Source organism: Carettochelys insculpta, chromosome 18, assembly GCF_033958435.1.
Source record: "Carettochelys insculpta isolate YL-2023 chromosome 18, ASM3395843v1, whole genome shotgun sequence".
NCBI lineage: Eukaryota > Metazoa > Chordata > Testudines > Carettochelyidae > Carettochelys > Carettochelys insculpta.
In genome coordinates this window covers 17613187-17757365 of record NC_134154.1, presented here as the reverse complement: position 1 = coordinate 17757365, position 144179 = coordinate 17613187, and positions in this window count along the sequence as shown.

Below are 144179 nucleotides of genomic sequence, written 5' to 3'. Positions count from 1 at the left end.
CACTGTTCCCAGACAATGGGAGCTGTAGTAAGTGGCGCAGATCCAGATGCCACTCCCAGGACCCTTTTAACTGATTAATATTCAACCTAATTAATTAATCTAATTAACACGTTTACTTGAAAATCCTTACAAAATTCAAGCTTTCCTTGTGGGTTATATGCTGAAATTCTAGTGTAAATGCCAAGAGTTTCATATATAGAGTCAGAGATGGAATTCCTTCTTTATGTGCAAAGAAGAACTCCACCCTGTTTTGAAAGGCTTTGAAGAAAGATGTTTGCATATTATAGGCTTTATTCCTTCCTCCACATCTCTTACTTTGTCATCAAGCATGTTCCAAAAGTAGAATTCTCTGTGCACACCATGACATCATACTATAGACCACCTGCTGGACTGGGGTGAAAACAATGTCAATGCATGAGATTCCACACTTCCAGTCACATCTTTTAGTGGAAGCTGACCAAATGTCAACTCAATACATAAAGCTGAAAGAAATCCTAGAAAATTTTACTGACAGTAGAAAAAAAATGAGAATTAGACATAGGCCCCCAAAGTACCACTAAAACCAAATTCAATGTATTGTATTTTTCTTGTGCAGTATTTAAAGTAGCAGATGTTTCAAACTGTCCACTAAATTGGAATAAAATTTGCATCCCATAATTTGGCTTAGTCAGCCAACACTCACTCCGTAACTTCTGTGGTTTTGCCCTTTTAGAAACTGCATGGAGTGCCATTGAAAGTAGCAGTTTTAGTAGATTGAGGCTATTTATTTACAGTAATTTTCCACCCTATTACTGTTTTATTCCTTCCCCCTTTTGAAAAGCTAAGTTGGAAAAAAATTAGCCACTTCATAATGCACTGTTTAATGAGCCAATGATTAGAAGAATGAAAGTCTTCAAAGCTGTTAGAACTCTAACAAAAGATTTGTACTGTACCCCTATTTTAAAAGCATAATTCCTATTAACTTTACAATTCTATCTGGTTTGGTGGCTTGAAATATTTATTTGTAGTTCAACAGTGAACAATCTTTTTCAATTTAGTGTGTTTACCAGGAGGTGAATCTCACTTTATGGGTTGAGAAGAACCACTACAACTATCATGACAGTAACTGTTCTTATGAGCTTTCTAAACTGAATTTTATGGTCCTCAGAAGGTTTGGAGAAGCAATGAAATTCTGGATGGTGACCTCAACTGACGATTGTGGGGTTCACTGATCACCTATAGCTACAGGAGTGAAAATATGCAGGCCAAACAAAGGAAAGGAAGCCAGGAATTCTATCCTGAGTACTTCCTTCCCAACAGTGCCACTGACTCCCTCTGAGACCTTGGACAAGTCACTTAGGACAAGCTTTTCAGAAGTGATTCTTTATTCTAGGTTGGGGTGGGCAATAAGTGGCCTGGCGGCTGACTGCTGTTTGCCGGGGTTAGCTCCTGACAGGACATCAGCATTTTATTTACCTAGAAGTCCACCAGTTTGGCTGCTTGCAACTCCTGATGGCCACAGATCGCTATGCCCAGCCAAAGGGAGCAATGGAAAGTGGCACAGACCAGAATGTTGCTTATTGTCTATCATTATTCTAGGTGCTGAATAAGAGACATCTTAAAGGAAGCTAGTTTTCATAATGTGCTGAGCATCAGCACTCTAAACATCAGGATCCTTTAAGCAGTCTAAATCTGGGCTGTCAAAAATGGAGTCACCTGAAAATCACTAGTCACCACCCGCCACCCCAAAAGAGCCCTAGGTCCATTCATATCTCCATTTCCCCCACTTGTGAAATGGAAGCAAAGAATATTCATCAGCTCCCTGGAGGTCCAGAGAAAATTAACTAGCAAATATTAACAAGGCACTTGCAAGAGGGAAAGCATTATTCTCATCTTTTTAAGAATGTGTGACATATTTAAAGACTGTTTTCACCGGCACAGCCAGCCTGCCCTAAAAATGCATTATTTATATCATTTTGAATGTGAGAGTCTTCAGACAAGGGCTCAGTTCTCTGGTGAAAACAAGGTTTAGCAGTCATCTCATGAATTCTTGAAAATATAGCAGTAGACAGAATTGAGAGCACTTGGGCATAGTACCACAGGGTTCAACTGCCCCTTCAGCTCCATTCCCCTTGGAACGTATTTAAAATATCACTAGATAGCAAGAACAAGGATTTGCTTTGATGCATTTGCCAGGCTGTTTAAACAGAGAGCTACTATACTAAATAAATCTGAGCCTAAGTAGTTTCCAATCACTGAGCATATCCTCAAACCCCTCTCCCTGTACACACAAAAGGAGAGATACAGGAGAATGAGAATCAGAATATCAATTATCGTAATCTGATCTGCAGTACACTCACTGATGGATTTCCCCATGACCTGGGAAGATTCTCATTACCTGGTGTCATTGGGATGCAGTAAGACAAAACACAGCCACATGCGTTTAATTTACGGCCCATACCAAATTTCTGCTGAGATTTCCTGAGATGAAAGCCTCCCACAGAGATTCACTAGACTGCTTATCTCTTAGCTCCAGGAGCATTCTTTCAACAATGAAATAGAAAAAATGTTACAGGGACACTCGCAAGATTGAAAAGACATGATTTTTGGGGAAAATTTTTCTTTGAACTGCCAAGCAAACAAGAGCTGCATGAAATATGGACCCCAAATCAGCACCGAGCTCCTTTTAGGTAAATTGGTGAGCTCACAAGAAGACTCACAGAAGGACATGTCCATAAGTGCACCTGGGCATAGTATGCTGCTTGTGTACAGGGGCAAGGCTATCATGACATCAGTTTGCACATTTTTGTCTTCCACTTGATATCCTAATTCCCCTGTGATTTGAAAGTTTGTTTCTTTTAATGTAAAGTTCAAAATAAAACTCAGCCAAAACAGCCAAATTTCCCTGATTCAGGGGAAGAACAAACCCACAATCCTACATAGACTCATTGGAGAAAAATGAAATTCTGGATGGTGATCTAAACCGAGTATTACAGTGTTCATTTGTCATGACTAATTACACCAGCTGAACCCCAGCATATCTGGGAGAAAGGGCATGCAAATAGTCATTGTTGGAGCACCTCACCTCCCTTGCTGTCTCGGCAATGCTGACCTTCTCCTTATCAGTTTTTCTGACTCTCTACTGATTTCTTATAATCCTCACTGCAACTTCCTCTCCCATTCTCCACTCCTTCCCCTAGCAAAGAAGGTTTTTGCTTTGTTTTGTTATTTAAAAAAAAAAGGCCTGTGGGAGACTGAAGTGAGCTCATCCAGCCTTAATTGATTTAAGGTAGTCCCATGTCTGTTGTTCCCACTCCTCTCCTGATAACTCTTGGTTCAGCTGCTCCTCGCTGCCCTGCAGTAACCCTCCTCTAATTAGCCAGGGCCATTTTTGCTTTTTTTAGAGCTGCCTCTCTCCCCTTCTAATCTAGCCCTCTGGTTTAACCCTGTCACACATGAAATGGAAACTTCAGTTTGGCAGGTATAGACGCTCAAATAAATACTGAGCATCCCAGTCTTCTTAAGTGGCCTATAAAAATCACACCGCAATCCTTGTTTATTTACTCTCAACGTCATTGGACTCAAACCTTCCACTGTAACTGAGATATTCACAATGTAGCTCAGAAGGGTGGTGTGCAAGCAGGTTTTGTATTTCTCCTATTCCTGTGTTCACTTGAATTTAGGATTCTGTTAAGACTTGATGAAATTTTTTTCAGCAGAAACTTCTTGCCTCTCCTCTCCAAAAAGGCAGATATGTCTCAATCAAAACATTTTGCCATTTCATGCAGAGTTTGCCAAAATCGTTCAGTGGATAAATAATTTCCTCTCCACATCCTAAATTAATTTCCCCCCACCCCCACCACCTTAACATGTTTTTGTTTCAAAATTTACTACAATTTTATTTTTTTAAAAGCTTTAACAAGCTCAAACCCTTTGCTTCAGGCCACATGAAAGATTCCATTCAATCCCTGTTTTCCACTTTCAAGTTTGCAAAAAATTATGGCAAATTTAATTTGGGGTCGACTTTTCCGAATGCTCAGCACACAGGGAAAAAACGTCATTCACATAACTTAGAATGGCAGCTCTTGTTACAGTTAAAGTGCTAATATAGCAGCTCAAGATCGCCAGGATGGGCAGCAGCTCCAGCCACACACAGTAGCCACTAAACCAAGTTGGGCAATGAGCTGAAGGCAATTTGCCAGAGACAGCTCCTGGCAAGCTGCCAGTTCTTTATTTATCTGCACACCTACAGGTGCAGCCACTTCCTGAAGCTCCCATTCATTGAGAATGGCTATTCATGGCCAGTGGGAATTGCAAATAGCCGTACCTGTAAATGCGCAGGTAAAGACAACACTTAAAGCCCATTGTGAGCTAACCCTGCCAAACCATGTTTGAAAACTCAGGGGAGTGAGTGCATCAGAGGAGTTCCCACACACAGTATATCATGGGAGATGCAGTCCAGTCTGAGACCCTGGCCAGATAAGAGCATGGGAGCATGAAGTAGCCAAACCACAACTGCCATGAAGCACTGTGGCACCATTTTTAATAGACACAATTATTTCCAGTTTTGACTAATGTCTCTGCACAGCCAATATTATCCAAGCAAAATTTTGATAAAACAAAAATGAAAAAACTTTCTTATTTTTTCCATAGGAAAAAATAACTTATGACAACTGGGAAACCTATTTTCCAACCAGATCTGGTTTTTCCATTGCTGACAAACTCTTACCATTGACTCAAGTTTTGAGTTCAACAGAATGCAGGGCAGCATATACAAAATCTAGACAATCAAAAGGCCAAATTTTAGTTTTAGATTCCACTCAGAAGAGACGGCATAGAGACTAATCTGGGATTCAAAGCCCTATGGTATTCCAAGAAAGTCAAATATCCCAGTTTGGTTCTGGCCTTGCAGCTCTACACAATGTTAGAATAATTAAATTTTATATTCCACAGAGCAGGATCAAACCCATATACTTCTAACCTGAAAGTGATTATTGGTGAATACTGCAACAAAACTGTGACATACAGCAGAGCTGACTATCTTTATATCTGGACCTCAATTATCAGATACATGTGAGGGTTCCTTAATTTTATACCACCCACACCATGGCAGGGAAATGGCATGAGAAGGGCCTCCTATTAACCCATTTCACAAGTAGTATGTATTTTATTACACACACAAATAAAATTAAAGTAGCAAAGACAAGAACTCAAACCTTAGAAAAGGACAGTGCAAAGACTGCTTAATTTACTCCTTTTGTGCATATGCATTTTGATACAACCTTTAATTACATGATCACATACTATTTCTGCCACTAAATGCTGCCTCATTCATATTGCTTCTGTGGAACAGAAAAATTCAGCATGAAGCAGATACCTGGCATAGAAACTTTCAGTTCAGTTTGGCAAATATAATTAACTGAAAATGGGTTTCTAGGAGGAGTTAAGGCAACTAACTTAATATAGGAGTATCTATCAGACATACCTTTAAATATATGGAGATATCAGAAAAATTAATTTCACTGCTAATGTTACGGACCATGTCAGAGGTTGAACTGACTTTTCTCCTTTTTATTGGCTTGAGGCAGATCATTTGGGAGTAAATTCAAATGCAGGGCTCAGAGATTTAGCAACACATATTTCAGGGGGTAATCCCATTGAATTCATTGGTAGCAATTCCATAGACTTCAGTGGTCTTTGAATCAGGCCATCTTTAAATGTAATAAAAGTCATGCAGCTAAATTCCCTCTGCTCATTGCTCAGACAGATTTGTACTTGTTAGGGGGCTGAGCCATTACAATGACAGTGCAGTTTTATGTTGAGAAATAAAAGATAATAAATTGAAGGACAACAAATCAAAATCGTGAGTGCCCATTGAATGAAACAGGCTTTCAACAGTGTGGTCAAGAAAAGATTTATGAGACACTGACGCCATCAGCCTAGTGGATGGTAGCAACAAACAAGGCTTATTAGTTGAGGAAGAGAATACAAATCAAGCCAAGTGAAATTGCTATTAAGTGAAGTGCAAGCTGGTTGTCTTTCTCTAGGACACAGTGTACAAAATGGATTCAATTTTACAAAGAGAATATTCTACTGTCCACTGGAGAAGATAACAAATGAAAGTGATTTTGGATTTTCACAGTGTTTTTCCTGAGGGTGGGCTGACAGAAAGCACAATTCTTTCAAAAAACCTGAAAGAATTGAAAATGATCAGGGAAACAAGTAAGAAGCTCTCACAAATGAGAGAGAAAATCCTAAATGGACCTAAACACTGGAAACATGAGAGCAAATGGCTGCAATATTTGACAGACATTTATGAGTGATATTGGAAACAATCTGAAAACAGTGACACCGGATGCACTCATGGAAAAAAATCTTATAGGTGCCTAGAGCATTAAAGACTAGAAATAAGAAAGCAATCGGGAAAGCTAGATTGCAATAAACTTTTAAGAGAAGACTTCCTCATAGAAGAAAAGGGCTTTTATCTATCCAAATAACTCTTTATGCTGTAATTTAATGAAATGTACCCATGACAGTGGATTCATCTTTTTAAAATGTTCATATCTTTACTCAGAATGCTGGGGTGATGGATGTTCATCTCTAATCCCAATGCTGGATCCATCAGAGTCCAATTTGATTCTAATCAACCTAGGGACCGCTATGGACTTTACTACTGTGATATCCAAACATGCTCATAATACTCCCTGGCTGCATCTACACTAGCCAGCTACTTCGAAGTAGCTGGCACAACTTTGAAGTGGCTCATGTTGTGGCTACACATGCCGTGCACTACTTTTAAGTTGAAATCGACATTAGGCGTCGAGACATCGAAATAGATATTCTTATCAGAAGATGAGAATGGCGCCCTACTTTGAAGTTAAGCATCAAAGTAGGGCATGAGCCACATCCTGATACTTCAAAATGGTGGGGTCCTCCATGGTAGCAATCAGCTGAGGGGTTGAGAAGTGCTGCCCAGCCCTGTGGAGCTCTATGATCACCACGTGCAGCAGTCCTTAAAGCACCACGGACCCAGATTTCCTGTGGCAGGAACCTGAGAGCGTGCAGGCAGCAGCACCCACATGTGCTAGACCTGCATGCCCTCAAGAGGCTCCGAGCTGCCCACCCACTACCCATGGCAGCCAGCCAGCCCCCAGAGCGCTCCCAGGTCTCCCCCCCGAGGAGAGCCAGGGCCTCCAGGTGTCCAGATGCGGGGGCAAGAAGTGGTGGGACCCCTCCTGGATGGATGCTGAGCTCAGAGACCTGCTGGGGCTCTGGGGTGAGGAGGAGGTGCTCCAAGTACTGGGGAGCAAGCAGAGGAATGCAGAAGCGTTCACCCAGCTGGCCAAGGGCATGGCCACCTGGGATCACCCTGCCCACGTTCTGGATCATGTGCAGAGCAAAGTAAAGGAGTTGTGGCACAGTTACGCCTGGGCCTGGGACTCGGCCAGCTGGTCTGGGACTACCCCCACCACTTGCCCCATTACAGGGAGCCTAGGACATATCTTCCCTGCCTGGCTGTCCTTGACACCATGGCCAAGGAGCCTCAGCAGGCCTTGGAGCTGGAGTCTAGTCCAGAAGCCAGCCCCGTGCCCTGGGATCCACCAGAGGAGCCAGCCCCTGGTACCACTCAGGAGAGGTTGACCAGTGAGGAGGGGGAGCTCCTCATTGACCTCCCATCCCAGTGCTTCAGCCAGCTGTCCGACTGACGGGTATTCCCTGACCATGGCAGTGGATGGTTAGGTATGTACCCCACAGGGCACACACTCCCAGGACATGGGGCAGAGGCACCAGACATGGGGCAGGGCTCCCCACACTCCCAGCAAATGCTGGCCTGCCATGGCCCAGCCAGAGCATGGCCCTGGGTTGGCAGCACGGCTGCTAGCACCCATCAGCACCCACTCCCATGGACAGCGCCGTGCCCTAACCCCGGGGGAGAGAGGGGAGCTGACCATGTGATGGGACACCCACAGGGAAACCGTGCCCATGGATGGGGGACCCAGTGGCCATGGGGGGATGGCGGACAAGGGCCACAGGCTGGGGCACAGTATTAACACCTTTCCTTTCTCTCCCTCCCTGTTTCTGCAGCCGCACTATCCGAGGCCCTGACAGCCAGGTGCCATACGTTGTCCTGGAGAGCCCCCTGGGGTCCAGGAACCACCAGCATCTGGGACACTGCCAGTGCCGGGATGGGTGCGCCTCCGTCAGACCCAGAGGACAGCCACTGTGGACCCCCAGCTCCTGGCAACTCTCTGGTGGCAGGAGGAGGTAGCTGAGGAGAGGCTCTGCCGTGACCGGGAGGAGGCCACCTGGCACTGAGCAGCATGACAGGACTTCATGGGGGTCTTCAGGGACATTGCTAGGTCATTCCGTGAGGCTGTAGCCTGGCTCCCGCCCCCTGCTGCCACCATCCCCACTGCCTCACCTGATGCCCCACCTGATGCCGTACCCATCAGTCCCCCAGGACTGGAGCCTGCAGGGGCTGAAGACCGGGCAGAGGAGGCAGCCCGGCCCTACCTGCCGGTCCTCCAGGCTCCCAGCCTGCAGCGCCGGGGACCACGGACTAGAGGGGGACCCATGACCTGAACCTGCCAGGGGTTGTGCCCATCGACCCCCACCCCGGCATGATGGGCTGATGGCCAGCCTATCCACTGCCCCCCCACATATAGTTATCACCCCCATGGATATATAGCTACCACCCAAATGTATATAGTTCCCATTTGTTGTTTACAAACCATAGACAGGTAAAAGTTAATCAATAAGTCACAGTTTTATTTTTCAAACAACCCTGTGATATGTGTGCTTGTTGGGGGGATGGTGAGGGTGGTGTGCTGGTGGTGAGGGCGGTGTGCAGGAGGCCCACCAGGGATAGCCAGGGAGGCAATCAGTGGGTCCTCTGATTGGAATGTGCCCACAGGGCTTCTCGGAGGTGTACCCCCTCCCAGTGAGCCTGGCAACTGGGTGCAGCAGCCAGCTGGGGGTAGCCTGTGCCAACGTCAACCACTCACCCCTGGACAAAGGCCTCCTCCTTGCTCTTGATGATGCTGTGGAGCATGCAACATGTGTGCCCAACCTGGGGGATGTTCTGCAGGCTGACGTCCAGGTGGGTGAGGCGGCACCGCCACAAGCCCTTCAAGTAGCCAAAGGTCCTCTCCACTACCTGGCATGTGTGGTTCAGGCAGCCGTTGAACCACTCCTGGCTGGCATTGAGGTGGCTGGTGTACAGGTGCCTGAGCCAGGCTGGAGCGGGTAGGCCACATCCACCACGAGGCAGAGGGGCATGGTGGTGTCCCCACCTCCAGCTGGTGGCACAGGCCCAAGTTCCTAAACACACGGATGTCAATGGGTACAGCTGTGCCAGCCCATATAGACATCCTGGAAGCAGCCCCGGCTGTCCACCATGGCCTGCAGGACCACCGAGTGGTAGCCCCTCCAATTTATATATCATCCTCCACTGTGTTCTGAGGCGTGGATGGGGATATGGGTCCTGTCCAGGGCCCTGAAACAGTTCAGGAGCCCCATGGCAGTGAAGCCCGTGACAGCCGATTCCAGGTCCCCAAATTGGACAACCCTCTGGAGCTGCAAGGCATTGAGCACGCAGACCACCTGTGGAAATCCCTCAGGAGCATCTGTGAGGGTGTGCAGGGTGTCCCTGGCCCCCCCGGGCACCCCACACCCAGCCCCTCCCTAGCCCCTCCAGACCCCACCCCCTAGGGGGTACATGATGATGGCCCTGACTGTGGCCTTTTCCACACCAAACTTCATTACTTTGAAATAGGCTACTTCGACACAGCATTCTACTGTAGACATAGCCCCTGGGAGGTAAAGAAGCATTATCCTCATTTTACAGTTGAGGAACTGAGGCACAGAACAGAGGAAAAGACTTGCCTTTGGTCATGCACTAAATCAACAGGTGAACCAGAAAGTGAATAAAGGTTTGAGTTTCAGCCCAGTAGGTTACTAGCAAGACCATTCCCCCGGTCCAACCTCAGTCGGGTAATATATTGGTGCAGGGATCCAACTGCAGAGATCTTGTTCCTTGATCATGACCTAAACCATTAAAACATTAAGACTGCCTTGTAAAGAGTTCCTTTGCACAGATGGTAAAGGGAACATAAGAAAGAGGTGATTTACGCATGTGAATGGAGATGTGTGTTGTGGTGACCTTATGGTAATTATGAGGATGAAATCAAGTGGTTTATGATGATCTTAACAGGATCATGAGACATGGGTAGAATGTTATGTACCACTTTCAGATGGGTTATATTTAATAGGCAGTTTCAATTTTATATTATTTCGCACTGAAGTGTTATGCATAAAATCATACATATTGAGCTTTCCAGTGTTTGTCTTTAAGACTCTGTTCTTCAGCTAACATAGGCAAAGAACTTCACATGATATTTTTCAGTACAATGCTTGATTTAAGGCATTTCTGACAGGCAGTGTGGTCTAGCAAGGAGGGCACGAGGAAGCCTCAGTTCTATACCTGGCATCTGGTGTGACCTTGGGCAAGTCAATTCCCATCTCAGCTCATCTGTTTTACCTCCCAGCCATTGTTGGTTTCCAGTTGAAAGTAGCCAAGTTCATTCAGGATATAGTTTTTAATGGTGAGAGTAATTAACCATTGGAACAACTTACCAAAGATAACATGGATTCTCTCCAGCACAGGCAATTTTAAAATCAAGGCTGAGATGTTTTTCTAAAAGATCTTCTCTAGGAATTATTTGGGGGAACTCTATGGCCTTCTATGTTATGTAGATCAGGTTAGATGATCACAATGATCTCTTCTGGACTTGGAACCCTACATCCCTTCATTATAAACTATCCAAAGAAAGATTGTCTCTTATTGTATGTGTCTAGAGTGCCTTCCACAAAGAAACGCAAATCTTAGCTGTGGCACGAAGCAAATATTACACAAATAATAAAATTGTGAACCATTCGTTACTAGGTGATAGAAAGTGACCTGCCCCTGCAGCTTTGCACTGAAACAAGTAGGTGGGAAAGAAAGCAGTTCTGCCAGTTATATTGTTGGCTTTGGATCAGGCCTCAGAGGAATGCACTCACTGGAAGTCTTTCCCTCAGTTTCCTTGAGAGCTGGATTGGGCACTTTCGTACTGGAATCCTAGAGCCAGAAACTGATATCTTAAGGCCATGTCTGTACTAGCACTTTTGTCTGTTAAAAATGTTGTTGACCAGACTGTGGAAAAGACCCTCAGTCTGGACTGACATAACTTTCACCGATAAAAGTCCCCCTGTGAACATGCTATATTGAGTAGGAGAACCCTCACAGCAGCACAACTAAACTTCTACACATTAAAGCATCTCAAATCACAGTATCAAAATCTGCACCTGCTGAAATAAATGATTACATGTTTATATTATGGTATCACCCCGAAGTCCCAGTCAAGATGAGGGACAAAATCTGATGGATACCACACAATACACAAAGACACCATTCCTGGCTTGAAGAAACCTGCTGTGACAAAGTTTGGAGGTTTAAAAGAAGAATATGAGATGTATAGTAGTATGGAAGTTTGGCTTTTCTACATAGTTTCCCCTGTAAGGATTCACAAGGTTAATTAACATAAGCGTCTATATCCCATTTAGATGCTGCACTACTAAAATCATCAAGACACACTGGTTTCCTTAACGAGCTTTACAAACTGCACTGACAACCAAGTTTTATATGCGTACCAAAATGTAAGGAAGAATTTATTTTTTTTTTTTTTAGTTATTTAAAAATTCAGTCCTGGTACCAGGCACCATTTCCATTTATTTTTATTTCACCCTTTGTACCAGCATTGACAGAGGAGTTGCTTCTACGGCAAATGTGAAAAGCTGTATGCATTTTTCTTTACACGGGTTTCAGTAAGTTCTGTGAAGATAAAACGTGCCTACATTTGATATTCTATTTCAGCGTAAGACACTTCCACATCTACATACCTAACTAGTCTCAACCTTGAACTTATCAACACAAGCTTTTAATTTCAACCTTGCACACCCTCTTTTTGTGCAGAATATGTGAAAAAATGTGTAAAATCTGAGCTCCAGCCCAGTCACAAAGGCTGATGTGTAACAAAGCACAACGATAAACAGAATGGAGATGAGGACAGAGGCCTACAAGGAAAAGAAGATGGTTGCCAACAATCCAGGAACCTCGGCCTTACTTGATTAGCTGTTCTTCAGTTTCAGTTATACTCTATCCTTGCCCTTGTCTGAGCATCTTCCATTACCTCCCTGATTCTTACAGCATCAGTCAGTCACTGCCGTATCTTCACGTCATTTACAGAAAAATATTCAATCAACTAAGAAAACAAGATAATGATTTATAATAGTGGCCTTCAACTGGGATCAGAGCCCTGATTTACTTCGTACATACACAAAGCCTGGGTGCACACTGCAAAGACTTGCCAATATCATTGTCAGTCAGTGATATGAAATACCCAGCCACCCCCAGCCAACTCATTTATACCAGCAATGCCCCCACCCAGGTCATAGCTGTGCATTACGCCAAAAGATAGATTTCTTCTGGTGGCATACATACCATTTATACTAATGGGCTCTGGCACTATAGCTATATCATAGTATTATAGAATCATAAAACAATAGAGCTGGAAGAGACCTAAAAAAGCCATCGAGTCCAGCCCCCTGCTCTAAGCAGGAAAACCCATCAGATCAGCCCTGCCAGGGCTTTGTCGAGGCGAGACTTAAACACCTCCAGGGATGGAGACTCCACTACTTCCCTGGGTAGACCATTCCAATGCTTCATCACCCTCCTAGCGAAAAAGTTTTTCCTAATGTTCAACCTGGACCTTTCCAGTCGCAACTTGAGACCATTGTTCCGTGTTCTACCATCCGTGACCACTGTGAACAGCCTCTCTCCAGCCTCTTTGCAACCTCCCCTCAGTAAGTTGAAGGCTGTTATCAAGTCCCCCTTCAGTCTTCTCTTCTGCAGACTAAACAGTCCCATTATTCCCTCAACCTTTCTTCATAAGTCATATGCTCCAGTCCCCTAATTATTTTGGTTGCCCTCCGCTGGACCGTCTCCAGTGTATCCACGTCCTTCCTATAATTGGGGGCCCAGAACTGGACACAGTACCCAGATGTGGCCTCACCAAAGCTGAATAAAGAGGAATAATCACTTCTTTGGATCTACTGGCAACGCTCCTCTTGATGCAACCTAATATGCCACTAGCTTTCTTGGCTACAACAGCACACTGTTGACTCATGTCCAGCATCTCGTCCACTACAACTCCCAGGTCCTTTTCTGCAAAACTACTACCGAGCCAGTCAGACCTCAAGCTGTAACAATGCTTGGGATTCTTCTGGCTCAAGTGCAGGAGTCTGCACTTGTCCTTATTGAACCTTATCAGATTTCTTGCAGCCCAGTCTTCCAATTTGTCCAAGTCAGTCTGGACACTGTCCCTACCCTCCAGCATATCTACCTCTCCCCCTAGCTTAGCATCATCCGCAAACTTGCTGAGAGTGCAATCCAACCCCTCATTCAGGTCATTGATAAATATGTTGAACAGAACAGGACCCAGAACCAGACCTTGGGGCACTCCACTAGAACCTGACCGCCATCCTGACATCAAGCCATTGATCACTACCCGCTGGGCCCGACCTTCTAGCCAGCTTTCTATCCATCTTACCGTCCACTTATCCAACCCACATTCCTTTAACTTGCTGACAAGAATATTGTGGGAGACCGTATCAAAAGCTTTGCTAAAGTCAAGATAAATCACATCCATTGATATTCCCCTATCCACAGAGCCAGTTATCTCATTGTAGAAAATAATCAGATCGGTCAGGCCTGACTTGCCCTTCATGAACCATGCTGACTATTCCTGATCACTCTCCCCTCCTCCAAGTGCCTCAGAATGACTTCCTTGAGGAGCCCCTCCATGATTTTTCCAGGGACTGATGTAAGCCTGACTGGCCTATAGTTCCCAGGATCATCCTTCTTCCTTTTTAAAGATGGGCACTACATTTGCCTTTTTCCAATCATCCCGGATCTCTCCCGATCTCCACGACTTTTCAAAGATAACGGCCAAGGGCTCATCAACAACATATGCCAACTCCCTCAGAACCCTAGGATGAATTAGGTCTGGGCCCATCGATTTATGTACATCTAGCTTTTTTAGATAGCTCCTAACCTGTTCTTTTCCCCCCCAAAGGCTGTCCACCTTCATCCCACAATGCACCACTTATCGCTTTAGTCTGGGAGCTGTCTTTGTCCATGAAGACAGAGGCAAAGAAAGCATTAAGTACTTCAGCTTTCCCTACATCCTCTGTCACTGGGTTACCTCCCTCATCCAGTAGGCACCCCACGCCCTCTCTGATCACCTTCTTCTTGGTAACATGCCTGTAGAAACTTTTCTTGTTATCCTTCACATTCCTCACGAGTTGCAATTCCAGCTGCGCTTTCGCCTTCGTGATAACTGCCCTACAGTCTCAGTATTCTAGGTTTAGTTATACTATCAAAGCACTTGTGTAGTAGAAAAAGCCATAATAAATGTAAAATCTGAACAAAAACAACACACAAAGGGTGATAGAAAGATAACACTACTTCCATTTGGCAGACGAGGAACTTAAACATCTAAGCCGCATCTACACTAGCCAGCTATTTCGAATAGCCAGCCCAACTTCAAAATAGCACCCAGTATGTCTCCATGTGCTGTGTGCTATTTCAAAGTTGAAATTGACATAAGGCGGTGAGACACTGAAATCGCTATCCCCATCAGACGATGGGAATAGCGCCCTACTTCGATGTCCAACATCAAAATAGGGTGTGTGTAGACAATCTGTGTCCCGCTACGTTGAAATAGCGGGGTCCTCCATGGCAGCCATCAGCTGAGGAGTTGACAGAGACACTGTCCAGCCCCTGTGGTGCTCTATGGTCACCATGTGCAGCAGCCCTTAAAGCTCCATGCCCCTGGATTTTCCTGTGGCAGGAAGCTGAGTGTGTGCAAGCAGCAGCACAGACACGTGCATAGCCTGTGTGCCCTCCAGAAGCCCCAAACACCCACCCAGCACCCATGACAGACAGCCCCCAGAGCGGCCCCCAGGACACACCCCCTAGGGGTGACCCAGGGCTCCCAGCAGTCCAGCTGTGGGGAGAAGAGGTGGCAGGGCCCCTGCTGGTCGGACGCCGAGATCTGAGACCTGCTGGGGCTTTGGGGTGAGGAGGAGGTGCTCCAGGTAATGGGGAGCAAGTGGTGGAACACAGACGCGTTCGCCCAGCTGGCCGAGGGCCTGGCCGCCCAGGGTCTCCCTGTCCGCACTCCTGACCATGTCAGGAGTAAAGTCAAGGAGCTGTGGCTGGGTTATGCCTGGGCCTGGGACACGGCCACCGGCCTGGGACCACTCCCACCACTTGCCCCTTTTACAGGGAGCCCAGGGAGATCCTGGGGCCCCCGTACACCTCCTTCCCTTGGCCACACTTGACATCTTGGCAGATGAGCCCCAGCAGGCCCCGGAGCTGGAGTATGGCCTGGAGGCCAGCCATGCACCCCAGGAGCCCTCAAAGAAGCCCACCCCTGAGACAGCGGAGGAGGAGGACGAGGGCTTCAGCGAGGGGGGGGCTCCTCATTGACCTCCCCTCCCACAGCTCCAGCAGGGCGTCTGCCTGATGGATGTCCCCCAACTGTGGGAGCAGACCATCAGGTATGTACTCCTGGCACACATCCCTGGGTTAAGGAGCCAGGGCAAGGGGCATGACCAGGGCCCCTCCACACACCCAGCTGACCCCAGCCCACCACCGCCCAGCCAGACCACAGCCCTGGGACAGCAGCGACACATCCCCCAGACCCCATCAGCACCTGCCTCCCAGGACAGTGCCATGCCCCATCCCTGAGGGTAGGGGAGAGCAGAACCCCCAAAGGGGGTCACCCACGGGGAGGACACCACACCCATCATCATCCTGGGGGACAGGGGATGGGGAACCAGCAGTGGATGGGTGGGGGGCATGGCCGACATGTCAGGGCCCAGACTAATGGCTGGCTTCACTCTTTCCTGCTGCTGCACCATCTGAGGGCCATGACAGCATGGGCGTCACATCCATTGTGCCAGACAGCCCTCCTGGGACGTTGCAATGTGGTAGCTAGGGAACAGAACAGGGACCGGCCCTGGGACAAGCCCACCACTGCCGGAGTCAGTCAGGGGCAGCTGCTGACCCCCAGCTCTTTGCTACCCTCCAGTGCCAGGTGGAGGTGTCAGAGCACTGCCTGCAAGTGGAGGAGCTCCAGCAGGAGCAAGCACTGGCCTGGCACCAGGAGGCCTGGGGGTCCTTCATGAGGACCTCTGAGCAGATCGCTGAGTGGATGCCGCCCCCCCACCACTCCAGCTGCTGTCCCTCCCAGCCGCCATCCACTTGCCCTGGAGCCCACCAAGGAGGAGGACCGCGGGGCTTAGGAGTCAGCCCAGCCATACCTGCCAGTCCTTGTGGCCCCCATCCAGCCTCGATGGGCCTCCGGTCCAGGCGTGGGTCACGCCCCCCCCATGCTGGGCGCTGGACAGTAGGGGGAAGGGGGCCAAGGACTGGGCCACCCAAGCCCCCCCTTTGTATATAGCCCCTCCATAAATAGTTGTCATTCCACGCCCCCCCTTTAGTAGCTGTCCCCCCCGAATGTACATAGTTCCCCATTCCTGTTTGAAAATATTCATCAGTTTGTTGGGTTTCAATAATGCTCTGTTTATTCTAAACAAAAAAAATGTGTGTCGTGTGCTCTCAGGGTGCAGTAGTGTGGGTGTGGGGGCAGTGTAGTGTGTTGTGGGTGGAGGGGCAGTGCGTGGCCCACCAGGCTGGCCCAGCCAGCCAGCACTCACCCCACAGTGCGGTCGAAATGGGCCTGCAGGGCCTCCCAGACCCAGATCCCCTTGTGGTCGGCTTGGTGATGCAGGGTGGCAGCTGGCTGGGGGGTAGGCTGTGCCAGCCTCCACAGCCCAGCCCTGCATGAAGGCCTCCCCCTTGCCCACAACCTGGGGGATGTTGGGGATGCCCATATCCAGGTGGGTGAGGAGGCACCTCCAGTGGCCTCTGAGGTGGCCAAAATTCCACTCAACCACCTGGCGCACTTGGTTCAGGCAACTGTTGAACTGCTACTGGCTGGCACCAAGGTAGCCTGTGTAGGGGCACATGAGCCAGGGCTGGAGGGGGTAAGCTGCATCCGCCAAGAGGCAGAGGGGCACGGTGGTGTCCCCCAGAGGTCCCCACCTCCAGCCGGCGGCACAGGCCTGAGTTCCTAAAAACACGGGCATCGTGGGTGCTGCCACGCCAGGCAACATATTTGTCCTGGAAGTGGCCCCAGTTGTCCTCCATGGCCTGGAGGACCACTGAGTGGTAGCCCTTCCTGTTCATGAAGCATCCTCCGCTGTGCTTTGGGGTGCGGATGGGGATGTGCGTCCCATCCAGTGCCCGGAAGCAGTTGGGGAACCCTATGCCGGCAAACCCCGCGATGGCCGCACCCAGGTCCCTGAGCTGCACGAGCCTGTGGAGCAGCAGAGTGTTCAGCGTGTGGACCACCTGAGGTGGGAGGACATGAGCACCTGTGAGGGGTGTGCAGGGTGTGCCTGGCCTACCCCTGAGCTGCCCCTGGGCTCCCCCCCACCCCCAGGGTCTCCCCTCCCCGGAGTCCCCCCAGCTCCCCAAGGTCTCCCCTCCCCCAGGTCTCCCCTCCCACAGTCCCCTGCCCTCCAGGGTCCCCTGCTGGGTTTCCTTACCTCCATAAAGACAGCACCAGCCCTGGAGGATGTGTGGACGCTACGCATCGAAATAGGTTATTTGGATTTCGCTACGTCAAAATAAGCTATTTTGATGTAGTGTCCCAGTGTAGACATAGCTCTAGAAATTAAATCCTGCCCTATCAAATTAATGATTGCTGCTTCTTTGTATACTTTTTTTCATATTTTGAATAAGTGTTTTACTTGGCATGTGTAAAGCAGAGGACTAACACAAGCCTAAGGTAGAGGGGGGAGTTGGAAAAGAAGAAATGCTCCATTTTGTTACCAGCAGTATTGACCAGCTGGAAGGAGGATTACTCTTTGGCTATGTCTACACAGGGATGCTACATCGAAATAGCTTATTTCGATGTAGCAAAATCAAAATAAGCTATTTCGATGAATAGCGTCTACACGTCCTCCTGGGCTGGTGCCGTCGACATTCAATGTCGACGTTGGGCAGCACTACATCGAAGTAGGCGCTGCAGGGTAGCGTCTACACACCACAGCGGCCAAATCAAAATAAGGGTGCCAGGAACAGCTGCAGACAGGGTCACAGGGACGACTAGTACTTCCCGGGCAACAGCTAGCCGCTCCATTAAAGGGCCCCTCCCAGACACACGCAGCCTGCACAGCACGCGGTCTGCAGAGCCACAAGCACATACACCCCGTGGAAGCAGCATGGACCCACAGCAGAAGCAGCAGCAGCAGCAGCAGCAGCCGCCAGAGGTCCACACACCCGCCCCTGCAGGAGCAGTGCTTGCCCTGCTTAGTGCCATGCAGGAGGCAGCTGACCATCTTTTATTTGAGGAAGATGAGCTGCCCCCAAGGGATGAGGAAGCAGCCCCAGACCTTGCTGCCCTCCCAGCCCCACCCTCCCCCCCTGGCCGCACACGCTGCCGGCTGTGGAGCTACCCCACGAGCACGGACTGGTGGGAGCGGCTGGTGCTCGGAGAGTGGGACAACGACCGCTGGCTTCGGAATTTCCGGATGAGCCAGCAGACATTCCTGGAGCTCTGCCAGTGGCTCACCCCTGCCTTAAGGCACAAGGACACCTCCATGTGACGTGCCCTCACCATTGAGAAACGGGTCGGCATCGCTGTCTGGAAGCTGGCCAATCCAGACAGCTACTGATCCGTAGGGCAGCAGTATGGCGTGGGCAAGGCCACTGTCGGGGCTGTCCTCATGGAGGTAAGAGGACCCAGGGAGGGGGGGAGCCCGGGGAGGAGCCCTCGGGGGAGGGGGGAGCCCAGGAGTGGAGGCCCAGACACACCTTGCGCACCCCTCACTGTTGCTCTCTCATGTCCTTCCCCTGCAGGTCGTCCACACAATCAATGTCCTGCTCATCCACAGGCTCGTGCGGCTTGGGGACCCAGATGCTACCATCACAGGGTTTGCCAGCCTGGGCTTCCCAAATTGCTTTGGGGCTCTGGATGGGACCAATATCCCCATCTGTGCCCTGGAGCACAGCGGAGGACGCTTCCTCAATAGGAAAGGATACCATTCCGTGGTCCTCCAGGCCTTGGTGAACAGCCGGGGCCGCTTCCTGGACATTTATGTTGGCTGGCCTGGCAGCACCCACGACGCCCAGGTGTTCAGAAATTTGGGCCTGTGCCGCCGGCTGGAGGCAGGGACCTACATCCCCCAGCGGGAGATCCCTGTGTGGGACACCACCATGCCCCTCTGCGTTGTCGCAGACACAGCGTACCCCCTCCGGCCCTGGCTCATGCACCCTTACATGGGCCATGTCACAGCCAGCCAGGAGCGGTTCAACACGCGCTTGAACCATGCGCACCAGGTGGTCGAGCGCACCTTCAGCCGCCTCAAAGGGCGCTGGAGGTGTCTCCTCACCCGCCTGGCTGCAGGCCTCACCAACATCCCCCAGGTTGTGGGCGCTTGCAGCGCATTCCACAACCTGGTGGAGAGCAAGGGAGAGGCCTTCTTCCAGGGCTGGGCTGTGGAGGCTGGCAGGGCCGACGTCCAGCCACCCGCTGCCCCCAGTCGCCAGGTCGACCCTGAGGGGATCTGGGTCCAGGAGGCCCTGCGGGCCCATTTTGACCAGGCTGTGGGGTGAACGCAGGCAGGGCCAGCTGTGGGTGAGCAATCCACTGCACACCCCCCATCCTCCAAACACTCCCTGCCCCCATGCCCACACCACAGAGAACCCGAGAGCACATCCCCCCCCCACAAACACTTTTCTTTGAAATAAATGGAAATGTTGTTTCAAACAAAACAGTGCAACCATATTATTATAACAGAAGGAAAGGGGGGAACTATGTACATGCGGGGGCAGCTACTAAAATAGGGGTCCAACAAAAACTATGTACAACAAATGGGGGAATATGTACAAGGGGGGGGCACGTCCTCGGCCCCGCACCCTAATGTCCAGCGCCCGGTGTTGGGGGGGGCACAACCCACTACTTGGCCAGAGCCCTGCTCAAGGCTGTGTGGGGGTTGGGCAAACCAGCAAATACGGCCGGCCAGTGTCCGCAGGCCCATGGTCCCCATCAGCGGCAGGCCCCGGGGTGGCAGACGGTGGAGGGACAGCAGGTGGAGCGGCGGGCGGAGCAGCGGGTGGCGCGGCGGGGGGGCCAGGTGCTGCGCAATGCACTCAAAAGTGCTCATGAAGGCCCCCCAAGCCTCCTGGCACGAGGCCAGTGCTAGCTCCTGGAGCTCTAGCCGCCACTCCTCCACCTGCAGGCGCCGCTCCAACACCTCCAGCTGACACCGGAGGGTCGCGAGCAGCTGGGGGTCCGTGGCCGTCCTTGGGTGGCTCCTCTGCCGGCCTCATCCTGGGGCTGGTTGGTGCTCCGCTGAGGGGCTGGCCTGCTGGGATGGCCCCAGTGGGCTCTCCGGGACCACGGACACCTCGCCGGCGCTCTCTGGGCCCTCCTATGGTGCAGCTGTGAAACATGGGGGGGCACAAGAGTGGAGACAGCTGTTAGTGTGGGCATTGACCTGTGGCCCTTGTCCCCCCACCCCTCTGCTGCTGGTTCCCCATCCCCGAACCCAGAGATGCTGCTGCTGCTGATGGGTGTCCCACCCCCCCCGGGGGACCCTAGGTTCCGCTCCCCGCATCCCCAGGGATGGGGCATGGCACTGTCCTGCTGGGGGGCAGGAGCTGATGCACTCTTCTGAGGGACATGCCACTGTTGTCCTTGTGGCCATGGTCATCTGGGCGTGTGGAGGGCCCTGGTCATGTCTCTTTTCCCCGCCCCTTAACCCCAGGGGTGTGCACCAGGGGGGTACATACCTGACGGTCCTCTCCCACGGTCGGGGGACACCCTCTGGGTGGACGCCCTGCTGGAGCTCCAGGACGGGAGGGTGATGCAGAGCCGCCCCATTGCTGGAGGAACCCCCATCTTCCTCCTCTGGTGTCCCAGGGGTGGGCTCCTGGGGGGGCCCCTGGGGTGCAGGGCTTGCCTCCGGGGCGGACTCCATCTCCAGGGCCTGCTGGGGCTCATCAGCCGAGGCGTCAAGAGTGGCCGGGGGGAGGAGGTCTACCTGGGGCCCAGGATGGACCTGAGCTCCCTGTAAAAGGGGCAAGTGGCGGGGGCAGCCCCAGATCAGCCGCCTGCATCCCGGGCCCGGGCGTAACACTGCCGCAGCTCCTCGACTTTACTCCTGACATGGTCAGGAGTGCGGGCAGGGTGACCCCAGGCAGCCAGGCCCTTGGCCAGCCGAGCGAATGCATCTGTGTTCCGCCTCTTGCTCCCCATTACCTGGAGCACCTCCTCCTCGCTCCAGAGCCCCAGCAGGTCCCAGATCTCAGCCTCCGTCCAGGAGGGGCCCCGCTGCCTCTTCCCGGGCTGGCTGCCAGCCTGGGAGCCCTGGCTCCCCTTGGGGGGGTGCCCTGGGGGAATTTGGGGGGCTGGCTGGCTGCCATGGGGTGCAGGATTTTGCCTTGGGGCTGCAGAGGTCCATGCAGGCTGTGCACGTGGCAGTGCTGCTGCCTGCACGGGCTCTCAGCTTCCTGCACAGGAAATAAGGGGACGGGGAGCTTTAAGGGGCTGCTGCATGGGACCACCATAGAGCTCAGGGGCTGGAGATAGCGTCTCTCAACCCCTCAGCCGATGGCCGCCATGGAGGAGCCCCCTATTTCAATGTTGCAGGATGCGGATCTTCTACACATGCCCTACTTCGATGTTCAACGTCAAAGTAGGGTGCTATTCCCATCTCCTGATGGGGATAGTGACTTCGACATCTCGCCGCCTTATGTCAATTTCAACTTCGAAATAGCACTCACCACGTATAGACGCGGCGGGCGCTATTTCAAAGTTGGCGTGGCTGCTTTGAAGTAGCCGGCTCGTGTAGACACGGCTTTTGTGACATAGTAACATAGCTTGTGCAGGTGTATTAGCAGACATAGAAGAAACTTTATCCCTGCTTACATCTCCCAGTGCCACACAAGTAATTGGTACAATAGTACAATAGGGCCACAAATGATCTTTGAGGTCTGTAAGATCTGCTCCTTTTCCTAGGTGATGTTGGTCATATCCTGGGATATTAGGGACTGTTATTGAACTTACTAGACTCCCATGCTAGCATGAGGTAAGGAGTTCTATTGGAAGGAATTCTACTATCTCATTTACAAAAGAGCCCATCGTTATGGGAGTTTACTTGTCTTTTAATCGGAATGGACAAACAAGTGTCTTACTACAAATCTCTGCATGAGAGTGGCCTCCTACATGATTTAACCTGGTTTAAGGGTCAGTACAAACACACACTGATAATACTGACAACATAGAAAGATAATCATCATTTTATATATTTGTAGTTTTCTACAGAAATCACTATTATGGCATTTACTGTTTGATCCTTGTATCCTTGAGAGACAAGTACTGATACTGCTATTGTATAGAGCAGGAAACCCAGGCACAGAAAAATCATGCACTCTGTTAAAGGTCCTACTGGTTGTTTCTAGCAAAGCCTGAACAACCAACCTCTCATCTCTGGAGACACGCTGTGCTGTAGTAACACCAGACCAGACTAGACCAGACCCCTCCCCTCCCCTCTCTTCAGCTGGGCTCTGTTATGACTCCATCCTTTACTTCTTTGCTAGGCCTGGAAGGTCTTTTATGAACCTTCTCAATGGATGTCAGGTCATAATGATTTGCACAGTTGAACTTGAACAGGTGACCTAAAGAAGAAATGCTCTGGATCTTATTGCTAGTAATATAAGCCATCCAATTTAGCAACTCTAGTGCATTAATTTACATTTTAGTTGGTGGGGGGAGTGAAAAAAAAAACAGAAAATGGGTTCCAAAAGTATAGTCACCTTTGTTGGTTGGTTTGACCTCTTTTGTGGTTGCATTTCCTTGTTAAGAAAACTAAAAAAAGTAAGATGTAATTAGTGTTACAACTTTCAAAAAAAAAAAAAAAAAAAAGAAAAGAAAAAAAAGAAAAATATCCAACCAGCCAGCATCCAATTACAGCTTTGAATGGATTGCCTATTAAATTGCTCCGCAGAATCCTCAGGGTACTTACTATCTTCTAAATAGCAAAACAAACAATTTTCAAAAATACTTTCATTGCAAACAAATAAGGAACAGTTAAGGTAAATCTTGGCAAAACTATGAGAGATTAGAATCTGGGAAGAAGTGGGGTTTGACCTTACTCCTTGGAAATGGTGGTAGATACCTACTTTTACTCTTCCACAGAAGCACCCAATCCTGCAATTTACAACATGCAGGTGGACTTCTGCTCCAGCACGAGTTACAATGGGGTACAACAGCTCCATTCCATTTAAAATAGGAGTAAATTGCAAGATCAGTGCCCAAATATCACTTTCATTAGCTTTTCTTCAACTGGAGAGGCTCTATTCTACAAAGCCTTGTTGTTAACTCTTAAACAGAAACCAGTTAATACATTATTGAATAAGAAGAAAATTAGATAATCAATCAGTAAAAAAATCCCATTTACTGCAGCACTCAATATCAAATGCATAATTGATTTTTAAAAATTAACTATGCAGTAACTATCACTGTGATTCGTTTACTTCTTGAACCTGTTAACCTTCCCTTGCTCCCCGGACTGTGGAAGTTAATGAGAGTATGCCTTGATTAAAGAGAGCTGAATGAGCCCTTAAATAAATAAAGTTATTGAACCAGAAACATTCATATGCTCTAGCTACTTTATTATGAATACTTAACACCACATAATATAGATCATAAGGCAAAATGTTGCCCAGCCAGCTGTAATTACAAAGATATGACACATCCAAATCTTATCAGCTACCAGAAAGATTTCTTGTGCAAACACTGCCTGATATTAACAAGGGATTCAATACAGAAAAGAAAATCCATTTATGATTCTCCTCATCTTTCTTCTACCACATTACAGTACCTAATATGGGATTCTGGGACAGATTACACTTTTCAAAGCTCTCTTTGGGACTGGTGAAATACAATAAATATCCTCCACAACAGAGTCTTGGAGTCTCAGCATTTACCTTCGCTAGCTTTTCTGCCAATCATATTTGTGTTGCATTTATTGTTCTTTCCTTGTCCCCTTTAGAAGGCCAAAGATGGCTAAACAAAACAATGAAAAAACATCTATATGATTTTAATTAAATCAGATATCAGAAGGTTAATAGCCAGCAAAGGAAGCTTACATAAAAAAAAAATTATTTCCCCTGAAAATAACTCAGTGTAAAGTAACAAAATATCTGGAACTTGGGATTCATTGGGAAATAAATCATACATCTTCTGCTACTTGCTGTTCACTGTACATCTCTTCCACATAGACCTCAGTCAATAAAATCACTATCTTCAATAGATGCAGCTGGAGCATGTTTTAGGTTGACTAACATTCCCTCACTGTTTATCCCCTCTAGCTGTCTAGACTCTGCCAGGAGACTGAAATTCTTGTTACAACCTGTTCTTGTTCTTCTGAGTCACTGGTGACAGAGAAAGTTGAGATATCTATGTCCTTTGAGATTCAGATCTGCTGAGCCATTCTTGCAGCTGCTTGGATAGGGAATGGATTTCATCTATCATTTGCATGATACTTAATCATTCATGTATGGCTTTGCAAAATAAATAAGGTTCTAAGGTAGCTTTAATCAGAACAGTCTGTGAAACTGACAAAAGATTTTTTAAAAGGGGAAGTACAGTAACATGGGTGCCGCAAAATGTGTTTTATTATTTCTGTTGTGGTTGCTTAAGGACCACAGACAGGGATTAGGGTCCCCTTGTAAGAGACAATGCAAACCACTACAAATGTAGTCCTTGCCGTGGGGAGTTCCTAATCTGGGCTTTGCACCACACTTTAATGAGGGCCAGAGCCAGTGCTCACTGATTTCATAGCAGCTGGAGTAGAATCATAGGGTGGGAAGAGATCTCATGGCGGGTAATCAAGGCCAACACTGAGTAGGAACTCAGAAAGGAAGGATCATCTATTGGTTAGTAGGTTGGTCTAGCCCTAAAACACTTGGATTCAAGTCCCTGTTCTGCAACATGCATTCCTGTGTGATGCTGAGTAAGTCACCACAGCATTGTCTACACTACAAAGCTTTCAGGCAACATAGCTGCTGTTAGTCAGCAAAATTATCCACAGGTGGAAAGGAAGCCCCAGTTCCAAGGCAATCCATGTGATAAGCTGCACTAGAGCTGTTCACCTTAATATACAGGCAGTCTGCCTGCAGCCAAGGCCCTGGCAGCATCAGCTGATAAAGAGCCACAAGTGGGGGAGCTGGAGCTCTCATAGTTCCCAGGCTTGCAACTCTCCTTTAGATGGGCTTCTGAGCTGACCAGGTGAGCTGGCAGTAAAATGAAAGATTTACAGGGAAATCCCTACCTGAGTTCAACGGGTCCTTCCTGAAAACCAGTGCTTTCTGTGAAAGATTTTGGTATCTGCTAATAGGCATGTTTCAATGAATAAATGTGTTTTTAATTTTTCCAGCTGATTCTTTGCCCCTTAAAAGCCTACTGGGAGCTGAATTACCTCTCAGAGAGGTATGTCCCTACAGCAGTTACCTGACTGTGAAGCTCACCTCGACTCTGTAAATAATATGAATTTTTAGTTGGGTTTCAATAATAAACGCTACTAAAACCCCATTGCCTTAGGCTGCCACAATATAGAAAACTGTCCACAGATATCTCAAAATCCATCTGATGCTTATCCAAGACCCATTGTTTCATATGGGCTCTGCAAAGATCCAATCAAATTATTGTCAATGAGCCACTTACAAAACTGTTTATGATTCAGGCAGGACCTTTCTTGCATTCACTGCAATGCCAATTACACAGCAGAATGAGTGATGGACAACAATTAGCAGTACACCAAATCAGTACCTTGTGCACAGAGATTCTGAGCCTGTGGTAGCAGAGAAGGAAGCTTTTGGAATATCCCCAAAAGCATGCCACTTGTTCAACAGTTTCAGTAAGCAAGCAGGTAGCTTGCAGTGGATACTGCACAGATTCTATTTTTCATGGCTAGCTTATTTACTGCTGGTACATAAAATCCTAGGGCTGGAAGGGATTTAAGTGGTCATGTAGTCCAGGCATCTGCCTGAAGCAGGATCAACCCCAACTAAATCATCACGGCCACAGCTTTGTCAAGCTGGGGCTTAAAAACCTCTAGGGATGGAGAGTCCATCACCTCTCTAGGCAATGCATTCTAGTGCTTCACCACCCTCCTGGTGAAATAGTTTTTCCTAATAATACAACCTACACCTCTACCTCTGTAACTTCAGACCATTGCTCCTTGTTCAGTCATCCCTCACTACTAAGAACAGCCTCTCTCCGTCCTCTTTAGCGCACCCCTTCAGGAAGTTGAAGGCTGCTATCAAATCGTCCATCACTCTTCTCTTCTGCAAACTAAATAAGCCCAGGTCCTTCAACCTCTCCTCATAGGTCACGTGCTCCAGCCCACTAATCATTTTCTTTGCCCTTCACTGAACCTACTCTGCTGTATCCACATCCTTTCTATACTGGGGCGGGGCAAAACTGAACACAATACTCCACATGTGGCCTCTCCGGTGCCGAATAGAGGGCAATAATAACTTCTCTAGCTCTGCTGGAAATGCTTCTCTTAATGCACCCCAATATGCCATTAGCCTTCTTGGCTACAAGGGCACACTGTTGACTCATATACAATCTCTCATCTACTGTTATCCCCAGGTCCTTTTTTGCAGTACAGCTACTTAGCCAGTCGGTCCCCAGCCTGTGACAATGCTTGGAATTCTTCTGTCCCAAGTGCAGGTCTCTGCACTTGTCCTTGTTGAACCTCATCAGATTTCTTATGGCCCAATCCTCCAATTTATCTAGGTCACTCTGCACCCAATCCTCCAACCGATCTACTTCTCCCCCTACCTTAGTGTCATCCACAAATTTGCTGAGGGTGCAGTCCATCCCCTCATCCAGGGGCACTCTGCAAAAGGTGACAGCAGAGTATGCGTGTTTGGGGTAGAGGGGTGGGGTGGGTGGGATCTTCAGGAGACAAATAGAGACAACATGTTACGCTATACACTGAGATTTCTGCATCTGGTTTGCAGATGTAGAAATCACCAAATCCCAAAATACCCACAAAACCTGCTCTAATAGAATTACTGCTGATAAGGGTTTGCTACTGAGAGATGTCATAAGATAGATAAAAGCAAAACATCTTCCAGATCTGTGAGTTACTGAACTCCGACTTGGAGCTAATCATTACAGCTGCTCCTACTAGGTGTGAGTCAGGCTGTTGAGATTATTTCTGTGGAATGCAGGTGACAGCTAGGGAAGTGGTACACCATGGAGTAGAATTAATTATTTTTCAAAGTGCTGAAGGATAGTCTGGGAGAAAAGCACTGCTCACTGAGGGCTGGTCTACATTACCCCAGAAGATTGCCCCACTCAGGATCAATCTTCCAGGGTTCAATTTCATGTTTATTATGGATGCACATAATCAACCTCTCAGGGGTCAGAGTTGCCCCCTGTACTCCTCCTGTGATGCAAGGAGTAAGGGAGGTAAACAGGAAAAATAGGACTTTCTCCTGTTGAGCTCCCCAATATAGCTAGCCATGTTGGGCAAGCGCAGATATGTTGATTTTAGCTATGCAATTGCTGTAGCTAGAACAGGACTAGCTGCTTTAGCTACACAATTGCTGTTGACTTTCTTAGTCTAGTGTATACAGAGCCTGACATCGGCCTGAACTGATGATCTTTCTGAACACTCCCTTCCACTAGTCTGAGACAGGAGGAACACTCAGGTTTGACACTTTTAACCATAGTGTTTTGAACCTTTCATCCTATGAATTACAAATGCTTTACGAACACTAAATACTCATGAGTTCAGAGTCTGGCTCCCTGTGTAACTCTGAGGCTACATCTAAACTTAGTAAAAACTTCAAAATGGCCATGCTAATGGCCAAATCGAAGAATACTAATGAGGCGCTGAAACGCATATTCAGTAACTCATTAGCATGCTGGCAGCTGGAGCACTTCGAAAGTGCTGCGGTTCACTCCCACATGGCTCGTCTACACCGGGGGTCCTACCCCGCCAACTTCAAAATCCCCTTATTCCCATGAGCTTTTTGAAAGGACCCCGGGGTGGATGAGCCGCATGGGAGCAAAAAGCAGCACTTTCCAAGTGCCATGGCCGTTGGTATGCTAATGAAGCACTGAATATACATTTCAGCGCCTCATTAGTATTCTTCGATCTGGCTGTTAGCATGGCCATATTCAAGTTTTCACTAAGTGTACACACAGCCTGAGTGAGTCATTTAAGCTCTGGTTGCCTCTACTTCCACTAGTGTATCAGTGTAAGTCAAATTAACATCTTCCTGCTTGCCTCTCTGGCAGTGCTGCAAAGTTTAATTAATGCAAAAGTGTTCTGAGCTCTCCCATGAAATGGGAGCCAGTACAAAACATTGATTTTTGAAAGCTCCAATTCACCAGCTGTGCTCTCAGTAAGAAACCTTTTGCACTGCTCCAATGTTAACCAGTTTTTGGCTCTCTGAGCAGCAACTGTACGTAACTCTGAGCCTTTATTCAGAAATTCTGCTGCTTGGTTATCCCAGCCTGTAACAATGCTTGGAATTCTTCTGTCCCAAGTGCAGGACTCTGCACTTGTCCTTGTTGAACCTCATCAGATTTCTTATGGCCCAATCCTCCAATTTATCTAGGTCACTCTGCACCCAATCAGCCGACCGATCTACCTCTCTCCCTACCATAGTGTCATCCACAAATTTGCTGAAAGTGCAATCCATCCCCTCATCCAGGGGCACCCTGCAAAAGGTGACAGCAGAGTGTATGCATGTTTGGGGTACAGGGGTGAGGTGGGAGGGTGGTTGGGTGGGAGGTGGGTGCTTGGTTACCCTGCAGCAGATCGGAGGTGCAGAGCGCTGAGCCTTGCATGCTGAACACAGGCAAGCTGCAATCTGGATCCAACTCATGGGTTCTGCCGGGTGGCAGGGTCGGCGAGGAAGGCAGGAAATGGCTCTGTTCGGCTCTGTTGCCGCTTGTGGCCATTCCCCCAGCTGGGGAACAGGGAGGGGTGCAGCAGCAGCTGCTCTGAGACTTTACCCAGTGTTCTGATTGGCTGGAATTCCTGCCAATCAGAGTAGTGGAGGGCAGTGCCTGGAAGTAGACGCATGGTGGTATAGAGTCATGTGTGTCTCCAGTGTGCTGCACAGGTAAGCTCCCCCCCCCCGAACCATTGTCCAGCCCCTGTGTCCCCAGACAGCTCCTACACGCCCTTCTGCTCAGACCCCCATCTCCTCCCTGCACCCTCTCTCTCACCCAAACTTCCTACCCCCTGCCTGTCTTCTCTCCTCCCAGGCCCTCCTCCCCACTCTGACCCCTCCCTTCCAAATCCTGCACTCCAAACCTCATTGCACCTTCCTCTCACCCAGACCCTGCATCCCCTGCCCTCTCCCACCCAGACCCCACCTCTCTCCTGCACCCCTCCTACTCAGACCTCCCACCCCCAGCCCAGTCCTGCACCCTACTTCTGCCTGGATTCCTCATTGCCAGCCTGCACCACTCTTCCATGCAGATCCCCCAATTCCCAGCCTGCTCCTGCAGTCTCCCCCTGCCCCCAAACCCCATGCCCACTTCCTGGCAGCCCCTGCCCACAATGAACCCCTCATTTTTGGCCCCGACGCAGAACTTAGAGAGACCCACAAATGTACTAGCCATCGTCCCCCTAGGCTCTGGGCCTACTGTGTAAGGGCAGAAAGGAGACTGTCTTGTTTTGTTTGTTGGCCTTTCATCACAGACCACGTCAGTGAGGAGTGTGGGGGTTTTTGGCTTCTCACTTGTGTGGCTCCTGACTGATATTCTGTGGGTCAGTGGCCCTTGGCCCATGAAAGTTTCCCCACTCCTGTTCTACTTGCTTGGGTCTAGTCCCTGCAAATCTGCAGCATTTTGTTTTAATCCCGGCCACAGTAGGACTGATTTTCCCTGTTTGCTCATGGCGTTTTAGAACATCAACCATTTAAAAATAATGGGTCAGGCTGAAACTGTTGGGAGACAGAGAAACAAAATAAAGTACGTTATTTGTTTTAATAGTGTTTTGTTATTTTACATCTTGGCAGATTTCAATTAATTTAATCCTTCAGAAAGCTAGCCCATTTGTATGTTAATTATACGTAACTGCTTTGAGCAGGAGCAAGCAAAAGACACTAAGAAAAACATATCCCCTAAATTGACCTCTTTAATTATTAATTGTGGCATGCACTGTAAAGTATGTATTCTGCTATGTATTTGCTAGTCAAACTTAAATTTAATAGTCAAATATCTAGATGGGATTCTGGAGCAGTAAAACATAACACTTTGCCATGCAGCTTCAGGCTAGAGTTATGACTTTGTTGCTTCCTTTAATGTTTTATTTATGTATTTTATGGTTGACAGCAATCAGCCTTCCCTTTAGCATCTCCAAATAATAAGAGACTTGAAAAGACCGGAACTGAAATTCTGGTCCTACTAAAACAAACAGACATACTTTCACTGATGTCTCTGGACTAAAATCTGCTTCCCTTCGATCTTCATTGCTGCTGGCATATTCCAGACACTGTTGTATTCTCTTTCCCTGTCGGCCTTGAGTGAGGGCCTGCTCTCACTTACTTTCTTTGAGATCAAGCCAAGTCTTCACAGTGACATCAAAAGGGAGTCAGATCAAGTATCTCTCTTTTTTCCCCTTTCTTTTTTTGATTCATTAAATTCTTGTAGCTCACTAAAGGAACAAGCGTGATCAAACAGTTGGTTCTTTAAAAGGGCAGAGAGGAAAAACTCTATTACATCTGACAGGTTTCATATTCAATGAGGGAAAGCGGTTACAGCTGACTTTCCTGGTCTGCTTGGAGTTGGGGAAAGGGCAGCCCAAATGAAATGTATCAGAGAACGTGTCACACTGTTTTCCCATTACTACTATTTAAACTCCTTTTTACTGACACTTGCAACAGAAAGCTGGCAAAATCCAACAATATTTTTCCGGGCATTTAACACAACTTTTTCTAACAGTAAAGCTTAAATTGCATTTCTTGTATTGTACTAGAGAAATTGTTTTTTATCCAATCAATATTTCTTTCCTTTAAAAGGTTCCTGTAAGTGTTCCAGCTCTCACCATCATGGTGCCTCCTGCAGTCACCATGGGAATTAACTCTGATCCCCACAGCAGGGCATCCTCCTCTGGCCGGTATCTCACCTGTCATCACTCATTTTCTCCACCATCTGGCTCTGGACCCACATGGTGCCAGGACCACAGCATCCTCTTCAGAATACAGCTCTCCGGCAGTGCCCACTACTCAGATCTCTCACCCCTTCCAGAGGTGTCAGCAGTCCTTAGACCCATACCTGCTGTCATGTGACCAGATTTTTATATTGGGTCTGGAAGCCATTTTAATGCCCATTGTGGCTATTGGCTCAAATATTGTGTGAGAGGGGTCATGTGAAGAGTCTAATGAAAGCTAATGATGCCCTGAATGTACGTATGCTACTTATATGTCTGTATCATGTATGTGGGTAAAGTTATAGCTTTTAGCTCTGTAGCTGTGTTAGAAAAGGTTTGTGTGCTAAGCTTCACAATAGGAGGCATAAACTCAGCCCCAGCCAGGATATATGGACTATAAATAAGTGCTCAGACACTCAAATCCACACCCCAGATGCTTGTGACTTGTCAATGGGATGCAGCCCAACGTTCAAGTGACCTGGGCTGAAACAAAGGAACAGGTCCATTTCAGAAATCTGAGACTGTCTCCTGGGCCTCATCCAGTGGCAGTTTGCCACAACAACCCACCTGAGTCAGGTGGGGGTGGACTCTCAAAGGACAATGAGAAGAGAAAAAGGCTTTGTCCCTGAAGAGAGAAAACACAGAGAGGAGAGAGAAAAACGGTGTGGACTTAACAGTGTCCATCTTGACTCTTTTGTTGTATGGTCTCCAAGGGTCCATGTGCCCCCATGTGGAACCCAGCAGGACGGATCTACAATGCTCCAGTAACTGAATCTATGTAACCTGAAATGAACTTTCAGAGACTTTAAAGAATCAGCAAATAACACTGCTGGCCTGTATCAGTAGTAATGACTGATGCAAGTAAATTTCTGCTTTAATAATTCTTCTCTCTAACCCTGTTCTTTCATTTTATTAATAAATCTTTAGATACTTAGATCTAAAGAATTGATGTGCATTTTGTTTGGGTAAGATCCAAGTATATGTAACCCTTCTATTAATGCCAGGTGCCTGCCAGAAGGGGCTGGGATCAGCTCCTAGGGGTTTTCTGTCAAGGGTACAACCAACTGGCTCGAGCTCCTACCCAGTGGCCTGGGACAATCTCACCCCACTTGCTGGGTGCCTGTAAGGCGGGTCTTCCCCACCCCTTTGCAAACAGAAAGTCTAAGATGGAAACAGCTGATTTAAAAACAGTAACCTACCCCAAGTTTACACAGTGACAGATGCAGTATATCTAAGCAAAGGAGAGACACACCCCTTTAACAAGATACCATCCCCATACGTTATAGAACCAAGTCTCTTGCTGGGGCTCTTTGCCGTTACTCCACACACTGTTACAGTGTGTACCTCTCACAGTGCAGTTCTGGACCCAGAGCCCACAGATACATCACCAGGGCAGTCCTAGCTGTCCACTTGTCTGCAGTGTCCCACTGACTGCCACCTGCTGGACACTGGACGTTCCTCCTACCAGCTGCCCGCCGGTCACGCCATCCACCTGTCACTCCTCCTACCGGCCGCCCGCTGGTCACACCTTCTGCTTTGGGTTTGCCCTGCAGCAAAACTCTATGCTTTCAGCTCTTGGTGGCCTCAGCTGCCACTCACCCTCCCTGGCTGTGTCTGCCACGGGCACAAATCTTCAAAATAGCCATCTGCTCATGGAAACAAGGGGACTTTGAAGTAGGCAGGGTCCTTTCGAAAAGGAGCCCCGTCAGGACGAGCCGTGTGGCAGCAAGGCTTGTCAATTTCGAAGTGCCGCGGCTGCCCGCATGCTAATGAGCACTGAATATGTAGTTCAGCGCTTCATTAGTAAACTTCGAAATGGCCATTTGCATGGCTATTTCAAAGTTTAGGGCTAGTGTAGACACGGCCCATGAGTGGCATGCAATTTGAAAAGCTACACTTGTGAATTGCTGTGGCTTCCATTATGGTAATGAGGCACTGCATATTCATTGCAGCACCTCATGGCTACGTCTACACGTGAAGCCTACTTCGAAGTAGCTTATTTCGATGTAGCGACATCGAAATAGGCTATTTCGATGAATAACGTCTACACGTCCTCCAGGGCTGGCAACGTCGATGTTCAACTTCGACGTTGCACAGCACCACATCGAAATAGGCGCAGCGAGGGAACATCTACATGTCAAAGTAGCACACATCGAAATAAGGGTGCCAGGCACAGCTGCAGACAAGGTCACAGGGCGGACTCAACAGCAAGCCGCTCCCTTAAAGGGCCCCTCCCAGACACAGTTGAACTAAACAACACAAGATACACAGAGCCAACAACTGGTTGCAGACCCTGTGCATGCAGCATGGTTCCCCAGCTGCAGCAGCAGCAGCCAGAAGCCCTGGGCTAAGGGCTGCTGCACACGATGACCATAGAGCCCCACAGGGGCTGGAGAGAGAGCGTCTCTCAACCCCTCAGCTGATGGCTGCCATGGCGGACCCCACAATTTCGATGTTGCGGGATGTGCAACGACTACACAGTCCCTACTTCGACGTTGAATGTCAAAGTAGGGCGCTATTCCTATCCCCTCATGGGGTTAGCGACTTCGACGTCTTGCCGCTTAACGTCGATGTTAACATCGAAATAGCGCCCAACACGTGTAGCCATGACGGATGCTATTTCGAAGTTAGTGCCGCTACTTCGAAGTAGCATGCATGTGTAGACACGGCTCATTAGTGTCTTTCAAATCCACTCATTAACATACCCCTTTCAACAGGAAGGGGCACATATAGACACCCCCCCCCGTGACTTCAGCTCTTATTACCCACCAATGTAGAAGCTCATAAGAGAACATTAGCATCCAGCTCTTTCTTTTAACAGGTACATAAAAGCTAATCAATGCAGAAAAAAGGCCAAAACACTTCTACTCCTCCCTTCATGCTTTACAGTGCTTTAAACCAGCGAGCCCTGTGTAATCAATGTCTTACACAGTTATGGCGACTTCCCTGTCCCCCACAATGACCCAGAGCCTTGGCGAGATCCCACAACTCCCACACTGAGTGTTACCATAAATTGTGATTTTACAACAATGTGTTTACGATAGACCAAATCTCGTTGCTTCCTTTCTACCCATCAGGCTTTGGCTGCAAGGTATCACACATGCACAACTTTGCATTCTCAAGCAAATGATCTCTGGGAGACACATTCCTCCCAGTCTTCAGCAGCATTGCGTTCCTGCTGGCCTATTCCTTACATCCTCCCCCCAGCCAAGAATTTGTTGTCCCGGCAAATCACACTCTTGATTATAACATCCACTTGAACTCCCCTGTAATGGCCTGAGAAAGCTCACTATGGCTTCCACAAGTCTGTGTCCCAGATGTGTTACATCCCCCACAACTACTCCAGGTGACTTGTAAGTCAGTCTGCTAACGGGTTTATAACTCTATCTCACCTTTTGAACATGGGTATAACAGGGGCTGTGGGATCTTCTTCTGAGGGTAAGGATAAGGACAAGGACAAGGGGTGTTCTCTCAGGGATTCCCTTTTTACCTGTACAGGCCCTTGTGTCTCTTCCTTACAGACTGGGATGTTTTGGACAAAAACAACTCCATCTGCTCATCGGGGTGTATCAGCACATGCTCGGTTCTCCTCCAGACCATCTGTAAGTGGGACAGATTCATCATCCCAGACTAGTCCTTTTGTGCAAGGGGGGGTTTCCAGCTCCAGGCCTAAACACTTCTGCCCTGGGATTCAGTGCCAAAGGTGTTGCCCTTTCCCCATGTTCCCTTGATAGACTCCTGGATCTGGTTCCCATTCTAAGGTGCTCCATGGGAGCCTCATCCTCTTCAGAGTCACTCTCGAAAGTGCTGGATAAGGGTAGATCATCTCCACAGAGCCCACTGCCTGTGTTGGGTAATGGATGTGGCCTTGCACTTTCTTTGCACCCTGGTCTTGTCTCATAGCCCATTTCTGAAGATGCACCAACCAATTCTCCCATGGGCAGTAGGAGATTTCTATTTACTGTCTTCATTGGCCCTGATCCACTCTCAGGTTTAATCTTGTAAACAGGTAGGTACTTAGGTCTTTCCACCACCAGGTAGGGTGTTGCCTTCCATCTATCGGCAATCTTGCGTTTACCAGCAACCCCTAGATTCCGCAGCAGAACTCTGTCCCTAGGTTGGAGCTCCTGCAGGCTCACTCTTGCATCATACCAGTGTTTGTTACGATCTGTGTTCTTGTGGACAGCTGCCGTAGCCAAACGGTAGGCATCCCGCAGCTTTTCCTTTAGTCGGGAAACATACTGCAGATGTGTCTCATAGCCTTCCCCATCCCCTGACACGCCAAAGCATAGGTCTATGGTAGTCTGGGCTCTTGTCCAAACATCAGCAAATAGGGGGTGGCTCCAGTAGCATCGTTCTTCGTGGCATTGTAGGCATGCACCAAAAAAGCAACATATTGACTCCAGGCCGCTTTCTGCTCCGGGCGCAATGTCTCCAGCATATCCAATAAAGTTTGGTTAAATTGTTCTGGCTGAAGGTCACCTTGTGAGTGGTAAGGGGTTGTCCTGGACTATTTTATTCCTGCCACCCTCAGCACCTCCTTTAGGAGTTGACTCTCAAAGTCTTGCCCCTAGTCAGAGTGTATCTGAGTTAGGAGTCCAAACACTGAAAAGTACTTTTCCCACAATACCTGTGCTACAGTGATGGCTCTCTGCTCATGTGTGGGGTAGGCCTGAGCATACCGGGTATGATGATCGGTTACCACTAAGATGTTTCCAATATTCTTTCTATCCAGTTCCAGAGACAAGAAGTCAATGCACACCAGTTCCAAGGATTCGCTGGTTATGATGCTGTGCAGATAGGCTGCTCTAGTGGGCAGAGTTTTCCGTTGAACACATCAGGCACATGTCTCACATTTCCTGCGTAAGTCCTCAGCCATCCGGGGCCAGTAGAACCTATTGCAGAGAAGCTCAAATATTCTTTCCACATCATGCCCAAAATCATTGTGCAGAGCCCTCATGGCCAGAACCCTGTACTCAGTTGATAGTACCAGTTGTGTTCGTTGATTTTGCAATGGATCTGCAGTGACCCGGTGCAGAACGCCTTGTATCAGTCTCAGTTTGTTCCACTCCCTCAGTAGTACTTTACTTCCTGGAGTGGTGGGAACAATGGTCCTAGGGTTTTGCCCCTCTCTTTTTGCAAGTGGGATATCATGGATGTCAGCATCTTGCAATTGGGCTTTTTGTCAGTCCGCAGCATTTAGCCTAGGCAATGGCGATTGATCCAACGCAATATAGTTCACAGAGGCCAATGGCACGCTCTTGGGTGGTAAACCGAGAATTTCAGTAATACAACTCGCAGGGGCCTTGGACTTGTGATAACTTCCATTGCAAATGGCTCTTACTCCATCTAAAGGAATCTCAGCAATTTCCAGCGGCTGTGGGCGCCATGACAATGCATCATCATCGATGTTGCTTCTCCCTGATCAGTACTGAACTGAACTCGTAGCTGGCCAAGGCAGTCACCCATCTCTGCCCAATAGCGTCCAGCTTAGCACGTGTCAATACAGACGTCAATGGATTGTTGTCTGTCCATACGTGGAACTTAGCACCATACAGGGAGTTATGAAACTTCTCAGTGATGGCCCACTTCAAGGCCAAGAACTCCAGCTTGTGGATGGGGTAATGAGTCTCACTGTCAGACAATCCTCGGCTGGCACAGGCCACAGGCCTACGTTTGCCATCCACTTCTTGGTATAAAACCACTCCAAGACCTTCCAAACTGGCATCAGCATGTAAAATAAAGGGTTTGTTTGGGTCTGCTAACACTAGGACTGGAGCATGAGTTAGGCAGTTAATGGTCTCTTGAAAAGCTTTCTCACACCTCTCATCTCATTGTGATCCAAAAGGCTCTAAAGGACCACAGTGCTTCTGTGCTGGAAGCCTTGAGGGCTTCCATTTATCCCTGGTCTTAGTCTTGCTCTTGTTGAGTGGGTATCCGTGAGTGAGATCATTCAAAGGTTTGACAATGGTAGCATAATGCTTCACAAATCTACGGTAGTATCCACTAAATCCTAGAAAGATTTTATGCTCCCTGTAATTGTTGGGATGTGGCCACATGACAAGTGCTTCTATTTTATCTGGGTCAGTACTCACCCCTTCCTGGGATACAATGTAACCCACATACTTCACCAATGTTCTACAGAACTGGCATTTGTCAACAGAAAGCTTGATTGCATAGGCCTCCAACTGGTCGAGGACCTTAAGAAGTTTTTTTTCACTCTCCTCCAATGTTCTTCCAAATATGAGCAGGTCATCCAAGTTAACCTAGACTTGCAGTAAGTTCGTGTCTCCCACAACTTTTTCCATAAGATACTGGAAGGTGGCTAGTGCCCCAGAAATCCCTTGAAGCATGCATTCAAATTGGTAGAACCCTAATGGGCAAATGAAGGCTGTCTTCTCTTTATCTTCTGCTCCCAGAGGAATCTGATAATATCCACTTCGAAGGTCTAAAACTGAAAACCACTGGCTTCCTAGCAGGCAATCAAAGGCATCTTGAATCCATGGCATAGTGTGCTGGTCAATCACAGTACAGCTGTTTAGGGTGCGGTAGTCAATACACATCCAAATTTTCCCATTCTTTTTATGGAGCACCACAATGGGTGAAGCGTATGATGCCATTCTCAGGCAGCTCTTGAAGATGCTGTCACACGTTCCCTCTCAGAAAGGGTGATCTTCCTAGATCTCGCCTGGAAAGGTCGAGCATCATGCAGTCTAATGTTATGCTTGACCCCTTCTGCACATCCCACATCCCACTCATGTAGTGAGAATACCTTCGATTTCTCACAAAGTTTCTTCCTTAGCTGTGTTTTCCACTCCTCAGACAGTGGTGAATCTCCGAAGTCAAATCTCTCTGGATCTATCGTTGGGGCCTGAGTGCCACACTGAGGCCTTACCACTGCTTCGGGCTCAAAAAGGTCTGCTATCTTTTGCCCTTGCTTTACAATATCATGACTTGTTTCATTAGCAATCAGTATAGTCACCTTTTCCTGGGCTTCAGCAGGTAAGACTATGACTCCGCTGGGAACCAGCATTCCTACAGGGAGACCTCCTTCAACTGGTTGCTCTACCATAGCTAGAGTCCCTCCACTGCTCTTTAGCCAGGTACTCCTGGTGAGCACCTCTTGCTCTGTCCTTGCAGGCACTACTACAGGAGTTCTGCCCACATACCTCAGGGCACCCATTGGTAGTTCAGGTGACTCTTGTTTAGCATCCTCAATTTTCTTGTAGGCTTCAACACAAAGTGTATGAATCATCAGGGTGCTCAGATATTGGTCCCCAGCCTGACGTCTGCAGTATTTCACCAGCACCTTAAAGAGACTGGAGTTGGTTCCTATTAGTACTGACACATCAGAGATCCCCTTGGGGTCAGGGCATATTAAGGCAGCTGTGTCTACCTCCTCTTTTACCCCGCCACCTCTTCTGGGAACTCTAGGAGCAATATGATATATGCCTCGTAAGGGTATTCATTCATGCTGAGTCCACACAGACCAAGACATGTTAGTGGGTGAATAGGCAGGTGACCAGGCCTTTGTTGACAGAATGACTGGAATATGATAGTCATTTGAGATCCTTTATCAAGTATGGCTCTACATTCTACCCCTTCTATATTCACATTGACTTCTGCCATAGGCCCTATTAGTCCTTGTGGAAATGTTGTGGGTCTGTCTCTTCTAGGGGAGCCTTCAATTCCTGAGGGTGTAGGCAGCTCCTTTGCCAAACCCCGTGGCCATTTCCCAACTTTTCCCAGGTGACCCTCAGCTTTTGGTACACCAGTGCTGGATTTTCTTTATTTTGACATCTTGCTGCAGTGTGTCCTTCCTGATCACATTTGTAGCAGAAGAATGATCCTTTACTTGGCCGACCTGTAGAGGTAGTGGTCCTGAGCCTGGTCTTGTGGACCACTGCTACTGGCTGTTCACCACTCCCTGGTGTCTGGGCTGAACCTACAGTGCCCCCAGTTCGTCCACCTGCACCATCACTTGCTGGGCCAGCTTCTCTCTGATGTTCACCATCAGTGCTTTAGGAGGTTGAGAGAGGGTTGTACTGTCATGTTTGGAAGGCTGATTGCCCCTGCTCTCACTGGTGGCCTGCCTTTTTTCCTCTTCTTGGATCTCTTTAATCAGTCGAGAATATCTGGGTGGAGCTGCCAGTCGTGCTCTTAACCAAAGGTGGAATAGAATTGGGTGCTGCTATTGCGCTCCCCTCACAATTTGGGACACTCTAGTTCAATCCATTTGCTCCGCTGTGATGGCTCCATGCAAGACAGCCCTCTGCAGTAGTTTCTCTAACCTCTGAACATATGCTGACAACTTCTTGCCCCTCTGTTGTCTGGTGTTCAGGAATTTGCAATAAACTTCCTCCGAATCCTTGGTCCTCCCAAAAGTGTGATTGAGGGCTTCTAAGCAGTCATTTGTACTAGCCTCCGGATTACCCAGCTTCAACGTGTGAATGACATCCAGTGCAGGACTCTGGAGACTCTCTATCAGTCGCCTTCTCTTTTCAGCTTCAGGTATTGCCCACTCTTGGAGCATTTCAGTGGTATGGTATGTTCACAGTTCAAACGCTTCTAGCCCTGGTATTGGGACCGCACCACCAGAGAATAATCGTAACTTGCGGTATGAACTAGACTCATGATGAGGTCGCATGACCTTCTCCAATGCTTGTCTCAAAGCTTTGGCCCATACGTCAGTAGAAGGGCCAGGGGCCGATGGTTCATCACTCAGTAGACTCGAAATGTCTGCCATAGTCTTTCCTTCCTGTGCCAAGAAGGCTGTCGTCTTCTCCGCAAACCCGGCATGTGAGGCGGGGCCCATTGCAAAGGCCTTGGCAATCACAACTTTCAGTGTGCCAGTGGGAGTCTTTATCTCACTTGGGAGCTGCAAAGAGTCCACTGCCACCAGCAGCTCACATAGCACCACAAAGGCTTTGTCCTCTTCTCGAGGTCTACAACCCCGTATGCGACACCTTGTTAGAGAATCAATCGCTTTTGTTAGAAGGGACTCAACTGGGCCATCTTCCATGCCCTCAGGTATCCCTAATACTAACAGACAATTCCTAGGGTTGATACTCAGCTCCTCACATCAGTCTTCTAGCATATAGCCAGCCATTGTATAAACTCTAATTTATCCTGCAATAACAGAACTGCTTCCTACAATGGTATATATATAGATGTGCTTGCAAGGGGTACTACCCAGCAAAAGAATCCCGGACGAGCCCCCACTTATATAACCCTTCTATTAACGCCAGGTGCCTGCCAGAAGGGGCCGGGTTCAGCTCCTAGGGGTTTTCTGTCAAGGATACAACCAACTGGCTTGAGCCCCCACCCAGTGGCCTGGGACAATCTCACCCCACTTGCTGGGTGCCTGTAAGGCAGTTCTTCCGCCCCCGCCTCCCTCTCAAGCACAAAGTCTAAGATGGAAACAGCTGATTTAATAACAATAACCTAACCCAAGTTTACACAGTAACATATGAAATATATCTAAGCAAAGGAGAGACACACCCCTTTAACAAGATACCATCCCCATGGGTGCATCTACACTAGCTGGCTACTTCGAAGTAGCTGGCACAACGTCGAAATAGCATGCGTTGTGTCTACATGCGCCATGTGCTATTTCGACGTTGAAATCGACGTTAGGCAGTGAGATGTCGAAAATGCTATTCCCATCTGAAGATGGGAATAGCACCCTACATCGACGTTCAATGTCGAAGTAGGGTGTGTTAGATGATCTGCATCTTGCTACTTCAAAATAGCAGAGTTCTCCATGGTGGCCATCAGCTGAGGGGTTGAGAGATGCTCTGTCCAGCCCCTGCAGGGCTCTATGGTCACCGCGTGCAGCAGCCCTTAGCCCAGGGCTTCTGGCTGCTACTGCTGCTGCTGCAGCTGGGGGGTCCATGCTGCATGCACAGGGTCTGCAACCAGTTGTCAGCTCTGTGAATCTTGTGCTGTGCAGGGCAAGTGTGTCTGGGAGGGGCCCTTTAAGGGAGTGGCTTGGGGTTTTGCTGGACCCTTATTTCAACGGGGAGCACCTGTGTGTGTGGACGTTCCACATTTCCTTCTGGGGCAGCTCCTTTCGATGTTCCCCGTTGCTACTTCGATGTTGAACATTGATGGCACCAGCCCTGGAGGACGTGTAGCCGATATGCGTTGAAGTAGCCTATTTCGATGTCCTAACTTTGAAATAGGCTACTTTGACATAGTGTGCTAGTGTAGACATAGCCCATATGTTATAGAACCAAGTCTCTTGCTGGGGCTCTTTGCCATTACTCCACACACCATTACAGGGTGTACCTCTCACAGTGCAGTCCCAGACCCAGAGCCCAAAGATACATCACTAGGGCAGTTCTAGCTGCCCACTTATCTGCAGCACCCTACTGACTGCCACCTGCTAAACACTGGCCACTTCTCTTACCAGCCACCCACACCATCCATCTGTTGCTCCTCCTATCCCCTCTGGGTTTGCCCTGCTGTAAAACACTGTGATTTCAGCTCTTGGGGGTCTCAGTAACCACTCCATGATTTTGGCTCTTAATATCTACTAATGAAGAGTCTCATAAGAAAACAGTAGCATCCAGCCCTGCCTTTTAACAGGTGCGGGAAGGCTAATCAAACCAAACTTCTTGCTACCAAGCAAAACAACCTAACCCACTTACACCCTTCCCTCTCCACCTTTACAATGCTTTAAACCAGGGAGCCCTGTGTAATCAGTCTTACACAGTTATGGCAACTGCCCTGTCCCACAATGACCCAGAGCCTTGGTGAGATCCCACAACTCCCACAATGAGTGTCAGCATAAATTGTGATTTTACAACAATGTGTTTACAAGGAACCAAAACTCATTGCTTGCTTGCTACCCATCAGGCTTTGGCTGCCAGGTATCACACATGCACACCTTTGCATTCCCATGCAAATGATCTCTGGGAGACACATTCCTCCCAGTCTTCAGCAGCATTGAGTTCCTGCTGGCACATTCCTTACATATATATTGACTGGGGTCTGGGGCTGAACCCTTCGTGATCTGGAAGAATCTGTGCAGTGTTTGGCAAAACAGGTGTAAGAGCCCCTCAACTGAATTTGGGAGTTGTTGGTCTGGACTGGTATAGCAACTGAGAAGTTTGTGGGGTTGCTTGTGTGGCTTCTGGCCGGCAGTGGGGCTGGCAAAGGTGGTGTTGTGGCTGCTTGGATTTGCCTTTGTGAGAAGGAAATCCCAGCCTATAGCTGCAGGTAGCCTAGATTTTAAGCAAAGTTACCACGGATGGATTTCTCTAGCTGTGCCCAGAAGCCCCATCCTATTGCACCTGCCACCATAGCCGTTTGCAGACAAGCTCTAACTCCCACATCACATCTGTGGCAAGCTGCAGTCTGTATAGGTCACACTCCTGTGTGCCCAAGTCCAATGCAAGCAGGGCAAAGCTCACACACTGCTTTGGGTCCTGGCTCCGGGATCCTCCAGCAACAATCTAGTCTCGTCCCCTTCACTCCCATCTACTGCCTTTAATTTCTTGGGTCATTCCTCATGACCCCATGCCCATCCTTGATCCTTCTATCAAGGCCACAGGCTGGCAGGTGTCAGGCCAGAGCCTCTCTTTCTCTCTGCCCAGCACTGTGCTAGCCAAGGTGCTTCTTCTTAGGGAACCACTCCTGCACTTTCCTTGCTCAGGACCCAACTGTTCACTGCTCTATTGAGCAGCAACCTATAAACAAGGCTGCCCCAGCAAGCTGCCCTCTGATTGGCTCCCTAGGAGCCTTTCCCTTATTGGCTGGAGTTCTGCACAGGCCCTCTCCAGCCTGCTTTACTTTGTCCAGGCTGGCATGGGGCAGTCATTGGACTACAGTTCCATCAGAGTATTAATGAAGCCTTTCTATAACTTAATTTTCCAAAGGGCTCTTACTTCCATGGGCTTATTCAGTCAGTTTTTAATTCGGTTATTCTGAAAAAACATAAAACATGGGGGTGGCCCCATGACACACACACTCTCCACATAGCCTAGGAGAGGACAGGGTGAATGCCGTATAAAGGCAAAGAGGTGGGAATTTTCAAAAAGGCTCAAGGTTGGCCTGACACTGGTCCCAGTGAAGTCAGGGCTAAAGCTCCCATCGATTCCTGTGGCAGACACATTAAGTCAATGTTGAACTCCTGAGGAATCTCACCCAGAGATATGCTTTGGCCTCATTAGGTATTTGTGGGTCTTTTCCTTTGTATTCAGGTTGTTATTGCCTGGGCCTGTCACAGAGGTGCCTGAGCACAAATCTGTGGCACAACTGGGGTTTCTAAGTAAAACCATTGGAATTCACTAGTTCAATGAGAACTGCACTTTAAGATTTGGAGTTTGGTCAAGTACAACTCCAGACAAATGACCCCTGTGTAGAAGGTGGCAACAGAAAGCGTTTGTGCTGAGTTGCTAAAATGAAACTGAAATAGGATTTTGTTCTGCCTGCATCAAATGTTAGTGTGAGGGAAACTGCAGCAATGGGATTAATTCTGCTATTCACACTCATGCTGCAGCAAATCTCCTAGCTCCCTATCATGAACTAGAAGTGCTCGGTCTACTTTTTCTCTTTAATGTGACGTTAATAAGTTTGCAGATCAGCATCCCCTGCTCATGCAGCAGTCACTTAGAGGGGAAGCTCTGTTTGCCTGGAGTGCATTACCATGAACTCCTGCCCTTTTCAAGCACTCCAGGAAAAAGCTTTAATGCTCAAATCATTGCAGCCCGTGACTAATCATTTGTCCGTCCCTCTCCTGCCTGTCCACCCATATTCACACCCACAGCGTGCAATCCAAGGATACGGAAATAAAGTATTGTTACACTGCTGTTGCTTCTCAGATCCATGCCTATAACAGAGCTTTGAATTTCTAGCAGGTCTGTGGATTTCCTGCAGAGTGACTGGAAGAGATAACATCGCGTGTCTGCCAAAATGTGCAATTCATGCACATTGCAGTGTATTCAGAGACAGCCCGAGAGCTCTGGAGGCAAAATACTGTGCAATAGGGACAGTGGGAGCCAGTTGAATTATCTTCACAAAAAGTCCCCCCTGGCTTTTCCCTTTAAAAAAAAATCCATTTGCTTCGATCCTTGGCTTTGGCTCCCATGTTCAACTGTGAAACAAGCTATCTTGCCAGCTTTAGTGTTGATTTGTTGGCACATCTTCTCTGCATTATTTCCCTCCTACATCCACAACTAGTGAGGAAGATACCCACTAACGGGTAATTCCATCTCTCTGCAAACATATTTGATTTTTGACTCAGCTGTTTCCTTGAGTGAACATGGATGATATTACCTGAGCTGCAGGAAGAGAGACAGCTTTCAGAACATCATGGCCATGTCTTCACTAGCCAGCTATTTTGAAGTAGCTGGCCCATCTTTGAAGTAGCACGTGTCACATCTACAAACACGGAGCACTACTTTGAAGTTGAAATCAACGTTAGGTGCAGAGACATTGAAACTGCTATTCCAATGAGTAGATGGGAATTGCACCCTACTTCAATGTCTAATGCTGAAGAAGGACTGTGCAGCTGATCCACTTCCTGCTACTTCGAAAGAGCAGGGTCCACCATGGCAGTAATCTGCTGGAATGCATAGACACGTTGTCCAGCCCATGTGGGGCCCTATGATCTCTGTGCTCAGTAGCTCTTAAAGCTGCATGGACCAAGAAACCCTGTGGCAGGAAGCTGAGAGCGTGCAGACAGCAGCCATCACATGTGCCCGCTCTGCACGCCCCAGCAACACCCTCTGCAGCCTCTGAGCACCATGACCAGCCAGCAGCCAGGTAAGCATCCCCAGGCTCCCCCTCCAGCTGCCCCCATGGCTCACAGGCCTCCAGCTGGGGGGCAGGAAGTGTAGTCCCTCATGGACCAAGGCCGAGCTTCAGGACCTGCTGGGGCTCTGGGGTGAGGAGGAGGTGCTCCATGTAATGGGGAGCAAGCGGTGCAATGCGGCAACCTTTGCCCGGCTGGCTGAGCACCTGGCCAGCCAGGGTCACCCTGTCAGGAGTATGTCAGGAGTAAGGTCAAGGAGCTGCAGAAGGGTTATGTCCAGGTGCGGGACTCAGCCAGCTGGTGGGGGGGCCGCTCCTGCCCCTTGCCCCTATTACCAGGAACTCAGGGCTTTCCTGGGCCCCTGGGTCACCTCCTCCCCCTGGCCATCCTCGACACTGTGACCTAGAAGACCGAGCAGGAGCCCGGTCCTGAAGCCAGCCCCACATCCCTGGGCCTGCAGCCGGAGACAGCTCCCAAGCTGAAGGAGTCGAGTGAGGAGGGTGAGCTGGTGATTGACCTCCCCTCTCGCAGATCCAGCCATACATCCACCCGATGGGCATCTCCCGACAGCAGCAGACGGTCTAGTACATACCCCACAGTGCGCACACGCTCGGGGCATGGGGTGGGGTCTCCATACATGGCTGGGGGCCCCCACACCCATCAGACCATAGCTTGCCAGGGCCCTGCCGGACCATGGCCCTGGGTTGGCGGCATAGGTGCCAGTGCCTGTCAACACCCGCTCCCATGAACAGCACCGTGACCTGCCCCTAGAGGGGGTGGGGGGGTGGAGCACACAAAGGGGCCCCCCAAAGAGACACTGCATCCACAGAAGGGCAACAGGGACCTGGTGCCCATGGGGGGGAGACAGGGGGTACAGCCCACAGGGCTGCACTCAGTACTCATGGCCCTCCTCCCTCTTCCCCCTCATTTCCTCAGATGCACCATCTGAGGGCCAGGACAGTCTCGCTGCATCTGCGGTGCTGAACAGCCCCCCCACACCCTTCCCACCCTCCAGCACCAGGTGGAGATTGCAGAGTGACACCTTTGTTTGGAGGAGGGGGAGGCTGCATGGTGCCAGGAGGCCTGGGTGCCCTTCATGGCCACTTTAATAGGGTGGCCACCTCCTTTGAGGAGTCGGTGGCCCAGCTGCCACCCTCCACTGCCCTCCCTGCTGCCTCACCTACCAGCCCCCAGGGCAGGAGCCTTCTAGGGCTGATTGCTGGGCCAAGGACCCACCACAGCCATATCTCCTGGTCTTCCTTGCTCTCTGTTAGCTTTGCCAGGGACCCCTGAGAAGGGCCTCCCCTGAGACCAACAGCAGTTGCACCAGTCCACTCCTGCCCCCGAGTGATGAGCCAACAGCCAACCCATCCATGTGCTCCCCCTCATGTATGTAGTTATCCCCCCATGTACATAGTTATCCCCTCCATGTACCTAGTTGTGATCATCATTTTCCAGAGCCATATACAACCAGTTCAAATAATTAATGTAAGGAATGTGCCAGCAGGAGTTTAATACTGCTGAAGGAGTTGGGGAATGTATCCTGCAGAGATCATTTGCATGAAAATGCAAAGGTTTGCATATGTAATGCCTTGTAAACAAAGCTGATGGGAGCAGGCAAAGCAAGGAAGTTTTGTCTATTGTAAATAACATGTTGTTGTAAAGTCACAATTTATGCTATCACCCAGTGTAAGAACTGTGGAGTCTCAACAATGCATGAAGTTTTGTGGGGCTACAGGACAGTCATCACTACTGTGTAAGATATTCATGGAAGTGGGCTCCCTGCTCAAAGCACTGTATGGGGGGGGAGGGGGAGGGGGAGGGGGAGGGATGGGGATGGGGATGGGGATGGGGATGAATATGAATATGAATATGAATATGAATATGAATATGAATATGAATGTTTAACGGTTGAGCCAGCTGGATGGAACCCTTTTGGCTATGTAGCTGTAAGACTGGTTTGATTAATTCTTCTCTCACCCCCCACTGTTCACAGGTAGACCTAAAGATGGGTCTATAGTTATTCTGTGAAAATCTACCTTAGTGGACACTGAGATGCTGGGGCTAGGTGCAGAGATGAATACCACTATGAGCTGAAATCACTGAGGCTGGGTCTACACATGCCCCTTCCTTTCGAAAGGGGCATGTTAATGAGCAGGTTTCAAATATGCTAATGAGGCACTGCAATGAATATGCAGTGCCTCATTAGCATAATGGCAGACACGGCGATTCGAAAGTGCAGCTTTTCAAATTGCACGCTGCCCGTGGAGACGGGACCTTCTGAAAGGACCCTCCCCAGGTTTTGAAAGCCCTTCTTCCAATCACCAGAGAGGGATGTGGGTCCCCTCGAGAGCCCCAAAGCAGTCAGGAACCCCATTGTGGAGAAGCCCACAACGGCTGCATCCAAGTCCCTGACTTGGATGCCCCTCTGGAACAGCAGGGCATTGAGAGTGCACACCACCTGTGTGGAGGGGACATGAGAGTGTGCCTGGCTCCTACTTCCTAGGCCCCCCCTCCCCGGGCCTCCACACCCCAGTGGGTGAGTGCCCAGGCCTCCTTTCTTCCAGCTCAATGGCCCCAACTGTGACCTTGCCAAAACCAAATTGGTGGGGCATGGAGCAGTAACTGTCTGGAGCTGCCACCTTCCAGACAGCTATCATGATACTCTTCTTGACAGTGAGGGCGTGACACATCTGTGTGTCCTGGTGCCTCAGGGTGGGGGGGTGAACCACTGGCAGAGCTCCATGAAGGTCTGCCGGCACATGTGGAAATTCCTCAGCCACTGGTCATCATCCCACTCCCCCCATGATCAGGTGCTCCCACCACGCTGAGCTGGTGGGGTAGCTCCAGAACTGGTGGAGCACCCAGCAAGGGGGGAACAGGAGGGCCCCATAGTCTGGGGCATCACCTTCTGCCCCTGGGGAGGGATCCCCTGCTAGGAGCTGCTGGTGGCTGCCTGGGCAGCATCTAGCAGGGTGCCTGCTCTGCGGGTAATGGCTTGAAGGGTTTTCAGCCGCTGCTGCTGCTGGGCATCCGTGTCTGGGGGCATTGGGCTTGTGGCATCTCCTCAGGACTTGTACTGTGCAGGCTGAGTGTGTCTGGGAGCAGTCCTTTAAAGGAGCGGTTTGCTGTTGCCCTGGAAGGGCTAGTCCACCCTGTGACCCCAGCCGCAGGCTTTACTGGCCCCTTATTTCGAAAGGGGCCACTTGTGTGTGTGGCCTTCCCCTTTCCGTGTCTGCGGTGCCTCTTTCAACACCCCCAGCAGGTGTGTAGACACTACACGTCCAAGTATCATATTTCAATGTCACTACTTGGAAATACACTACTTCAAAGTAGTGTTCTAGTGTAGAACTAGCCCATATGTGCTTATTTTCCCCTCCAGCACCCCAAGTGCACCCCTGTAAGAGATGACATTAACTACAATCTACAGCTGAAGCATTGTGAAGGGAGGAAACTGTGATATCTCCTGTTGAGTAGAGAGAAACAAATGATGGTAAGAAGGTGATTGGTTAGGTATCTCCTGGACAGTCGTCTGATGACCAATTCACGGCACAGGTGCTAGCAGACCTACACAGTCAGGATTTCATAATTAATGGTTACAAAAAATTTAAGTCACAAATTTCAAGGAGTGCAGCTTCACACAGCAGCCAAAGTTAGAGGACTAAGCTGCTTGCCTTATGACACACTGTGCACCTGCTTTTGGTGAATAGCCGTCACATCCTTTTTATAGCCTTAGACATTTTAACATGTTGATTAAAGCTTAAAAACAAACCCAGAAAAGTCATTTTCTGTGTTGCAGCTGGATGGCTTGCTGTGCTGCGGGATCTGGCTATACCACTTACACTTCCTCGTTGATAGTACAAAGGTATTGGTATGAAAAATCACTGTGCCACTCTGTATGTGTATCCACCAGCAGCTCCCAGATCAGAGAGAACAGGGGATCGTAAGTACTCAACAACTGCACGCTGAAGTAGGAACAGCTTGGATCAGGATCAAAGAACAGCTTTTTCTTATCCACAGTTGGAGAATGCAAATTTGCAAACACAGAACCAGGCAGAAAAGGGGTTGGGGGCAGGATATATAAAATGACATAGGAAACCTTGTGGAGAGAGACACAGGAAGTCTGAACAGGAGGAAAGGGAATGGACTGGCCAAGGTCAGAGGAAACAACTCACCAAGGACAAGGCAGTTCATGATTCAGAATACAAGCCACATTCTGGCACAGTAAGAGCCTTGATGGTTCCAAAGGAATATGATCCCTGCCTAAGAGTGCCCTGGAGGAGTGAGGAAATGGGTGTAGGGTTTTTCAGTGTATTTCTTGTATGATTGTGTGAAGAGCAATAATGTGTTAATTTGTGTGCCCAGTGTGTGTGTGTTCTATGCTACACCTACCCTGCAGCCCCTAGAAACACTAAACCAGAAGGTTCACACTTCCAGTGGAATTCTGGGAGAGGATTTGATTTAGGAGCTGGCAGGACGAGGAAGGCTAGAGAACCTGCCACAGCCAGATGGGCAACAGCCATAATCCGATACCCTTGGTAAAGCAACTAACAAAGCCAGTCCCACAACTGGCTAATTGGTGTAGTGACACCCACAAAAAGAAATGGGTGCTGGATTAAAGCACTCTCTTTCTTGCTTTGCCTGCTGCTTCCCCCAGCTGTAGCCACGCCACCTCCTACTTGTAATTGCCCCCATATTATAACACAGCACTGTTGTCTTACTTTGAATTTCCACCGTTTTGTTGTAAGAGTAGACATACAGTTTGGACTTTTGTGCAACTCCATTTGCTTTGTGAGGTTTGAGGTGGTAGGCGCATGCGTGCAAGTCACATTGGCCGTGTCTACACTAACCCCAAACTTCAAAATGGCCACGCAAATGGCCATTTAGAAGTTTACTAATGAAGCGCTGAAATGCATATTCAGCACTTCATTAGCATGCGGGCGGCCGCGGCTCTTCGAAATTGACGCGGCTTGCCACCGCGCGGCTCGTCCCGACGGGGCTCCTTTTCGAAAGGACCCACCTACTTCGAAGTCCCCTTATTCCCATGAGCAGATGGGAATAAGGGGACTTCGAAGTAGGTGGCGTCCTTTCGAAAAGGAGCCCCGTCGGGATGAGCCGCGCGGCAGCAAGATGCATCAATTTCGAAGTGCCACGGCCGCCCGCATGCTAATGAAGCACTGAATATGCATTTCAGCGCTTCATTAGTAAACTTCTAAATGGCCATTTGCGTGGCCATTTCGAAGTTTGGGGCTAGTGTAGATGTAGCCATCGTGTGGTCTTTGCCTTTGCAGGCATAAATACAGCTCAATCTCAATCACAGCTCTGAGCAGAGTGATCAAGCAGTAGGTTAGAGGTATGCATAGTAGTAGGAATAAACATAAGCTAAGGCTAAAGAGGAATAGATGTGTGTGCTGGCAACTCTACAGCACTGGGAGAGTTATTCTTTCTCAAAGACTGCACTGGTCTAGGTGGAAACTTGGAAGAATTTCTTCCTGTACCAGGTTAGAGAAGCTTTGGGGCCCACTTATCAAATCTGATATATTCAAGAATTAACAAAATCCTGAAGAAAGGGAAAAGAGGAAAGGCTGGTGATATCACAAGGCTGCTACTGCTTCCCCCTTTCAGTTGTCACCAGGTCCTCTTTTTTCTCTGGCATTGTTAAATTTAGCATAATCCTCATTAAAAAATAACTCACTTGACATTGAACCATCAGTTAAGATTACTTGAAGGGAACAGCCACACACAAAACTTTAGATAACCAGAAATACATCATACTCATCACTGTCACTGACAGATGCCAGTGCCCTATAAATAAGATTGACAGAGCACAAGCTATGAGGGAATACTGAAAGAACTGGGCTTGTTTAGTTTAGGAAAGCGAAGACTTGAAAGGGACATGATAAAGGTTTTCAAGCATCAAAAGATGGTTACAAGGAGGAAGCAGAAAAATTTTTCTCATTGCCTCTGAGGATAGGGTAAGGAGCTATGGGTTTAAACTGCAGTGAGGAGGTTAAGGTTGGACTTTAGGAAAAACCTCCTAACTGTCAGGGTGGTTAAACACTGGACTAAATTATCTAGGAAAGTTGTGGAATCTCCATCAGTGGAAAAACAAAAAAGCAGTCCAGTTGCACTTTAAAGACTAACAAAATCATTTATTAGGTGATGAGCTTTCATGGGACAGACCCACTTCTTCAGACCATAGCCATACCAGAACAGACTCAATATTTAATGCACAGAGAACCAAAAACAGTAATCAAGGTTGACAAATAAGAAAAATATTATTGAGGTGAGCAAATCAGAGAGCAGAGGGGCACAAGGGGGTGGGAGTCAAGAATTAAATAAAGTAAACTGTGCGAAAGAGCCCCTATAATGAGCTAGAAATTCCCATCCCAGTTCAAACCACAACACATTAACATGTGGTTTGAACCGGGATGGGAATTTTCTAGCTCATTATAAGGGCTCTTTTGCACACTTTGCTTGATCTAATTCTTGTCTTCCCCCGCCCCCACCCCTCTGCTCTCTGATTTGCTCACCTGGATATTAATGTTTCTGATTTGTCAACCTTGATTACTATTTTTGGTCTGCTGTGCCTTAGATATTGAGTCTGTTCTGGTCTGGCGATGATCTGAAGAAGTGGGTCTGTCCCATGAAAGCTCATCACCCAGTAAATTATTTTGCTCGTCTTTAAAGTGCTACTGGACTGCATTTTTTGTTTTGATAGTATATAGACTAGCACGGCTATCTCTCTGTTACTATCCATCAGTGGAGATATTTAACCGTAGGTTAGATAGACACTATTGGGGATGGTCTAGACAGAGTTTGGTCCTGCTGTGAAGGCAGGGGACTGGTCTCAATGACCTCTTGAGGTCCCTTCCAGTTCTAGTGTTCTATGATTTTATGATTCTATGTTCTATACAACTCCAACATGCAGAGCTGCACAATCCTTGCCCCACATTCCTCATGACAGCCCTATAATGTAAAACTTTAAGGGTATGTCTACACAGCACAGTTATGTTGAAATAACAGCCATTATTTCTAAATAAATTTGCTAGTGTCCACATCACACAACTGCTATTTCAAATAATTTCAAAATAGCAGATGGCTTTTTTTCAAAATAGGTAAACCTCTTTCTATGGCTACGTCTACACGTGCCCCAAACTTCAAAATGGCCACGCAAATGGCCATTTCTAAGTTTACTAATGAAGCATATTCAGCGCTTCATTAGCATGCAGGCGGCCGCGGCACTTCGAAATTGACGTGCCTCGCCGCCGCGCACCTCGTCCAGACGGGGCTCCTTTTCGAAGGATGCCGCCTGCTTCGAAGTTCCCTTATTCCCATGAGATGATGGCACATTCATCCCCCAGTGTGAGATTCTGGTGAGGGAGGGGTTTCACCGTGCTGGTCTGCATGGTAGCAGATGCTGTCTACTCCCTCCAGCTGTAGCTCCTGTGTCCGTACATGGGACACCTGGACCCCACGCTGGAAGCGTTCTACCAGCACCTCAACCATGCCTGCAACAGGTGGTGGGAGCCTGTTGCGCCCCCACAACATTGTGGAGGGTAAGGGGGATGCCTATGTCTGGGGAGGGGCAATGGGGCCAGTGCTGGCTATGAGCAGCCAGGCACTGTCCCCATCAGCCAAGCCCACCAGGACAGCCTGCACATTAGGGAGGCCATCAGGCAGGCCTTCGCAGATGGCCACCAGTGACCCACACCCATCCTGCATGCACACGGCACCCACACATCTGCCACCATCCATCCCTCCCTGAGGACCACAGTACAAGGGGGTGTATGCAAAATAAATATTTATGCACAGCAAACATTATGTGCAATGATGTATGGGGGAGTAAGATGGTGTGGAGGGGTCCAGGAGGGGCTCTCCACCTGTATAGGGGGTGGGGGGCACCTAACCTGGGGGGGCTCTGACCCTGGCTAAGCTGGAGGGGGGAGAGGGGGCTCAGTCCAGGGCTGCGTGGTGGGCTGTGAGCCCCATCAGCCCAGGGATTCCCTTCCCTCCCCGAGTGCGGGGTCCCTGGTGGGGCAGGGAGGGGGCAGGGAGCACTAGCAGGTAAGCCTGCAGAGGAGGCTTGGTGGGGGTGGCAGCAGGCTTCCGGGGGGCATCTGGGGGCCCAGAAGGCAGGTCACATTGGCTGCATGCTTCTGGACCGTGGTGCTGATGCCATCCAGGGTGGTCAGCAGCCTGTCCCACACTGCCCTCCGCCACTCCAGGTCAGCCTCCATGAGCAGCAGGTGCCACTTGGCCTCCTCGGCCTGGCGGTGGCTGGCTGAATCCTCCTCTGTGCACACGGGGGTTCTCCAGCTAGGGCCCCGATGGCGTGCTGCATGGGGTGGTGCCTGGCCACCCCCCAACATACATCGGGGCTCTCAGGGATGAGGCGGGGCTCTCCCAGCCCTTGCATGGTGCAGCTGTATGGAGAGAGGGACAAGCGCAGCAGTAACGTACCACAGCCTGAGTGGGGTCTGACCGTGGGCCCGACATGCCTCCTCCCAGGCCTAACCCCCCCATGGGGCTGGCATCCCATCTGACGGCATGGTGGCCAGGGGGCATCTCAGGTGGGTGGGACTCCCTGCCCATGCTGCGTGGTCCCCAGGTGCTGTCCAGCCCTGACCAGCCACCACCCCATGGGCAGCTCGCAGTGCTGTCTGATGGGGTTGGGTGCTGGCCATTACCAGTAGGCTGCCACCGGCTGCCATGTACCACTGCTGGCCAGAATGCATGCAGCCTGGGACCGCTGGTCCTGTGTGTAGCTGGCTGGCAGGTGCATTGTCCCCACCCCATGGACCTCATGCGCACCCTGCTGTGTATGTACCAGAGAATCACTTGGTGATGTCTCCCGGTTGCCTTGCGGAATGAGTGGGAGGAGATGTAGATCGTCAGGTTCCCCTCCTCACTCAGCTACTTAGTGGTAATGTTGGCCTCCCGGGTCACTGGTCAGGGTTGCTAGTCTGCCTCCGGCTGCAGCTTATCCACTGATGTATTGAGGACCGCCGGGGTGGAGAGCTGTCCTGGGGCCCCAGGATGCCTCAAAGCTTCCAGAAGTGGGGACAGGTAGCTGGGGCTGCCCTGGAGCAGCCGGCCTGGTCCTGGGCCCAGGCATAGCCCTGACAAAGTTCTTTAACTTTGGAGTGTACTTGCTCAGCAGTATGCTCTGGGTGGCCCCTCATGAGGAGGCCAGGCAGGCAAATGCTGAGGTGTTTTGTTGCTTCATGCCCATTTCGCGGAGGACCTCCTCCTCCTTTCACAACCCAAGGAGCTCCCTCAGTTCTCTCTCAGTCCAGAAGGGGCCCGTTTCTTTATTCTCACCCCGGGGGACCCTGGGAGCCCTGCAAGGGCTTGGAGAGAGTGAGGCCTGGGGCTCCGGCGGGAGCTGGCTACTGGGCCTGCTGCTGCTCCCAGGCTGTGCAGAAGGCATGCTGCTGGAGCTCTTCCTGGGGCTGTTCCTAGCATGCAATCAGCTTCCTGCCACAGGGTTCCTGTGTCCATGCTGCTTTAAGGTGGCCAAACACCGGGATCATACGGCTCCACTGCTGCCAGCTGGAGCGGCCGTATGCTCAAGCTGACCGGCACCATGGCGGTCCCCCTTTCGCAAAAGCGGGATGGGGACCTTCTACACGTGTACTCTTTCGAGTTAGTTTTTTGAAAGGGGAATATCTTCCTGATAGGGGATAGGGGTTCAGAGTTCAACGTCTGCGCCCCATTCTTTCGATTTTCTTTTGAAAGAAGGTGTTGCAAGTGTAGGTGCTCCTCCTAGTCTTTCAAAAGGGGGCCACATATATCAATGGTTCTTGCACGTGTAGACCCAGCTTTTGTGTGTCACAGCATTACTTTAAAATAATCTATTCCAGAACAGATATTAGGGAATAGCTTATTTTGAAACGAGACTGCTTTGCAGACGTAACCTAACTCTGATCTCAGCAACATAAACATACGTGTCTATTGGACAACAGTGAATTACTGGGGACAGCTCTATGGGCTGTCATACAACAAGTCAGAGTAGATTATAATAGCCCCTCTTGGACTTAAAATTCCTGAATCTATGAAATGTAAAAATTGTATTTCTAAATGGATGCCTAAGGCCACACTCCTCAGCTCACAGATAAGCATTAGTTGTCCGAGCTAAGGTGGCTAACAGAAGCCACTCATCACCTGGTTTACAGAAGGGCTGACAATCTAGGAGCTCTCACAGAGGTCATGAAATGCTGCATATTTTTAAGTGTGTATAAAACTGTGAGCGATTATTTCTATTGCCTCCCACTTGTGTTGCATTGTATCAATATTCAACATCTCTAAATTCTTGGATAGTTTGCTACAGAAACCACCAGGCAAATGCAAAGTATGTCATAAGAAACACATGAAAAAGCAAATTTATTAAAAAAAAAGAGTACTTGACTTTCTATGTTGTATATTCTTTGCATATTCCTCCTTCAGGCATGTATACCACCACTAGGCATGAAATTCTGAGGACTGTTGGATGGACTTGGGTATCAGATCCATGCCCTGTGTTACATCCCAAAAGAAAAGCAAATGATTCTTGGGAGGTATTTATTCTCCCATCATTAAGCAACACAACAACAACAAAACAGGAGACAAATAAATTAGCTGCTGAGCCATTGCTAATTCAGGCTGATATACTGCACAGGGGTTAAAAATGCTAGATTATACTGCAGTATGGTTCCAGGGACATATTTTGCTCTTGTCTCAAACTGATGCCAAGACTCTCAGAGGTTTTCAGATTTCTGCACCAAAAATTTTAAATTAAAAATGAAAATATAGTTCTTCTTGTAAAACCTTTTTAAAAAAGAGAGTATTAATAATATTATTTCTTTAAAATATTCAGTGTATGGTTTTAATGGGAGTGATCAAAGTATTACAGCTGCAACAACTGAATGGTACAAGAATCTCAGTTTTGCTTGTACAAACCAAAAAGGTTGCAGCAGAATTATTCAGCAGTCTTTCTCAAGGACTGTTCACCACGGAAACCTAGTTCAGTTTTATACATTTCAGTTACTAAACGCCTCTAAAACCTCTTATCGCTTTTTGCATAAGTTGCACATTAAGGGGATTAATCACTGGAAATAACAAATATGAGCGGAACTCAGCAGGCAGAATGTTTGGGAGCAGGCTTGCAAAACTCAAAAAACCTAGTGCCATGTGATGACTCCTTTACCCCTTCTGCAGTAAGGCGATACTCTGAAGGGGTTTTACTGAAGTTAGGAGTATTATTGGCAGATGGTTAAATCCCATGAGATGCTGAGTGCCAACAATTTTCATTGACTCTATTTGGGGTATTGATAGTAAGTGCCCAGCAGGATTCAGACCAGAAGGTGCTGCTTCTTCAAGTGAGTAAGCCTGCCATGTCACGTCCATCCCACCAGCACAGTATCTGGTGCTATTATGAAGTTCTTTTTGCACATGTGGAGGAGATGAGGAACTTCTGCATAGTCACCACCACACGTTGTAACTTTATCTGCAATGAGAGCCAGACCCACAGGAATTTAGGCTTTGTAACAGTCAACATCACAGGACCAATGCTGCAAACACCAAGGCTGTGTCTACACTAACAAGTTCTTGCAAAAGATTTTTCAAAAGTGTTCTTTCGAAAGTAAATGATGCTTCTTTCGAAAGTGCTCTTATACTCCCGTTTCAGGAACAAGTGCCTTCTTTTGAAAGCTTCTTTCAAAAGAAAGCACATATAGATGCTCTGCAGGCCCTTCTTTTGAAAGAGCAGTCATCATGGCTCTTGATTTTTCAATCCCTGGGCCATTCTTTCGAAACAGCGGGGGCTGTGTGAACACTCTTTTTCCAAAGAGCAGATCACTCTTTTGATCTGCTTTTCTGTGTGTGGACTCACTCTTTTAAAAGAGATCTTCTGGAAGGGCATCTTTCAAAAGATCTCTAGAGTGTAAACATAGCCCAAGTGACATGGCCGGGCAGCAATACAGTGAAGGGGTAAGGACAGGCACCTTAGAATGCAGTCCACCTCATCAACATGCTAGGTGAGGAGCTGCCTGTAGTAGCCTGCAGGAGATGCTCATGACAGCAATGTGTGCCAAGCCCCGCAACAGTGAGAACCCCCCCATATTCATAGTCTGTACACTATTGTAACACTGTACAAAATGCGCATTGTGAAAGGTCATCTAAAATGAATTAACAGATCGTTAATACTCTTGTGAGATAGATACAGGATGTGTGCTAATAGTTATAAGTGTATGCCAGAATTATAACTAAATATGCATCAACTGTATGTGTTGACAGAATTGCTAACTGGGTCTCAACAAAGGAATGGATGTCTATCTCAATCTGCATATAAGTAGTAAAGAGTAAGCACTCAAGACCAGCATGAGGAGGAGGTTCCAGGAAACACAACAATTTGCATTTCAGCAGAGGAAGAAATATCAGTGAGCTTTCTTCACCACCAGACTTCATGTCCCCTTCCTCACAGCTTGAATAAACTTTACTTTGAGGGCTACCCCTCAGAAGAATCCATTTCAGAGGATTACTGGTCTAGGTTTACTGGTTTGTGAAGACCCAGGTCTGAACCTCAAATTGAATCAATCAACTGATTGTACACAATATTATTGTGTAAAAATGCACCATGTGAGTTGTTTTCCAAAAGTATATGACACACTGGTGATTACAGAAGCCATCTTCAGCATCCCTAAGTAGACAGACACAAAACAAAAAACACAGTCCTGTAGCACCTTAAAAACTAACACTATTACTTATTAGATGATGAGCTTTCATAAGACAGACCCGCTTCTTCGTATCTGGAGAATAACTAACAACTGAGAGGAAAAGAACTGGTAGAAAAAATACTGATAGAAAAAATGAAAGACAAAAACCCAATGAATCAGCAAGATAGGAGGGAAAGAAGGATGCAGAGAAGAGAAAAAAATACCTCTGCAAGTTAAGTGGGATGCCTGTCACCTCTGCAAATGCCAGAGGTAGGAAATTGTCCTTTTAATGCATCAGATAATTGAGATCTTTGTTGAGTCCATAGTGATAGGTATCAGACTTCCAAATGAACTCCAATTCATATGTCACTCTTTGTTTTAAACCACACACACCATTAAGCCATCAATAGTGTGTCCTACCAAGTTGACATGCTCACTTACCAGTTTATGTGGATGTCAGGAATGTGGCAGCAGGAGCTCCTTTCACAAATGACCCCGTGTAGATGAACCGCATGCGACTGAAAGCATCACTTTCAAAGTGCCTTGGCTGCAGTTATGCTGATGAGCTGCTGCATATTCATTGCAGCACCCCATTAGCATATCCTGAAGTGTCTCATTAGCAATCCCCTTTCGAAATGGGGGAGGGGCTAGTGTAGGCAGAATGTTTCCTCAGCTTCCATCCCCCACTACACCTCCTTTATTTATGCTACATCAATGAAATGTTTATCATTTGGACCCATGGGAAAGAGACCCTTGAAGAATTCCACAGGGATTTCAACAACCTGCAGCCCACCATCAATCTCAGCTGTGACCATTCCGCATGAGAGATCCATTTCCTGGACACCACAGAACAAATCACTGACAGTCAAATCCACTCTATACTGGAAACTCACTGACTGCCACTCTTACCTACATGCCTCCAGCTTCCATGCAGGACACATCATATGATCTGTTGTTTATAGTCAAGCCCTAACATGCAACCGCATCTGCTCCAATCCTAGTGACAGAGACAAAACACTTCAAGCTCTCTACCAGGCATTTGCAAAACTTAATTAGCCACCAGGGGAAATAAAGAAACAGATTGACAAGACCAGACAAATACCCAGAAACCAGATACTTCTAGATAGGCCCAGAGGGTTAATAACAGAAAACCACTTGTCACCACCTATACCCCTCACTTCAAACCCCTCCAGTGCATTATTGACAATCTACAACCTATACTGGAACATGATGCTTCACTCATGAGCCCGAGGTGACAAGCCTGTTCTTCCCTACAGACAGCCACCCAATCTCTAGAAAATTCTCACTAGCAACCACACACCATACCACAGAAATACAAGACACAGACTAACACGGTACCTCTCTGAGACTACACAGACACAAGACAATGGACTCTTGCGATCTGAGAGAGATGGGTCCTTCAACCAAGGAAGCGGGGTTTGAATTTCTGTAAACTAAATATTGGTTAAAAACTATCTTGACTGAAGCCTGTACCTTGCTAGATTAAATTTTTAGACACATTTTCACTTTTATTTGCTTTCACCCCTCTCAAATTAGACCAAGCACTAAGCACTGAAACAAGAAAGCAAAATCACACAAATGCAGTAATGGGAAAGAATTGAAGAGAGGGAGTTATAGGCTACGTCTACACGTGCACGCTACATCGAAGTAGCTAATTTCGAAGTAGCGACATTGAAATAGCTATTTCGATAAATAACGTCTACACGTCCTCCAGGGCCGGCAACGTCGATGTTCAACTTCGACGTTGCGCAGCCCAACATTGAAATAGGCGCAGCGAGGGAACGTCTACACGCCAAAGTACCACACATCGAAATAGGGATGCCAGGCACAGGTGCAGAACAGGGTCACAGGGTGGACTAGTGCTTCCGGGGCAACAGCTAGCCGCTCCCTTAAAAGGCCCCTCCCAGACACACTCAGCCTGCACAGCACGCGGTCTGAGGAGCCATAGGCACACAGACCCCGGGCGCCGCAGTCATGGACCCCCAGCAGCAGCAGCAGCAGCAGCAGCAGCAGCAGCCAGAGGTCCACCCAGCCCTCCCGGCAGGAGCAGGGCTTGCCCTGCTCCATGCCATGCAGGAGGCAGCTGAGCACCTCCTTGCCACAGAGGAGGAGATGCCCCCAGGGCAGCAGGGCTCAACCCCTAACCCTGCAGCACCCCGCACCCCCCCGCCTCACACGCCGGCGGCTGTGGAGCTACCCCACCAGCACCGACTGGTGGGAGCGGCTGGTGCTTGGGGAGTGGGACGACGACCGCTGGCTCAGGAACTTCAGGATGAGCCGGCAGACATTTCTGGAGCTGTGCCAGTGGCTCACCCCCACACTCAGGCACCAGGACACCGCCATGCGGCGTGCCCTCCCTGTGGAGAAACGGGTCGGCATCGCTATCTGGAAGCTGGCCACTCCCGACAGCTACCGATCCGTGGGGCAGCAGTTTGGTGTCGGCAAGGCCACCGTCGGGGCTGTCTTCATGGAGGTAAGAGAACCCATGGGGGGAGGGCAGGGCAGGGGAGGGGGGCCCGGGCAGAGGAGGGCAGGGGAGGGGAGGGGAGGGGAGGCCAGGGCAGGGGAGGAGGAGGGGAGGGGAGGCCAGGGCGGGGGAGGGCAGAGGAGGGCAGGGCAGGGCAGGGCCACGCACACCCTGCTCACCCCTCACTGGGGCTGTCCCATGTGCTGTCTCTGCAGGTTGTGCGTGCCATCAACGCCATGCTCCTGCACAGGCTCGTGAGGTTGGGGGACCCACATGCCACCATCGCGGCCTTTGCCACCCTGGGATTCCCCAACTGCTTCGGGGCTCTGGATGGGACTCACATCCCCATCCGCGCCCCCGCATCACAGTGGAGGACGATACCTGAATTGCAAGGGCTACCATTCTGTGGTCCTCCAGGCCTTGGTGGACAGCCGGGGCCGTTTCCAGGACATTTATGTGGGCTGGCCTGGCAGCACCCACGACGCCCGGGTTTTCTGGAACTCGGGCCTGTGCCGCCGGCTGGAGGCAGGGACCTACATCCCCCAGCGGGAGATCCCTCTGGGGGACACCACCATGCCCTTCTGCATCATCGCAGATGCGGCATACCCCCTCCGGCCCTGGCTCATGCACCCCTACACGGGCCATCTCTCCGCCAGCCAGGAGCGCTTCAACGAGCGCCTGAACCATGCGCGCCAGGTGGTGGAGCGCTCATTTGGCCGCCTGAAGGGACACTGGAGATGTCTCCTGACCCACCTGGATGCAGGCCCCAACAACATCCCCCAGATTGTGGGTGCCTGCTGCGCCCTGAACAATTTGGTAGAGAGCAAGGGGGACACCTTTTTTCCAGGGCTGGGCTGCGGAGGCCGGCAGGGCAGACGTCCAGCCACCTGCTGCCCCCAGTCGGCAGGTGGACCCCGAGGGGACCCGGGTCTGGGAGGCCCTGCGGGCCCACTTTGATGAAGAGGCCACGGGGTGAACTCTGCCCAGGCCCCCTACTGCCCGCCCCTTCCTCCACCCCACTCCTGCCCCAACGCCTACACCATGGAGCACCCCACTGCACCCCCGTCCCACTTTTCCTGGACAAATGACAGCACGCACTTGTGGCTGAACTTAAACTTCTTTTTGTTTCAGAACCTTTTTTTTGTAACTGTAAATATTTGAACCAAAAACAAACTATGTACAAACATGTGGAAAAAAACTAATATGTACAAAAATAAAACAATACAAAGAAACAAGTGTCCTCAATAATAAAAAGAAAACCAGGGAGGATAAAGGGGAGAACTATGTACATGGGGGGGACGGGGCAAACGGGGGGGCAACAAATAATAACTTTAAACTATATACAAGGGGAGGGGGGCACGTCCCGGGCCCCTCGCCCCTATAGCCCGGCACTGGGCGTTGGCGGCCGGGAGCCCCGCCGCGGTCACAGCCCTGTCCGGGGCTGGGTGGGGGCGGGCCAGACCGGAAGGTAGGATGGCCGGCGAGTCTCAGGTGGCTCCAGGGGTCCCTCGGCGCTCCAGCCCTCGGTGGTGGGTGGCGGGGCGATGGCGGACGGGATGGCGACGGGCGCAGCAGCTGGTGGTGGGGCTGGTGGAGCAGGGAGGGCGGGCGATGCGGCGGCCGGCGCAGCATGGGGGGCCAGGTAGTCCACCAAGTGGTTAAAAGTCTCCATGTAGGCCCCCCATGCCTCCTGGCGCCAGGCCAGCGCCCGCTCCTGCAGCTGCAGGTGCTGCTCCGCGACCTCCAGCTGCCGATGGTGGATGGCCAGCAGCTGGGGGTCCGTCGCCGTCGGCTGGTGGTGGCGCGGGGTCCGCCGTCTAGCCCGCCGTGGGGCCGGTCAGTCCTCGGCCGAGGGGCTGGCCTGGAGCAATGGTCCTGGAGGGCTCTCCGGGACGACTGAGGCCTCGCCGGTGCTCTCTTCCGGTCCTTCTGATGGTGCAGGTGCGGGACACAGGAGAGGAGGGGGGGAAGAAGAATGGAGACAGGCGTAGTGTGGGCCCCGAGCCGTGGCCTTTGTCCCCCCAGCCCTGTGCTGCAGGTTCCCCATCCCCACCCCCGGGAGATGCTGCTGTGATGGATGGGGTTCAGGGGTCCCCCTGCCCTGCACCCCGTCCCCTGGTGGGAGCGACTCTCACTTCACCCCGCAGGGTCTGACAGCAGGAGAGGTTTCTTAGGCCACAGATGCCCAGTTTCTCCCAGGAGTGACAGCACCAGCTGTCGGAAGAGACAGTCCTTCCAACCCGTCGTGGGGAGAAGACCCCAAGGGGTGCCCCTCTGGGATGCAGCTTTCCCCCTCCTCAGGCTGGCTGCCTTCCAGCTCTCCCTTCCCCGAGCCTCTACCTGTGGCCCCCGCCCTCGCCCCCTGATTCCAAGCCAGCTCGGCTCCTCCCTCCTCTTTGTTCAGGGCAGAGGTGTCACCTGCCAGCTGTAGCCCCAGGATCCTCCTTTGCCCCTGGGAGCTATTCAGCTCTTGTTGCTCCATATGTAGCCTGAGTCTCCCTTTTGCACTCCCCCGACTCCATCACACGCTGCTGCTGCGGGGTGTCCCACCCCCTCCTCCCGGGGGCCCCTCGAGGTTCCGCTCCCCCCTGCCCCGGGGATGGGGCATGGCACTGTCATGCGTGGTGAGGGGGGGGCAGGGGCTGATGCAGTGTTGTGAGGGCCATGGCCCTGCTGTCCTTGGGGCCATGGCCATGTGAGCATGTGGGGGGCCCTGGACACATATCTATTACCCCCCGCCCCTCAAGCCCAGGGGTGTACACCAGAGGGGGGTACATACCTGTCGGTCCACTCCCACGGTCCAGAGATCCCTGGGCGGCGGAGGCCCTGCTGCTGCTCCGGGATGGCAGGAGGAGGATCTGCAGCCCGGATTCTGCAGAGGAGGAGCTCCCCCCCATCCTCCTCCTCCTCCTCCTGCCACAATGTCCCGGGGGTGGCCTCCGGGGGGGACCCCCGGGGTGTGGGGCTTGCCTCCGGGGCGGACTCTGGCTGCAGGGCCTGCTGGGGCTTGTCGGCCGAGGTGTCAAGGGTGGCCGGAGGGGAGGAGGTGTGCCGGGGGCCCAGGATGTCCCTGAGCTCCCTGTAAAAGGGGCAAGTGATGGGGGCGGCCCCAGATCGGTTGGCCGCATCCCGGGCCCAGGAGTAACCCTGCTGCAGCTCCTTCACCTTACTCCTGACGTGATCAGGAGTGCGGGCAGGGTGACCCCGGGCAGCCAGGCCGTCGGCCAGCCAAGCGAACGCATCCGCATTCCGCCTCTTGCTCCCCATTACCTGGAGCACCTCCTCCTTGCTCCAGAGCCCCAGCAGGTCCCGCAGCTCAGCCTCTGTCCAGGAGGGGCCCCGCTGCCGCTTCCCAGCCTGGCTGCCCTTCTGGCTGGGCTGTGAGCCCTGGCTCCCCTTGGGGGGGTCCCCTGGGGGCGCTGGGGGGGCTGCCGGGCAGCCATCGCAGCTGGGTGGGTGGCTGAGGGAGGTGCAGGCTGGCCGTGTGTGTAGGCTGCCGCCTGCACGATCCCTCAGCTTCCTGCACAGGAAGGGAGGGGGAGGGGACCTTTAAGGGGCCACTCCATGCGGCCACCAGTGAGCTGAGGGGCTGGAGAGAGCGTCTCTCAACCCCTCAGCTGATGGCCGCCATAGAGGACCCGACAATTTCGACGTTGCGGGACGCGCAACGACTACACGGTCCCTACTTCGACGTTGAACGTCAAAGTAGGGCGCTATTCCTATCCCCTCATGGGGTTAGCGACTTCGACGTCTCGCCGCCTAACGTCGAAGTTAGTGCTGCTACTTCGAAGTAGCGTGCACGTGTAGACGCGGCTATAAAGAGGTAGTGACAGTAACAGGAACCAGAGTCATAAAACTTGACTGTTTTAAAATAGACCAGCTGAATTGGACAAGCAATGAAAAATTTCCAGAAACAAAAATAAATATAAACCTATTTTTCATAACATTGTTAAGTCACTGTTCATTAAGCAGGTTTGCAGACATCTGTGGTAACCCTCGGGAAAATACACCCTGGATTCCAATTTATTACAATGCAGCCTTCTGTAATTGTAAACACTAAACAAAATTTGTCTTTGTTTTAACTCTGCTGATGCCCACAAGTTACACAGGAGAGTCATCCTGTTAAATGTGCATTATATTTCCCCAGTTCTTGCTTCTATGATCTTATATTGAAAAAGAACAGAACAACCTTGCGTTTAATTGTTGCAAGTTAGTACAGAAATAACGCCCCTGTCCAATGAAATGCTCAGCAGGTACTTCACAGAAAGAGCCAAGGGTGAAAAATTATCCTCTCATTAAAAGAAAGCAGCAAGAATGAACTTGGAGCTTTGTGGTTTAATATTTGTATTTTATGGTCAGAGTTTCATTGGAATTCTAACATTGTTCCATGATATCATGTTTTCCCACATGCACTTCAGAAGTCAGGTTCCGTTCAGGTATAACAACATACTGAAATTAGTGCAATATGAAGAGGTATGCAACGGCTTGGCACATATAGATGCCACCAGAACAAAAAAGCAGTCCAGTAGCACTTTAAAGGCTAACAAAATAATTTATTAGGTGATGAGCTTTCTTGGGACACACCCACTTCTTCAGATCATAGCCTTAGCAGAACAGATTCAATATTTAAGGCAGAGAGAACCAAAAATAGTAATCAAGGTTGACAAATCAGAAAAACTATTATCAAGGTGAGCAAATCAGAGAGCAGAGGAGCAGAAGCAGGGGGAGGAAGTCAAGAATTAGATAAAGCAAAGTCTGTAGAAGAGACCTTATAATGACACAGATAATTGCCATCCCGGTTCAAACCACGTGTTAATGTGTCGAATGTGAATATAAAAGAGAGTTCAACAGCCTCTCTTTCCAAATGGCTGTTAAAGTTCCTTCTCAGTAAAACATAGACTTTCAGATCATTAACAGAATGGCCCACTCCATTAAAGTGCTGGCTGATAGATTTTTGAATCAGGAGTGTTTTTATGTCTGTTTTATGCCCATTAAGTCTTTGTCTAAGAGAGTTTGAAGTCTGTCCAATATACAAAGCATGTGGGCATTGTTGGCACATGATGGCATATATGATGTTAGGTGAGGAACACGAGAATGTGCCCGTGATTCTATGAATAACCTGGTTAGGTCCAGTGATGGTATCTCCAGAATAGATATGTGGACAACATTGGCAACGGGGCTTGCTGCAAGGAAAAGTTCCAGGATTCGTATTATTGTGGTATAGTCTGTCGTTGTTGGTCGGAATCCTCATAAGGTTGGGAGGTTGTCTGTAGAAGAGAACAGGCCTATCACCAGTTAGGGGATGTCTACAGAACAATCAGAGATAGAGAAGGTATTTACAGCTCATGTTCAGTTGCTTTAACCTAGTGAGTGTAGGTATCAATAACAGCAAAGTCATGGCAGTACAAGCCCATGTGACTAAGTACTAATGTCCAAGGGGAGTTTGCATAGTCAATGCTGAAGCACATGTTGTTGGGGTGCACAGCTATTGGTACCTAAACTCACTAGAAAACAATGTCTGCTCTACAATGATATCAACTGATTTGTTCCTTGTAGGTCTTTTCCCTCCCTCATGTCTTTTCTTCACTCAAAGTATCTATTATCTAGTTTATTTCTTTAGGGCATGATCCAAAGTCCACTCAGTATGAGCTCAGCCCTTAAGGGAGCCTTTCAAGGGTCTGGGGCAGGTTAGACTTTAAAAAAGTGGGGGGAAGTCTCCTGTGAATGCAGGAGACTGGACTTGATGACCTCTCAAGGTCCCTTCCAGCTCTATGAGATACAGTAAAGCCTCAAAATACTCAGTTTTAAGTTGCACGTAACTCACTTTAACACAAGTTAAGCACAACTTGAAGCTGCTCTGTGGCTGTCAGCTGTCAGCCTGGCTGATCAGCTTCCTGAGTTCCACACTGGGTGAGGAGCTGGGAACCAGGCAACAGCCTGGCTTCTGCCTCCCCTCTCCTTGCAGAGCTCGAAAACTGACCAGGGCAGCAGCCTAGGTCAGTTTCCTGGCTGCAGCCAGTGGAGGGGAGTCAGCCAGGCTCCCCTCCACTCCTGATGACCGCTTAGTTTCCTGACTACTTTTCCCTGCCTTATCCAGGGTGCTGCTGTCAGGCTGACAGCCGTGTAGCTGGGGGAAGGTAGGGAGAATGGGCTCTTAGCCTGCCTATCTGACAGCATCACCACAGGGGGAAGGCATGGAGAAGCAGTCAGGAAACTAAGCAGCCTTCAGGAGTGGAGGGGAGCCAGGCTGCCCCTGATTTCTGGCTTCCCTCCATTGGCTGCAATAAGGAAACTGACCTGGGCTGCTATCCTGGTCAGTTTTCTGGCTCTGCAAGGGGACAGGAGCCAGGAGCCAGGCTGTTGCCTAGTTCCCAGCTCCTCACCACTTGGGGAACTCAGGAAACTGACCAACTCATGGCTAGTCAGTTTCCTGGGTCCTCCAAGAGATGGGGAGCTGGGAACAAAGTGACAGCCTGGTTCCTGGCTGCCACGTGCTGGCAGGAACTGGGAAACTGACCTGCAATGAGCAGGTCAGTTTCTCAGGCCCTGTAAGCAGTGGAGCGCTGGGAACCAGGCTGCTGTTTGGTTCCCATCTCCTTGATGCTTGCAGGACCCAGGAAACTGACTCGCATATGGCGTGTCAATTTCTTGGGTCCCACAACTGATGGGAAGAGGGAAACCAGGCTACCTCCTGTTTCCCAGCTCCCTTCAACTCTGGGAGATAGGAAACTGATCACCCCTGGTGGGCTAGTCAGTTTCCCAGCTCCTGAAAGTCCAGGGAAGCTGGGAAGTAGGCAGCAGCCTGGTTCCCATCTCCTCCCTGACTTGTGCAAAAAATTGAATTACTTGGGGGTTGCAGGAACTTGAGGGTTTACTGTATGTCTATGTTTCAATTTTTCCTATTACAATCAATGGGTTTTCAATGACACCTTTCCTCGTATAACAGATGAGAGTTTATTGTCAGACACTGCAGTTGCATTTCATACAGCATACTGACTCTAACAATGCACTGTATGACAGACCATGAAATTCATATACATCCTGTCAACAGGCAAGACTCCCCACTGAAACTAGGGGATCTTTTTACCAGAGAGTGGGAAGATTCTCCATCTCTTTAAGGCAATAGAGCTATAACCATTTATACCAGATAAGGATCTACCCCATGGGCTACAGGATTTGACTTGCAGCATTATCCTATGTTTTTCCGAGTTAGTTTTTTATTTGCCATATTCTTCTTCGGGAACATACCCACCTATACAGGAAGGATGCATCTACACTAGCAAATACATTCAAAATCCAGGTCGGAAGACCGTGGTCTTTTGAAAGAACCCACGGAGCATCTACGCGCACACCACGCTCTTTCGAAAGTAATTTCAGAAGAACAGGGGAGTTCTTTCAAAGTTGGTCCTCCCTTCCCGAGATGGGAAGAGCGCCCTCCTTCGAAAGAGAGCGAGTGTAGATGCTCTGCAGTCCGCTCTTATGAAAGAGAGACTCCTCTATGCCTGCGATCAGCTGGCAGGCAGCGGTGCCACTCACAGCACAAGCGGAGCTCTATGGCCCCAGCGTCTGGCCGTGTGTAAGGAAGCAGGCTCCCAGAAACCCTCAGACAGGAAGCTGAGAGCATGCAGGCAGCAGGGAGCTCAAGCTGCTGCTCAGCCCGCCAGCACCCGCAATGCTCCAGCCAGCCCAGCACCCTCCCCAGCACCATGGCCAGTGCCCCTGCCCCCCACTCCCCCCGGAGGTCCCCCTAGAACACTAGGGATCCCTCTCAGGAGGGGAGCCAGCCTTCCAAGTGCCGAGCCCCCTCCTGGATGGAGGCCAAGCTGTGGGACCTCCTTGACCTCTGGGCAGACAAGGAGGTACTGCACCAGCCGGGGATCCAGTGCAGGAATGCAGCAGCATTCCAGTGCCTCGCCACATGCCTCACTGGCCAGGGTCATGCCACCCAGACTCCAGACCAGGTGGGGTCCAAGGTGAAGGAGCTGCACCAGGAATACTGCAGGGCTGGGTGGTCAGGGGCAACACCCATCAGCTGCACCTATTACAAGGACCTGCACCGCCTCCTTGGGCCCAAGGAAGTGGGACCCCTGGCCTTGCTGCTGGACACTGCAAACCTGGGGACGGAGCAGAAGCCCGAGATGGGGACTGAGCAGGAGGACCATCCCAGACCTGCAGACAGCACCAGGCAACCATGGAGGCTGGACACAACCAGTGATTATGAGAGTTCAAGCAAGCGGGCCCTGGTCATCGACATCCTGTCTAGGCTGTCCAGCCAGGCCCCATCTGCCTGTGCCTCATCCGACCCCCTGGAGGGATCCACAGGTAGGTGGTGTGCACACCAGCCACCCCAGGCACTGGAAAGGGGGCATCTGGTCCTGCCCAGGGTGGCTGAAGCCCTCCCATTTGGCTACTGCCCTGGGCCTGTGGACCCTGGATGGCTGTGTTCCCTGGGCCCAGGTGGGGGGCCGATGCCCAGTGCTCGGTACCATGCAGCCAGGACAGCACCACAGGCCGACTGGCTGTGAAGGGACCCGGGGGGCGGGGAGGGGGAGCCCACGCCATTGGCACCCATGCAGGGAACGTCAGGACATGGACATCACAGGTCACCTGGGGCAGCACAGGGTACTGTGCCCGGGACTAATGGCCCCCCTCCGCTCTCCCCTTCAGTCTCCACAGCTCCTGCAGCCAGTAGCCAGAGCAGTCTGACCGTGAAGTGCGAGGGGGAGTGGCCTGGACTCCATGCCGTCCCTGGGAGGGCCTGCCGCCAGGCCATTCACTGGCACCACCAGGAAGGGGAGGAGGAGACGGGGGGGCCGCTGCCCACACTGCCGCCCAGGCTTGAGGGAGTGGCTGGCCATGGAGCGGCAGGTCTGGGACTGGGTGACGGCCAAGCTCAATGCCTTAACCCAGGCCATGGCTGGCTGCCTGGCCCTGACTGCCGCCCCATCACCACCCAGTCCTGAACACACCCCTCCTGCCCCCACCCCACTGTCCCCTGTCCACCCATTACCCACTCGCCCTCCCACCTCCCTGGTCCCCCAGTCCATCTCTCCCCATCCAACCTCCACCCCTTCAGTGAGCCCCCTGCAAATGCCTGACCTTGCTGCCCTGGTGCTGATCCACCTGCCCCTGGCTGACCTCATTCAGCTGGCCTGCATGATGCTGGCCAGGACCAGCCAGGAGAAGGCCGTGCACCCCACTTCCCCCGTGCTGAACCGCAAAGCCCACAGGGGCTTCGCCCCAGCTGCGCCCCTACCTGCCTGTACCAGCAGCCCTGGCCCAGCCCCAACAGGGAGGGTGCAAGCGACATGGATGACGCCCGTCGAGCCCTGTGGAGGGCTAATGCCACCTCCTCCATGGAGCCCCCCAGGCTCACAGGAAGCCTACCTGGGACTGCTTCACCCCCAGAAATAGTTACCTCAAGCCTCCCTTACCTGTTCCTCCCCCGCCAAATAGTTACCCCCAGCTCCCATTACCGGTTGCCCCCTCAACATAAATAGCTGCCTCAAAAACATGATTGCACACAGTTACGTATAGTAAAGAGTTTATTTTTGTGTTCTACCCTGTGTCCCTTGTGCGCGCGCGCGTGTGTGTGTAGGGTGGTGGTGTTTGTGTGTGCGCAGGGTGTTGTTGTGTGCATGCAGGGTGGGGGGGTCACTGTGGCCCCCACTCAAAGGACTGGCACAGGTCCTCTCAGATCTGCACCTCCTCCTGCTGGGCCTGGATGCATGGTGTGGCAGGGGACTGCTCATAACTGTGCCCTGCCTCAGCAGCCCACCCCTGCACGAATCGCTCCTGCTTGGACTCGATGAGGTTATGAAGGGTGCAGCAGGCCCTGACCACTGCTGGGATGTTGGCCAGGCCCACCTCCAGCCTCATGTGCAGACACCTAAAGCAGCCCTTGAGGCAGCTGAATGCTCACTCCACAGTACTGTGGGCCTGGTTCAGCCGCTTGTTAAAACAGTCCTGGCTCATCGGGGTGTGTCCTGTGTATGGCCTCATGAGCCAGGCCTGCAGGGGGTAGGTTGCATCCGCCACAATACAGGGTATCATCATAGTGTCCCTGAGGGGCATCTCCCTCCAAGGGATAAAGGTCCCCTCGGCCACGCAATGTCCCAGCCCCGAGTTCTGGAACACCCTGGCATCATGGACGCAGCTGGACCAGCCCACGCAGATGTCCTGGAACCAGCCGTTGGCGTTGACAAGCACCTGCAGGACCACCGAGTGATAGTCCTTGCAGTTTACATAGGCCCTGCAATTGTGCTGTGGGGCCCTGATGGCGATGTGGGTGCCATCCAGGGCCCTGAAGCAGTTTGGGAAGCTCAGCTCCTGGGAGCCCTGCATGGTGTTGTCCAGGTCCCCATCACGGACCACCTTCCTCAGGAGCACCTTTTTGATGGCCCAGATGACATGCAGAGCAATGGCGGGGGGGGTGCACTCTTGAGTGTGGCCTGGGATGCAGGTCCACCTCTCCGTCCCTGTCCCCGGAAGGGGATACCCCTCCAGTCCCCGTCCCTATCCCTGGTGGGGAATACCCCACTGGTCCCCCGTGATGCCCCTTGCTGAGGTGCCCTCTGCCCCCTGCTCCCTGCATGCACTGTGGGTGTGACTCAGCCATGAATTACCTCATTGAGGATGGCCCCGACGATGGCCCTGCCCACCCCAAACTGGTGGCCAATGGGTCACAGGGGGAGCATTGGCATCATGTGGGTGTTATGGTGCTGGAGGACTGGGACTAGCCAGTGGCACAGATCCAGGAATGTCCCCTTGGTCATCCTGAAGTTCTGTAGCTACCGGTCATCACCCCAGTCCTCCAGCACCAGCTGGTCCCACCAGTCGCTGCTTGTGGGGAAGCTCCACAGGTGGCAGATGACCCGGGGGGACTGGTTGGGGACATCATGCCCTAAGGACGGCCTCCAGGAGGGTGGCTAGCTGGATGTCTGCCCAGAGCCACAGTGCACAGCGGCCAGGACTGCAGCTAGTGCTCTGGACATGGCCTCAATGGGGGGAGGGGGCTGCTTGGGGTCCATGGGAGCACAGGATGCCTCCTCAGCTTGGTCTCCCTGCATGCCTGGGGATGGTTGCTGGCTCTCAGCATGTGCAGGCTGAGGCTTGGCGGGGGGCCCTTTAGGGGGATGGCAGTCTCCTCCACCATGAGCTGCCTGTGGCGTTTCCTGCCCCGTACTTTCGAAAGAGTGCACTGAGTCTTGTGGATGTTCTCTTTAGAAATTGCACTTGGGGACTTTCGAAGGAGCAGATCGAACCTTCGGTCTCCATTTGCCTGTGTGGACGCTCCCTTTTGAAAGGCCAGCTTTTGATGTTCCTTTTCAAAAAGCCATCTATTCGAAAGGGAGCTGTATTGTTGACACAGCTGAATGGTTTTAGGTAGTGATTAGCTCAATATTGAATCTCTGGCATCTACTCTGAAACACGGTCAAGATGAAGTGATGCAGAAACACTTATTTTCACGTGAACGCATTTTGGACAGTTTTACTATTTTTGCTGAGGAAGGTGGGATTTGGGGAGCAATTATTCTGTGAAATACTGGTCCAAAAACCTGCTGAGGAAGAAAAATATGTGATCCCAAACTTGCTAAATGAAAAGGAAAATTTCATTGAATCATTGATGTCACGTACTTGGCCCCCCATCCATCAAGTTATTTAAGTACATGCTTAATCTTCAACATGTGAGCAACTTCATTAAAGTCAACAGGATGTCACGTTAAGCATATTCCTATGATGTAGATATATCTTTAGCTACCACAGTCATCAGTGCTATGGAAACAACCCACAGAGGGTTGGAATAAAAATTTGTCATACCTGAAATTAAAAACTAGAAGAGAGATTTTCTAGCACTAAGGGAAGCACTGTTAGCTTTCAGAATAGCTTTTCCCTTGTGGTCCCACTCAGGACAATTATATGTTCTTTTCAAAGCTTGCAGCATTTATGCCTATTTTTATTTTGCTCTGGTTCTTATAATAACTGCATCTCTGAATTTTTTGCTTTACTTTTTGTATCCCCCTTCTTGCTTTTTTCCTGTCTTCTTCTTGTCTTGCAAGCTAGACAGGAAGGAAACCAAAGTAAATGTTGCTATTTTCCAGTCTTAATAACCTAATATTTCTGCTGTGTAATTTTTGTTTGTTGAAAGGCTCCATTTTCTTTACCTCCACCTCCCTTTACCTAGTCTGTGGTCCCACCAGTTTCTGGTTACAGGAGCTTGGCAGTGGAATGACTTCTTAGAGAAGTTCTTGTTCCATCATAAATGCCATCATGGCTGCTAGGAAAGTAAAGGGATATCTGGTTTGCTTTGTCTGTGTGTGGTCCCCTTGTATATCAAGAGGAGAACTCAACCATTGCGGAAAGTCTGCACATAGCTGGGCACAGTTGTCAAGTTAATGGATCTCTTTGGTTTCTGACGTCCCCACCTCCACACTTTCAGATCTGGATTCCTCAGACATTAATGATTTTACTTTCATCGCATCCATTTGAGCCACTCCAGCATTATCTCCATTTTGCATCTGGGGAATTGCAGTAGAGAGATAACATGTGATGGGCCTGTGGTTACGCTGGACGTCTCTGAGTGAAACAAGGAATTCATCCAGATTTTCCAACTTCTATGCCAGTACATAAGGCAAAAAGTCATCTTCCCCTCTTGGCATTTGTATGGTCTGCTTATCTTGGAAGGAATTTCTCCCTGTTTCCCCTCATTCTCCCCCAAGGAAAATACCATCCACCAGACAGCTTCCCTCCTGATCATGAGACAATGTCATGAAACGGTAAATATGGGCCTGAGGGACCAATTAACCTGCCTGCTTGCACCGGGAGAGTGGGTCTAGCCTAACCAGAGATAAAGTTTAGCTGTGAGAGAGCTGGAGTTCTCTGCCCTACTCTCTTCCCTCAAAAGAGCTGAGTGGCAGTGAGCCTTGGTAGACAGAAGTGGAGCACCCCACTCATCCATTGGAAGCAGCCTGACGGGAACGCTAAGAAGGCTGAAGCAGAGACTAGACCAGTACGCTGTGTCCACACATGCCCCTTCCTTTCGGAAGGGGCATGTTAATGAGCAGGTTTGCAATATGCTAATGAGGCACTGCAATGAATATGCAGTGCCTCATTAGCATAATAGTGGCTGCAGCGATTCGAAAGTGCAGCTTTTCAAATCGCTCACTGCCCGTGGAGACTGGACCTTTGGAAACGACCCTTCCAGTTTTTGAAAGCCCGTCTTCCTATCTGGTGATATGGTGATAGGAAGAAGGGCTTTTGAAAACTGAGGGGGGTCCTTTCGGAAGGGCCCGTCTCCACGGCCATTTCTACACAGGCCACTTCCTTCAGAAGTGGCAGGCTAATACACAGAGCGAAAGATGCTAATAAGGCACGGATGCAAATTCCCCAGGCCTCATTAGCATAACATCATGTGATTTGGAGTCTGGAAGACCATTCTTCTGGACTCCAAAACGCCGTATAGAAGTGTGGCCCCCAGGGGGCTTCTGGAAGGAAGTCCTTCTTCTGGAGGCCCCTTCTTTCTGAAAACTTTTGGGAAGAAGGGGCCTCCGGAAGGAGGACTTCTTTCCAGAACCCCCCTCAGAGCCGCGCTTCTACACAGTGTTTTGGAGTCCGGAAGAATGGTCTTCCGGACTCCAAATCACATGACGTTATGCTAATGAGGCCTGGGGAATTTGCATCCGTGCCTCATTAGCATCTTTCACTCCGTGTATTAGCCTGCCACTTCTGAAGGAAGTGGCCTGTGTAGAAATGGCCCATGGGCAGAGCGCGATTTGAAAAGCCACACTTTCGAATTGCGTGGCCGCCATTATGCTAATGGGGCACGTATAGGCACAGGGGTAGTATATGTTGTATGCCTGACTGGAGATGTGGGTCCTGAGGAACTGTAGCCTCTCTGAACCCCTGAGAGTGGGGAGGAGGATGCCAGTCCCTGTATAGCAGGTTGTTGAAGGCACAGGAACCTGACACAAGGCATGGAGATAAACTGTAGCAGATGTGGCAGCTAGCTGAGCCCAGGCAGGCAGTTTTGTTTGCAGTTCTTTTAGACTCTGATAAAGGACTCTGTGGCTTTGGAAGGACAGGCCACTGCAGAATGGTCTGGCCAGAAGCCAGGATTCATTTATGGTCGGAATAGTTAAAGGCCAGCATGAGGAAACCTAGGCAAAAGTTGCTGCAATACCAGAGCCAGACAGAAGGGGGTCTGTTGGGGCAGCATCTTTCCAGAGACGGCTAGCTGGTTACCTATCATGCTTGATCTGCCAAAAAGATGTTTAGTGCAATGATTTTCAAATTTCGCTGTGCCACACCATCAGCAGGAAGAAGTAAAATAAAACCCATCTTGTAGTGGCATGATTATTTCTGCTTCTAGGTTGAGTGAAATTGGGAGAACAATGGAAGACTGAGCTGTAGTGGCTCCTGTAGTGATGATGACAGTCAGAAGCATGCTTTGAAGGTGGTGGTCACTTTGGTTGTCTCATAACCATTTGGCATGGCACTGTTTGTCAATAAGAATTCTCTGATTAAATCCATTGTTACTCATTGAAAGCTGCAAGGAAAAGGTGACATGCTTCATAGTTCTTAAAGTGCAAGGAGCTGGGGAAAACAGGCAGGAAATCCTTCAGAGAGATTTTGCTTTGAATTACACAGAAATATGCCTGGCCCAATGATCTGATATCTCACATGCCATTATTAAGATAGACAGTTTATTTTCTGATATTGAAATGAGTCAGTTTCACTAGTTACTGGGAAAAAGAACTGCAGCATCATATTAAGACTTTTCTGTGTTAAGGTAAAAAAACTAGACTTAACCTTGTGCTCTCCAGGTTCTTATTCCATTGCCCATCACCATAGTATTTGAAAACTACTTTGATCTCACTAACACCTATAATCCCTCATGCTGCTTATTCTGGTTTCTTGATTTCCAGCCTCACTAGCCTGGATAGAAGAGCCAGTAGTTCCTCAAAATAAATTGACAGGTCAACTAAATGAAGCATTGAAATCTGTGGGTTAAGTGATGGTCTCATCCTTGCAAAGATGGCAAGGAGAACAAACGCTAGCCTCACAGGAATCAATCTCTGTGGCCAGTGAAGAACAGAATCAGAAAGGAAACGTGAACCTTCCTCCTCATTAAACATTTACAGGGAAAATTCTTCTTTCATGTTGCTGAGGAAATTCTGCTGAATTGTATAAGCAGACAGGAAAGGAAAACTTGATCAGCAATAATAAGTTTTATTCCCACCACTTGAATGGTATACTGCACAAGACAATCAGCCACTTTTTTACACTTAATGGTGTAAAAGGATTATCAAAGTTAATTGAAGTGAATTACTGTAGTTCTTTATAGACAAATAGACTAAATATGGTAGTTGTGCTCATTTTTTTTAACAGAGCACAGATTTTGGCCCTAACATTTTAGAAAATCACTTTTTTCTGTTCTATACAAGTGTACAACTAGAGATACTGTTGGAATGAAGTTTCTGCGTCATCTAGTCCACTCTTTGAACTCATGCAGAATTATCTTCTGCTGCAACTTCTACATTCAGCGTCAATACTCTTCTATAAGTCGCACATGTTCCACAGCGTTCTTACTGAAGATGCACAGACTTCTACCACGTCTGGCAGATCTTCATAATTTTACAGAGTCTTCATTTTGCAATCTCCAAAGCCTAGCAGATATGTTTTCCATACTTGTGCACTAATGCTCTAAAGCTAATTGACAGGCATAGAATAGATGGGGTGGATTACACATAGAGATCTTGTACAAGCCTATAATATGCTCTAGCCATGTCACTCTTTCAATTAGACATACAGCTTTACAGGCTGTTCATTTTATCAGGCTAGAGCTACACAAATTGATTCTAGCTCCTTCTGCGATACGCATGTTAAACAAAAGAAGTTGTACAAAGATCAAATGGCAGTATCCATGGTGAGCTATATAAATTTTATTGAGACAGTAAAATGGATGAGGAAAGCTATAAGGACAATCTGGATATTATCAGTAAATGTATTGCAAATAAATGAAGGTCTTTGCCTCCTTATGGAATATTATGAAAATTTTTCCAAATTATGAGAGAATGTTTATTTCTATGGGTAACAAGGGCTGCATATTTTATCCAGTATATGAAATGTCAGCCTATAAATGTATTTACTGAAGTTTTATTACTGTGCCATGCTTTATAACGGGCTGCCACTGCTATCACTCATCAACGACAGGGTATTATACTGTCACCCATCACTATAGTATCTGAGCATCTTGCATGCAAAATCAAGTGCAATTATGATATTCCAGGTGGACTTCGTGTAGTCTCTGTCATTTTCCCCTTTACAGGGTCAAAATCTGTGTTCAGGAAGGCTGGGGTTTCAGGATTTTTGTTGACTTTGTTTAGCTATACCATTGTCTACTGACTGGTCCTGAAGTCTTCAGTCATATGAAGAGAGGCCAAGTGTTTCTATGATACCAGTGGTGACCTCAAATAATAGCAGACATTTCATGTTGAGGTAACACGCAAAGCAATGTATAATTGGCAGATCTTTTTTTTTGTATTTTCTCAAAGCCACACTCAGCCCAGACATTAGTGGATACAATTGTTATTGAAGTCAAGAAAGGAAGGCCAGGAGACATCACATGTGCTCTCAAACCCTCCAGAGAAGGCTTAATGGTGCATGGGTTTTGTTTTGGTCCTCTAACCAGGAGGGAATTTCACAGATGGTATGGACATGACTTCAGGAATTGGCTTTTTTTACTACATTTAAAAAAAAAGCATTTAGTTCTATATAGTTATAGGTTTTATGACACCAACTTTACTATTCAATCTGTCGGAAACATAGAAAAAGAGAAGTTACTCACTTGTAGTAACGATGGTTCTTAGAGATGTGTCCCTGTGGGTGCTCCACAATAGGTGTCGGGCTCGCCCGGCGCCACAGATCGGAAATCTTCCAGCAGTTTCTCCTGGATCGTGAATGCACCAGCGCGCGCTGCCCCCCCTGCGCACCCCCAGCCGTGTGCGCAATCCGGTCCCTGCCAGTTCCTTGACCAACCGCCTCGGATGCTCCTGAAAAACACTAGACAGAGATCCGAAGCAGGGAGGATGGGCGGGTGGTGGAGCACCCACGGGGACACATCTCGAAGAACCATCGTTACTACAGGTGAGTAACTTCTCTTTCTTCTTCGAGTGGTCTCCGTGGGTGCTCCACAATAGGTGACTACCCAGCAGTAACCCAAGTAAGGAGGTGGGTAATCGGTTTATGTGCAGCTTGCCCCCGAGAAGACTGCTGTCAACAGACGGGTATCCTCTTCGGATACCCGAGGCAGGGCATAATGCTCGGCGAAGGTGTCGTAGGAAGACCAGGTCGCCGCTCTACAGGTGTCTTTTAACGCGATGCCCTTGAAGAAGGCTGTTGATGCCGCCACCGCCCTGGTGGAGTGAGCCCTGGGCGGGGCCAGCAAAGGAGCAGTTTGAAGCTCATAACACATTTTTATACAGGACACAATGTGCTTAGAGATTCTGTGTGAAGAGAGATGTTCTCCTTTTGACCTGGGAGCGAGAGAGACTAGGAGCCTGTCCGTTTTCCGGAAGGACTTAGTTCTGTCTATGTAGAAGGCCAACGCCCTCCTCACATCCAGGAGATGCAGGCGTGCCTCCGTGCCGGAGCTGTGAGGCTTCGGGTAAAACGAGGGTAAAACTATTGGCTTGTTAAGATTGCACTCCGAAGAGACTTTGGAACAAAGGCTGGGTGCAGCCTTAAGGTTACCGCCTCCTTCGAGAATACTGTGCAGTGCGGCGTTGCCATCACTGCCGCGAGCTCACTCACCCTGCGGGCTGACGTAGTAGCAAGGAGGAAGGTTGTTTGTTTTTTTTTTCATAAGGAGACGTATGGGAACTGTGCCTAATGGTTCAAAAGGTGGACCCGATAGCGTGCTGAGCACCAAGTCCAAACTCCACAATGATGGAAGCAGTTTCCGAGGGGGGTACAGGTTTACCAGCCCCTTCTAGAACCTGGTAACAATAGGATGGGCGAATACCATGGGCCCTTCCTCTGTATGCCGAAAGACTGATATAGCGGCGAGGTGGACCTTTAGCGAGGATAGAGAAAACCCGCCTCTCTTGAGGTCCAATAAGTATTCTAGTATTACAGGTATAGGAACGTCAAGGGGAGCTAACTGCTTGGAGGAACACCAGGCTGTGAATCGAGTCCACTTCTGCTTGTAAGTCCTCCTGGTGGAGGTCCTTCGGCTACATTCCAGGACTTGTTGTACTCCCTCCGTACACGTGCTCTTTAAAGAGCTGAGCCATGGATTAGCCATGCTTGTAGGTGCAGACCCTGAGGGTGCGGGTGCACTAAGGACCCCTGAGCCTGCGTGAGTAAGTCCGGTGCCACCGGTAGAGGGAGCGGTGGGCGGTCCGACATGCGCAAAAGCAAGGGAAGCCATTGCTGCCGATCCCAAGTGGGACTATGAGTATCATGCGAGCTCTCTCCCTTCTGGCTTTGTGCAAAACCTTGCGGCAAACAGATCGATCTGGGGAAGCCCCCCTGTACGAAAAATGCACCGTAGCAGATCGGAGCGGGTCTGCCATTCGTGCGTGATTGCAAAGCGCCTGCTCAGCTGATCTGCTTTCATGGTGTGAGCGCCCGGCAAGTACAAGGCTTTCAACGTTATGTTGTTGGCGATGCACCAATTCTACAATTGGACTGCTTCCACACATAGGGCACGGGATCATGCTCCTCCTTGTCGACTGATGTAAAACATAGTGGAGGTATTGTCGGTATTGAATCCCGACTACTTTGCCACGTAGGTAATCTGGAAAATGTTTGCAGGCGTTGAACACTGCTCTGAGCTCCAGCATGGTTATGTGCAGTGTCTGTTCTGCAGGAGACCATAGCCCTTGCGTTACCTTGTCGCCGATGTGTGCTCCCCACCCTATGTGGGAGGCGTCGGTAGTAAGAAAAAAATAGAAATTTGTGGTTGGTGAAAAGGCACCCCCACTAGCAGATTCTCGGGGTTTTCCCACCACGCCAGGGATCTGCGCACCTCTGTTGTGGGCGACACCACCCTGTGGACAGTGTGGGATACCAGTTTGTAAACACTCACCAGTCAGTGCTACAGGCTTGAGATGTGCAACCTGGCATTCTGTACCACAAACGTCGCTGCCGCCGTATGGCCCAGCAGCTGTAGGCACGTTAAGACCGGCACCGTGGGGCTGTATGTAATGACTTGCACCAGCGAACTGATTGCGCGGAAGCGGGCGTCGGGTAGGTACACCCTTGCTGTGTTAGAGTTTATGTGTGCCCCTATGAACTCTACATGTTGTGTGGGTTCGGACTTTGACTTTGCGAGGTAGATGACTAGGCCCAGCGAAGAAACGTGTCCGCTGTGACGCGTATCATGTGTGAGACCTCTGCCTTCGAGGTCCCTTTTAGCAGACAGTCGCCCAAATATGGGAAAAATAAACACCCCCTGTCTGTGCAGGTAGGCTGATACCACTGCCAGGGTTTTGGTAAAGACTCTGGGGGCCGAGGAGAGGCCGAACGGAAGAACTCTGTGCTGGAAGCGCTCCTGGCCGACCGTGAAGCAGAGGAAGCGTCTGTGTGCCGGGGGGATTGTTATATGAAAGTAAGCATCTCGTAAATCGAGTGCTGCAACCCAGTCTCCTTCGTCCAGTGCTGTGAGTATCAAGGCAACTGTGATCATCCGAAACCGTTGCTTACGCAAGTAACTGTTGAGGCCCCGAAGATCTAAGATGGCCTCCAGTGTCCTGTTTTGTTCTCTGGTAGGAAGTAGTGTGAATAAAAACCTTCCCCTGGAATTATTCCGGCACTGTTTCCACCGCCCTTATGAACATAAGATGAGTCACCTTCTGCTTGAGCCTCGCCTCGTGGCAGCGTCCCTGAGGTGAGGCCTGGTGGGAGGCTTCGTCGGTGGAAGCGACTGGGAGGGGATCGCGTAACCCGTGGCTATGATCTCCAGCACCCATATGTCTGTGGTGATCTTTTGCCATTGGGGGTGGAATGGTCTGAGGCGATGATGGAACATGAAATGAGAGTGGCATTGAGCGAGGGTATTGATAGTGCAGCCCCCGACCTACCCATCAAACTTGTTGCCTTTAGGCCTGACCCGAGGGCATACGGCTTTGTTAAGAACGTTGCCTAGGAGTTCTGTACTGTTGCCGCTATTGATAGCTCCCTTGGTCGTAGCCCCATTGATATTGAGCGCGCTGTGGTTGTAAGTGTAGCGTCTTTGCTGAGGGTAAAAGTTTTCCCTCCTGTATGGGGAAGTATAAATACCCGAGGTTCTAAGTGTAGCTCTCGAGTCCTTACTGGGGTGAGGGACCGAGTTGGTTGAGTCCGCAAACAGCTTTTGTGTATCAAAGGGAAGGTCCATGATCTTTGCCTGTAGGTCCCTCGAGATACCCGACGTCTGGGGTCAGGATTCTCTACCCATGACCACTGCTGTAGCCGTTGAACGTGTCGCCGTGTCCGCCACGTCCAGGGCAATCTGGACTCCCGTCCACAATGTTGCATAGCCCTCTTGAACAATCGCCTTTAACACTGGCTTTTTTATGTTCCGGAAGTGAATCCATGAGGGGAGTAAGCCTGGAGTAATTATCAAAATTATGGTTTGCTAGATGTGCCCATAATTTGCCATTCTCAATAGCAGGATAGGAGAGGAATATACCTTCCTGCCAAACAGCTCCAGCTTCTTAGCATCTTTGTCCGATCTCCCGATTTGTATTGAGAAGCCTTTGACCTCTGCTGGGACGACCTGACCACCTAAGAATTTGGTTGTGGGTGACTGAAGAGGAACTCCATGCCCTTTGCTGGGACGAAGTATTTCTTATCCGCTCTCTTGTTCGTAGGCGGAACAGGGGCCAGAGTCTGCCATGTAGTAGTGGCTGACTCCAGAATGGCTTCGTCCAGCAGAATAGCAATTTTGGATGAAGCCGGGGGTCTCAAATTTTTCAGGAGTTTGTGATGTTTCTCCTGCACCTCTGCCATTTGAATGTCTTGCGTGAAAGCCACCCTTCTAAATGGCTCCTGAAACTGTTTAAAGTCATCCGGGGGACAGACGTCCCCGGGGGCCATGGCCTCATCTGGGGAGGATGAGGAGGAACCACTAAGGTAAACCTCCCTCGAACCCTCGGGTTCCTGCGGTCGATGATACACTTGCTCGCTGGAGGATCATGAAGAAAGTCTCGGGGTTCTAAAATTAACTCCCCTTTAGACAACTGTGTTTTCTTCCCCGATCGGGAGTGCCCACGGGGGTACTGAGCGGCCGGGGGGGGACCTGCCCCTGGGTGTAGGCCTGTGGTTTGTCTGTGTCCAGCCTGATAAGGACGACCATGGCAGCACGGGCAAGGGTCCGGGGATGGAGACCTAGACCACGCGCGGGGTGTGTACCCCCGATGTCTGGGAGAGCGAGACCTCCACAACGACACAGATAGAGGTGAAACTGGCTTGTGATAGCACGCCAGGGGATCCAATCCCAGAAATGGTGAAGGTAGCCCAAACCATGGTGACATTGGTTGGAGGAACGGAGAAGGAGTTTTTTTTTTTTGGATGGGCCGGTGGAGACACAGGCCTTCGGTGCGGCGTGTGTATCACAGGGGGAGGGCTTGGTGCTAACAGCAGCGCAGCCCTGTCCAGAGATGGACTGCAGTGCCGGGTTTTTGATGTTGCCTTGCCCCTCCCCTGCGGGGCCGACACCACCCCCTTCCGTGCCAGGGATCTCGGCCCCGCTGTCAGCGCCGCACTCGGCACTGTCAGCTGCGGTGCTGCGCGGGTATGCCCCTCCGGTGCCTGCAGGCTCCATGCCTGGCAGCCTTGCACCGCTGGTGCCATGGGGGTCTGTGCCGCCTGTGGCAGTGCCGCCGGTTCCGGCGCTTGCCTGGCTCACACTCTAGGCGCCGCGCGTGCCGGCTGTTGAATAATCGGAGGCTCAGCCTCTGCCACGTGCACTGCCGCGCTGCCGCTTGCCTGAGTATGCGGCTGGTGGCTGTGTGCTCTGCTCATCCTTCTCGCTGCAAATGCACGGCAAGGGTCAAGCCAGGGAGAGTTTCCTTTGTTTCTGCACTGAGGGGGTGAGAGAGAAAAACTGCCCTCCTCTTATGCAACCCAGAGGGCCCTTCTGGGTGAGGCTTCTCCAGCAAGTCCGGCTGGAGAGCCTTAACAACAAGAGCATTTTACGCCTCATCGCTCTGTCCTTCCTGGCCCTGGCTGTGAGCTTAGCACAGTAAGAACGCGTCTGGGTAAGCTGTAATTCCCCCAGGTGTTGGATGCCTTCGCTATGCCCCACGGAGGCCGGCATAGCTTCACGGCATGACTCCCGCTTTTTAAAACCTGAAGAGGCCATTACGGTGAGTCCTTTATTGTTAATAGGGTACTTAGCACTTAATTTGTGCCTTTCCACCCCAAATAGTGATCACCAGCCTGCGGGGCAGTGGGCGGCCTAAATGGCCTTCACGTCCGCTCTTCTCTTCTCCGCTTCTCTTTTTCTTTTTTTTTTTTTTTTCTGATATTCTTTGTCTTTGCTTTCTCTCTTTTTTTTTTTTTAATAACCGAAACAACAAATTACACGTGGAAAAAAACCACTAAGTAATCTGACTCTGGCCTTAGCCTGAGTGGATTCCGTCTGCAGCCGATGGCAGTTGAGAAGGAACTGGCAGGGACCGGATCGCGCACACGGCCGAGGGCTCATGGGGGGGCGGTGCGCGCTGGCGCATGCACAATCCAGGAGAAACTGCTGGAAGATTTCCAATCTGCGGCGCCAGGCGAGCCCAACACCTATTGTGGAGCACCCATGAGGACCACTCGAAGAAGAAACACTTTTATTTTTAGTTCAAAACAGTAAAGTAATAAGATTTTTATGTATACTAATTCACTAATTAACTGATCTTTACGTAAAACACATATCTGTTTTGGCAGCACTGAACTCCCTTTCATGTACTGTTAGAAAGGACAATTCACCCTCATTGCTAAAGTGTGAAACCTGCAATCTGACTAGCTGAACTTTGAAAGATTTCACAATCTTCATTTACCATCTGCACATACATACCTATGGATTATTTTCTTGTCCTGTCAAATATGAACTGCAAATGATAAACTCAGGAACCCTACATATTAATAGGCTTAAAATGATGGTGAGTGCATCTGATGTAACCAATGGCTGACAAATAGTATTTAATATTACATCAGAAGGCTCCAGATGCAGCTTTCGATGAAAACCACCACAAGAGAGGCAATGTTTTCTCCTGCAGCTTTCGTAAATACCATATGTCTTCTCACATCCTCCCCCATTTTGTCTTCCTCTTGGGGTGCAACTGAGTCACCAAGGGTCACTTAATTTGAGACCAATTTTAGACCAAAAGCTTCTTTCCTTGGCAAAAGCAAATTCTCAGCACATTAGCAATTTTCTCCAGTGCTAACAGTGGGATCCTAGTCACACACACAAACCAAGTTTTGAATATGTCATTGAATGAAAGGCCTTGCATAGTACTGTTACATGAGATAGCTCAGGTCAAGAGCAAGCACAATGATTTTCATTACAAAATGTAAGCCATCAAGTTTAAAAATAGCCTCACACTACATCTAGATAACACATGAAATTCTTCTGGATGTGAAGTTGGCACTGAAACTTTTGACATAGCATCCAAAATCCATGATGTTTCAGTGCCCCTACCCCACCCCCAAGAGAAGGACCATTAAACATCCTGTCATTTAAGCCCCATTCTTCAAAGATATTTAAGCACCTTACCTCACTCCCACTTAGTTAGATGGGTGTGGAATGCATAAATACATTTGAGGATCGGGGTTTTATCATCTCACATCCTCCCCCATATTGGCTTGGCTGGCCACAGGCCTCATCTTTCCCATTTTACAGAAGAGATAAATTAAGGTACAGAGCTGTTAAGTGGCTTGCTAAAGACCACACAAAATGTGGGGGCAGAACAAGGAACTGACCCCAGGTGTTTTGACGTCTAGCCCCTAGAACTCATTTCCTTTTGAAACAAAAAATCAGTCAAGTGGCACTTTAAAGACTAACAAAATAATGTATTAGGTGAGCTTTCATGGGACAGACTCACAACTTCAGCCTTTCCTTTTGGTTACAATGGCTTGTTTTGTCTCTTTATATCAACATACTAGGTGTAAATGGCAAAACAAAAGCAAACAAAAGATAAAGAGGCCCAGAGAATATAATCAAAAACCTCTAAGAGCTCCAAAGCCTCTTTCCAGCCTTATTTAGCCTACTGCTTTGTGTGCTAATGCTAAACCATCCCATTGCTCAGATGAAAGGGTTAATTTGGGATCCTTTCTGTGTTTTGAATTTCCCCAATGCATTGCAATTAAAGAAACACCTTGTCTGAACAATTTCCAGCAAATCCTATTGTCAAAATCCAAGTGCCCAACAAACCTTTAAATTCTGCATCAGTTTTCAGTATTAAGAACATACATCTAATGGTCAGAATTTTCCAGATCTGAAAAAGTGGGTCAGTCCCACAAAATCGTCCAATCATGCATGATTTCATTAGCCTTTAGAGTGCTACAGAATTGCTTTTTTGTTTTTGTAAAGATACAGACTAACATGGCTACCTCTCTGTGACTAATGGTCAGTCCCATGTGTCTTTAGTTAGCATCTCAGTTATGGCACAACGGTAGAGGGGAAAGAGACTCGTAAAGTTTCTTGTAATATAAGCAATGGGCATTCCAAATATGGATGTGTGTGAGGCTTATGCAAACCTTTTTGTTCTGGTTGTAAAGCTGGAATTGTCTTTGAGGACTGAGTTATTTTCACCACTCACATGACAGCTGGGATGCACCCCAAGTGATTAGCCAGTAAAGTATGCTGAGATTAGCAATAGCCTTAAAAACATATGAAAAAACCTGCATCTAAAATGTTGGCATAAATGAATTGTGTGGCATTAGGGGATTCTTGTACCTTATGATTACAAGGCTATGTCTACACAGCCATGTTGCAGTGACAACAATAATGCTGACATGTGGATGTTCACAAAAACAAAGTTGCCACACCACATTTACACCCTCTGTCGATATGTTGTGGACTCATTTTTACTCCCCCGCATCGACAGAAGAGCAAAACAACATGGGCAGGCATCCCACAGTGCCTGGCATCTTCTTCAGTCGCTAGGTATTGTGGGAATGCAGAACTTGGTGGAAGCCATTCTGGGAATGTAGAAAATATCCTATCAACCCCCTGTTTGCATCAAAGCCCTGACCTGCGGGGTTTCTGGCGTACTCACATGCCATTTGAAACTGCCAGTGCTTGCTGTGCGCTGCAGGATCTGCTATGAAAAATCATGTATTACAGACTTCTCACTCATGCTGTGTTCAACATGCTGATAGATCACGCATTGCAGCCGAGCTGCTCTTGCAGTTAGTGTCCGAGGAGGAAGACTTAGAGGAGGACAACCGTGTGAGTGACATGGACAGCAATGACTTTGTATTACATCTGGCTGTCACAGAGCACCAATGCAGTGCAAACCATCCCTTTCGAGTTAGAGAAACCAGCAATAAGTGATGGACTCACATTGTCATGCAGGTGTGAGATGGCAAACAGTGGCTACAGAACTTTGGGATGCATCAAGCAGCCTTCCTGGAGCTGTGTGCTGGGTTGGCCTCCAACTTGCAGCACAAGGACACCAGAATGAGAGCTGCTCTCTCAGTAGAAAAGCCGGTGGCAATCGCATTGTGGAAGCTGATGACCCTCAGGTGCTTCCATTCAGTTGCAAATCAGTTCAGGTGGGGAAGTCTACCACTGGGCAGCACTTTTGCAAGTGTGCAGAGCAATAAATCACATTTTTCTGTGTAGGACTGTGGCTCTGGGAAATGTGGGTGACACAGTGGCTGGCTTTGCAGAAATGACTTTCTGAACTGTGGAGAGGCACCTGATGGCACACTTATTCCATTTATAGTGCCACCCATCTCAGCACAGAGCACATCAGTCGAAAGCAGGAATTCTCAGTGATGCGCAGGCATTTGTGGATCAGCCTGGGTGTTTCCCAGACATCAGTGAGAAATGTTCTGAAAAGGCCCATGATGCATGCATCTTCAGGAACAGTGGCCTGTACAGAAAGCTGCAGGCAAGGACTTTCTTTCCAGATTACATGAGTGAAGAATCAGTACTATCACAATAGCAAGGGACCCACGGGAAATGGGACACATACATGCTCATTTCTCAATCCCTTTGTGAGAAGGGGTATGAGTGAGATGCCCTTCAGTGCAGAGCTAAGATAAGGGGACTGCTCCAGGCTTACCATAAAGCAAGGAAGTCAAACAACTGTTCTGGTACTGCACCCATAACATGCTGTTTTTATAAGAACAGGATGGAATCCCAGAATGAGATCCCAAGTCCACAGAAAAGTGTCGCATGGATATTTCAGAAGGCACAGAGTCGGGAGAGAAAGGAGTTAACCCTGAGCAAGAAGTCCTTGATGAAGAGGAGGACCTGGAGGATGACATGTGGGTTCTGACCTGGGGCAGGGGACTGGGGTGCAGGGGGGGGAGGGGGATGTGCACAAGTTTGGGTTGTGAGCTTGGGTTGGAGGGGGTTGTGACCTGGGGCAGGGGATCAGGGTGCAGGGTCTGGGAAGGGGTGCAGAGGTGCAGGAAGTGGGGCAGAGGGTTTGGGTTATGTGGGGTATGGGTGAAGAGAGGAGAGAAGTAGAGTTATGTAAGGGTGAGGGGCAGAAGGGTGGAGGAGAGGAGGGCTTAGGCTTCCAGAGGCAGGCTCTGGCCAGGAGACCTACCTGGGTCACTCCCAGCTAGCAGCCCAGCTAATTTTGAAGGCTGACTGCCAGACTGCCCCATCATGGCAAGGATCATGTGCTTCTGTGAATTACAAGCCTGAAGGGTGGGAGATGGGTGCTTTAAACAAGAAGCTCCCATTAGCCAGAAAACAGCAAATGGGATTGTGAGCATTTTTCCCCCTCCACACCCTCCCCATCTCCCAGCTGCTGTAAAACAAACAGAGCCCCCAGCTGCTTTTCTGAGCAGCATGCAGGGTTGGGGCACACTGCATCTGCAGGCTGGAACTGGTGGCTTGGTGGGCCAAATCCAACCCACTGGCTGTATTTTGCCTGGCCCTGTTCTAACATCTGCCTCTGGCCACCAAAGGAGGAGACAATCATAATTAAAGGATGTCTGAAGCTGTTGGCCTTCACTTCTCTTCATTTCAATCTCCCTTCAGTTGAACAGGACTAGCACTCTCTTAGTTCACTTGTGGCCTTGTGAGAGCGAACATCTATAGAGTTCTTTTATGCTTAATTCATGTTTCATGAATTAACATCGATTCACTCAGATTCTCTGATGGGGTCAATAGTGATATGCAGAAGTAAAATTGCTCTAGAAGACATCTTACCTCAGTCTATGTTCCCTTTCTGATGGAGATCACTACAGGATACCATACAATGGAAGCACAAGCATAATTCAGGAGTAAACAATGCATTGCTTTGGTCCAATTATGCATTTTATGAAAATTACAGCCAAGGAATATAAAATGTTGCAACTTAAAGACAAGATTGATGTACCCTTTAAAGGCCAGTAAATAAACTGGTGGGCTCTTATGAACTATAGGTGCTGAGTAGGTGGATAAATGTGGCTTTGCCTATGCTTATTTGTAGGCTGAAGAAGTGAAAACACTGGATGGTCATAAGGTGGTGTTTCACAGGGGCCCTTTAAGGGGGTGGCTGGCCAAGGCTCCCGGAAGGGCTTGAAGGCCCTGCGACCCCATCCGTGGCATTTCCTGGCCCTTTATTTCGAAAGAGCGACCAGGGCTGTGTGGCCTCTTTCTTTCAATAGAGCGGATCAGTCTTTCGATCCACATTTTGTGCGTGGAAGCAAGCTTTTGAAAGAAGATTTTTCAGAAAAGATCTCCCAGGTGATCAGCTTCTGAAGGGTTCATGTAGCGTAGACACGGGCATGTGTATTAGCATAGCAACTCGCATATTAATCTTGTGGTGTCACCTCACTTGCATAATAACATGATTCCTATCTGATGTAGTATCTCTCACCGTAAAATGACTTTTTCATTTCTAAGCACCACAATCCTCCAAAAAATGGAAAAAAATGTTACGCACAGACTGACTAAAAGATCCCAGTCATGTATCCCAGTCAGAGGGGATCCTAAAACTTACTCTTTTTCATGGGACATGAGACACACAAAGAGATAGATAGAATTCTACTCTAAAAGAAAAATTGTGAGCAAATCTGTTGGTAACAGGGCCAAAATAAGGCCCAGACAAGCATGCATGTTATGCAGAGAATGCACCTGTGTGTGTCCTTAGTAACGGAAATGTAAATGAGCAATGCTACATGATGTAATGGGACCTGTCAGTCCATTTACAAATGACTTGCAAGTTCAAGGTTATTTCTTTGTGTGTAAGACAGACAAGTCAGCCTTGCACTGTCAGCAGCTTAGACAAATGTACTAATCTGCATATGCAGCCATTCCATCAGGACACTCTGCCATGCTCAGGTCTATAAACCTCAGAAGTTTTTAACGCTTCACTGGGAAAATCCTTCCCTTCTGTCTCCATCAAGCTTTTCACTCATGTAGTCAGTACTCTCACATTTATCAGATGGTAGGTTTCCAGACAATACAAAAATATTCAAGGCAGTTAAGTCTGCAGCTGACTGCAAGAAGTTACAGAGGAAAATCACAAACTGAGGAAAAGCTCTGTGTAGCTTGAAAGCTTGTCTCTCTCACCTGGGGAAGGGACGGGGCAGGGGACTAACAGCTTCCGCACACCATTAGGAAAAGTGTTAGTGGGCCCTCCTCCATGCACCTGGAAAGGGTTTGGCCTTGGGCAGGCCCAGGGGAAGCCAGCCCTCAATGCCACTTGGAGCACAGCGCTGCCCTGCCCCAGCGCCACAAGGAGTGTGTAGCACGGCACTCCAGTGGTGATTTGAGGGGCCTTGGGTCTCCTGCCACAGTAGCAGCAACAGCCATCAGGAGCTCCAGGCCCCTCTCATCCACAAGAGTCAGTCCAATCAAAGATATTACCTCACCCACCATAGATTGACAACAAAATGGCAGATGAAATTAAACACTGATAAGTGGAAAATGATGCACACTGGAAAAAATAATCCCAAGCATGCATATATAACAATGGGTTCTAAATTAGCTGTTGGCACTCAAGAAAGAGATCTTTAGAGAACACCCTGGGTAGTTCTCTAAAAATTGCAGCTCTCTGTGAAGCAGCAGTTTAAAAGACTAACGTAATGTTAGGAATTATTAGCCAGGAGAGAAAATAAAACAGTAAATATCATAATGTCACTGTATAAAGCCAAGGCATGCCCATGCTTTGAATACTGCATGGAGTTCTAGTCGCTGCATGTCTAAAAGAATATAGGGCAACATGAAAAGGTTTAGAAAGGCAACATAGATGGTCAAGGGAATGGAATGGCTTCCATACAAGGCTAGACTATAAAGATTAGAGCTGAACCATTTAGGAAGAGAAATGACTAAGAGAGGCTATGATAGAAGTCTTTAAAATCATGAATGGGGTGTAGAAAGTGAATGGAAAAATGTTATGTATTCTTTCCTGCCATACAAAAATCACAGGTTACCCAATGAAATGAATGGGCTGCAAGTTTAATACAAACAAGATAAGAGGAAGTACTTTTTCCACTCAACGCACAAAAACATATTTATCATACGCACATCAAAAGCATTAGAATGCAGCTAGCAAACCAAAAACCCACGATACTTACCTCCACCCCACCCCCACACCTATAACAACCTCCCATTGCACTCTCAGTACCCTTTTAGCTCTAAGTTCATATGCAGAGAACACCAGCTAGATGGGAATGGTCTGAGACATACGTTCTTTTACTGGGAACCAGACTGGGACACCGTCAGCTGGTAACTGCTCTTGGTCCCTACCAGGAGCAGAACTAACAAAGTTCAACAAACAGATTGCCCAATGAATTTGGGATATACAGTAATTTCTAAAAGCCTTTGGTGTTGGTCTCAGAAACCATGATGTGAATGGTCAGGCCGAGTGGTTAGAGCCAGAGGTCAGAGCCAGAATCAGGAGTTGGAATAAACAGGGTTGGAAAAAGGCTGGAGCAGGACTGGAAAGAAGGCTGGAAAAAACTAAGCCTTGGGGAAAGCTCCAAGCCATGAAGTGCAATTGCCCGGATTGAGCCAATGTTTCTCCTGTGAGGCTTATACACCTGCTCTGAGTGTCAGCAGACCAGCTCCTGTCTAGAAATGACTTATTAATACATGTATCTTAATCAGGCTCTAATTCAGGAATAACGCATCACCTTACAGTTGGCCCAATTATATTTCCCTTGGAATCCTGGCAAACAATTAGGCCAATTCTGTGCTATTTAAAATTGCACTCTTAGACTTTTAACCTTTTCCCCTTTATTTTGCATATTCACTAAGGGCACACACATTTAAAATGATTGCTCCATTGTAATTTGTTAACTACAAATTAATTGTCTTGCATGGTGACAAGTATCAGAGAGGTAGCCGTGCTACTCTGTAGCTTCGAGAACAACAAAAAGTCTTGTGGCACCTTATAGACTAACAGATATTTTGGAGCATGAGCTTTCATGGGCAAAGACCCGCTTCATCAGATGCATGAGGTGGGGGGGGGTGGTTTCAGAGGGGTATTTAAAGAGTGGGGTCCCTGGCCCTCCCCCTTTACTGGGCCCCCACTTTTTAAATACTTCTCTGAAACCACCACCCCCCATTCATGCACCTGATGAAGCAGGTCTTTGCCCACGAAAGCTTATGCTCCAAAATATTTGTTAGTCTATAAGGTGCCACAGGACTTTTTGTTGTTCTACAAATTAATTATGAACAATCCAGTGAGTATCCAGCTTTTGCTACTGGAGCTGTGGTGAGTAGCTGCTATTGATCTGGTCATTAACAAGGCCTTGTTTCCACTCCCTGAATGGAAAGTGGTTTGTGCATGTTTTTAGATTGATCCTAGGAAACACACAACCTTACACTTTCCTTTTCTCCATCCAGGACCACTTGATGATAGGAATGCTCACAGAAAACAAATGGAAGGAATATAAGCTTAACTGAAGCAAATTCATTTTTCAAAGAGAAGGACATAGGAACAGCCATACAAGATCAATGGTTCACTTAAGCTGCATCTACGCAGCACTTCCCTTCAAGAAGGGGCATGCTAATGAGCAAGAGTGAACATTCAAATGAGGTGTGGAGTTACATATCTCACAGCTCATTTGCATACTCTCACATGATCTCACTTCTGAAAGAGCTTTTTCCAGAAGCAAAAAGAGCTGCATAGCTGGGGTTCTTTCGGAAGAAACCCCCATTATCGGAAGAACGCTTACTTCGCAAACACTTGAAGAACAAGCCTTCTTCCAGAAGGGCTTTTGTTTACCCAGAGAGAAACCAGTCTACATGGCTGTTTTTGCTTCCCAAAAAGGTTCTTCTGGAAGTTAGTATAAGTTAATACCCAACTTCTGGCCTCCGGGTTTTCAGTTCTTGAACTGTTAGGTAGTTTGAAGCCTATTTAGAATGCATGGCACCTTAGAGGGTTAGCTCTCTTTTCACAGCAACAGGGAGGCAGATCATTGATATTTCAGCTGACAAACGTACATTAAAAACTTATTTAGAAATTCAGCTTAGTTTCTAGACACTCAGCCATGCCCTTATCTACTGAGGCTGCCTTCAGAGGGGACTGACAGGGGAGAAAATGAAAACTACAAAGGGAAAAAACAATTAAAATGCAAATGCCATTTCATTATGTTGGGACCTGGGGGCTGCATGACACGCTTCTGTTCCTGTGCAAAGAGGTTCACACTAAGAATGTGTTCTTGAGACAGTTATGTAGAGTAACATACATTTTTCTGCAAGAGGATTTATTTCTGAATTACATATGATCAGAGCCCTCCCTAGGGGGCCTGGAGCCTGGGACAAGCTCCTGCTCCAGCTCACCTCTTCCTGCCCCTGCTCTGCTCCTGCTCTGCCTTACTCTACTGCACCCCTTCCCCAAGCCCCACCTTACTACACGCTCCCCCTGCCTCCATTCCATCCCTTTCACCAGGCCCCATGACATCCACTGCCATCTTGCCTCTTCCTGCCCTGCTTCTACCCCCCAGCCCCTATTACACTAAGCTACATGCCCAGGAGATTACTGGAGAGCTTGGCACAGGGCAGCAGCAGGGGTCAGGCTCCACTCCACACACACTCACCACTGCAGCTGGAGCTGAATGAACTCAGAGCCTGCTCCACTCCACTGCTCACTGTGCTCTGCTTCATTGTGGTGGTGGGAAGCAGAGCACCCTGTCCCCAGCCAGCTCCCCTCTCCTGCCTGGAACCCTGCACTGCTCAAGGGATTGGAGCAGGCTGCAGGCAGGGCTGGGTCACTCCGCTTGTTGTCACTGCAGTGAAGTGGAGCATGGCAGGCTGGGAGATGGGCACTGGAGCTGGCTGCTGAGTTGCTCCTCCAGCTGCCTCTACTGCAGTGAGTGTGGGAGGCGGGGACCCCTGCTGCGATCCTGTGCCGGGCCCCCGAGTAATCTTCCTGGCTGCCCTGGGCCTCATGGATCCCATCTGTAGCACTCCTGAGGCAGCCTATGGACAGGATGACTCTGCACAGGATACAAATGGAAGAGTTTTCTGCTAGTGAATTATTGCTACGTGTTATTAGTCATGTACTTGCACATGGCTGGGGTGGTGCAGAGGTTCTCAAACTTCATTGCACTGCAGCCACCTTCTGAAAACAAACATGACTACAAGGAACCCAGGAGTGGGGCCCAAAACCTGATCCTGCCTGAAGCCCACCATCTCAGGAGAAGGGCTAAAGCCCAAGGATGTCAGCCCTAGGAATGTGTGTGTGTGTGTGTGTAGCTATAACTTGCCCCTTGCCCCCAAGGGCTGAAGCTCTTAGCTTCAGGCTTTGGCCTGGGCCCCAGCCCCAGGCCCACACAAGTCTAATTCTAACCCTGGCAACCCCCTTAAAATGGAGTCATGACCCATGTTGGGATCCTGACTCACAGTTTGAGAACTTCTGGCCTCAGTAGGTACTGCTGATAGGGAACTGAACTAGGAGTCTGGTTACCTGGGGTTCGCAATTGATCTACCCTGTGCTCTTGGTCCATTCACTGGGCCTCTCTGGGCCTCTGTGCACCTGCTCATCCTGTCTCTGGCTCATAAATCTCTTCCAGGCAGGGGGTCTCTCTTACTTTGAGTCTGTAAAGTGCTTAACGAAATGGAGCATGACTTCAAGTTGAGCCTCTAGAATCTACCAGGATACCTATTGTGGAATACAGTCCATCAAAATGCTGGCTTTTTGATCATGTATTCCAATAGGCAAATTACGCTATACCTTGTAGGTTTAACACTCTGATAGAAATTAAAATAGACAGAATCAGAGTTTAGATCTCCAAAGTTCCTGAACTTCTACATTAATCTTATCAGTACAGTAAACCCCTGAGATACATGCAATTGAGTTGCACGGGTCTCGGGTTAACGTGACTGCCACCCCTGACAGGAACACGCAAACCACTCCTGTCAGGGGCAGCAGCCTGACTCTTGACTCCCCTGACAGGAGCGTTTGCAGGGGAGTTAGGCTGCTGTCACTGACAGGAGCAGGGAAACTACTCCTGTCAATGGTGGCAGCCTGACTTTTGTTTGGTGCCCCTGACAGGAGCAGTTTCCTGATTCCCGGGGGTGACAGTGAGCTGGGAACCAGGCAGCAGCCTGGCTCCTGGCTCCCCTCCACTGGTGGGGGACCCAGGAAACTGACCAGCACATCGCTGGTTGGTTTCCTGGGTCCCTCCAGCAGGAAGGAGCTGGGAGCCAGGTTGCCGCCTGGCTCTCACCTCCCCATTGCTCCAGGGGAACTCCCTAAATTACCCAAAATTCAACTTATGCAGGGTTGCCAAGAATGCAACCTCCACGTTAGTCAGGGGTCTACTGTACTGAAGTACAAAGACTGAAGAAAAACATCTCTTTTCTTAGAAAACTATATTTTCTTACCTACAAGCAGCAGTTTGCGTTAGCCAGTCCAATTTGTCAAATATATTGAATGAGTTCCTCCAATCATTTCACTTATGAGAATAATTCCTAAAGAAATATCCTTGTCTTAATAACCAGTTTATATTCTTCCCCCTACTGCCTCAGTCTCCCTATATTCATATACTGTAAAATTGTTTTCTAGATCCCTGATTCTAGCAGATTAAGCAAACTTCTAAACAGTGTCCCCAGTATTGCAACAGATATAAAGAGGACAAGAATGAACAACTACCCTGTGGACTAATAGATTAAACTCAGGGCTAGGCATCAAGAATTCCCAGGTTCTGGTTTTATCTGTTCTATTGACTTGCAGTGTAGCTTTGGGTAACTCCATTCATTTCAGCCTCAGTTTCCCTTCACAGAAATGGTAAAATGAGGCTATCCACACTTGTTTGCATTCCTGCATGTTCCAAGAATGAATCCGTTAATGTCTGTAAAAGCCCTGAACATTGAGTGCTAAACATTGTTATTAAAATCCTTGCAGCTTGAAAGTGAAATTAGCAGTGTGAGTGTTTATGTAGTTGTGCGGCACAGAGCCTTTGCATGATAATCAACAACAACCTCTCCTATTAGAATGCCTATCACTCCACACTGTATGCAGAGGGCACAATTATATCAATGCCAAGCATCCACTCTGCACTAAAGATTTCCTGGGGGCTAGTTAGCAAAGTCTATTTTGAATAGGCAGGCTTCAGTCTAATCATGTTCAGGGCTCAGTCTTGCAAGAACCTCACTTCATGAATAATTAATCCCTGTATTATTAATAAGGGATGCTATGACATAAAGATCTCGCAATGGGAAATTCTTAACAGTACTTATGAGATGGTCTGCCTTTGTAGACTCCAACTTATAGTTAGTAATATACCTAGTTGCCCACTGGACCTCAACCAGCAATATCGTAACTTATTACTTAGGAATCCCACATATGTTTCTGGATCTCCTCATGAAACAAGCAAAGAAGTGACATTTAACATCCCATCAGTGTTCACTTTATTATTAGCAAGCAGGAATTGTCCCCTCATTTTTAGGTCCTTGATATGAGGCCAAACCTGGATTCTTTTTTCATCGGAGATTAGGGGTTCCCAATGCCCAGTTTCTTATGCCTCAGTTTCATGTCCAAAGTTGTTCAAGCAACAAGGGGATAAGCTTCAGCCACTCCTCCCAGTAGGCTGTGTTCTTCTTTGTAGGAGCCTCCCAGTATAAAGGAAGGGCAGTTCTTTCTGAGGAAGACCATCAGCTTGTGACTTCCCATTAATTTCCTTCGACCTGAAAAACATCAGCTAAATGGTGCATTCCCCACCAGTGGTGGCACTATTAGTTTTTCCAGAGTAAGAGACCGATTGTCTCCTTTTCCCTGCCTTTGCTATCTCGGTGTAGAGTAAACACATCTCATGTTCTTCTCCTCATGGCGCTCCCTTAAGGTTTTTTTAGTGTTAAAAATGCATATATAATGCACTTCTGGATTGCAAAAGCCTGGGAGGGCTCGTGGAGCATATTCAAACAAAGCTGAATGGCGAACAAGTCAAGGTGCAGACATCAGCTTGTGGTGTTAGTAGAGGATTACCCAGTGTACACCCCGACCCTATGTTCGCACAGCTTCAGAGTCATCATTTATTCTACACGGGTTCCATGGCATAGGGATGAGTGTTTCTCCTTCTCCAACAACATGCTGCCTGAGTGGAAAAAACACAGCCCCACTGGAGAGTAGGCCTTAGGTCTATGCTGGCAGTTTACTGCGGGCCTAATTTTGAGGATCACTGGGCTTTAGAAATAGATGAAAGCCATTCAAACATGAGTCCCTGACACAGTATTTCAACACATGCTATTGATCAAACTAAATGTCACTTCTTAGGTGCCTTGACTCATTTATTGTGACCCGACGAGACATGTTAGAACTGGATCAAGATTAGTTTTGCTTCCCTGCATTTAATTAAGCTGAAAATTATATTTAGGTAAGGTGTTGAGGTAGCGGGGGTAGAAATCAGTAAACCATAGTGTGAGAGGGGAGACCAGCAATGGAAATACATTATGTTTTTTTTTAACCATCATTTATCTATTTTACTGGATCATCAGTTTATGAATCCCCTTAGTATAAATTAAAATGGGTTCTGAATCAATGTATTATGATAAATCTGTATTGAAGCTCTCAGCCACAATTCGCAAGTGAATAGAGATTTAGGTAGGAAAACAATATTTAGAAGATAGGCAAGCTGACAGGCACAGTATTCAGCACACAATGTACTTGTTAATCATTGCAGGTATTAGAAACATAAGAGGATATGAGATCCCTTATTTTTCTGAAGCAGTGCCCACAAGTCACATTCTCTTCTCAGACCTGAAAGGAAGTAGCAGCTGGATTCTTTCCCTGACTCTGTTCCATGGCCTCCCTCCACTCTGATCCATTTTTTCTGTCTAACATAGCTCATCTGGAATAGAGTCTGGCCCAGCAATCTCCCTCTCACACCAGTTTTATATCCATGTAACTCCACTAGCTTCAGTGGCATTATTCCCCTTTAAGAGGATAATTAGATCAAGGTGAGCAAACTTTTTCAGCAGACCCCACTTTTTGTACCTGCAGTTAGCCGCCCCGCTGCCCCAACCCGTCTAATACAATCCAAACTGATGGAAAATTTGGTTACATTCATTAAAAAAAACCCTCTTGGCACATGTAAGAAAATAAGTTTGTAGACTGTGAAAACTTTATTAATTGGCATATAAATGTGAATACACATGCATAAAAACAGGAATTTATTTCAACATTTTTAATGAGATGGGTGAGCCTGAGACCCAGCAGTCAGTCATGCTGCATCCCCACTTAGGAAATTTCATGCATCCTCGAGGGGGCCTGCCCCCTAGTTTGCACACCCCGGAATTAGCTAGATGGTTCTTTAGTAACACTATGATCCTGCCACATGGGTAGCTCCACTGGAGTCCTGAGAGACAGGATTCTGTAGAGAACTGGCATTAGGTCTCCAGGGATTAAGTTTAATCTTTAAAGGTATTGTGGTAAAATCTCCAGGAATACATCCAATCACAACTGGCCACCCTACTATGTGAGTACACATGACCCAGACTAGGAAAAAATTGAGTGAAACTGACTGGTTTAATTTATCATCTCAGTTGAATGACAGTCCGAAAATCCAAGGCAATATTGAGAAATAGAAAATAAATAAACCTGGTTGGAGTTAGATCTACGGAGGTAGTCCCTGAGCCAGAAAGTGCAACCCCTGTGTTCTACATGCAGCACACTCCACACTGGACTCCTGGTCTTATGTGCTATGCAATGCAAATAAATAATATTAAATAATATTAAATAATTAAATAATAATTCACTGCTACCCTGACCCTTGTGCAGTCATTTAATCAACACAAACTTAGTGTAGAGCATAGTGATAGTCTAGATCACAAAATGATGGTTTGTATATACTTTGTGCTCATGTAACTGACAAGACAATCAAAAGCTCAGACAACCAAGAGGGTTTTCTTAAAAAAATCACTTCTATTAATCTAAAGCGTAATTAATAAGTCATGAATTGTTCTTAGTATTTAAAATACTGTATTGATATTTTACATAAAAGACACAGACCACATAAAAGTAGAACCTAGGTACGTAATAGAAGCCATTAGCTATGCTATATTATGTTTTTGTACTATTCTAAGAGGATGTCATATGGATTTAATTTAAACCTAATGAGTAAATTCTGATGGAGCTAGCGGTTCATGCTGCCACTGCTGCTGTGGCAATTTTTCTTTTCTTGGCACTGTCCCTTTAATATCTAATTTAGTTTTCATTGAAAAATCAGTTGCAAAATTCTGCTGAGATCTGTAAGAACATGAATTAGTTCCAATGTATTTCGTGTCCAGGTAGAAGGATTGTAGTTTGATCAACATGTAAATAGAGTGTATTAACTATCTTGTCTTTTCTGCTTTATTTCATTGTCTTCATTGAGGTTACTGAGGATATTCAATTCTAAATTTTTAGATAATTTCTTTAGAAAATTGCTTCCTATTGTTTGTTTAAGTCAATAAATACATCAGAGACATTTGCAGTACTGTCACTGTTGCCAGTGACAGAAGAATGCAAAACTAGTAAAATTATTTATACAACTCTTAGGCTGTATCTAGGCTAGACCCAAACTTTGAAGGGGGCCTGGTAGTTAGGGTGTTGGGAGATTACTAATGAAATGCTGCGGTACATATGCAGCACTTCATTAGGCAAAAACTCTCCCATGGCAACTTTGAAGTGTGAAACTTCAAAGTGCCAGCTTGCATGTAGCTGCGGGTCAGCTGTGGGTACTTCAAAGTACCCACACTATTCTGAAGTCCCCTTACTCCTCCAAATTTTCACACTTCAAAGTTGCCATGGGGGAGTTTTTGCCTAATGAAGTGCTGCATAGGCACTGCACCACTTTATTAGTAATCTCCCGACACCCTAATTACCATGCCCCCTTCAAAGTTAGGAGCTAGTCTAGACACAGCAGTTGTTTCTACACAGGCCACTTCCTTCAGAAGTAGCATGCTAATACTGTGAGCGAAAGATGCTAATGATGTGCGGATGCAAATTCCCCGCGCCTCCTTAGCATAATGTCACGTGATTTAGAGTCCAGAAGACCATTCTTCCAGACTCCAAAACACCGTGTAGAAGCATGGCCCCGGGGTGGGTTCCGGAAGGAAGTCCTCCTTCTTGAGGCCCCTTCCTCCCAAAAATTTTCGGGAAGAAGGGGCCTCCGGAAGAAGGACTTCCTTCCGGAAGTCCCCCCGGGGCCACACTTCTACACAGTGTTTTGGAATCCAGAAGAACATCTTCTGGACTCCAAATCACATGACATTATGCTAATGAGGCACAGGGAATTTGCATCCATGCCTCATTAGCATCTTTTGCTCCCTGTATTAGCATGTCACTTCCAAAGGAAGAGGTCTGTGTAGAAATGGCCAGCCTTACTGACTGAGTTCTACAAGATAGGATCTGATGCTAATTGTAAAATTTTCCAAATTTTAATTTTAAAAAAATATTTGAAATTTCAAATTTTGACAAAAAAGAGAGAAAATAGCAAGAAAATTATTGCTAAACTTTTTTCCATTTTTCACAAGCTGCAATTCACAAATGGCTAGGAACATTCCATTGCATTGATCTTATTATTGGGCAAAGCAACACAATTAGTCCTCTGGTGGCTAACGCTTTGCAGAACAAAACAGTTCCAGGAGGGTAGATATTTGTATGTGGGAGGGTTTTAAAACTGCCCTTTGTTATTTGCCTGAATGTGCACATGTTGTACATCTCAGGCAAAGCAAATGATGCAGCTACTCTCACCTTGCAAAAGACAATGCACTTTCAAGAAGCTGACAGCAATAAATAAACTCATGTGGCCTAATGCTCACATATCAGTGCTTTACAGTGCATCTTACTTACCTGTTATTCGAAGAAAACCAAAACAAAATCTATTCTTGATCCCATCTGAAGAATATAAACCTGGAAGTATTTTTATCAGTGGGGTTTTCAAATTTTTCACCGCCTGCTGAGCAGCCGGGATGATTTCATAGCATGAGGTTGTGTGGAAATATATGCTCCATAGAAGAAGGACTTTCAATGCCATGAAGTGATATAAGGAAGTGCAGTGTCAAATCACTTCATCAAAATATTGTCAGACACTAACCATGTCTCCAGCTGAAGAGATGAAACATGAATGCACAATGGTGTTTTAAAACATTTAAATATTTCAAATCTGTGCTCCTTTAAATGACAGAGAAGGCAAAGCATCATTTTAAAGACAATTTTAATTCAGAGGCACAAAAACTGTATTATAATAGTGTAGCTAGTTATATATAATTATGTTATCAACATATAAGTAATAGATTACAGTTGTAGGTTTAAGTGGTAATGTACAAGTATGTATTACTGACGAATGTGTGTTAGGTATGTGAGTAAGACAATGCTGTGTAATTTAGGTCTCTAACCTATCTAGCTTGGCCAGAAAAGGCTTCTGACCCAAAACAGGTTGTCATGGTTAATTGATTGAGAAATAACCCTGTACCAGTAAAGTGTAAGTTTATATAAAAGGTGTGTTAAGTGTAAATGCTTTGGAAACTATGAAGCATTGGACTTGAAAATGTGTCACAATTGATCAGATGTAAGATATCAAACAGTAACTTCTTGGAGAATTTTACCTTTACCACTAACGTCTATGGTAACTAACCTCGTGGTCCATTCCTTGTTGTGGTCATGTGGCTCCTGGAAGGGTCACCCAGACTAGCCAGGTCAAAGGATGGAGACCAGACAAATTTGGATCACCTCTCCCTGAGATTGGCTTAGGGTTAACAACCCTATCCATAACCTCCCTATCCATAACCTCCCCACCCCGCAAAAGTTACAGAAACATCTACAAAGATACCTACAGCTACACATATCTTGGGAGGAACTGGCCATCCATATGGATTGAGCATGAAGCATGGTAGTGTAACCCCAAAGGCACCGACACCATGGACTAGGGAGAGTGAAGTCTCTGCTCTCCAGCCTTGGCTAAGAGCCAGCTGGCCTTTAGTTCATGTTGTAGAGCACAGGGCTTTAGCCCCTAGGGTTCAGGTTCAATCTCTTCTGCTGACAATCTAGACATGAAGAAGAAGGTGCACCACAAACAGAAGATGTGGACTTGATGCTGTCAAGAAAGGCATCTGGTGCTTTAATGGAGTGGACAACAGCATCATCACAGCCAGATTCTACACCGAAGTGTGTAAGGTACTGATTATGCAATGTTCTATACCAACCAATGAAGCAGTTGAAAAATGTAAAACAGACTTCTATAAGCAACTACAAAGTGATGTGAACCACAAGTCAAAGAAGGATGTTTAGATGGAAGACTTCAATGCAACAATTAAGCTGTGTCTACACGTGCACGCTACTTTGAAGTAGCGGCACTAACTTCGAAATAGCGCCCGTCGCGGCTACACGCGTCGGGCGCTATTTCGAAGTTAACTTCGACGTTAGGCGGCGAGACATCGAAGTCGCTAACCTCATGAGGGGATCGGAATAGCGCCCTACTTCGACGTTCAACGTCGAAGTAGGGACCGTGTAGACGATCCGCGTCCCGCATTGTCGAAATTGCTGGGTCCTCCATGGTGGCCATCAGCTGGGGGGTTGAGAGATGCTCTCTCTCCAGCCCCTGCGGGGCTCTATGGTCACCGTGGGCAGCAGCCCTTAGCCCAGGGCTTCTGGCTGCTTCTGCAGCAGCTGGGGATCCATGCTGCAGGCACAGGGTCTGCAACCAGTTGTCAGCTCCGTGTATCTTGTGTTGTTTAGTGCAACTGTGTCTGGGAGGGGCCCTTTAAGGGAGCGGCTTGCTGTTGAGTCCTCCCTGTGACCCTGTCTGCAGCTGTGCCTGGCACCCTTATTTCGATGTGTGCTACTTTGGCGTGTAGACGTACCCTCGCAGCACCTATTTCGATGTGGTGCCGTGCAACGTCGAAGTTGAACATCGACGTTGCCAGCCCTGGAGGACGTGTAGATGTTATTCATCGAAATAGCCTATTTCGATGTTGGCTTCACGTGTAGACGTAGCCTTAGAAACATAACTAAAGACAAAGAACAGACTGTAGGCAAAGAAGGCCTAGGTAACATGAATGAAAATGGAGAGTGTTTCAGTGACTTGTTCCTTCAACAGTCTAGTGATAGCTAGTAATGTTTTTCCAGACAAAAGTATCCATAAGGTTACTTCATATCTGTATCAGCAGTTCTTTCAGAAGATTGATGCAGTACATCCACGCTAGAAGAGGCACAAATGCAGGTTCAGGCCACCATCTGATTAGGAGAAAACTCAAGTTCAGGCTCAAGAGGTACACCACAAAAGTGACCAGTCTGGGACTGAGATTCAACATGAAGCAGCTGAAGGATTTAGAGACAAGAACTGGTTTCCAAGTGGAGCTGTCTCACAGATATGCATTTCTGACAAATCTTATCTTGGAAGATGCTACCATGGAACAAATTTGGGAGTACAACAAAATTTCCTGGAAAGAGAACTGTGATAAAACACTGGGGCCATGTCTACACTAGCCAAAAACTTCGAAATGGCCATGCAAATGATCATTTTGAAGTTTACTAATGAAGTGCTGAAATACATATTCAGCACCTCATTAGCATGTGGGCGGCTGCAGCACTTCAAAATTGACGTGGCTCACTGCCACGCGGCTCATCCAGATGGGGCTCCTTTTCAAAAGGACCTATCTGCTCATAGGAATAAGGGGACTTTGAAGTAGCCGGGCCCTCATAACCTTCATAGATTTCAAGAAAGCCTTTCACAGCATTGATAGAGACACTTTGTGGAAACTGCTGCAATACCATGACATCCCATCCAAAATTATTAACCTGATCCATTCAATGTATAAACCCTCGACATGCCAAGGTGTTCACAATGGTGTCTTGACAGAATACTTCAGCATAATGCCAGGAGTGCAACCAGGGTGCCTATTGTCACCTTTCCTGTTCTTGATCACAGTGGACTGGATTATGAGTAGGACAACAGCTGACCATCAATGGGGTATTCAGTAGACACTTTTCAAACAGCTAGATGTTGATTTTGCTGACTATGTTGCTCTCCTTTCACACCAACATGAAAGCGAAAAAGAAAAGACCACAATGCTAGACAAAACTGACTCAGTGAATGGACCAAGCATCAACAAGGAAAAGACCAATACAATGAGGATCAACCAATTCAACAACAACACTACCACACTGAGAGGGGCGACCTGGAAGATGTGGAGCAGTTCACCTACTGAGGGAGTATTATGGACAGAGACAGAGCAGCAGACAGGGATATCAATGCCATGATGGGGAAAGCAACAGCTGCATTGAAGACTCTCTGTCCCATATGGAGCTCACAAATAATATCTGTGAAGATGAAACAGCAGACCTTCATCACAAATGTGGAGAGTGCACTATTGTATGGATGCAAGACCTGGCATACTAAAAAGTCTTCAAATCACAAGCTACAGACATTCATAAACAGATGCCTGAGGTACATCATTGGCATCAAATGACAAGACTTTGTCACAAATGAGGAGCTTTGGAACAGAGCAGGACAAGAGCCACTTGACATTCAAATCCAGAGAAGAAAGTGGGGACGGCAAGGCCAGGCTCTCAGAAAATCATCATCTAGCATAGTCTGTCAAACCATCACATGGAAAACGCAAAAGAGGAAGATCTCAGACAATGTGAAGAAGATCTACTGAGATTGAAGGATGGGTGCTCCTAGAGTCAGCTAGTGGTTTTGTCTAGTGACAGAGAGAAGTGGAGACTTGTGGGTGACCTATGCTCCACTCAGAGTACAAGGGTTTAAGTCTATGGCAGCTATTTGACTTAAGATTAGTTAAAAAAAAAAAAGGAAGAAAAGGCCACAATGAGGGAGAGGGTGAAATTAGTGGGGTGTAGAAATATGGATAAGAAAAAGGGATATGGGTCTTAGTAGTCTGAGTAGAGCCATCCCTTGGGGATGGCAAATCAGGGTGATCACACTGGGTCCCAGGCTCTGGAGGCCCTGTATTTCACAGTGTGTGGTTTGTGTGTTATGCAGGGCAGTATGCTGGCCTGGCAGGGGGTGGGAGTTAGAGTACGGTGGGTTTTAGGTTAGCCCAGGGATTAGGACTTCAGGGGCCAGTGTGTCTTGAAGAGTTAGCAGGGGTCTACGGCCAGCATCCAGGGTGGGGCCCACACTCCTGGCAGGAAGTGTGCATTGTAGTTTTTTCTTACTCAGCTTCATGAGGCTCGGGCTCAGTCTCCAGCAGCACTTACCCCACCCCACCCTTCCAGCTCCTAGCTTTCACTGCTAGTGCGCTGGCTGCCAGCACCCTAGCACAGCTGGAACATGCCAGTACCAGGCTGGCCCCAGCCATTGCTCTCTGCCCCAAACTACTCCCTTTTATAGAAACCCCCAACACAGGGGTCTCCTGGCTCCAGCACAGATGCCGTCCTGTGACTCCCCATCACCCCAGTGCAATCCCCAATAGCAAGCTGTTGCCTTTGTACAAGTATAACCCATGCTGACACCATGTGTTTCTTTGTCCCCGTCTAGTGGCTACAGCATGTATGGAGCTTTATGAGTTTTTTCTGCCTCTGAGCTATGAGCTACAGCTTCTTTATGTCCAGGAGTACAGGCCCCAGAATTTAAAGTTTGGGTTCAAAGTGTTTGCAGCCCATCTATGGGTGGTAGGATGAGCTTCACAAACAGAGCCTTCTGAGCCAGAGGTAGTCCCTGGAAAGAGATTCTGGTACTCCTGCCTGTCCTATAATCCTTATCTTCATGATCTGCAGATGGGTAAACAAGTGGATTGGTTGCAACCTTCTTTGGGTTCTGGGAGCTCAGGGTCACACCAGCAAGTAAGGATTCTATCCCTCACAGAAGAGCTAGATGATTCTTTGTGTTGGGCTGGTTATGTTTCTTTGTATACACAGACATGAATTCTCTGAATTGGGTCCCTCAAGAGCATATTTGCAGTTAGTTACAGTCTTCCTGAATAGCCATCAATGCAGAACATAGCCTGAAATACACTCATTACGGTTTCATCTACACCAATTGATGCTATAATTTATTGTTATTTCTGGTTTACAGCAGAATGAATCACAAACTAAATGGAACCCATAACAAACAAGTATTTCTTCCAACCCCACTTCATGAGCTCTTAAACATCTCATCACATTTAGCTTCAGCTTTGTGTTTGGATAATGTCTATTTACATTTAGCAAGACTATTTCTTATTAAAGCTAGCAGGTGAGCAATGAATGTGCTTAGGCTGATTGTATCCTCTGCAGCATGCAGATTAGCATTAAAACAGACAAATGAGTTTCCTGTATTTATCATAGTTGAATATATACAGCTCTTGACCGCCCCAGTTAAAGAAATACAAAGAACTCTATGTAAGCATAAGGGTCTTGTTATTCTTTACAAAATCTGTATCATCTATAGATTAAAGCAAGAAAGTGAGTTAATATATTTAGGAAGAAAAGAACAACAATGCTTAAGAGTCTGTGATTACAGTCAATAAGTACTGACAGATGCAAGTACTAGGGAAGGAAAGGAATTCTAGAGAGTGCCACTAGAAGCTATATGGTCAGTATAAGACACATGGATGATGAGTCAGGGCTCCTAGACTCAAGTCCTGGTTCCGGTATTCAACTGCCTGGGGATGAAATTCACCCTTCTGTCACAGCATTACATTTATGCCCCATTCACACCCTGTAAACCATCAAAACAGGACTTACATGATGTACAGATATTAACCTAGCCCACTGCAAAAGTGTGAATTTCATTCTGAGTGACCATGAGTCACATCACTGTGGATCTGCTCTTCCCATGCATAAAATGGAGATAATACTTTCCCATCTCAGAGAAGTGTCAAGACTTTAATTAGCCTATGTAAAGCTTTTTATTTATTTATTTACTTTAAATCATTGAAGGCACTCTGTGTGTGTATAAGCAGGAGTTATACAACAATATTCAGAAAGAGCTGAATAGCAGGCAAAGTCATGCTAACATTGAGACTATGGAATAATTCCAATGGGAAATAGTGGAAATTCTATAATCCAAAATTTTTGAAGTTAACTAGACAGAGTGATAGAAAAAGTGTTACAGAAATAAATCTTCAGTGACAAGAGCTGTGTCTACACGTGCATGCTACTTCGAAGTAGCGGCACTAACTTCGAAATAGCGCCCGTCGTGGCTACACGCGTCGGGCGCTATTTCGAAGTTAACTTCGACGTTAGGTGGCGAGACGTCGAAGTCGCTAACCTCATGAGGGGATCAGAATAGCGCCCTACTTCGACGTTCAACGTCGAAGTAGGGACCGTGTAGACGATCCGCGTCCCGCAACGTCGAAATTGTGGGGTCCTCCATGGCAGCCATCAGCTGGGGGGTTGAGAGACGCTGTCTCTCCAGCCCGTGCGGGGCTCTATGGTCACCGTGTGCAGCAGCCCTTAGCCCAGGGCTTCTGGCTGCTGCTGCTGCAGCGGGGGATTCATGCTGCAGGCACAGGGTCTGCAACTCGTTGTCGGCTCTGTGGATCTTGTGGTGTTTAGTGCAAGTGTGTCTGGGAGGGGCCCTTTAAGGGAGCAGCTGGCTGTTGAGTCCGCCGTGTGACCCTGTCTGCAGCTGTGCCTGGCACCCTTATTTCGATGTGTGCTACTGTGGCGTGTAGACGTTCCCTCACTGCGCCTATTTCGATGTGGTGCTGCGCAACGTCGATGTTGAACATCGACGTTGCCAGCCCTGGAGGACGTGTAGACGTTATTCATCGAAATAGCCTATTTCGATGTCGCCACATCGTAATAGGCTACTTCGATGTAGGCTTCACGTGTAGACGTAGCCAAGGTGATGCAGTTGTTCCTTCCCATGGAGACCTAGGGATTCCAAGTATCAAGTGGCAGAGGGCTCAGGGGAACATACAGGGCTCCCACTGATTTAGATAAATGTATAGTAGTTCTCCAAAGAGTAGCATGTGACAGCTCTACTCAGTGCCAATAGCCCACAGATTGTCATGTTAATTTGCTCAGTGTGTGTACATATATGTAACTATATTGAAAATTAAATAGTTCTTAATCTTGGACTTAAGGCAGGAAACCAAAAGATAATGTACCTCAAAAATGCTTCTTTCTGAAAGAAGATAACGGGCACCAATCTCCCTGTCTGACTGATTGTGTATTGTGCAGTTTCCATGATAAGCCCATTGATGTACTGAGTCCTGCAGAAAAGAAGGCTGTGCAATCTACAGTATTTAAAACCAGCAAGGTGGTGTCCTGTTTATGAATAAAAGCAATGGATTGGTTTGGTATATCTTGAAGTTCAAAGCAACACACATGATCTTTCACAGAGGAGGCAACTGGCATGAAAAGGATGGTCAGAGTTAACCTTGCCGGAAAGCACTGCAAAGTGCACAATACTTCATTAGACATGTTAATGAAATCTAACCTCCAGTATGTGTGTTATGATTTTATTTCATAATTAAGAGAAGGTTATTCACCTTGTGCAGTAACTGAGGTCCTTTGAGGTGGGTGTCCCTTTGGGTACTCCACTTACGGTGTTTACGGTGTTCTGCACTTGCAGGCAAAAGTTTTTAGCGACAGTACCACAGCGCATCTCTTGTGCATCTGTGAGCCATTATTCCCTGTGTGCTGAATAGTAACAGAGAGGTAGCCATGTTAGTTTGTATTCCAACAAAACTAAGCTGCAGAAATGTAGCACTTTAAAGACTAGCAAAATGATGTATTCAGTAATGTTAGCTTTTGTGGGACAGACCCACTTCATCAGATCAATTTCATTTCCATTGCAGACTGACATTTATAAGTACAGAGGACAAAAAAAATTGCAATAAAAACTGACAAATCAAATAGGATAGGAGGGAGGTGAGAGGTGGGGGGGATGTTAATTGTCCTGTCTGATATAATTGTGAATATCAAAGGAAAGGAAGCAGTCCTTGTAACACGTGAGAATGTAGTGTTACAGGCAGTTGAACAATTCATGCCGTTGGACTCCAAGAATCAAGTGCCACAGAAGTGTACCCCTGCTGCCTAGTGAGAAATGAGCAGTGTTTGCAAGCTGGGAATCTGTTTGGAGGGGACCAAGCAGTAATCCTAGAAGGTATAATACTGACAATGAGATGGATACACACTTCACACTTAGAAATAGGGGCTTGCCTCAGACAAGCCATGGAGCACACCTAATGCCCAGACACTAATGCCCAACTGACAGTATAGATGTAACAACGAAAGATATGAAAAGGAGCATAGTGAGTGACAACAGGAGCTGCATGCGCAGAGACAAAAGACAGTATCCAATCTATAATGGGATACAGATCATCTGAGGTACCTATAGACTAAGGAAGCGAAAGCCAAACAGTGGAAACAGAAGACAACTGTACAGTAGTAGCTGACATATGGCACATGCAGACAGATGGAGCCAGGACCAGGACTGGGGGGACTTAGAGTATCAGCCATCTGCCAGCTTGGTGCAGGAGTGTTAGATGAAAGGAGGTATATGATCTCTAAAGAGGGCCAACAGAAAGCCACTGAATAGAATGAAGACAGCCACATGGTGGAAGACGAGTCCCCCTCCAATAGCAGTAACACACATAAGAAATGGGACCTTGGCTCAAAAGCAGCACACCTGAAGGACAATAAGGTCTAATGAGCCAACAAAGGACAGCGGCAAATATCACAGGCCACTATATAGGAATTTCTGGGGGGAAGAGGGTGCTTTTATTGTAAATGTGGACCATGTTTTTTTAAATGTAAGGGAGTTCAAAATAGCTGTGCACGCAGTGTGCATAAAAGTGTTAAATGAAAAATTTGCGTGGAAACAGTGATTGGTAAAATGATTATAACAGACTAAACATATATACAGTAATGAAGGTTTTAGATAAGTTACCTTCTGGGATCTTGTTGTAATATCAGAAGTGAAAGACAATATTCCAAAATATTCCAGTCTTAAGAGGGTGAGATCAGGACCAAATTTGCCTACTCACTGTGCACCCATGTTCTCCACTCGCAGTGCCACCACCTTGCAGCAGCCCTCTCCATCCACAGCAAGTACTGTTCAGGGGTCTCACAGCTTCCCCTTATTCCCTCCCTTTCCTGTTGCTAGGGGCCAAAGGCATGCTGGGAAATGTAGACCCCTCTATTCTCCAAGGCCAGCTGTCTAGGTAGGGAGCTGGCCAAGGAAGTGGAGCTCCCATGGTGCCTTGGGCTCCTCCATCATGCCCAACAGGCTCCCACAGCACAGCTCAGCAGGGAGAGAAACTAGACATGGTGGCGGGGGGTGCATTTGCAGCCTTTGCACACCCACCTATGTACAAGCCGATGTCATGTTGCCAGGGTACACAACAGACTATTAAGCTCTGGCCCCAGTGAGTCAGCAAATATTTGCACAAAAGACACATCAGCAAATATTATTGAAGAAATATGTAGCAGCTTGCATGGAACTTTGAGGGAGGAGTACAGACTGAAGGAGAGAGAAGTTTGCAGAAGCACAGCATCAGGAAGTAAGTCTAAGGCTATGTCTACACTAGCCCCCACCTTTCAAAAGGGAGATGCTAATGGGACACTTTGGTATATGCTAATAAAGCACTTGCATGAATATGCAGTACTTCATTAGCATAACTGCGGCCATGGTGATTCGAAAGTGCTGCTTTCCAATTACGCTTCACCCGTGTAGATGGGGACCTTTCGAAAGGACCCCCAGTCTTCAAAAGCCCCTTATTCCTATTTGGTTTTAGGAATAAGGGGCTTTTGAAGACTGGGGAGGGTCCTTTTGAAAGGCCCCTGTCCACACAGGTGGCACACAATTCAAAAGTGGCACTTTCGAATTGCCATGGCTGCCATTATGCTAATGAGGCACTGTATATTCATGGTAGTGCCTCATTAGCATATCCTAAAGAGTCACATTAGCATCCCCCTTTCAAAAGGTGGGGTTAGTGTACACATAGCCTGGATGTACATGACCAAAATACTAGCAGTTGCATTTTGTCTGCAAATAATTCTCATCATAAAGAGCCAATTTAATTTGAAAGCAGAGGATCCCCACGTAATCACCCAGTTTATGGTATATCAAAATAGGTGAAATACAGGACCCAGAGAGGAGTGGAAAGAAGTGATAGGAAGAGCAGGGATCCTGAAAGGGGAAAGTGAGAGGGTGAGAGTGTGGAAGCAAGGATCCAGGATCTAGGTTTCTCAGCTCAACCACCTGGAATATTGACTCTGGAAGGAGAAAGGCTGCCTACTGGGGTAGAGGGAGGGTGTAGTGATTCTAAATAAGGATTGAAGGATGAAGGAGAGTTCTGGCAGGGACTGGAGGGTCCAGATTAATGAGGATAAAAAGCAAATAAGCTCTGAATGCAGGGGACTAGAAGTGTCTAAATCCCATAGTCCCCATATCTTTTCCTCTCGGTCTCTGTTACCCATCCCTCATCTCCTTCTCGTTCCTTCCCACCACTCTTCAAGCCAGGGAATCTTTCTGCCCTGCCCCAGTTTGGTCATTTCCAGCATCTTCATATGCTGCTGATCATGGCTATGTCTTCACTAACATTCCTCTTTCAAATGGCCATGCAAATGAAGGTAAGTGAAAATGCAAATGAGGTGCAGATTTACATATCTGGCACCTCAGTTGCATAGTCTTCTTTCAAAAGAAGAAAAGTAGCGTAGATGCGGCTCTTTCGAAGGTAATCCCCATCTTTGAAAGAACCCTGCTTCCTATTTTTTTTTTTTTAGGAAGAAGGGTTCTTTTGAAGATGGGGATTACTTTCGAAAGAGCCGCATCTACACGGCTTTTCTTCTTTTGAAAGAAGCGTATGCAACTGAGGTGCCAGATATGTAAATCTGCACCTCATTTGCATTTTTTATTTCCCTCATTTGCATGCCTCTTTCAAAAGAGGAATGCTAGTGTAGATGTAGCCCAGGTCTGGCCGTTTCTACACAGGCCACTTCCTTCGGAAGTGACATGTTAATACACGGAGTGAAAGATGTTAATGAGGTGCAGATACAATTCCCCACACTCCATTAGCATAATGTCATGTGATTTAGAGTCCGGAAGACCATTCTTCCAGACTACAAAATGCCCTGTAGAGAAGTGCGGCCCCTGGGGGAGCTTCCAGAAGGAAGTCCTTCTTGTGAAGGTCCCTTCTTCCCAAAAATGTTTGGGAAGAAGGGGCCTCCAGAAGAAGGACTTCCTTCCGGAAGTCCCCCCGGGGGCCATGCTTCTACACAGCATTTTGGAGTCTGGAAGATGGGTCTTCCAGACTCCAAATCACGTGATGTTATGCTAATGAGGCACAGGGAATTTGCGTCTGTGCCCTGTGAGCATCTTTCGCTCCATGTATTAGAAACAGCCTCTTTGTCTATACTAGGGGAAAACTTCAAAATGGCCATGCTAATGGCCAAATCAGAGAATATTAATAAAGTGCTGACATGAATATTCAGTGCCTCCTTAGCATGCTGTGGGCTGCAGCACTTCAAAAGTGCAGGGTTTTTCTTGCGTGCAGCTTGTCTACATGGAGGTCCTTTTTGAAAGGACTCGGCAAACGTTGAAATTGATATTTGCAGGGTCCTTTCGAAAAGGACGCCCATGTAGATGAGCGATGCATGAGCAAAATGCAGCACTTTCAAAGTGCTGTGGCTGGCAGCAGGCTAATGAGACACTGAATATTCATTTCAGCACCTCATTAGCATTCTCCGATTTGGCTGTTAGCGTGGCCATTTCGAAGATTTCCCCTAATGTAGACATTGCCCATATGCATACATCCACATTAATGGGCTTTCTTTAAGGACACCACAACAGGGCAGCTAGTTTAAAAGACTGAAGGGTCCCATTAGATGGATGGGACTAAGCCTATCACGTCAAAAAAGAAAAGTAAGGAATGTCCCTGTTCTACTTAGAGATGTCCTTGAAATTCCCTTTAAAATCCATTCAGATACTCAAATTTATCCATTACATTATCATCAGTGTCCTCAAAGTAAATAAATGTATTTCTCAAAGGTTATTGACATAGTGTAGAATAGAATCTGAAGGAGATGCTCTAGAATTCATATGGTTAGAAGTAAATTGGATTATTTGTATGGTTGCTTCAGTCACTAAAACAGATGTGTGATACTTTTATCTGTAACCCTATATGTATGTTTAGTTTATCAGTGCAATTACAGGCAAGAGAGATTATATTTATCTTTACTTTCTCCTGAATTGAAAAGGGAAGAAATTGTCTATGTTCTAAAAGACTTGAATTAGCTGGAGATTGAAAACACATCTGTTGTGCTAAATAGACTAGGTTTATTTTTTAATCTGGAGTATCAAGACAGATCTGGTAAACAACTGGCTACAAATTACACCAAGAAACTGGATAACTGAAGTGCATTAAAATAATTCATATTCTGTGTTTCTCTCATTCATTCAGGAGAAAATGGGTAGTAAAAATATGTGTAATTATAATATGTGGCATATAGCTTGTTGTGGTTATCAATTTTTATACACCTGGAAGTAGTTATCACTTTTTATGCACCTGCTAGACTGAGTGACAACTTTACTGCAAGGCACAGAGCCAGATATGTTTTCTATATCCCACAAAGTGGCTGCAATCAGTCTATGGCAAACTTGGCTTGGGAGACCAGATCTGCTCAACCAGGTATGTGGCTGGATAGCCAGTCAATGAACCATACATTATATAAGACAGACCATCCTGGTTAACTTCCCCTTTCTCTGGAGAAACTTTGTGGTAACTACTATGGACAATTCTCTGTTCTTGTACAATACATCTTCATTCCCCTTCCATTTCTAATGGTTGCAGATTTGGCGGTATTAGGGACCCACTGAATTTTGAGGGGGTGGGGGGAACACATTAATGAGCCATGATTGCAGGGGGCTGAGACAGAATATTTCACTGCTCCTTTACAATGTCTTTTGGGCATGTTGTTTTGTTCACTGTTTGTACAGCTTGACTTAAAATACGTATTTTTCTCCCTCTCCCCAGTGGTGTAACATATGAAATTCAGCTGGGGAAAATTCTTGCAAACAAAGTGAAGCTCTATTAGCTAATTAGATCCATCTAGTGATAAAGAAATCTATGAAAAGAAAGAGCCAGTAGTGAACCTGTAACAAGATAAAGATTTTTTTAACAAGATTAATGATAGACTGATAATCCCATTGTGCCTGTCTTTGGATACCTGCTCTTATTTGCAACAGCAGATATACTTAACTGTGTGGAAATTAGTAGGATTCAATGCCAAAGGAAGTGATATGGCCAATTGCCCTTCTTTCAACAAATGCAGACTCTACTGGGCACTCAGATGTTACGCTGTAATCACAGATGGACCCAGCCCTTTTAGTTTATTCCACAAAGTCTTGGAAGGCAATTTTTACATCCTGTGGTCTCAATTGTACATGCAGAAGGTGTCTTTGTACACACAAGATTGCAGTTCAGCATGAAAACACCACTTGCATGTGGCTAAATTCATTAAAAACAACTGGACAAGGAGAAAGAGAAGGTTACTAATCTGTGCAGTAACACATTCTTCGAGCTATATGCTCCTGTGTATGCTCCACTGTAATTGTGGGTGCACCTCTGTGCCATCATTCAGAGAATTTTTACAGCAGTGACTTCTAGGGCCACACATATGCAATACCTAACATGCAGGCTACCAGTCCTTTAACATTGCATGTATGTATCCTACCTTCTCAGTTTCCTCTAAGTAATGGAGGCCACACAAAAACCTCCAAAGTAGAGGAGAAAGTGTGTGTAGGGGAGAACCACAGAGACACTCACCTCAGAGAACATCAGTTGTTGCATGGGTGAGTAATCTTCTCTTCTTCTGCAAGAGATGTCCCTCCGGGTGCCCCACTGTACATAACTCAAAAGCAGTGTGCATTAGGGAGACAGGAACTTCAGATCCAGTAGGAAGACTGTACAGAGTATCGCTTTGGCCGTTCTAATGTCAGGTAGGGGTCCCCAAGTGAGAGCATACTGTTTTGCAGAGGTGTGCTCAGAAGCCCGTGTGGCAGCTTTATAAATATCTGCAATCTGGATCTGGTGCAGGAATGCTGTAGAGGCAGATATTGCTTTCGTGGAGTGCACTCTAATGGAGGTGCGGAGGCTGAGGTTTCTTTGCTGGTAGCATAATCAGATGCAGTCCAATATCCAGCATGACAGTCTCTGCTGTTGGCACGTGGTCTGTGGAAGAAAGTTGAAAGGTGGGTGGTTTCATTTTTATGGAAGGAGGAAGGAATTTTTGGAAGAAACTTGGGGGGGCAGTGTAGAGAATGAGTTCATCCTTAAAATATGTATTGTATATGGTGATTCTACCATAAGCACTCCAACTTCTCCCACCAATCTGGCTGAGGTAATGGCTACTAAAAATGTTGTTCTCATTCATATATGTATGAGGAAGCTTGTTGCCATTGATTCAAAAGTTTGGCAAGTTAGACATTTGAGTATATCCTAAAATTCAGCTGGTGGTTTAATATCTGGGTGAAGGACTTGTAAGCCCTTTTTTCACTGGGTGTGCAAATATGGTGGTGGAATGGGTTTTGAGGTGAAACCATGATTTCTGCCAAGGGCACTTTCTGGATAGGGCAACTATATCTTCCTGTCCCAAATACAGGACAGGGAGCTATGTCGGGGGTCAGCTCTTCCTGGCTGCACCAAGCCCCAGGAGCTGGCAGCCCCTGCCCTCAAGCCCCAGGGAAACAGCAGCCCTGGGTGGTCCCAGCTCTGGAGCCCCAAGGAAGTGGCAGCCACTCCCTGCCCAGAGCCTCAGGGAAGCGGCAGATGTGGGCGCTCCTGCCCCCACCCTGAGGGCGTAAATAAGGGACAATTAATCCATTTTGCAAAATAAGTCAGGATGCCTTTAGGGCATCCCAAATATGGGACAGATGTCACCCCATTTATGGAACTAACAGAGACACTGGATTGTTTAAAGTAGGGGTGGCCAACCCACGGCTCTGAGCTGCTTGCAGCTCTTTGAGCCACTAAATGTGGCTCCTTCTCAGAGCTGCATGCCAGGAGTGCCATCCACCACTCCATGCACATGCCCCAGTGCTTGATGGGAGAAGCATGTGGCAGCAGCAGCTGTGGCAGCTCTGGGGCTGCTGAAACAGCTATGGTGAGTTGCCAGCATTGAGTTAGAATCGGGGAAGGGACCTGGGGGTTCCTGGCTCTGGGGGAGTCATGGGGTATTGGGTTAGAGTGAGGGGCTGGGGGTGCCTGGCTCTGGAAGGGAGGAGGGGGATTAGATTGGGAGGCTGGGGGTGGACATTGAGGACATATTGTGTATGTATGTTTATTGATGGATGGATTGATCGATGGATAGGTAGATAGATAATATGTGCTCTTTTCACTCTTTCTGTGTCTCTTTGTCCCTAAGTGGCTGGCCACCCCTGGTTTAAGATATAAGATAGTCAATGATTGCAGGAAGAGGCACAGAGGAGGGATGAATCTGTGTGTTAGAGCCCCAGTGGGAAAACCTCAACCACTTTTAAAGGTAGGTCTTGCAGGTGGACTTTTTTTTTTACTGTGCAACAATGCTCTTTGGACATGATCTGAGTATTCTAGTTCCTGAGCAGAAAAACACCAAGGAACTAGGCTTTAAGATGAAGCATGGGAGGTCGGGATGTGTGTGTTGTGAGAGGAAGAAAGCAACAGCAGCAGCCTTACCAACAGAGCCAGGACAACTCCCTTGTCCTCACTGTGAATGTCCATGCCATTTAAATCTTGGACTCCTCAGCCACATGCGAGTCCACAACCGATGAGCATGTGCAAGCTCAAAATGTCATCGGTGGATATGATGAACTACCTACACGTAGTGATAGAAGGTTCAGGTTGAATGCTAGTGTGATTGCTGGAGAGGAAGATAGTCTGGTGGAAAAATGGTACCATGACTCTTTGGGCCTGGAGGGAGCTATAAGCATGACTGTAGCTCTGTCCATCCAATGTTTTTCACCACTCTGTTGAGTAATGGTATGGATGAGAATGCAAATATGAGGCTGTGATTCCATCTGATGAGGTAAGAGTCTCCAAGATACTGCTTCCCTAGACCCACTCTGGAACAGACATCTGGGCATTTCTTCTTGTGGGCAGTGGCATATAGGTTAACTATGGGGTGATTCTATAGATAAAAAAAGTGAGTCTAGCACATTGTCATTTATCTCCCATTCCAGCTCCCAGGGAAAGGACCTGCTGAGTGCACCCAAAATAGTGTTTACTATCCCCAGAAGGCAAGAGGCTGAGCTAGTTATGTTGTTTCAGAGAAACCAGTTCCAGAGTCTCATTGATTCCATGCAGAGTGAGTATATTGAGTTCACTGGTGTCTAAGTAGAACATATAGGCTATGTTGTTGGTGTAGATCCTGATGTGTCTGTTCTCCTAAGGGGAAGGTCTAGAGGCAACTCTAGTGAACAGCATGAAGCTTGAGTACATTTATGTGAAGTGACATTTTTGTGGTGGTCCTGTGCTGTGTGGTGTCCAGGATGTGCTCCCCACCCTGTAAAGGGAGGCATCTGTGATTATAGTGAGAGATACATTGGGTTGCATTAAGGGGACTCTGGAGCAAAGGTTGGTAGGTAGTATACACTATCAAAGAGAGTCTTTGAATGCAGAGGAGAGGGGGAAGTGGAAAGGAACCTGGTGAGGGAATAAATGTTTGGTCTGTAAACCATGCTCAGCCAGCCCTGGAAGCACCACATAAAGAGGCATGCATTTTTGATGACTATGTTGTAGGCAGCCATATGGCCAAGCAGCTGTAGACAGTCATGGGCCATAACTTGTGGGCTGCCCTGCAGTCTCTTTACCAAAGTCATGATGTTGTCGAATCTGTTGTGTGGGAGAGAGTGATTGCAGCTATTGCGTTGAGATGGGCTCTTTTGAATTGCAGCTGCTGAGTAAGGACAAGTGTGGCTTTGCCCATGCTTAGTTGTAGGTGAAGAAAGTGAAAAGAACAGATGGATACAAGCGTGCTTTGTTGTGAGCACTGAAGGGTATATGCAATCATAAAGACAAGAGAAGATGATTATAGAATCATAGAATCACAGGCCTGGAAGAGACCTCAGGAGGTCTTCAAGTCCTACCCCTTGCTTCAAGCATGATCAAGCCCAACAAAATCATCCCAGGCAGGACTATGTCAAGCCAGGACTTAAAAACCTCTAGGAGAAGGAGATTCCACCACCTCTCTACACAACTCATTCCAGTGCTTCACCACCTGCCTAGTGAAGTAGTTTTTCCTAATATACATCTTACTCCTCTCATTCTATAACTTCAGACCATTACTCCTTGTTCTGCCTTCTGACACCACTGAGAACAGTTTCTCTCCATCCCTTGTAGAGCATACTTCAGGAAACCTCTTCTGCAAACTAAATAAACCCAGATCTCTCAGCCTCTCCTCATAGGTCATGTGCTCCAGCCCCTTAATTATTTTCATTGCCTTCTGCTGAGCATGCCCCAGCACATCCACTTTATTTCTATAATGGGGGGCCCAAAACTGGATGCAGTACTCCAGATGTGACCTCACCAGTGCCAAATAGAGGGGAACACAACTTCTCTAGATCTGTTTGATATGCTCCTCCTAATGCAACCCAATATGCCATTGGCCTTCTTGGCTACAAGGGCACACTGTTTACTCATACCCAGCCTTTCATTCACCAAAATTCCTGGGTCCCGCTTTGCTGTATTGGCTTGTATGGCTTGTAGCTGTGTTGTCACCTTCATAGTATGGAGGTCTTTCCCATAAAGAGTTTCAAAGGAAGTCAGTGAAGACAGTGAAGGTCCTCTATGGTGAACTGTCTGAAGGAGGAGGAGTTGATCCATGATGCCCATCTTATGACCACTGCAGTAGCGGGTGTACCTATAGACAGCGTCTGAGACATCAAGAGCATGTTGGGGAGCAGTGCAGGAGATCATATGACCCTTTGCAATAATCACCTTGAATAGTCTCTTTTTGTTTCAAGAATATCATTAATATAGTAATTGAACTTGAGTAATTTTTGTGGTTATATTTGCTGAGGAAAGCGGCTAAATTGTAGGGTGGATGAGGCATAAACTATGCAGCCAGAGAAGTCTAGCCTTTTACTGTCATGGTTAGAGGGAGAAGAGCAGAATGTTTCTGCTTATTCTTTTGGTGAGCAGCTTGCACCACCAAAGCACTGGGGACAGGATGTGCAAATTAGAAATCCAAGGCCTGCGGTGGGATGTAATATTTCCTATCCATTCTTTTGAAGGTAAGTGGTAGTATGGCTGAAGTTTGCTAGAAAGTTTTGGCAGGGTCCATCACAACAGGGTTAATGAGGAAGGCACTCTTCAAAGATGCAGACTGCAAAATATCAGCGAGCTTGTGTTGGTTCTCTGTAACCTCTTCTTGAGTGAAGCTGTGCTTTGCCACTCCCCTCTGAAAGAGGTCTTGAAAATGTGTGAAGTCATCAGCTGCCATGGGAGTGGGTGGCATGAAAGCTTTGTCAGATTAAGACAATGAATTGGTGTTTGCCTGTGAAGCATCTGGTGCCATTGATTCTGTTTATGAAGGAAATGTTTCCTCCTGAGGAATTGTTATGATGAGAGCTGCAAAGGAAACCCTATACTTACCTGGAGGGCTAGGAAAGAGTTAAGCTAACCTGTCTCTGAAGGAGAGGGCTTGAGGGAAACTAGCAAAGAGCTGACAAGAGCTAAGGGAAAAATTCAAACCTGAATCATGTCAGTATTTTTCTTTTCTTGGAGAAAACATAGAAACGCAGTAAAGAGGGGAAGAAATAAGCTCTTCCAGAACCAATTCCCTGGGTTCATCAGTCAGCATGAGTAGGGAAAACTTTAAGTAGTTGCATAAGGCTTATTCTTTTCATTGTTTGGGGGAGGGTTGTGGTGAGGAAAACTACCTCCGTGTCCTTCTCATCCTCACTTCAGAATGGGTCTGGAGACAAGGTGCTCATGTTTCTCAGGAAACGTAGGTATTGAGGAGCAGAGAATTGAACACTGGTGATATGAGGTGCTTCCTGTGGTGGGGAAACTGTGGTACCACTGTGGACGGTGGTGGGATACTCTGCAACACAGTGGTGTGGTCAGCTTGTCCAGCGCTGCTAAGGATGGTGGCAGCACCAGCACCAGATCCTCTAGAAGATCATCTTTTGAAAGATCACTGTAATGTAGATGCAGCCCACGAGTATCTGCAGCCTAGGGCATATAGTAACGTCTTATAAAAGTGGCCTCTTCTCTCAGCTTCCTGGTATTAGGGGCCAGAGTTTTAGGTGCTGAGGGCTACATTCTTAATCAATGCAAAACTGCGATCAGATTTGCAAGACTGCCTTTCTCCTATTTGCTGAGCACTTTTGAACATCAAGCCACCCAGGTGTTTAAATGGAGGCAAGCACTTCTGGAAAACCTGGCCTTTTTTTCTTGAACATGAAACTCTTTTAAAGATTAGGTCCCTAGGCTGGACACTTGAAATATGTAATGGCACTAGCAGGGAAGATGGCACATAGACCTTGATCCAAACCCACTGAAGTCAAAGGGGAGACTGGTGTTAACTGGCTTTGGATCTGGCTTCTGATCAAGCACATCAGGGAAAATATTACCCCCACAGAATTTTCAAAATGGTAGTACCTTTGAGGTACTGAGGTACTTTCAAGAATTTTCAAAATGGTAGCACTTTCAAGTACTTAGGTACTTTCAAGGCACCTCTGATTACCTGGGTAGTGTTCCTGTTTTCCATTCATTATGAGAACGTCCAAGAGGTTAGATGCCCTACTGAGCTTTTCAAACTAGGCAATGAGGAATTCACATGGACTGGTAAGTTAGAATGCCCCAGGGCAAGCTGATGTGGCTAGGTGCCCGCTGGGTTTTCTCCATGGTGGTAGGTCTGCCTGCATGAATTCCCAAATATGTCTGTTGATGGGGCAAAGAGGATTAATGCATGAAAGCAAAATGATGAATGGGGTTTATCTGGAAAAAATAGCCAAGGGGTAGCAGAAAACAGGTTAAAGTCGCACCAGTGAACAGAAAAGTGACAAGTATGGGAAGGCGTGCAGCTCATTTCTTCTTCAACAGGTCCTACACCAGCATGCTGGTCATCACTGGGAAGCTGCTCTCATCAACTGGGTACCCAACCCTGAGCTACTATCTCTTAAAAGCTGAATAGGGAATTTTGGCTCTCCTAATATTGGTGGCAGTGAGGAGACCACATTTCAACCTTGGAGAGTTGCAGTGCCGCCACCAGAGCAAGATATGGACTCAATGAACTCTTTGCAAATGGAACAGATGCAGTTAGGCCTGTTCCATTGGAGGGTCCCCTCAGGACTTATGCCACACTGCAGCTGTAAAGGCTGCAGCATCAGTTCGCCATTCTTCTGGCAAGGGCCACCTGCTCTGTAGCCTCAGTCCTGCCTCATTGCTCCATTTTCTGCAAGATCTAACCCAGTTCTTGCCTCTGTCCAACATTACAGCCTCTGCTGGCACAGGTGCTGGATCCTGCTGGCATTTTGTTTGGCCCCCTGATGCACCCCTTGTCTCCACTGGGAGAATCCCCACATGTAGTGCGTGGAGAATAGGCCCTAAATGTATATGGATGCAGGAGAGGAAAGAAAGTGATAGCAATGACAAGTAAGCTATTTTAATGGCCACTGGTAATATGCACTAGCTGAATCCTGGAGTGATCACCCAGAAAGAGATTGTTTTATCCCTTGTAATATTGTAAGGCTACCCTACTCGGTAAAATCTCCCTCACCCCACCTCTTTTTGGAAGAATTATGTGCTGTTTAAACAGGGTAACTGCACATCATTGTTTTTTATATGTCTTATTCAAACTGACTACATCAATTCCTGCTGTATGGATTTCCAGCATCCTTCTTCCCACCCTGGCACTTAAGGATTTTATTTGGTTTCTGATTGTCATGTTTAATTATATGCTGTCAGGTTTATTTCATCTTAATTGCCAAGAAATTCTGAGCACGCTATTCTGTTGTGTCCTTCAGTTTGCAGATTTGCAGTTTTAAAATTGATTTCTTTGTGCAGGGCCTTAAAAAACATCTGTATATCAAAACCACCATGGAACATGCCTATATAAAAGGAATGATGGCTTCATGCCCAGGCTGAAGTTGCTATGGATCCCAACCACATAAGAGTCTGCACAGTTACTCAAGGCAAGAACTGGAGCAACACTAAATTTAAAATATTTGGACTATACAATTGCATAATACATTGATTTTTATACGACAAGTATGAAGAAAGTTGGGGCAGCTTTTAAATCTACTTTACCTGCTAGAGTGATAAATACCTCAATATTTTTGTGCATCCACCAAAAATCTTTAGAAAACCAAAGGTGTCCTTATTACATTCTTTCCCTAGATGTTGTTATTATGCCTGATTCTCAAGAAGGGCAGGAGAATCTCTGTGGGGTTTTTTTTTCCATGTGGCTTCACTGGGGCTATACTGATTTATATCAGATGAGTGTCTGATCTACAATCCACCTGTCACCCCCTTTGTCCACCAATGGAAACAGACCAGAAAGGCCAGAACTTTTAGCAATCCCTAGTCTAAGAAGATCAGGAAGTAGAGTGCTTTTTCGCAGAGGGTCAGGCCTCCAGCAGAGACATCAGACACCTTTTCAAGACTAAATATATGTTTTTTTAAGCTTGTATTTTAATTAGACTGAGCACCTGTTTGCACTCTCAAAACATTACCCAAGATCAACCTTTAATTTCAAAACTAGTAACATTTCAAATTTGGGACAGGGAAAAAAAATTCAGGAAAATTAATGTGGGCTTTTGTGTGTGTGCCTTTTCGAGAAGCTCTAAAAAACATTTATGAGTTAATGACATTTTAATATGCTTTCCATCCAACAGTGTAAATTAAACCCTTTAGAATATCACATCAGCCTGGTGATCCTCCAATGAAGCAGATGAGTATTTAAATGCCCATTTCATAGAGGAGAAAATGGAAACCAAAAGGAAGTTGAGAGCTCAAGCCATGGTCAACCAACCAGGGCTGAAATTCAGGACCATGAAGCTCTTAATCCCATGGTTAGTCCAATACACCATACTATCCATTTATTACTTGTTGGGTCGCTTTAGGTCAATTTCTACAATCTTTATGCATAATGAGTAGGATTTGCTCAAGTAAATAATGTCTTTTGTCCTTCAATGAGACTACTCACTTAACTAGGTGTTACCCGGCGTAAAGGTTGCTGAACTGGGCCCTCCTTGTATGTATTGAAGACTGATAGCTGAAGAGTGGCATAATGGTATTTTACTGCTTCTGGACTTCCTGAGAATTGCCCAATGAAAGTGAAAGGCCTTTGTGCTTAGCCATTTAACTCCACCATGAAACCTCAGGGGTTTCCATGCCAGTCACAAGCTGGATAAAAGGAGGAGAGTTGGTCAGATGAGTGACGATGCACTGTCCATGAAACAGCACTATGAATGAAATCTGATACCAGTACAACAAAATGATAAAAGATGCCAACTCGGACATCACCCAGATAAGCAAGGCACGTGTCACTAATTGAGAGATCACATTTGGGTCTGCAAGTTGGCAACTGAAAGAAAATTACAGCTAACACATATACTATATATTGGAGATGGAAAGATACTGATGAGATATATTTGGACTGGCAGAGATGCATTGGATGGCATCAGGAGAGATGTGCAGTTGCAAAGTCATTTGGTCAGGGAACGAAATGAAGAATGAGGCAGAAGTTGGATTTCTTCTTAGCAAAAGAGCTAGAGGAGCATTGTTGGGATACAAACCAGTGAGTGCAAGAATGATGTTAGTGAGATTTGAAGCAAAACCATTCAATATCTCAGTCACTCAGGTGTATACACCCATGTTGGAGTATGGAGCAAGAGATTGAGCTATTCTGTGAAGACTTCACAAAGATGCTGGAGGACATACTGTGATGGGGTTCAGGGGTCCCCCTGCACTGCACCCCGTCCGCTGGCAGGAGTGACTCTCACTCACCAAGTACAACAGGAGGTTTATTAGGCAACAGATGCCCAGTTTCTCACAGAAGCGACAGTACAGCAGTCAGAGACAGTCCTTCCAACCCATCCTGGGGAGAAGACCCCAAGGGGTGCCCCTCTGGGGTGTAGCTTTCCCCCTCCTCAGGCTGGCTGCCTTCCAGCTCCTCTTCCCCTAGCCTCTAGCTGCCGCCCCTGATTCAAAAACCCAGCTCGGCTCCTCCCTCCTCTTTGTTCAGGGCAGAGGTGTTACCTGCCAGTTGTAGCCCCAGGGTCATCCTTAGCCACTGGGAGCTGCTCTTCTTACCTCTCACATCCAGCCTGACTCACACATGCACTCCCCCCACTCCATCACATCTCTCCCCTCTTCCTGACCGAACTGAGCGGGGTCACTTAGCCAGTGACCTGGGGAAGTTCGGGGCCCTCCCTGCGTGACAGGGCATCGGCTATGGTGTTGTTGTTCCCCTTCACATGGACCACCTCCATGTCGTAGTCCTGCAGGAGCAGACTCCACCGCAGGAGCTTGGCGTTGGCCCCTTTCATTTGATGCAGCCAGATCAGGGGTGAGTGATCAATGTACACGGTGAAACGCAGTCCAAACAGGTACGGCTGCAGCTTGCCCAGCGCCCACACCATGGCCAGACATTCCTTCTCTATGGCTGTGTAGTTCTGCTCCCAGGGCAGCAGCTTCTTGCTCAGGTACATGATGGGGTGTTTCTCCCCTTTGTCATTCACCTGCATTAGCACAGCCCCCAGCCCCACGTCTGAGGCATCGGTGAACACCAGGAAGGGTTTGTTGAAGTCTGGGTTTGCCAGCACTGGGGCCTTGACCAGAGCCTCCTTCAGTGCGCCAAGGGCCTCTTGGCACTGCTCGGTCCAGACCACCTTGTCAGGCTTTCCCTTTTTACACAGCTCCGTGAGGGGGGCTGCGATGGAGCTAAAGTGGGGCACAAACCTCCGGTAGTACCCCGCCATCCCAATGAAGGCCTGGATCTGCTTCTTAGTCTGGGGTGTTGGCCAGTCTCTGACAGCCTCCACTTTAGCTGGCTCTGGCTTTAAGCAGCTGCTGCCCACCTTGTGGCCCAGGTAGGTCACCTCAGCCATTCCCACCTTGCACTTCCCTGCCTTGATAGTCAGAGCAGCCTTCTGGAGTCGGTCCAGCACCTGCTTGACCTGGGACACATGGTCCTCCCACGTCTGGCTGAAGATGCAAATGTCGTCCATGTAAGCCAGGGCAAAGCTCTCCATCCCATTCAGTAGCTGGTCCACCAGACGCTGGAAGGTAGCAGGTGCCCCCTTGAGGCCAAAGGGCAGGACCAGGAACTCGTAGAGCCCCACAGGGGTGATGAAAGCCGACTTGAGCTGGGCATCTTGGTCTAATGGCACTTGCCAGTACCCCTTGGTGAGGTCTATGGTGGTAAGGTAATGGGCTCCCCCCAGCTTGTCTAAAAGGTTATCAGGCCTGGGCATGGGGTAGGCGTCCGATACAGTGATGGCATTAAGCTTGCGATAGTCCACACAAAACCGAACAGACCCATCTTTTTTAGGAACTAACACCACGGGAGAGGCCCAGGGGCTGGAGGAGGGTTGGATCACCCCCAGAGCCAGCATGTCTTCAACCTCCCGCTGTATGTCCTGAGCCGTCTTCCCTGTGGCTCTGAATGACACACACTTGATAGGGCCGTGGGTGCCTGTCTCTATTCAGTGGACAGCTAGGTCAGTGCGTCCGGGTCTGTCTGAGAACAGCTGTTGGTGTGAATGCAGCACCTCCTTGATCTCCGTCTGCTGGGCAGGGGTCAGCTGGTCTGAGAGAGGAATAGACTCCAGCAAGGAGCCGGCTCCAGTCCTTGTGAGCAAATCCACCAAGGGATCATCCCCCTGCCCCTCCCAGTGTCTGCACACAGCCAGCACCAAGTTCTCTCTGTCCCAGTAAGGTTTCATCATGTTCATATGATAGACCCAGTGGCTGTGGGCCTGGTTTGACAGTTCCACCACATAATTCACATCATTTAGCTGTTTGACGACCTTGAAGGGCCCATCCCAGGCCACTTGCAGCTTGTTCTGCCACACAGGTACAAGGACCATCACTTGGTCCCCGGTGGCATAGGCTCGGGCCCTGGTGTTACGGTCATACCAGACCTTTTGCTTCCTTTGGGCCATGGAGAGGTTCTCCCTGGCCAGGCCCATGAGCTCGGTGAGTTTTTCCCAGAAGGTCAGTACATACTGTACCACTGACTCCCCTTCAGGAGAGGCTGTCCCCTCCCACTCTTCTCTGAGCAAATCCAAGGGTCCCCATACCCTCCTTCCGTACAGCAGCTCAAACGGGGAGAACCCCGTGGATTTCTGGGACACCTCCCTGTATGCAAACAGCAGGTGGGGTAAGTACTTGTCCCAGTCATGGGGGTATTGATTCATGAAGGTTCTCAGCATCTGCTTCAGAGTCCCATTGAATCTCTCCACCAGCCCATTGGTCTGCAGGTGGTAGGCTGTGGCCCAGGTGTGCCGGACCCCACACTTGTCCCACAAGCTTTGCAGCAGGGCTGACATGAAGTTGGACCCCTGATCTGTGAGGACCTCCTTGGGGAACCCCACTCTGCTGAAAATAGACAGCAGTGCATCCGCCACAGTGTCAGCGTCGACAGAGGTCAAGGCCACTGCTTCTGGGTATCGTGTGGCAAAATCTACCACCACCAAAATATATTTCTTCTCAGAACGTGTTGCCTTGCTGAAGGGTCCCACTATGTCCATAGCCACTTTCTGGAAAGGCTCCTCTATGATGGGCAGTGGCCTCAGGGCAGCTTTCCCCTTGTCCCGGGTCTTTCCCACCCTCTGGCAGGGATCGCAGGACAGGCAATATAGACAGACAGCTGCAAAGATCCCAGGCCAAAAAAAGTTCTGTAACAACCTTCTCCTGGTGCGGTGGATCCCCTGGTGTCCTGCAAACAGGATATCATGGGCTAGGTACAGCAACCTGCGCCGGTACTTTTGGGGAACCACCAGTTGCCTCTGTACCTTCCATGGCTCCGCTTTGCGTCTGGGAGCCCATTCCCGGTACAGGAATCCCTTTTCCCACAGGAATCTCTCCCTGCAGCCCTCCCCCAGCTGCGGAGCTGGGCTGAGACTGGCCAGTTCCCTCAGCTTCTGCAAGGAGGGGTCTCTCTGCTGCTCTGCCTGGAACTCTTCAGCTGGGGCAGGGGCGGATGCTACTTCCCCATCCCTGCCTGGCTCCATCATCCCTGGCCTGTGAGATCTGGTTTTTGGGGGCCCCCTTTCTCTCAGGGTTGGCCCCTGTGGCTCCTGTGGCTTTGGCTGGACCTCTACCCCTGAATCTGGGGAACGCACCCCTCGTTTTCTTTGGCTATGGGTCAGGACCAGGGCACGAGGGCATTCACCTGGCCAGTTCTCCAGGTCAGCCCCCATCAGTACATCCGCCGGCAAATGGCTGTGCATGCCCACCTCCTTGGGGCCTTCCTTGTTTCCCCATTTCAGGTGCACCCTCGCCATGGGCACCTTGAAAGGGGTCCCATCAATTCCTGTTATTGTCAGGTGGGAATTGGGTATCATGCGGCCCGGTGCCACCACCCCGGGTCGGGCCAGCATCACGTCAGCGCCTGTGTCCCAGAACCCTGTGACTTTTTTCCCGTCTACCTCGAGGTGTTTGAGACACTCGCTCCACAGAGGTAGTGCCGCCCCCACTCTGTAAACTGACCTCTGAGCATTTGGTCCCCCTGAGGAGCTGGTCTGTGGGGCGGACTCGGCCCAATCCGAGTGCCCACTGTCAGCACCACCCGCCTTGGCCACCAGCCCCTCTGGCTTCTGGGACTCCACCCAGTTGACTCCATGACCCCCCAGCCTGCTCAACCTGTCTGGGAGCTTGGGGCACTGGGCTGCTCTATGCCCCTTTCGCCCACAGCGATAACAGCCTGGGTCTTGTTGTGTCCCTGGGGCCGGCTGCTCTGTCCAGGCTCTGCTTGGCTCTCTGGGGGGTGGGTGGCTGGCCTCTCTTTCCTGGGCTCGCCCAAGAGGTGGTCCCCTCTGTTGTATGGTCAGGAACCGGTCTCTCTGAGATTCTCGGTCTCTCCGGGACTCCCTCTCCCTCCGGGACTCCCTCTCGCTCCAGGACTCCCTCTCTTTGTGGGGCTCACTTTCAAACCTGGCCCGGCTGTTTGTGAAGTCATCTGCCAATTTCCCTGCATTGTGTGAATCCCCTGGCCTCCGGTCCACGAGCCACACCCTCAGGTCAGGAGAGCACATCTCGTAGAATCGCTCCAGGACCGCCAGCTCGATCAGGTCCTCTACGGACTGGACTCCCATTCCGAACACCCACTTCCAGTAGTATTGCCTCAGGCGGGCGATTGTATCTACATGGGTTTCCTCTGGCCTCTTCTGCACCTCCTGGAACTTCTTCTTGTACCTCTCCGGAGTCAGCCCGAACTTATGCAGCAGGGCCTGTTTGAACTGTTCATAGTCCCCAGGCTGTAGCCCCTCCAGCTGGCTGAGCACTGCTGCGGCCTTCTGGCCCAGCAAGGGGGTGAGGTGCCAGAGCCACTCAGCTGGGGGAACCTCATGCAACTCACAGGCTCGCTCAAAGGCAGTAAGGAACTCGTCCATGTCCCCTGGGTCCTGACACTGGGCCAGCACGAGCGTCTCCAAGTGACTGGCCACCCCGAGCCGTCTGGCCCTCTCCCCGCTTGCCGCAGCTGGGGCCTCTTGGCGTCTCGCCCCTGCCATGGCCCGCTCATGCTCCCACTCTCGCTCTCTCTCCTGTTCCTGGCGCTCACGTTCCCTCTGCCGTTCCTGGGCTTCCAGTTCCTTTAATCTCACCTCGAGCTCCAGCCGTCGCAGCTCTGCGGTGGGGGACTCTGCCCGCGATGGACTACCGCTAGCTGAGCGCGACCTGGCGGGCACCGTGTGTGTCTGACGGCGTCGAGCCCCCACTCCTGTCGGAGAATCTGAAATGCTTCCCGAGGCTGACCGGCCACTTTCTGCTGGGACAGGCTCTGCCCCCCCGGATCGGTCATTCTCTTTCAGCTGGGCAATCAGCTGGGCCTTGGTTGCCTTCCCCACGGTCAGGCCCCTCTCTCTGCACAGCCCCGCTAGCTCTGCCTTCAGGAGTCGGTTATAATCCATCTCTCTGCTGTCTCCTGGGGTATCCACTCACCAGCAGCAGCTGCAGGAATTGCTCTGTTACCCCTCTGGCTCTTGTGAGGCTCCTTCCTTCTCTTGCGCTCAGTCAGCCACTGCTGGGAGCTCATCCGTGGGTGCAGTGCATCCCACTCCTGACACCAGTGTGATGGGGTTCAGGGGTCCCCCTGCACTGCACCCCATCCGCTGGCAGGAGTGACTCTCACTCACCAGGTACAACAGGAGGTTTATTAGGCAACAGATGCCCAGTTTCTCACAGAAGCGACAGTACAGCAGTCAGAGACAGTCCTTCCAACCCGTCCTGGGGAGAAGACCCCGAGGGGTGCCCCTCTGGGGTGTAGCTTTCCCCCTCCTCAGGCTGGCTGCCTTCCAGCTCCTCTTCCCCTAGCCTCTAACTGCTGCCCCCGATTCAAAAACCCAGCTCGGCTCCTCCCTCCTCTTTGTTCAGGGCAGAGGTGTTACCTGCCAGTTGTAGCCCCAGGGTCATCCTTAGCCACTGGGAGCTGCTCTCCTTGCCTCTCACATCCAGCCTGACTCACACGTGCACTTCCCCCACTCCATCACACATACCAAAGAGAGATGTGTTGATCATTGGAGGAGATTACAATGTGAAGGTTGGAACAGATAACAAAAGTTGGGAGAGAACCATGGGAAGTATTGGATATGGCAAAAGAAACAAATGAGGTGAGAAACTAGAGTTTACTACAGAGCACAAGATGGTCATCAGCAACATGAGATTCCAACAAAAGGACTGCAGGAAGTGGACATGGTGATCAAATGATGGGAAGTACAAGAACGATAGATATGATTTTGATAAGAAGATGAGTAACATATAGTACAGCATTGCCGAACTTTCTGAGTGGACATAGACTCGGACCAGAGCCCAGTGATCACAAATATCAAAATAAAAGAAGAGAAATGTAAGACACCGTTTGAGAAAAGAAAAGTGGCGAGGGTAGGTGAGGAAGAAATAGGGAATACATACCTAGCAGCACTTGAACAGAAGATTAGGAATGCAGGCAAGGAGAAAGAAGGGATAGTGATGGTGATAGAAAAGGCAATTGAGCAGACTGTCCCAGAAGAAGAGAAGATTGGTAAGAAGTGGATTATGCAAGACACTGCAGTTGGTCCAAGAGAAGAGAGCATTGAAGATCAGAAGGGATGTTTCTGAGAGGGTGGAAAAGCACTATAGGGTGAAATGCAATGAGGTAAGAAAGGATAAGACAAAAGGTTTATAGGAGCAGTGTGAAGATATAGATTGCTATTATGGCCAGTATAAGACTAGGGAGGTATATAAGATTATTAGAAATATTAATAAGAAGTGGCAGCCAAAGCAGATGGAGATCAAAGATGAAAATGAAGATGTGCTCATGAACAAGGAGAAGATTGTGCAGTGGTGGAAAAGATATTATACTGATCTATACAAAGCAGAGTTGGACCTGAGTGTCTCAGAGAGACTGATCAACCAACTGAAAGAGGTATCTCCACTGAGCATCAAGAGCAAGTGGAAAGAGGAAGTAGAAACAGCAATGAAACAGCTAAAGAACAACAAGAGCCCTGGAAGCCATAAGATCACAGGAGAGATTATTAAATATGTCAGAGAAAGTATGAAATTCTTTCATGAAAGTCAGAAACACACCGACTATGTAATATAGCATGGAAAGAAGGAAATGCACCTAAGGAATGGAAAGATCCATGCTAATACACAATACACAAGAAAGTGCATTGGAGGCAGCTAGGCAAGGTGCTGATGATGACACTGCCTAGCTGCGTCTACACGTGCACGCTACTTCGAAGTAGCGGCAGTAACTTCGAAATAGCGCCCGTCACGTCTACACGTGTTGGGCGCTATTTCGAAGTTGAAATCGACGTTAGGCGGCGAGACGTCGAAGTCGCTAACCCCATGAGGGGATGGGAATAGCGCCCTACTTCGACGTTCAACATCGAAGTAGGGACGTGTAGACGATCCGCGTCCCGCAACATCGAAATAGCGGGGTCCTCCATGGCGGCCATCAGCTGGGGGGTTGAGAGATACTCTCTCTCCAGCCCTTGCGGGGCTCTGTGGTCACCGTGGGCAGCAGCCCTTAGCCCAGGGCTTCTGGCTGCTGCTGCTGCAGCTGGGGGTCCGTGCTGCATATACAGGGTCTGCAACTAGTTGTTGGCTCTGTGTATCTTGCACTGTTTAATGAAAGTGTGTCTGGGAGGGGCCCTTTAAGGGAGCGACTTGCTGTTGAGTCCGCCCCGTGACCCTGTCTGCAGCTGTGCCTGGCTCCCTTATTTCGATGTGTGCTACTTTGGCGTGTAGACGTTCCCTCGCTGTGCCTATTTCGATGTTGGGCTGAGCAACGTCGAAGTTGAACATCGACGTTGCCAGCCCTGGAGGACGTGTAGACGTTATTCATCGAAATAGCCTATTTCGATGTCGCAACATCGAAATAAGCTATTTCGAAGTTGGGTGCACATGTAGACGTAGCCACAGAGAGACTAAGATTGCAGATAGAAGAACATCTAGGGGATGAGCAACTGGGGTTCAGGAATGACAATGTGGATGCAGCAGTGAGAATGTATGGAGTTGGAAAGTTGATTTAGAAAGAGTAGAGGTGCGAGACAAGACAGCCGATATCGTCGAGTATCTTCGTCACGCATCTAGAGAGAGTGATGGACAAGATCAAGGAAGAGACAGAAGGGATATCCGTGCACAGGATAAGAATTAACAACTCGAGTCTCGTGGATGATATAGTTATTGAGGAAGATGAGGAGAAGCTAGCAAAAATGGTGCAGGTGCTAAACAAGGAAGAGAAGCAGTACAGACTGATTATGACCATCGATAAAACAAAAGCAATGGTATTTGGATATAAGAAAATAGGAAGGAAGATCAGTGTAGATGGGATTGAACTAGAGAATGTAGAGAAGCGCACATATCTGGGGAGCAACATAACATATGATCTAGACTGTAAGAAGGAAATAGCAACTAGAATAGTGAAAGCAAGAGTGAGATTGAAGGCGATGGATAAGATCTGGAAAAGCAAAGCGATTAGCTTAGGAACAAAGCTGAGTGTCTTGAAAATGTGTGTATTCAGCAGCACGTTGTATGGCTGTGAGACATGGGTGATAACAAAAGATTCGAAGAGAAGAATATTAGTGTTTGAGAGAAGTTGTTATAGAAAGATCCTGAGAATAGGATGGATGCAGAAGGTCACCAGCAAGGAATTACATAGGAAGATGCAGCCAAAAGAGAACTTACTGCAGAAGGTTATATAATAGAAGTTACCGCTGTTCAGGCATATCTGCAAAATGAACGACAAACAAAAAAGTAACAGAGAGGAAGCCGTGCTAGTCTATACACTATCAAAACAAAAAGCAGTCAAGTAGCATTTTAAAGACTAGCAAAATAGTTTATTAGGTGAGCTTTTGTGGGACAAAACAGCTCACCTAATAAACTATTTTGCTAGTCTTTAAAGTGCTACTTGACTGCTTTTTGTTTTAAACAAAAAAGTGAAGACCTTCGTATTCAGCTTAATGGACAGTTTGAATAGGAGAGGCAGACCCCACAGAAAATGGGAAGATGACATAGTAGATTGGTGCAAAGGTAGTCTATAGAAGCTGAGCCACTCCACGCTGGACGGGGAAATATTCAAGGAAACAGTGAGAGAGGCATTAGACACCAACGGGCACTGAGCCCATGGCTGTTGATTATGATGATTTATAATACTGTGCATTATTTACCATTAAATTGTTTTTTCAACTAGCAATAGGTATAATTGTAAACAAACAGCACTAAGTATGCTCAGGTAGGTTCATAATTAGATAATGGCACCCTAGAGATCAATTCAGTCATTATTGATAGTTTGTTAATTAAATGGCCTGATGAAACATAACTGTCAACTTGCCATTTTAATAAACTAGTTATAGATCTTATAGTAATTAAGACCTATTTGAAAAGGTTATTGCTCATTACTCTATCCTCATTTAAAATACAAAATACCTAAGCATTGTAGTTCAGCAACAGGAAATGATATGCCAGAGCTATTGTGTTTTGATAGTATTATATATCAATCAGCAGAAACTAGCATGACAACATATCACCTTGGAAATACAGTGAACACATACTAGACCAAATTCACTTCTACTGAAGACCCTAGAATTAGAGCCCTTGAGACGGAAACACCTACGTACAAGCTCTGATACCTTATGAGTGTAAAATTGTAGTCTATAGTGCAGGTTTCAGTGGGTGTGAACTTTCACACCACTACACAGGAGCGGGTGAGTGAGGGGTGCATTTGCACTCTCCTAATGAGCCATGACCAGGGTCATCTGGAGGTGGTTCTGAGCACCCCCCTGCACCACAAGCCCTGCCCTGCTCTGCTCTCCCCCTACCCTGTACCCCTCCTCAACTAGCCTGTCTGTGCACTACCTGGGGAAGGGGACGGGCAGCAGACAGTAACAGCAACAGCAGCTTCAGGAGGTTGCCTCCCCGCAGTCTTACAAGCACTCACCCTGCAGCACTCCACAAGGCCCTCCCCACTGAGCCCTGCTTCTCTGAGCAGGGGCAGGGATGGAGCATTTGGGCAGAGCAGGGACAGTGAGGAAGATGTGTTCAGCCTGGTGGGGGGTGATATTGAGAGGGAGGGGGCTGAACAAATTGTCTGGGCCTCAGGGTCACACCCCCACACTGTACCCTGTCCCCCCTTCACAGCCCCCTTCCCTGCCTCCTGTACCCCACATTCTGGTGCCCTGCCCTGAACCCCTTTGTGAACACTGATGCCTTGCTCTGGGCCCCTCACAGGCCCCAAGCCTTACAGATGAACCCCTGACATACTCAGCCCCCTACCCTAGCATCTGCACCCCACACACTGCAACCCCTGCTTTGAGCCCCTCATGCACCCCAGCACCCATTCTTGGACCTCCTCATCCTAGCACCCAGCCCTAACTTCTGCAGCCACTATGCACTCCAGTCCCATACCCCAAGCACCTCACGTACCACAACCCTGATGCCTGCACCCCCACATCGAGCCCACTCCCATGAGCCTCCCACGCTTCATCCTGTAATTTTTTGAGCATTTCTAATTGACTCATAGATTTGTTCAGCATCTTAAAACTAAGCTATGTGTGGATGATATGCATTTTGGTGTGTTCACTAACGTGACTTGTTGGAAAGGATGATAATACAGGTGATCCAAGAGTAGTGTTCATTTTTTATTTGACTTGATATTAAATAACCACCGTACCATTGCTCCTTCTTAGTTATTTCCTATTTTAATATATTTCTTCCACACCTATGGGATGTTTATAATATATATAAGTATAACGAGGTTTTTTTTGTTCATACTGGTTGCACACATCCACACAATACCTCAGTATTGGTGTTGCACATAAGAAATATTAACCAACACAAAAGAAATGCAATCTGTCTCTGGATGGACAGTTTTATAGGGAACACTGCTCCTCTGCCCTGCATGCCATTAGGCGATCCCCAGCACATGAGCAGGGCTGAGGACAGCTAGTAGAGCCCTGAGTGCAAGGCACCCAGGACCCCAGCATACAGGGCAGGTAGGAGGTGGGAGAGGGGTAGGGCAGCAGGGGACCTGGTGCTCTCTTAGCTGCAGGTGGCAGTGGGGATGTTGGGGGAGAAGGGCAGGGCTGGCTGAGGAGAGGTGTCAGAGGGCAGGGCCAGCTGAAGATCCAAGGATTGGGGGGATAATGGTATGGCCAGCTCTGAGGCGAGATGGTTCACATTTATTTAAAAAAAAACACACACACACACCCGCTCGGCAGTTCCTGCATATGGTCCCAAACTTGGCCTATTGTGCACAAATGATTCCAGTTATTGTCCTGACTCTCTTTAAGGATTCCATCGAATAATATGTGAGAAAGTCCCAAGCAATTCCTCTTGGGTCCTGAGTTTTGGGGCAGTTAAAGTAATGCCTCAGAGGCTCACTGTGCCCCTTTTGCTCTGCCTTCAAAGACTCCCCGGGGTGGGGCACAGCCTACTGAGCCATGCTCGTCATAGGCACAGTCATAAATGGGGAAGACCCCACATGGATGTTGGGGTTCCTCATGTTCCTTCCAAGCTGTCCTTGGGAATGTGGGGAAATCTGTGGGGAACACGGCCCCTTCTCACTTGATCCAGGTTCTGGCCCAGGGACCCTGGGTAGCTGCTGCTGGAGGGGTGGTCTCCCTCAGCCGAAAGGGCAACAGCTTCCTCCCTGGGCCACTTCCCCAGATGCTTTCCCCAGGACCTGCTCCTGTATCTCCAGCAAGCCTTCTCTCTTGCAGGGCTCTCCTTCACAGATCTTTCCTCCTTCCTGGTCTGCCCCCTTTCTCTGTTCCCCTCCTTACCTAAGGGGAAGTCTTTTCAAGGGCCCTACAGGAGCTTGATTAGCTCCAGGTGTTGGATTGACCTGGTGCTGCAGGCTGATCCTTGCTGGACCTCAGTCCCTGGGGAACATAATCACAGACCCACCTGCCCACATATGTGCCTTCCACTAAGCTACTATAACCTGCTGTGGACTGTCACAAATATTTCTCTACTAGTTCTGCAAGAAGGGGTATTTATGCAGGCTGTCTAAACAAATGAAAATGAAGCTTGACTTCTGAAGATCTCTTTCCCTTACTGCTAACAACATCCTACACTTCCCCTGCATTCCTAAAGAGGGAAGAGTGTGCCTTGCAAGTTACCTTGATACATGAGGCTGAAATGAACAATGACAGTACAATTTCCATTGTAATTATTATGATAGCAGTAATAAATACAGGTCAGGCACCTTGTGGGCTGAGATTGATGTGCTTGATTTTAAACAATACTTTAGTTTTAGTTAATGATCCTTGTAATTTTAAATAGCACCCTTTCCTTCCACTCTAAGTGGTGCAAAAAGTTTAAAGTGTGATTAATTTTTAAAAATTACTGTGGTTCTGGGATCTTTCATCAATGAGTGATTCATTGGACAACAGGAGAGCTGAGGCTCTGGCAAAGATTTCCACTTATAAGGAATTAGGTACTATTAAACTGAACACAACAGACCAAAGACAACTTATTATTTTTTTCTTCCATTCCAGAGTGATTCACCATTAAATATTATCTACTCTGAAACAGATGAAATCCAGGAACTGGGCTGTGAGAAATGGTCTTGCTTTTTTCCTTTCTTTCAGTTTTTCCCTAACACAGTTGGGCAGTCTTCAAGACATGTAGCAGAACTGAAGACTTAGTTCTCTGCTCTTCTCTCCTGCCATCCTCCCTAATGAAAGTTACAATTTGTCTAAGGAGAAATCACAAGCCACGTGTCTTTGCCACAGCACATGGCTATGAAGTTCCTAGGGGAATGATGCATTGATTATTTGAATGTGTTAACACTGGATTATGAAAACCATGAAATCTTTGTTCCTTATGTCAGGGGAACCCACACGTTGTTCCGTCAGAGCAATCGCTTCATTGCTTGAGGTTATCTCTAAATGAGGGGTTCTCAAGTTCACTGCACTGCAACTCACTTCTGAAAACAAAAAATAGTACTTGACCTTAGAAGGGAGGATAGAAGCCTGAACCCACTCCAAGCGATGGGTGTCATGGGGGTGGGGGCAAAACCTGAGCCCTACAGACCCAGGCTGGAGGCCAAAGCTTCAACCTCAGGCAGAGGCCTATAAGCTGCACACAGCAGTGGGGCTTGGAGTTCAGCCCTGGCTAGAGGGTGCCCCTCAGGTTTCAGCTTTGGACTCAGGCCCCAGCAAGTCTAAGTCAGCCCCAATGATCCCATGCATTCCACCTCAGCAGCGCAGATAAAACCTTTATTATTCCACCTAAGCAGCCCAGTTCATGCCACATCTTTTCACCCGATCAGCCCCTTTTCAGTCTTTTCAATCAATGAAGTTATTCTTACCTAGTAGAGTAGCCCTGGACAAGCCAAGTAAATCCTGTATCTCTTTCTAGGGCAATTCCAGTTAACCTTCTCATTCCTTCAGGACTGTTCCACTGAAATACACAGTACCATACTGCATCAAGCCAATTATTATCTGCCAGTTGGCCATTTAAGGGCAGGATGTAGATTAACCAACTGTGGCAGCATTCACAGAATGGAAGCATATCAGAAGCAATTCCTGGAGTTGTTCTTCCTGCGCAAACAGAAGCAGGCAGTAGTTGCTCCAGGAATACTGGAGGACTGATGAATCCTACACATTTATAAAGAGTTGGTGTGCTATCCCCCTTCACATCCTTCTGCAACCACCAGAATCAGCGGCAGTCTTGGATCATTAGCCAAATACAAAGTCACAGTCACACCACACTCTACCCCTCAAGAGTCTCAACTGCTACTGGAACGTACTATGTTCAATCCTTTCCTTGTGGTAAGCTTCACAGCCTTAAATGGAAGTGCAGAGTTATTTTGCTGAATCCCTGTGACAATCAGACCAAGTAGGTCCCTCTACCTCCAAATCAGGAATGTAAGTTAGAGTGGTTCTCTCAGTTGGAAGGAACTAAGAGGGAAGACCCAACAGAATGCCAGTCACCATTGTGAAGCTTTGTTAATTTGTTTATAAATAAATGTAAAGTGGGTCTTCCCCACAAAAGCTCATTACCTAAAAAATAAAATGGTTAGTCTTTAATCTGCTACAGGACAGCTTGCTTTGCTTTGTGAAGATACAGACCAACACAGCTGCCCCTTTCAGACTACTTCCCAGGAGATGAATTAGTGTTTGGAGAATACTTGTGGAAAGCATGAAGGAGTCATCACAAGGACAACATCTGCTTACAAGACCAAAGCTGCAGGTAGAGTAGTCAAGACTTCACATTCCAACTTCTCACCTACATCACTGGCTCCTTCCCACACATGAATCCCCAGAATATGGTCCTTAATGTACAACCTATGTATTTTTCATGTAGTTTAACCGAGTTTGTCCAAAGAACAACAAAATATTTCAATAAAGCACAGTAACATTAAATAACTTCAGATGAAACTCAGTTTATGTATGGTTAATATCACCACCTGATTTAATACATACAGGGTGCGTCTACACCAGCAAGTACATTTGAAACCCACATTGGAAGACTGAGTTTTTTCGAAAGAACCTGCTGAGCATCTATACTCACACTGCACTCTTTCAAAATTAACTTCGAAAGAACTCCCCCATTCTTTCAAAGTCGGTCCTCCGTTCCCGGGATGGGAAGAGTGCCCTCCTTTGAAAGATTATTTCAAAAGAGAGCAAGCATAGATGCTCCACAGCCCGCTCTTTCAAAAGAGAGAGTCCTCCATGGCCACAGTCAGCTGGCAGGTGGCAGCACCACTCACATCACAAGCAGAGCTCTATGGCCCCAGCGTCCAGCCATGTTTAAGGACACAGGCTCCCAGAAACCCCCAGGCAGGAAGCTGAGAGCATGCAGGTAGCAGGGAGCCCACGCTGCTGCCCAGCCAGCTGTCATTTGTGATGCTCTAGCCAGCCCAACGCCCTCTTCGACACCATGTCCAGCACCCCTGACCCCCACCCACCCGAGACACCCCCCAAGGAAACCAGGGAGCTCTCCCAGGAGGGGAGCCAGCCCACCAAGCTCTGGGCTCCCTCCTGGACCTACACCAAGCTGCAGGACCTCCTTGCCCTCTGGGCAGATGAGGAGGTCCTGCAGCAGACAGGGGTCTAGCAGCAGAATGTGGTGGCATTTGAGCATCTCACAAAGGACCTCACCGGCCAGGGTCACTCCACCTGGACCCTGGATTAGGTGAGGTCCAAAATGAAGGAGCTCCAGCAGGCTACTGCCAGGCCCAGGACACGGCCAGGCAGTCAGAGGCAGTGCCCACCAGCTGCCCCTACTTTAAACAACTGGACCGCCTCCTTGGGCCCAAGGAAGTGGAACCCCCAGCTGTGCTGCTGGACACAGCAGACCCCCCGCCGCTGGAGCCGGAACCGGAACCAGAGGAGATGTGGACTGAGGGAGAGGACCGCCCGCAACCACTGGCCACCCACAGGCGCCCACCCAGGGTCCTGGGCAGCAGTGATGATGAGGGCTCAAGTGAAGAGGCCCTCATCATCAAAGTCCCATTGGGCCCGTCCAGACTGGCTCTCTCTGACCACGCCTCGCCCGAGTTCCTGGAGGGACCAACAGGTATGGGCCTTGCATGCCGGTGGGTGTGGAGCCGGAAGAAGTTGCTGCAGCCCACCCAGAGAGCCGTCAGCCCCAGGACACAGGCATGCCAGGCGGCCCTGCTGCCCCAGCCTCACAGGGCTGACTTGTGGCACTCAGCACCATGCAGCCCGGACATCACCACGGGCCGCCAGGCCACAGAGGGACCAAGGGAGGCGGAAGAGAGCCAGCGCTCCCACAACCCAGATGGGGAGCCCTGGATGCAGTCCCTGCAGGGCCCCGGGATGGAGTGGGGGGGAACAGGGGGTACAAGGGGTCCCTCATCAGGACTAATGACCTGTTCCTCTCCCCTTATGTCTCCACAGCTCCAGCAGCTGGCAGCCAGACTAGCCCCCACCAAGGGCCTGGGGAGCCTCATCACCGAGACTGAGGGGGAGCAGCCCAGGCCCCAAATGGGGACAGTGCGGGGCTGCCACCGGTCCCTCTGCCAGCACCACCAGGCCAGGGAGGTGGAGGCGGGGGATGTGGAGCACACAGCCGCCCTGCGGGAGCTGATGAACATCATGCAGGAGTGGCTTGCCATGGAGCAGCAGGCATGGGACCGGGTGGCGACCAACCTGGACTCCCTCACCCAGGCTATGATCAGCCACCTGCTCCCAGCTGCCGCCCCATTGCAGGCCACTCCTGCACGCCCCCACTTGTCCCCCTGTCACCGGCACATCCCCTCCCCACCACCCCCCCACAGCTTCTTCCCCTGACCCCATCTCCCTGTCCTCCCCGCCACATCACCCCCCAAGGAGCCTGACCTTGAGGCCCTGCTCCCACTCCACCTCCCCACAGCCAGCATCATGTACCTGGCCCACATGTTCCTGGCCAGGGCTGGCCAGCAGGAGGCCATGACCCCACCATCCCTTCCCCCCATGATGAGCCTGGTGCGGACGAGGAGACCATGTCTGAACTGTGCCCCTACCTCCCCATACCGCTGGCCCCAGCCCAGCCCCAGCGGGGCCTCTGGACACAAGAAGGAAGGGGCGGGTGTGGGACATAAGATCCTGGTCTTCAAGCGCCATCGAGGGGTAAGACCCTCCACCCTGAACGCGACACCTTGGGGCCTCACCCCTCAACAGGGTTCCGCCCCCCGGTCGTGGTCCCTCCTCCTACCTGTATATAGTTTCCCCCCAGCCCCCCATTCACCCTCCTGCCTGCTGCCTGTATATAGTCCCCCTTGCCCCCCATTTGCCCTCCCTCCCACATATATATAGTTCCCCCAAGAATGGAGGGGCACAGGTTTGCTACTTAGTAAATAGTTTATTGTTATGCTTTACCCTGTGTCCCTTGTGTGTGTGGTGAGTTGGGGCGGTATATGCAGGTGTGGGTGAGGGCTGTGTGTGCGGGGGGGGGTCACGGTGACCACCACTCAAAAGCCTAGTGTAGGGCCTCCCATACCTACAGCCCGTCCTGCTGGGCCTGGCAGCATGGTGCAGCTGGGGGCTGTTCATACCCACACCCCGCCTTGGTGGCCCACCCCTGCACAAAAGGCTCATGTTTCACCTCTACCAGATTATGCAGGGTGCAGCAGGCCCCAAGCACTGCTGGGACATCGGGGAGGCCCACCTCCAACCTGGTGTGCAGATATCTAACACACCCCTTGAGTATCCACCTTGTTCTGGGTCTGGTTCAGCCGCTCATTGAAAAGGTCCTGGCTCAGCCAGGTGTGCCTGGTATATGGCCACATCAGCCAGGCCTGCAGGGAGTAGGCCACATCCGCCACAATGCAGGTCAGCATTGTAGTGTCCTCAATGGGGAACTCTCGCCAGGGGATGAAGGTCCCCTCAACCATGCAATGTCCCAGCCCTGAGGTCCAGAAGACCCTCGCATCATGGGCATGGCCGGACCAGCCCACACAGATGTCCTAGAACTGGCCATTGGCATTGATGAGCACCTGCAGGACCACTGAGTGGTAGCTCTTGCAAGTCACCTAGGCCTCGCAACTGTGCACTGGGGCCCAGATGGCAATGTGGGTGGCGTCCAGGGCCCCAAAACAGTTTGGGAAGCCCAGCTTCTCGAAGCCCTGGATGGCATCGTCCAGGTCCCCAGTGCAGACTAGCTACCTCAGGAGCACTTTGTTGATGGGCCAGGTGACTTGCAGGGCATAGGGAGTGCACTTGTGAGCATGAGGTGGGTTGAGGCTTGCCCACCCATCCCCATCCCATCCCTGCCCCGTCCCTAGCAGAGGCTGCCCCATTTCCCAATGGTGCCCCTTGCCAAAGTGCCCCCCTGCTCCCCGCATGCAGTCTAGGTGTGACCTGGGCATGGCTTACCTCATTGAGGACGGCCCCAGTGGTGGCCCTGCCCACCCTGAACTGGTGGCTGACAGATCAGTAACTCTCTGGGGTGGCCAGCATACACAGGGCAATGGCCACCCTTTTCTGCAGGGAGAGTGCCAGCCTCAGGTGGCTGTCACAGTGCTGGAGGGCTGGGGCAAGCCAGTGGCACAACTCCAGGAATGTCCTCTTGGTCATCTTGAAGTTCTGTAGCCACCAGTCGTCGCCCCAGTCCTCCAGCACCAGCCCGTCCCACCAGTCACTGCTTGTGGGGAAGCTCCAGAGGCAGCAGATGACCTGGGGGACCAGCTGAGGACTTTGCACCCTGAGGATGGCCTCCAGGAGGGTCGCTATTGGGGTGGCCACCCGCAGCCACTGGCGCAGTTTCGTAACTGCCTGGGGACAGGTTACTGGCTCTTGGCGTGTGCAGACTGAGGCACGTGGGGGGACCTTTTAAAGGGGCAGCAGGCAGCAGCCCCAGAAGGGCTCATCTGCCATGCGACCCTGCCGTTGGTGCTTCCTGCCCCTGTTCTTTCAAAAGAGGGCCCTGGGGTGTGTGGACACTCTCTTTCAAAAGTGCACCGGGGGGACCTTTCGAAAGAATGGACTGAACTTTCAGTCCCCATTGGTTTGTGTGGATGTTCCATTTCGAAAAGCCATCTTTCAATGTTCTCTTTCGAAAGATATTCTTTCAAAACAGAGCTGTAGTGTAGATGCACCCACAGTGTTAAGGCAAAAGAAAAGGGCTTGACTATTCATTGCTTTAGGGAAGCAGCTCTAGTCTCTGAGTAACTATATCATGGTTGAGGAAGAAATAGGAGGCCAGATGTCACAAGATATCAAATGAATTCCTCTGTACCTCATAAATATTCTACTATGAATAAATGTTGTCAGTTTGGCATAAAATACGTCTACTGCAATTTCAGTATATCATTCTTATTTTCTAAGTACTCACAGCTTATGCCTAGAAATTCCAGTCTTTGTAGCCTCTCTTCATTTCTCTCTAAATAATCATGGCATATTATTTGGTTGCAACTATTTCATATAATTATGATACATTCTTCATAAACTCTAGTGGTTCTTTTGAACACTATTGATTACCTTCACTGCCTAGCATATCATCATAGCAGTAAAACAGCTTGATTAAGAAATCATTAATTATATCTGGTTGGGAAATTTTTGTTGAAACCATTCGCCTTTGGAAAACACAATTTCAACAATGCAGAACTTTTGCAAAATCATATTAATTGACAAAATTTCTCCCAAAAATCCAATATTTTCCAAATGAGAAAATTTTAATTTTGGAACAAGTCATTTCACAAAAACTTTTTAAATATTTCTAAATAAAATAATTATTTTATTATACTTTTTCAATGTAAAAGTAACAAAAATGATCTTAGAATGAAAAAAATTTTCAAATAAAAAATTAGTTACAAAATGAAATTGCAAATTTCTGAAACAAACTACTCTGGTTTTGTTTGTTTGTTTGGTTAGAATTTCCAAGAGGAGGAAACTGTGAAAAATAATTGGTTTTGCTCCAATTTGGAATGAGAAGAAAATGCCAATATTTTCTGCAAAAGGAACATTCTAAATATTGACCTGCTGAGGATGTGCATATTCTCTAGGTCAGGTATAAAACTATATGTAAGGTGATGAATAAGATCAGAAATAATATTCATAGCTGCCCTTTTAAAAAAAGGGTTAACACTAATTAATTCCAAAACTGTAATGAGCTAACTAAATGGTAGGCAATTTGGGAGTCCCATTCAGTATGACTGAGGTTACCAAATGGGGTCACACCATCAGCAGATGGGAATGCACTGATTCCCATAGTGGATATCATAGTGGAGGACGCTATTTGCTCCACACAGCATGTGCAGAAGATCAGAGGTCACCATCTATGGAAGATGCCATTTTGCTATACAAAATAATGTTCTTGTCCAGCATAACTTTCCATATACAATCTGTAAAAAGATATGCTGAGCAGAGGATATCATTTGTTCTTCAAAATGGCATCTTCCATGCTGTCGGAGGTTCTGGGAGGAAAATATTTATTAGTATGGGGTCAAGACAGCAACAAGTTTGGAAACTGCTGCAGTATGATGTAAAGGTGTGGTTTAAAGATAAATGCAAACATATTCCTAGCAGGAGGAAGTGCTTTGGTGGTGGTGAATTCACCATTAATTCCTAAGCATTTGTATTGTTTATGAAAGACTCAATCTTTATCCCTATTTTTGTCTCTGGCCTTTACCTGAATCTTGAAATAACAGAATTGAGTTACCCAGTTCATGCAAAACATCCTGACTAATGATCTAGCAAACAGTCTGCAAGGAAAGAGATCTTCACACCAAACACAGTAAGGGGAAAACTGTATTGTGAATTTCAATTCCTGAAACTAGTCTGGGTAAAGGGTCAAGAAAGATTATTGTTTTTCTTGTACTCTAAATAATCTCCATAAGAACAGCTCCTCATAAAGAGTTCTGACAGTGAATCCTAAATAGAAAATATAAAACAAAGAATCTAGGGGTGCATCTACACGAGGCACTAACTTCGAAGTTAGGCACTACTTTGAAGTAGCCAGCAGAGAATCTACACACATTTTTCTCATATGTCAAAGTTAACTTCTGAGTAGGAAGCCCAACTTCAAAGTCCTTACTCCATTCTCAGGAGTGGAGTAGTGCCCTACTTCGAAGTGGGGTGTGTGTACTCAACTTCAAAGTTGTTCTTCTAAGTAAGCAACTTTGAAGTTATTTTTGTAGTGTAGACAAAGCCTAAGTGTATGAGCAGGGTTACTCCCGTAACTGTAGATGTGGATTCTAAACATTCAATAATGAAGCAAAGACACCTGTAGACTCTCTCACCAATGAATTTGTCACCATGTGTATTTTAGGCACCATTTGCTTTACTATACAAGATCAGAACACTGGCTCGTCCACTCCAGTGTTCTGCATAGCACTGTTCATAGGACATGCTTCAGAGAGGTCAGCCTCCTGCATGATCTATTTCAACCAGGATTTTCATAACTCTCATGACAACTAGCTAATACAGTAAAAACCCATTTTATGCAACTTTGACATATGCATTAATTGTATTAATGCAAATTTTGAAATCCTGGGCTCCAGCTGCCCACTACCCCCTGTGGGGGCTTGGAGGACAAAGGAGGGGAAGGAGGGAGGCATGGGAGGAAACCCCCCAGGCCTCTGTGAGCCAGGAGCCAGGCACAGCAGTGCCTGGTCAGTTTCCCAGCTCCCACAAACAGTGAGGAGCCAGAAAACTGATCAGGTGTTGCAACACCTGGCTCCTGGCTCTCCACAGCTGAGCAGGAGCCTGGAAAGTGACCAGCACAGCTGCACCTGGCTGTAGGCTTCTAGGGGCTCAGGGAAGGAGGGAGGGGTCCCCCTCCCCTGACTTACATGAAACTTGAGTTATGGGGGTTGCAAGGAACACAACTCCCATGTAACTCAGCATTTTACTGTATTCTGCAATGCTGAAAATAGGGGCAAATGTTGTGAGGATTCCTTCATGACCCTTGGGGCTTGTCTACACTACCACCTTCCCTCAAAGGAAGGATGGTAATTAGGGTGTTGGCAGTTTGCTAATGAAGTGCTGCCATGAATACACAGCACTTCATTAAGAAAATTCCCCACCACCACCACCACCCCTCAGCAACTTCGAAGTTTTAAACTTTGAAGTACCGGCCCGTGTCTAGGCATGGCTCACCCACCGATACTTTGAAGTGCTGGGGCAACTTCGAAGTCCCTTTAGTCCTTGAGGAGTACCAGTACCAGTGGGTGAGCCATGGCTAGACGTATGCCAGTACTTCGAAGTTTAAAACTTTAAAGTTGCCGCGGGGGCGGAATTTGCTTAATGAAGTGCTGACTATGCATAGCAGCACT